The following is a 144,179-nucleotide window of genomic DNA, read 5'->3' as shown; positions in this document are numbered from 1 at the left end:
GAAGAGATAAGAAAGCTTCTTCAGTGATCAATGCAAAGAAATAGAGAAAAACAACAGAATGGAAAGACGAGAGATCTCTTCAAGAAAATTAGAGATACCAAGGAAACATTTCATGCAAAGATGGGCTCGATAAAGGACAGAAATGTTCTGGACCTAACAGAAGCAGAAGATATTAAGAAGAGGTGGCAAGAATACACGGAAGAACTGTACAAAAAAGGTCTTCACGACCCAGATAATCATGATGATGTGATCACTAATCTAGAGCCAGACATCTGGAATGTGAAGTCAAGTGGGCCTTAGAAAGCATCACTACGAACAAAGCTAGTGGAGGTGATGGAATTCCAGTTGAGCTGTTTCAAATCCTGAAAGATGATGCTGTGAAAGTGCTGCACTCAATATGCCAGCAAGTTTGGAAAACTCAGCAGTGGCCACAGGACTGGAAAAGGTCAGTTTTCATTCCACTCCCAAAAAAGGCAATGCCGAAGAATGCTCAAACTACCACACAATTGCACTCATCTCACATGCTAGTAAAGTAATGCTCAAAATTCTCCAAGCCAGACTTCAGCAGTATGTGAACCGTGAACTCCCTGATGTTCAAGCTGGTTTTAGAAAAGGCAGAAGAACCAGAGATCAAATTGCCAACATCCGCTGGATCATGGAAAAAGCAAGAGAGTTCCAGAAAAACATCTATTTCTGTTTTATTGACTATGCCAAAGCCTTTGACTGTGTGGATCACAAGAAACTGTGGAAAATTCTGAAAGAGATGGGAATACCAGACCACCTGACCTGCCTCTTGAGAAACCTATATGCAGGTCAGGAAGCAACAGTTAGAACTGGACATGGAAAAACAGACTGTTTCCAAACAGGAAAAGGAGTATGTCAAAGCTGTATATTATCACCCTGCTTATTTAACTTATATTCAGAGTACATCATGAGAAACACTGGGCTGGAAGAAGCACAAGCTGGAATCAAGACTGCCAGGAGAAATATCAATAACCTCAGATATGCAGATGACACCACCCTTATGGCAGAAAGTGAAGAGGAGCTAAAAGGCCTCTTGATGAAAGTGAAAGAGGAGAGCGAAAAAGTTAGCTTAAAGCTCAACATTCAGAAAACTAAGATCATGGCATCTGGTCCCATCACTTCATGGGAAATAGATGGGGAAACAGTAGAAACAGTGTCAGACTTTATTTTGGGGGGCTCCAAAATCACTGCAGATGGTGATTGCAGCCATGAAATTAAAAGACATTTACGCCTTGGAAGAAAAGTTATGAGCAACCTAGATAGTATATTCAAAAGCAGAGACATTACTTTGCCGACTAAGGTCCATCTAGTCAAGGCTATGGTTTTTCCTATGGTCATGTATAGATGTGAGAGTTGGACTGTGAAGAAGGCTGAGCGCCAAAGTGTTAATGCATTTGAACTGTGGTGTTGGAGAAGACTCTTGAGAGTCCCTTGGACTGCAAGGAGATCCAACCAGTCCATTCTGAAGGAGATCAACCCTGGGATTTCTTTGGAAGGAATGATGCTAAAGCTGAAACTCCAGTACTTTGGCCACCTCATGCGAAGAGTTGACTCTTTGGAAAAGACTCTGATGCTGGGAGGGATTGGGGACAGGAGGAGAAGGGGATGACCCTGGTTGAGATGGCTGGATGGCATCACTACTCAATGGACTTGAGTCTGAGTGAACTCCGGGAGATGGTGATGGACAGGGAGGCCTGGCGTGCTGCGATTCATGGGGTCGCAGAGTCGGACATGACTGAGCAACTGAACTGAACTGAACTGAACTGATGCGTTCTCTTGGTAAAACTCTATTAGCCTCTGCCCTGCTTCCTTCTGTATTCTAAGGCCAAATTTGCCTGTTACTCCAGGTGTTTCTTGACTTCCTATTTTTGCATTCCAGTCCCCTATAATGGAAAGGACATCTTTTTTGAGTGTTAGTTCTAAAAGATCTTGTAGGTCTTCATAGAACCGTTCAACTTCAGCTTCTTTGTCATTACTGGTCAGGACATCAACTTGAATTACAAATGGATAGAGAAGATGTGGCATCTATATACAGTGAAATACTTACTATTCAGCTATTTGAAAAAAAGATGAAGTCTTGCCATTTGCAACAATATGGATGGACCTTGAGTATATTGTGCTAAGTGAAATAAGTCAGACTGAAAGAGACAAATATTGTATGGTTTCACATGGCAGATAAACAAAACAAAATAAGTGAACAAACCAAAATAAGCAAAAGCAAGCATGTAGATCTAGAGAACAGAGTAGTTACCAGAGGAAAAGGGACAGAGGCAGGAACACTAAATGGGTAAAGACAATCAAAGATATGGTGACAGATTACCCAAAGTAATTTTGCACACATGCAACTTATATAATGTCATAAACCAGTGTTACCTCAATGAAAGACAAACTAAAATATGCACAAAATATATAAATCAATCAACAAATAAATGAGCTATCAAACCACCAAAAAAGACCAAGATCTGAAAGAAAAGTTGATCATAATTGTTCCTAAAATCTATGATGTGTTGAAGTGTGAAGGACTTCCAACCCTCCACATAGTTAATGTCTCTAGAATGAGGGTTTGCTGCTTGGCTCCACATCTCAGATGACCACTTAGATTTGATCACCTTGTGTTTATACTATTTCCCAATTTAGACACTGCCCATATCAGTACTTTTCTCTTGGGATCTACTGGTTGGCTTTCTCCCAGACAACATCTGTGGAAAGAAGAACACTTCTCCTTTCTTGGGTTTCCTTCCAGACACAGCTCAGCTCCTATCTAGAGAGGAGCAAGTGCAGGCAGAAAACTCCGTTTAAGAGTCTTAAAGGGCTTCCAGGTAGCGCTACTGGTAAGGAACCTGCCTTTCAATGCAGGAGACCTAAGACATGCAGGTTGGATTCGTGGATCGGAAAATTCCCTGGAGGATGAGATGACAACCCACTCCGGTGTCCTTGCCTGGAGAACTCCATGGACAGAGGAGCCTGGCGGGATACAGTCCATAGGTTCACAAACAGTCACACATGATTGAAGCAACTTAGCGTGCACGCATGCAAGAGTGACAAAATAGGTTTATAGAGGGTAAGTCATCTTACTTCTTTTATCTGTAACCGGAGGGATTTGGAGATGATTAATACCAGAAAAAGGCAGAGGAACCAGAGACCAAATTGCCAACACCCACTGGATCATTGCAAAAGCAAGAGAGTTCCAGAAAAACATCTAATTCTGCTTTATTGACTATGCCAAAGCCTTTGACTGTGTGGATCACAATAAACTCCTGCCTCTTGAGAAACCTGTATGCAGGTCAGGAAGCAACAGTTAGAACTGGACATGGAACAACAGACTGGTTCCAAATAGGAAAAGGAGTACGTCAAGGCTGTATATTGTCACCCTGCTTATTTAACTTCTATGCAGAGTACATCATGAGAAACGCTGGTCTGGAGGAAGCACAAGATGAAATTGAGATTGCCGGGAGAAATATTAATAACCTCAGATATGCAGATGACACCACCCTTATGGCAGAAAGTGAAGAAGAACTAAAGGGCTTCTTGATGAAAGGGAAAGAGGAGAGTGAAAAAGTTGTCTTAAAGCTCAACATTCAGAAAATGAAGATCATGGCATCTGGTCCCATCACTTCATGGCAAATAGATGGGGGGAAACAGTGGACACAGTGAGAGACTTTATTTTGGGGGGCTCCAAAATCACTACAGATGGTGATTGTAGCCATGAAATTAAAAAATACTCCTTGGAAGGAAAGTTATGATCAACCTAGACAGCATATTAAAAAGCAGAAACATCACTTTGCCAACAAAGGTCCATCTAGTCAAGGCTATGGTTTTTCTAGTAGTCATGTATGGATGTGAGAGTTGGACTATAAAGAAAGCTGAGCACTGAAGAATTGATGCTTTTAAACTGTGGTGTTGGAGAAGAGTCTTGAGAGTCCCTTGGACTGCAAGGAGATCCAACCAGTCCATTCTAAAGGAGATCAGTCCTGGATGTTCTTTGGAAGGACTGATGTTGAAGCTGAAACTCCAATACTTTGGCCACCTGATATGAAGAGCTGACTCATTTGAAAAAACCCTGATGCTGGGAAAGATTGAGGGCAGGAGGAGAACGGGACAAGAGAAGATGAAATGGTTGGATGGCATCATCGACCCAATGGACATGGGTTTGGGTGGACTCCGGGAGTTGGTGATGGACAGGAAGGCCTGGCATGCTGCAGTTCATGGGGTCGCAAAGAGTCAGACATGACTGAGCAACTGAACTGAAATGAATACCAGAAAATAACTGAGAATAACTGCCCCAAAGGAGTGAAAGTTGGTAGGGGAGAGCCCAGTTTATCCTACATATTACAATTTTTGTAACCCTCCAAAATTCCATTTTAATCAGCAAAACCTTACTCCTTATTATTCAATTTCTCTCATTAGGGAAAAATTACATTTTAATTTTTCTTCCTATGGAGCTGACAATGAAAAAGAGATTGAGAAATATTTGTAATAGGTTATAAAATACAATATAATTGTATATGGTATCAGTCAACTATATATGAATACTCACAAACCATATTGGCTTTACATACCGTTTCACTAAGAATTACCTGGGTGAAGAATTTGTCTTGATCTTCTTTCAGATAATTTTGCTGATCTTCCTTTTAATCTCTCATGTCTATGCTAAAATCACTGCCATTCTTTTTATCAGAGAATTTATTAGTGACAGGGAAGTCTCAGTTTCTGCTTATGAAACTGCTTTAAATTCTGATTTACACAACTTTAAAGAGATAGGAATGACTTTTCTCTCTGTGCATCACTATAGCTTATTTCTCTTTCTCTATTTCTTCCCCCATCCCCTTCCTTTAACTACTAGCTTTGCTTTCTTATACCACAGACGTGTGGTTTCAAGCTTGAATTCACTTTCAAAATGCTTCCATTTAGGCAGAACTATGGATGCTCATGAACTTTCTATGCCACATCTTCGACCAGACGTTTCCACTCCTGCTGTTTGAAGTTTAACTCCCAATCATTTTATTCTTAATTCTGTGTAAGCTAAATCCAGTGTCAAAATGTTTTTGAAAAATGAACAATTATTTTTTGGAAGATACTTCTGAAAGAAAAAAATAATCAGCTTGCCTAAACCAAAATAATTTTTCCCCTTGAGATGACTTTAAAATGAGAGTCTTTCTATACTGGTCTAGACCTGGCCAATTTTACCAAGATTTTAAGCAAAGAACAGTTTTGCTAACTACTTGATTTCACTGAGTCATCCAATCTCTATGGTATCACATATTTAAAATTTATTGGTATCACATTATTTTAAATTCATGAAATACATACTTCACAGATATGTTTTCAAATCTGTATCTTGAGAAAGGGAACACAGAAAACAAAACAACACACAGACTCAGATGCATTTATACAGACTTATAATTTGAAATCATAACTTATAATTTGAATTTGAGGGAAGCAATAAAAAGCTCAAATTTCTGAAAAGTCAAATTTCCATTAAGTTTAGAAAGCAAGAGGACTGCAAAAACAATCTAGTCACACAAATCTAATCAATGTTCACGCAACTTCCCCAAAGGAAAATAATTGGTAGTTTATTCAGTGTAATGCTAATTGCAACAAGTAAGTTTTATAATACTTGGTAAGGACTTCCCTGGTGGCTCAGCTGTAAAGAATCTACCTGCAATGCAGGAGACCTGGGTTCAATCCCTGGGTTGGAAAGATCTCCTGGAGGAGGGCATGGCAATCCAATACAGCATTCTTGCCTGGAGAATCCCCGTGGACAAACGAGTCCGGCAGGCTACAGTCCATGGGGTCAAAAAGAGTCAGACACAGCTGAGACACTAAGCACACAGCACACAGTTCATTTAATAAGCATTAGTTTTGTACCTACTGTGCATTACCATATTTTGTATTTTAAGGTCAACAAATTTGAGCATAAATCTTTCTACAGAATATTTCTAGTCTTTGGAAGGAACAAATCTGACTAACATGCAACAGATTTTTTTAAAAATAACTTGATTCAAAAAAGAAATTGGATGCCTAACACAATGGCACCCCACTCCAGTATTCTTGCCTGGAGAATCCCATGGACGGAGGAGCCTGGGAGGCTGCAGTCCATGGGATTGCGAAGAGTCAGGCATGACTGAGCGACTTCACTTTCACTTTTCACTTTCATGCATTGGAGAAGGAAATGGCAACCCACTCCAGTGTTCTTGCCTGGAGAATCCCAGGGATGGGGGAGCCTGGTGGGCTGCCATCTATGGGGTTGTGCAGAGTCGGACACGACTGAAGCGACTTAGCAGCAGCAGCAGCAACACAGTAAAGAAATAAGCAACAGCAGTGGCAAATGAGGAATAAAGGTAGTGTGGAAGTGACAGCATGTTAAAATATGTTTGGGTCATAATTCTGAATACTCATGTCATTTTACTATGCAATTCACATAACACCATGGGAATAATTTGGAAATGATAATGTTAATTTAACTTACATAGCAGTTTATGTTAGAGTAGAATAAAAATATATACCTTATGTTCAAAATATTTTTATTTGTTGATTTTTAACAATGATATTCTCAAAACTTTATACTGTTTAGGGTCATGGAGACTATATATTAAAATGTATGCATGAGCCAATAAACCCAGAAGTGTATTTATTCAGATATTTATTTTAAAGAGAAAAATAGTTTTTCCTTCTGCTTTAATTGGTAGGAGACATTCTCTAGAGATTCAGTTCTCAAACCTTTTGGTTTGGGGATCCCTTTACACTGTTAAAAATTGAGAAACCAAAAGAACTTTTTTTTGTCTCAGTTATATCATCAATATTTATCATACTAGAAATTAATACTATTGCATTTTAAAATATTTATTTATGTCATTGAAAATAACGGAAGTATATGTATTCTTTATAATATGCAAAATAGTAAACATTTTAATGAAAAATAACTATATATTTTCAAAAAAGAGAGTAGCATTATCTCACATATTTGTAAAATCTATTCAATGTCTACTTTAACAGAAGACAGCTGGATTTTCATATTTGTTTTTACATCAAATTTGTTGAATGTGTTGTTTTTTTGTTGGTGTGTACAAAGAAACTGAACCTCACAGACTCTAAGTAAAGTCTTGGGGACGCTCTGGTGGTCCTAAGAACACACCTTGAGAACAGCCACTCTAAAGCAGACCAACCAGCTAAGGTGGAGGAGTTATCCCTGTGATACAAAATAAAAGAATGTTTTCTTTACCAGGAGTTGTGCCCATTTCAATTCATGCTTGAGCAACAAATTGTGCCACTGACAGCAAAATTAGGCCTGTATTTGCCCATGTGGGTGTTAGTTGGGAGCAATGTTTGCATAATTCCTGTCCTTTTAGCAAAATGCCTGCTGAAAGAGAGGAGCAGCTGACTAAAACATATGTTTTCTAGTTTCTTCAACTTCCATAGTAGTGGGAAGTAATATTGTTGCACCTGCATGAAGAGAAATTGATAAAGAGAAAGTGCACAAAAACAAAACAACCCACAGAAAGGTAAGTACAATCTAAAAACTGAATTATTGGATAATTTCACTCATTAGAGAAAATGCATTTAGGAGCATGATAGAATATTGGAGTAGATGTATGCTGAACATGGATATTTCCAGTTCTTATGCTATCACAGCTTCCTCTTTGTGAGGCAATTTCTGCTGAGAGTGATATGATGAATAGCATCATCTCTAAAAGTCCTTTAGCTGATTGATTGATAGTAAGAAGAAAAATAAAAATATTGACAGATGTTTAGAAAAAGGAACATTAAAAGCCTACATCCATGTGCCCTAATTTCATGAGAGGCTGTCCATTTTCCTTCACAGTTTAAAATCACTTTCTTCCTTGATTTAACAAGCATTTAAAATATGAAGCTTTTAAAAACTAGAGAATACATTTAGCATTCCTTCATTTTTCCAACAAAATATTATTGAGGAGAGCCATACCAGAAGACAAACAGTTTTACTTATAATAGAGAACACATGTAATTACACATAGCTTGGTCATCTTAATCCATTTACAAAATACTAAGCTCTTTTGTTAACCAAGGACCAAATAAAGAGTTATTTGAAAGTATTACTCAAATTTTCAACAGAGATGGAAACTCAGCTTATTTTCATCCCCTTGAACCTAATATTAAACATGATCACTTTGCTTCAAAATGGAATCTTGATGGCCCTGTATTTGAGTTTTCAAAAGGAAATCACTTTTTCTACATGTTAATATCAAAAAAAAAAAGATTCACTGCTTCAATAGAAAATATATCAATTCTATGCACTAATAATTTCACATTCATACCTTAAGCATTATCATTGATCTTTGTATTAAGAAATGTTCTAATTAAATTTGCATTTTATTAATTTTTACCTTAAGGAAACAATTTCTGACAAAAGGTCTGATTATTATTTATATAGGGAGCATTTGGGTAATCTAAAATCTAGACTAATGACTACAGGCGAGCAAATCAAATATTTACAACCTCCAATGCTATTGTGTGATCGCCACTGCCTGACAGATTCAAAGTGCCCTCGGTTGCTGCCCAGGCGTGCAGCAGATTGTGCTACACAGGGACGCCTGCTCTGGGCTCCAGGAAAACTCTTATTCCACCCAGCAGTTCCCCAGTGTGGTGACCAGTAGTGAAAAACCAGGGCGTGCAGTGGGACTAGTCTTCCTAGGAGTCATAACATAGTATGTTAACAAAGCTGAACAAAGAAACACTCTGCTAAGTCTGGGATTTTCTCAAATTGTTTTCTAAATGGAAATGGAAAGATTGATATTATCCAGATAAAATATTTTTAGTCATGAAAGATTTCAGATGGAATGCTGGAATATTGGCTCACCTGTTTTAAAATAGAATACCTTGCAAGCTTATGGGAGCTGCATGACCAGCTTGCTCCAGGGCTGAATTAGAACAAGACTTATAAATCCCAGCCCTGAATATCTTCCACTTAAATGAAGTTAGCACTTTCTTTTCTGGTTGAAGTCCCATTGAAATAAAGAGTTAGCAATTACAGCTTATCAGTGATCTATGTGAAATTATTAATAACCTGAGGATGCATGCGTTCATGCTCAGTTGCTCAGTCGTCTGTGACTCTTTGTGGCCCCATGGACTGTAGCCCACCAGGCTCCTCTGTCCATGGAATTTTCCAGGTAAGAATACTGGAGTGGGTTTCTATTTCCTATGCCAAACCTGTGTGTAATGAATTTCAAATCCTACCTGGTCACTTTGTGGGCACCAATTTCTTTATGGTAAAGTGGAGCAGTGGTGAGGATTAACACAAGTAAAACACAAATCACCTGGTACAAGGTATTTTCTAAATAAGTGGTATTATTTATTGTTTACAAAAGAAATATTTTATTCAAGCTATAGATAAGATCCAATGGTACACACGTAAACAATGACGTTAAAGAAGGCAATATTTCATGTCTCAGCAGCTGCTCCATTAAGCCATGAGTTTTTATGTCTAGCATAGAACTCTGAACCCAGTGAGAGGATCCAATAGAGATAGATTAAAGAAAGATAATAAAAATATTTTCCCTTTCCATATAGACAAGTTTTCTGATTTAGGGACTTTCTGGGTGAGGCATTCATTGGCCATATCTCCTATATTTAAATATATTTTACATTTTATTCCCTTTTCACATTCAGGTATTTCATTTCATCCAGATTTCATTTACATGAATGAAGGGCAACATGAAAAGAAGTAACTGACCAGCTCTTACTATATCCTCATCATTCTGAATTGTCTTGATTAAATCTCATTACTATTATTTTGGGATAATGACTCAATTTTTATAGACAATTAATGTCACTGTGCATGAGCCTGAATATATGTTGTAGTATTCTGCTTTAGTTTCCTTTCTATATTTTAATGGCATCTTTCAATAAGCCAATAATTTACTATCGTGCACATGATTTGATGAGGACAAGTCATTTTCCATTACAGTGTCAATGTAACATGTTCCAGGTAATTCAGATGTTTAAATTTAAGCAGCAATTTTAAAACTAATCACACTATGGAAATATTCTCACTGAATGTGACAGCTCTTAAATTAATTCATTACAACATATTTCTGTGTTAATTGAGCTTTCTTTGGTTAGTTTTCAATTTTCAACTTTTAATAAAATCCTTATATATTTACCATGTTTATCAATTGACACTGAATTTAATCAATTATGTCAACTTTATTATATGTACCAATAGCTCTCCCACAGACATTATTCAAAAGCATACCATACAAATACAGACACACACTCTGATACTTACACACACACATACACAGTTAAAATGAGGAAGAAGGAAATGGTTTATACCTATTTCCTTAGTATCTGAGTTTAGTCCTTATTAATTTAGAGTCATAACTTCTTTCCACTACTAGAGTGATTATGTTCTTTTTATATTTCTCAGAAATAAGTGTATGGATATTGATCCAACAGTACTCATGTAAACAATGTGACATTAATAGATATGTAGAATAAAGTGGTGCTCCTTGACATTTCCTAAAACCTCTTCATCATCCAGGTTCCTAATTGATACTGAAATCACCATTCAGTTTTAATACATGATGTACTTACTCTAATATGAATTATGCATTGTTTGCATATGAATTACATATTAGTGTTCACTTTCAAATTCTAAAGGAACCAGTACAAAGTTTAATTCTTCACTTTACTGCAGCTCAGGATACCTAACTTACCAGTATTCAATCGCTGTGACAGTATATTTGAAGAAAAAATAAAACACACCTTATCTTGTCTATTACCTTTGAGTGAAGGTTGTGTGGGAGATTAGTACAGACAAACCATGTTGTCATGTATTTTCTTGGTTCGCAATTCCATGCCTCACTACATTCAATTCCTCTCTTCAACTACTTTTCATTCAGATGTTTAAAACAGATATTAGACACAATACATTGCCATATTTGCTACTTTCTTTTCAGGAAAAATATGCTTTTTAAAAAGTTACCATGGTTACATGTGGGTCAGTAGCTAGGCTGGTTCTTTTTTAGCTTGTTATAAACCAAATAGGACTGAAATTTATAAAGTGGATGAAGCCTCACAACTTGGAATTTTCAGGCGAGGGCTGTTTCTCTACAAAATGTATCGAACTGCTTGCTGTTTACTTTACTATTCCTATTCTACAGTGCCTATCTTAAATCCAACTTCTCTCAGAAAGGTCTTTCCAACTACCAGAATGTAACATGTCTTTCCCTGGAGCCCTCTTTGGAATTTTTTCCGTCCATTATTTCTCAAAGTGTGCCACTTTCTCCTAAGAAGTACCTGATATGGTTGCTAATTATGCCAACTTCTAAGTTTCACCTGAGGTTTAATTAGTTGCAAACTCTGTTGTAGAATATGGTAATCTAAATAAAATATTTAACAAATGTTCAGAAAATTTTTCTTAAAAAACACATTCTTATGGATTTTTTGAAGTAAAATTCCACAAATGTCATATATCTTACAATATATCATTCTGTGCTTTAGCCAGCAAATAGGTTTTAAAGAAATCTTATGTGTACAATTTTAACAAGTGTAAAGACCCGTGTAACCTATGCCCGTATCATGAATAAAAACATTTCCACAGCACCCCAAAAATCCTTCATAGCCATATCCTGTCAATTCCCCTTTTCCAGAGTACTACACTGATTCTGGGTTTTTAAAATATTTTATGTGATTTCTATCAATGAAAATGCTACCTGAGATTGAATAAGGCTTATATAGGAAAACAACAGAACTATGAGGAAAGAAATCAAAGAACTAATTAAATGGAGAGATGCTCCATGCCCATAGATAGAAACACTCAATATTGTTAAGATGTTAGTTCTTCCCAACTTGATCAATAGATTCAATGCAATCCCAATAAAAATCACAGAAAGCTATGTTGTAGATGTTGCCAAACTAATTCTAAAGCTCATAAGAAAGGGAGAAGACAGAATAGCCAAAACAATATTGAAAAAGAAGATGAAACTCAGAGGACTGATTCAACTTGATTTAAGACTTACCATAAAGCTATAACAATCAAAACAGAACAGTATTGCTGAAAGAATACACAAATAGGTTAATGGAACAGAATAAAAAGCCCAGAAACAGACCCAGACAACTGATCTTTGACAAAGGACCACGGGCAATACAATGAAGTGAAAATAGTCCTTTTAACAAAAAGTGCTGGAACAAATGGACATCCACATGTGAAGAAAAAAAATGAATCTAGACACAGACCTTATACCCTTCACAAAAATTAACTCAAGATGGGTCATTGACTTATATGTAAAAGGCAAAATTATAAAATTCCTGGAAGACAACATAGGAGGAGGAAAACTATATGACCTGGGGTTTAATGATTAAAAAAAGTTTTCTTCTGGTTATTGTAGACTCATCCAATAAAATACTACCCAGCAATAAAAGGAATAAACTACTTATATCTCAGCAACATAGATGAATCTCAAAAAGCATTCACTAAACAAAAGAAATCTGCACGGTATATGATTACATTTGTATGAAATACTGGAAAAGTGCACCTCATTTCTAGGAACTGAAAGGAAATCAGTGGTTGTCTGGTTCCATGCTGCTGCTGCTGCTGCTGCTAAGTCGCTTCAGTCATGTCTGACTCTGTGCGACCCCAGAGACGGCAGCCCACCAGGCTCCCCCGTCCCTGGGATTTTCCAGGCAAGAACACTGGAGTGGGTTGCCATTTCCTTCTCCAATGCATGAAAGTGAAAAGTGAAAGGGAAGTTGCTCAGTCGTGTCTGACTCTTCACGACCCCATGGACTGCAGCCCACCATCAATGGGATTTTCCAGGAGTGACATAATATTGACTGGGAAAGATCACAAATGAACTTTCTGAGGTGATAAAAATATTCATGAGTGTGGTGGTAGTACACAGTTTTATGCTTTTATCAAAACTCTCTGTACAGTCTACTTAAAATAGGTACTTAAAATAAGTACATTAATATGTGCATAAAATAAGTCAATGATATGACAGATAAGAGTTTAATATCCAACATACATAAACAACTCATACAACTCAACATCAAAAAACAAACAACCCAGTTTTTAAAAATGAGCAGAACTGAATAGATATTTTTCCAAAGAGGAAACACAGATGGCCAACAGGCATATGAAATGATGCTCAGCATAGCTAATAATCAGGGAAATGCATGTCAAAACTGCAATGAGATATTACCTCACACCTAACAGAATGGCTATCACTGAAAAGAACACCAATAACAAATGTTGGTGGGGATGTGGAGAAAAGGGAACCCTTGTGCACTGTTGGTGGGAATGTAAATTGGTGCAGCTACTGTGGAAAACAGTATGGAAGTTTCTTTAAAAACTAAGAAGAGAAATATTATATGACCCAGAAATCCCACTCTGTAGTGGAATATGGGGTAAGTATATAGCAAAACAAAGCAAAACACTGATCTAAAAAGATACATGTACCACAATGTTTACAGCAGCTTTATTTACAATTGCCAAAATATGGAAGTAACCTAAGAGTCCAACAACAGATAAATAGATAAAGAAGATATGGTGTATGTATATATATATGTATATATAGAATAGAATACTACTCAGCCTTAAAAAGGAATGAAATTTTGCCATTTGCAGCAACATGGATGAACTTAGCATTATGCTAAGTGAAATAAGTCCAACAGAGAAAGGCAAATACTGTATGCTATTGCTTATACGTGGAATCTAAAAAAAATTCAACAAACTAGTGAATATGACAAAAAAAGAAGCAGACTCACAGACAGAGAATTAATTATGGTTACCAGTGAGGGGGAAAGGGCAATATAGGGATAGGGAATTAGGAGGTAAAAACTATTGGGTGTAAGATAGGCTCAAGGATGTATTATAAATGCAACATGGGGAATATAGTCAATATTTTGTAGTAACTGTAAATAGAAAGTAACCTTTAAAATTGTATAAAAATTTCAAAGAATTTAATGCACCTTTAAAATAGGTACACTTTATTTTTTTAAAAAATCTTTTTTAAAGTGGGGTCACTGGGAAATTTAGCATGAAAAATGTGAATTTTCACTGCTACTTTTCTAATAATTTCTGCTTTTGTTTATTTTAATATGAAGACAAATGCTTTTAAATAAAATGATGTTACAATCATAATGGTATACTTTAGGGAAAATAAAAATTTGAACATAAAGAAAATAGACTATAGTAGCTCATTAATAGTGGGGGAGATTTAAACTTACCTGCAAAGCAACAATAGACACAGATGTAGAGAACAAACTTATGGATACCAAGAGGCAAAGGGAAGTAGGAGGAATTGGGAGATAGAGGTTGACACATATACACTTGTTGTTTAGTTGCTCAGAGAAGGCAATGGCACCCCACTCCAATACTCTTGCCTGGAAAATCCCATGGATGGTGGGCTGCAGTCCATGGAGTCGCTAAGAGTCGGATACGACAGCCAACTCTTTGCGACCCCATGGACTGTAGTCTGTCAGCCTCCTCTGTCCATGGGATTTTCCAGGAAAGAATAAACTGGAGTGGGTTGCCATTTCCTTCTTCAATATATACAATACTACGTATAAAATAGATAACTGTGTGTGTGTGCTTAGTTGCTCAGTTATGTCCCACTCTTTGCAATCCCATGGACTGTAGCCCGCCAGGCTCTGCTGTCCATGGGGATTCTCCAGGCAAGAATACTGGAGTGGGTTGCCATGCCCTCTTCCAGGGTATCTTCCTAACTCAGGGATTGAACCCAGGTCTCCCATATTGCAGGCAGATTCTTTACTGTCTGAGCCACCAGGGAAGCCCAAAATAGATAACTAATGAGAACTTACTCCACAGCACAGGGAACTCTACTCAATACTCTGCAGTGACCTAAATGGGAAGGAAATCAAAAAAAGGGGATGAATGTATACGTATAGCTGATTCACTCTGTTGTACAGCAGAACATTGTAAAGCAACTACACTGTTTAGTTGTTAAGTCATGTCCGACGCTTTGCAACCCCATGGACTGTAACCCAAAAGGCTCCTCTGTCCATGAGATTTTCCAGGCAAGAATACTGGGGTGGGTTGTCATTTCCTTCTCCAGGGGATCTTCCTGACCCAGGGATCAAACCTCATCTCCTGCATCTCCTGCTTGTCAGGCAGATTCTTTATAACTGAGCCCACCTGGGAACCTCAAAGCAACTGTACTCCAATCAAAATTAATTTACCAAAAGCAATGGGCAGGTTCAAATCACTGAATTCTTCCCTTATCCTATTAGAATATGCAAGCAAACCACAAGAAGAAGCATATGATCTTAGAGGCATAGACCATACAGCTGAAGTGTATAGTATACATGGGTCATGCTATGAGACAGCATATTTTTGTTTTTATCATTCTGTTTTTTCTAACTTTACACACATTTTTAATGTATACACAAACTCTGTAGCTATCCAACTTTAGTTTATGTTTCATGATTTACATGATTCATTATATGCTGTATTTCATGCTTAATCGCCTTTTGGAGAGTTACATATTATTTCTTTCTTTTGAACATCACTATTTTTCATTGTGATGTGTCTGTTTGTGATATGCCTTTCATTTTCTTATGCTTTCTGCAAGAGAAAAAGAATAAAGGAGGTGGCATTTAAATTTAAAAGCTATTAATTAACTATATCTACCTACATACATAAAATTCATAGTCATATATCTATATACATCTTGCTATTTGATGACATTTTCTTAGAAACTTAAGGAAAATTAAATAATAAAGGAGGAAAATAAGGTGACACTAATTAAATTTATATTCATTTTCCCACTAGGACCACAGTGTGAAATACCTGTCTTAGCATTCTGAATGACTGCCTGAAATAAAATTTGGTCTGTCTAAGCTTTCAAATATTTCAATATTTGAAACTGTCATGATTCCTCATCATTTTGCCTTCAAATATTATTTTTTTCATAGTTACAACATTACACCCACTGAATAGTCCAATGTCATTCTTGCTTCAGTGCTTTCTGTACAATAACTATTGATAAGTATTTACCAATGAAAATGATCTTATTTGCCTTTATCATTTCTTTTCTAGTATTCTGTTTATTATTAATATGTGAAGCATCTTCTCAATGATAAAAATTGCTTCTACTCCTGAGTCTCCTAATATAGATGGCAGATTTTTGTATGTGCAACCTTCTCTAGTTATTTCTCATCACCTATCTGCCAGTCTGGCTTTAAGAAAATATATAGAAATCCTTATACGCATATAACTTTCATCAACAGCATTAAAATAGTCAGATTCTGTACAGAATTCCTGAATTTATTGTTACAAACAAGGCAATTTTAAGATACACTGAAAAAAGTTGCATGTTTAACAAGCATGCAAGTGGTAAGACAACAATAAATTATATACCAAATTTGAGGACATTTATGCACTTAAAGCTTTACTTTAGAATACTGCTTATAGCCCAGAAAGTGGGGAGCTCAGAGGCAAGGATGTTTAAGCCTGACACAGTCACATGAAAGGTGAGATGGGATGGGACACAGGGTAGGAAGACAGTGCATGGTTCAACCAGTGATGAATGTGGGGACTGGAGGTAGACTTCAAACTCAGGACACTGAGATGTCAAAGCAGAACGGGGAGAGCGCATGAGTCTAGAATTTGCGGGTGAAAAGAACTCTCAAAAACTGTGAGAGCTTCTGGAATAGGAAGTCTGAGTTTTTCACCCCTTTGTTTGCTGTATCTATCATAGAGCCTGGCACATAAATGACCTAAGTGTTAGTTGAATGACTAATATGTGCATGAAGTGGAAATCCATCTGAGTTAAAACAAGGAGTAGGATGTTTTTCTTGGGGCAGGTACACCAAGCTTGCCTTTCTTGCTCTTTATCTTCAAAATAATACTGATTTTCTTTACATTTTTAGAATGTTCAAAACTCTTCCCTGCTGAAGAATTTGCCCATGCTGAGCCATCTTCCTCAAAAACATTTCCACGGCAGTCTTTTCGGTCTCAACTCAGAAGCCACATCATCAGAAAAAGGGCTTCCCTGACCTACTGTATCTTAAGCATCTCCCCCAATATGACTCTCTGTCTTTTCACTCTTAATTTTCTTCCTAGCAGCTAATTTAATCTGAAATTATCTCATCTATGAAAAACTTCATTTGTTTACTATGTTCTTTTCCCTAAGAATATAATCATTTTGAGAACAAAAACCCTGCCTATCCTGTTCATTGCTTTAATTTCATTTCCTTGAACACAATGTGAAATGTTTGTTGAATGAATAAACTTCTGAATAAAGTATGACTTTTTATATCAATATTCATTGGACTGAAAAGGTAGAAAAACGTCAAGTGGCAAAAAAAATTAAAATTTATTGGTTTCATCATTAAAGAGCTAATATATGAGTTGAAGAGATTCTTACCACAAAACAATGTCATGAGGATGCAGGCATCAGCTTTGTCTCTTTGGGGACAGCTCCATTGCCAAGTTCTGTGTAATGGCAGCTTTAGTAAGCAAGTGAGTTGCTTTTCCCCAAGAGCTCAACCTATTTCTTCTTGGTTATGCCCTTGTCACCAACCTGATTACCTGCCAGAAGAAAGAAGCTGTTTAATCAAAACCTTACAGATGACTCCTGGGAGTCACAAGAGGCATCAGTCCCACCCAAGTCACCTGCCTGAGAATGGGGTAGGGTTGGTTTCCCTGAGAAAATTTGAAATATTATTTCAATTTTATAATATAAATTCTGATTATATTATTATCAGAATGAAAGAGAACAGATACTGTTCAACGAATATCTTTCGTTGAATCCCTTTGCCATCCATGTGAAGTGGAACTAAAAAGCCTCTTGATGAAAGTGAAAGAGGAGTGAAAAAGTTGGCTTAAAGCTCAACATTCAGAAAACAAAGATCATGGCATTTGGTCCCATCACTTCATAGGAAATAGATGGGGAAACAGTGGAAACAGTGTCAGACTTTATTTTTGGGGGCTCCAAAATCACTGCAGCTGGTGACTGCAGCCATGAAATTAAAAGACGCTTACTCCTTGGAAGAAAAGTTATGACCAACCTAGATAGCATGCTGAAAAGCAGAGACATTACTTTGCCAAAAAAGGTCCGTCTAGTCAAGGCTATGGTTTTTCCTGTGGTCATGCATGGATGTGAGAGTTGGACTGTGAAGAAAGCTGAGCACTGAAGAATTGATGCTTTTGAACTGTGGTGTTGGAGAAGACTCTTGAGAGTCCCTTGGACTGCAAGGAGATTCAACCAGTCCATTCTGAAGGAGATCAGCTCTGGGATTTCTTTGGAAGGAATGATGCTGAAGCTGAAACTCCAGTACTTTGGCCACCTGATGCGAAGAGTTGACTCATTGGAAAAGACTCTGATGCTGGGAGGGATTGGGGGCAGGAGGAGAAGGGGACGACAGAGGATGAGATGGCTGGATGGCATCACTGACTCGATGGATGTGAGTCTGAGTGAACTCCGGGAGTTGGTGATGGACAGGGAGGCCTGGCGTGCTGCAATTCATGGGGTCGCAAAGAGTCAGACACAACTGAGTGACTGAACTGATAGCTAGATTCAAACCTATCATTTTATTTGATGTTATTTAGATGTATGCAATGCTGCTATTTCTGATCAGAATCAGGAAAACAAAAAGGAGTGTTGAGTCTATGTTACTTAATATTCTTTTCATTGTTCATTAATATTTCTGTAGCTCCTGCATGCTTAGTCACTCAGTAGTGTCTGATTCTTTGCAACCCTTTGGACTGTAGCCAGCCAGGTTCCTCTGTCTTTTGGGATTTTTCAGGCAAGAACACAGGAGTGGGTTGCCATTTCCTCCTCCAGGGGATCTTCCCTACCTAGGGATCAAACCTGTGTCTCTTGTGTTTCCTGCCTTGCAGGCAGATTCTTAACCCACAGAGCCATTGTGCCGGCTACCACTCTGCCCTAAGACCTCCACAGGGAGGGAGATCAAGATCACCATCCCCTCTGAGGATCATCCCATCCTTTATCAGTCTTAAATTACTGGACCACGACTCTTTCCTTTGAGCTGAGACCAGATAATACTTACCAAAGTCTCAGTGGTACAGCCTGCAAAGCTCTGGAGAAATCGTTGCCAGTGCCATGGCATGCAGTGATTTCTCTGCCTCAGAGGAAATTTCCTCTTTATTTCTTCTCCCATCCTCAGACTACCTTACTTAAAGGGCTCTCAAATTCAGCATGCCCAACACTGAACAAACCAACTTCGCTGAGTAGTACTTCTGCCTGCCTTCTACACTCTAGATACGGTACAGGTTTCCCCCTCACTATCCAAAAGTAGAATGTTTTTATAAGCCGAAGTGGTGTTCAACAAGGAAGCATGTTCCCTAGTGCCGGGAGCCAGCATGGGGAACCCCGCCCATGGCAAAGGTCATGAGGAAGAGGCCTGACATGCAAAGGGGGGATCAGGCCCCACGAGGCCCCCCTGGAACTTCTCGAGCATCTACCCCATAACCAGAAATCTGTCTGTCTTATCATTTTGTGCCTTTCACCAACTCTCCTGACATTAACAGGGGGCTATCCCCGACCAACTTTCTCTGGAAAAGGTTAACTTAGAGCTCCAGTTAGTAGTCTCCTGCATATAAAAGGAGTGTCTCAGCTCAAACCCCTCTGATGGCTCTCTGACTTGCCTGACAGGTTTCCCCGGACTTTTACAACTATGCATGTGATTGTTTACAGCCCCCCAATTGTGAGAGGCACGGGAAGCCTAAAATATAGAGATTTTCAAAGAGTTAAAAGCTATTAGAATAGTGCTGGTGTAAGATTTCACTGTTGAGCCAATGCTTGCTGCCAAGTTCTCATATCCCTTATCCACTGTGCACCTGGGAGTGCATTAGTTAACATAGTTGGAATGTAAGAAAAACAAGTGTAGCCTTGAAATTAACCACATCAGAACTTTGAGCTAATTGGTTCTTTCTTGTAACTCACTGCACCTTTACTCTGTGAGAAATGTAACTCTGTTCGGCATTTTCTGAGGCTGACATAGACTAGAAATATAAAGAAAAAACACTTTGAGGGAAAATAAGTTTTCTGGTTGAGCAGCCTTTTTCAAAAGAGGGTCATAAAATGTTCACAGGCCTCCGAGGCCAGAAGATAATGTACACAACATCATTTGTGGGAAAGGTTTGCAGAAAAAATCCTGGTTTCGATAAGGGCAAAACTGCTGGAATGTTTGGGCTGACTCTGTATGATCCTGCATCTTTCGTTTCCCTCTATGTACAAGTTGAGGTATAAAAGTCCCTTTTGAAAATAAAAGTAATGGGCCTCGCTCACTGAAGAAGCTTGGTCACCCCGTGTTTTTCTTTTTTTCTCTTTCTCTCTCCCTCTCCCTCCCTCTCTTTTTCAGGCTGATCCCTTGGAACACAGAGGCTCTCTGCATTCACTTTCCTGCCTGGGCTTCTAAGACTTTATTAGCTTTCTGTGTAAACCAAGGAATATCAGCCTCTTTCTCTCCTCTATTTTCTTGTCTGCAACATTCTTTCTTTATCTCTCTCTCTCTGAATTACTCTCTTTGCTGATGCCGTCACACTTTGGATACACTGGATCCAAGCCGGGGCAGGACCCCAGCACCCTAGGACATATCTTACTAAGGGATGCATGAAATAAATTGCAATAAAACACAGACGCTCGCATCCAGTTCAAAGCTGGCAACTTGATGCTGAGATGCTTAGTGTAATTCCCTGGGAAGTAGCATGACAGTCCCACTCTCACTGCTCAGGGTATATGATCCCTCTAGCTACAAAACAAATCCTGAATGCTATTTTTGCTTTTCACCTTTTTTCATAAAAGTGAAAATTCTCTTCAAATTTCTTTAATTAATACTAGATATATTTATGGGCTTCACAGGTGGCTCAGCTGGTAAAGAATCTGCCTGTGATGCAGGAGAACCTGGTTCAATTCCTGGGTCAGAAAGATCCCCTAGAGAAGGGATAGGCTACCCATTCCAGTAATCTTGGGCTTCCCTGGTGGCTCAGATGGTAAAGAATCTGCCTGCAATGCAGGAGACCTGGGTTTGATCCCTGAGTTTGATCCCTGGGTTGGGAAGATCCCCTGGAGAAGGGGACAGCTACCCACTCCAGTATTCTTGCCTGGAAAATCCCCGTAAACAGAGGAGCCTGACAGAAAGAGTCAGACAGGACTGAGTGACTAAGCACAGCACACAGCACAGCACAGATATATATAGATGAGCCAAAGGATCCTGGTGTGTGATTTTTGTTATATGTCAACTTGTATTTAAAAATTTAATGGAAATTAGACTATGGTGTTTATACTGATTTCTTATATTTATTCCTAACTTGCTAAAATGAGATTTTTAAAAAGATTTTTATTTTCAAATGGTTTTGTATTTATAGAAACGTTGCAAAAATAAGTACACAGAGTTCCAGTACACCCCTTACCTCAGATTGGGTTTCCCTCTTTGTTAACACTTTTTATTACCATTGTACACTTGTCAAACCTCAGGCAGTAACACTGCCACATTTACTATTAACAAAACTCCAAATTTTGTTTGGATTTTACCAGTTTTGACATTAATCTCTTCTTTCTGTTCCATGATCCCATTCAGGGTTGACACCTTGCATTTAGTTGTCCTGTCTCTCTGTCCCCTCTGATCGTGACAGTTTCCTCCGTCTGTTCTCTTTTCCTGACCTTGACAGTCTTGAGAAGTACTAGCCAAATATGCTCTAAAACATCCCCAACCGGGGTTTGTCTGTTTTCTCATGACTAAAATGAGGCAAAATGAAAAATTTCAGGGAAATAGCACTTGTTTAAGGGATCCTATTTTAAGGAGTCCTTTTCTTAGTGTGTGAAAATAGCCTGTGAAAATTTTCTTGGTTTATTCTGCCCATAGTCAGACCCCAAAACAAGATCCAGCAAGATTAAATCATATGTTGCCACTTTTTATTTTAAAGAATTGTTGAAGCATTCTTTTCACATTACAGTGGTTTTGAAAATGTTAGATGTTCTGGTCACCAGTTGGGATGGAATTGGGAGTGCCTCCACTGCCCCTCAATTAACCTGAATTGGGGGTGCCTGACTCTTGCCTGCTCGAGTTGGCATTTTTCTAAGGCACTGATCTCTTTTGCCAGGCTCTGAGGAGGTCAAAGTCAGACTTTGGAAAAGCCTTTGGTCATTAGGAATCTGCTGTATGTGCTAAAATGGTGAAAAGAAAATGTTACACAGACTCAGCTTCATTTACTAAATGTTTTCCTATTTAGCCACTTTAATCATTAACCAAACGAGCCACATAAGCTCCCCAAATGAAATGTGCTTTAAGAAGAGATTAAGGGTCTAAGTTGGGGTTGAATTTAAATACTAACATCATTAAATTAAGAGTCAGTGAGAAAGAAGGACGTTTACCATTTTGCTTGGTTCTGCACCAATTATAAATTCTTCCATTGCTCTGAGTGACTTTTCAGTTCAGATCAGTTCAGTCGAACACTCTTGTCCAACTCTTTGCGACCCCATGGACTCCACTATGCCAGGCTTCCCTGTCCATCACCAACTCCCGCAGCTTACTCAAAGTCATGTCCATCAAGTCGGTGATGCCATCCAACCATCTCGTCCTCTGTCATCCCCTCCTCCTCCCACATTTAATCTTGCCTGGCATCAGAGTCTTTTCAAATGAATCAGTTCTTCACATCAGTTGGCCAAAGTATTGGAGTTTCACCTTCAGCATCAGTCCTTCCAATGAATATTCAGGACTGATTTCCTTTAGAATGGACTGGTTGGATCTCCTTGCAGTCCAAGGGACTCTCAAGAGTCTTCTCCAACACTGCAGTTCCAAAGCATCAGTTCTTCAGTGCTCAGCTTTGTTTATAGTCCAACTCTCACATCCATACATGACTACTGGAAAAACCATGTCTTTGACTAAATGGACCTTTGTTGGCAAAGTAATGTCTCTATTTTTTAATATTCTGTCTAGGTTGGTCATCATTTTTCTTCTAAGGAACAAGTGTCTTTTAATTTCATGGCTGCAGTCATCATCTTCAGTGATTTTGGAGCCCAAAAAAATAAAGTCTCTCACTGTTTCCATTGTTTCCCCATCTATTTGCCCTGAAGTGATGGGACCAGATGCCATGATCTTAGTTTTCTGAATGTTCAGTTTTAAGCCAGCTTTTTCACTCTCCTCTTTCACTTTCATCAAGAGGCTCTTCAATGTTTCTTTGCTTTCTGCCATAAGGGTGGTGTCATCTGCATATCTGAAGTTATTGATATTTCTCCCAGCAATCTTGATTCCAGCTTGTGCTTCATCCAGCCCAGCATTTCTCATTATGTACTCTTCATATAAGTTAAATAAGCAGGGTGACAATATACAGCCTTGACGTACTTCTTTCCCATTTTGGAATCAGTCTGTTGTTCTATGTCCAGTTCTAACTGTTGCTTCTTGATCTGCATACAGATATCTCAGGAGGCAGGTAAGGTGATCTGGTATACCCATCTCGTTCAGAATTTTCCACAGTTTATTGTGATCCACAGAGGCTTTGGAGTAGTCAATAAAGCAGAAGTAGATGTTTTTCTGGAACTCTCTTGCTTTTTCAATGACCCAGTGGATGTTGGCAATTTGATCTCTGGTTCCTCTGCCTTTTCTAAATCTAGCTTGATCTGGAAGTTCATGGTTCATGTCCTGTTGAAGCCTAGCTGGAAAATTCTAAGCATTACTTTGCTAGCGTTGTGAGATGAGTGCAATTGTGCAATAGTTTGAACATTCTTTGGCATTGCGTTTCTTTGGGATTGGAATGAAAACTGACCTTTTCCAATCCTGTGGCCACTGCTGAGTTTTCCAAATTTGTTAGCATATTGAGTGCAACACTTTCACAGCATCATCCTTTACGATTTGAAATAGCTCAACTGGAATTCCATCATGTCCACTAGCTTTGTTCGTAGTGATGCTTCCTAAGGCCCACTTGACTTCACATTCCAGGATATCTGGCTCTAGGTGAGTGATCACACCATCGTGATTATCTGGGTCATGAAGATCTTTTTTGTACAGTTCTTCTGTGTATTCTTGCCTCCTTTTCTTAATATCTTCATCTTCTGTTAGGTCCCTACCATTTCTGCCTTTTATTGGGCCCACCTTTGCATGAAATGTTTCCTTGGTATCTCCGATTTTCTTGACGAGATTTCTAGTCTTTCCCATTCTATTGTTTTATTCTAGTTCTTTGCACTTCACTAAGGAAGGCTTTCTTATCTCTCCTTGCTATTCTTTGGAACTTGGCATTCAAACGGATATATCTTACCTTTTCTCCTTTGCCTTTCATGTCTTTTCTTTTCTCGGCTATTCTAAGGCCTCCTCTGACCACCATTTTATCAGTGAAAAAATGGAAACCCCACATAAAGGCTGTCTTTAAGTGCCATAAAGATGAGTAATCTAAAGGCAAAGTTGTTCAAAGCCATTTCTGCAACAAGAGATAGGCAAACTTTCCACAGTCTCCTAAGGCAGCCTAAGAACAGGATTTAGAGGTTATCAGGACTTTTTACCTGTATACACAGAATTACAACACTTACATAATGGTTTGGAAATCTATGTGTCAAATAGAAAAGTAATGTTTCCTATGTTTAAAAATACTTTGTTCAGAAATGAAATACATCATAGGATGCAGATTCTCCTCTACGTATTTACAGAAACTACGTTACCTCTAATAGATGTAAGTCATTGATGTTGCACTTAATACTTTATAATAATACTACTTTATAATAAGAGCACCTATTATTTCTCCAGGATTGAAGAATTGGAAAGAAAACACGATTTGCAGACTTCCTCTGTTAGAAAACTGTGATTTCATTTGTAAAATAAGTAACTAAGAACCAGATCATATGAAAAGATTGGTGCACTGCATGTTAACTGGTAAAGAATGACCAGATTCCTTAGGAGTCAGTGCTTTTAAAGAAACTCATCCACGTTTGTGCCTTTAATTGTATGATCTTTTCTTTTTTTATCCCCCCTTACTATTCATAATGAAAACATGACCACATTTACTATGAGGTCAGGTGAGGTGAAGTCACTCAGTCATGTCCGACTCTTTGCAACCCCATGAACTGTAGCCTACCAGGCTCCTCCGTCCATGGGATTCTCCAGGCAAGAATACTGGAGTGGGTTGCCATTTCCTTCTCCATATATCAAATAAAAATGTTAACAAAATACTCCTTTACATACTCACCGTCAGTAAAGTATGTGTACATTCTTTAAAAAAAGAATGGGATTTAGATCTTTATAAACTTGAGTTAGATATTTTGGGTGAAATTTTAAAAAGAGCATAAACTGAAAAGTTATTTTTCATTTTGATAGTCACGATATACTGGTTAATAAAAATGCTTGGGGCTTCCCTGGTGGCTCAGTAGTAGAGAATCCACCTGCCAACACAGAAGACATTGGTTTGATCCCTGGTCCAAGAATATGCCACATGCCTTGGAGCAACTAAGCCCATGAGCCACAACTATTGAGCCTGTGCTCTAGAGAGCTGCAACTACCATGATGCTGTGAAAGTGCTGCATTCAACAAGCCAACAAATTTGGAAAACTCAGCAGTGGCCACAGGACTGGAAAAGGTCAATTTTCATTCCAATCCCAAAGAAAGGCAATGCCAAAGAATGCTCAAACTACCGCACAATTGCACTCATCACATGCTAGTAAAGTAATGCTCAAAATTCTCCAAGCCAGGATTCAGCAATACATGAACCGTGAACTTCCTGATGTTCAAGCTGGTTTTAGAAAAGGCAGAGGAACCAGAGATCAATTGCCAACATCCACTGGAAAAAGCAAGAGTGTTCCAGAAAAACATCTATTTCTGCTTTATTGACTATGCCAAAGCCTTTGACTGTGTGGATCACAAGAAACTGTGGAAAATTCTGAAAGAGATGGGAATACCAGACCACCTGACCTGCCTCCTGAGAAACCTATATGCAGGTCAGGAAGCAACAGTTAGAACTGGACATGGAACAACAGATTGGTTCCAAATAGGAAAAGGAGTATGTCAAGTCTGTATATTGTCACCCTGCTCATTTAACTTCTATGCAGAGTACATCATGAGAAACGCTGGGCTGGAAGAAACACAAGCTGGAATCAAGATTGCCGGGAGAAATATCAATAACCTCAGATATGCAGATGACACCACCCTTATGGCAGAAAGTGAAAAGGAACTAAAGAGCCTCTTGATGAAAGTGAAAGAGGAGAGTGAAAAATTTGGCTTAAAGCTCAACATTCAGAAAACGAAGATCATGACATCCGGTCCCATCACTTCATGGGAAATAGATGGGGAAACAGTGGAAACAGTGTCAGACTTTATTTCTTTGGGCTCGAAAATCACTGCAGAAGGTGACTGCAGCCATGAAATTAAAAGACACTTACTCCTTGGAAGAAAAGTTATGACCAACCTAGAATGCATATTGAAAAGCAAAGACATTACTTTGCCAACAAAGGTCCATCTAGTCAAGGTCTCATTTTTCCAGTAGTCATGTATGGATGTGAGAGTTGGACTGTGAAGAAAGCTGAGCACTGAAGAATTGATGCTAAAGCTGAAACTCCAGTACTTTGCCCACCTCATGCGAAGAGTTGACTCATTGGAAAAAGACTCTGATGCTGGGAGGGATTGGGGGCAGGAGGAAAAGGGGACGACAGAGGATGAGATGGCTGGATGGCACCATGGACTCAATGGACGTGAGTTTGAGTGAACTCCGGAAGATGGTGATGGACAGGGAGGCTTGGCGTGCTGCGATTCATGGGGTCGCAAAGAGTCAGACACGACTGAGCGACTGAACTGAACTGAACTGAAGCACCCTGGAGTCCATGCTCTGCAACAAGAGAAGCCACCACAATGAGAAGCCCACGTTCCACAACTAGAGAGTAGCCCCTGCTCTTCACAACTAGAGAAAAGCCCATGCAGCAATGAATTCCCAGAACAGCCAAAAATAAAAATAAGTAAATAAATACATTTTTTAAATGCTTTTATCAAAACTATTGTCATATTATTTCTTTTTTACATGTCCTTGATTATTGGTAACTCTAAAATCAAAATAGTTGGAATTATCAATAATTATTTTTTATTTCCTCATTGACTTGGCATACCACTAGGCTCTTGATAAAGAAAATTTAAAAGGGTCACATGGGTGAGAGAACAATCAAGAATTTTAGAGTTAAAGTGAACTGGGTTCAAATCTTGGCTAAGCCACTGTGATTTTGAGCAAATTGTTTTATTTATGATTATCATGACATTTTTGAGATGGTGATAACTGCATCACAGTGTGTAATGAAGACTATTTGACAAAATATACTGAAAATACCAAGCTTAGTACCTAAAACAAAGCCAATGTATACATATATAATTCTTTGTATATGTTATTTCTAAACTGACCATCCATTCAGAATTGAACTTCCTGGAAGAAATTGCTTCTCTGTTTGTCTCAGGGAGAGGGTTCAAGAGTGGAGGACACAGACAGAGCAGGCTGAAATCCAACTCATGGGCCAAAATACTTAATAACTAGAAAAGATGAGAATGTCTTTTAATAAACTCAACCATATAAATATTTATATTTATAAAAATAACTGCTGGTAAGAAAGTGAGTTCTAATAACTATACAACCCAAGAAAATCTATAGATTCAATGCAATCCCTATCAAATTACCAATGGCATTTTTCACAGAACTGGAACAAAAAAACTTTAAATTTGTATAGAGACACAAAAGACCCCAAATAGACAAAACAATCTTAAGAAAGAACAGAACTGGAGGAATCATAATCCCTGACTTCAGACTATACTATAAAGCTACAATAATCAAAACAGTATAGAACTGATACAAAAACAGACACATAGATCAATGGAATATGATAGTAATCCAAGAAATAAACCCACATACTTATGGTTAATTAATCCATGAGAAGACAAGAATGCACAATAGAGAAAAGATAGTCTCTTTAATAAGTGGTGCTGGGAAGACTGGACAGCTATACATAAAAGAATGAAATTAGAACATTCTCTAACACTATTATAAAAAATAAACTCAAAATGGATTAAAGACTTAAATGTGAAACAGATAATATTAAACTCCTAGAGGACGGCAAAGGCAGGACACTCTTTGACAAAAATCACAGCAATTTTTTTTTCTTTTGATCTTTCTCCTAGAGCAATAGAAAGAAAAACAAAAATAAACAAATTGGACCTAAACAAACATAAAAGCTTTTGCACAGCACAGACAACCATAGCAAAAAGACAACCTACAGAATGGGGAAAAATATTTGTGAAGGATTTGACCAACAAGGGATTAATTTCTAAAATATGCAAATAGCTCAGACAGCTCAGTAACAGAAAATAAATAAACAATCAATCAAAAAAAATGGGCAGAGGACCTAAACTGACATTTCTCCAAAGAAGATATGCAGATGGTCAACAGGGACAGAAAAAGATGCTTAAAGTCAGTAGATCTGGGTCTGAAACCATGTTCTCTCAATCACTAGTTGTGTGACTTTGGGCAAGTCAATCTACTTCCATGAGTCACAGTCATTTGTAAAAAGCAGGACAGCAATAAGATTTACTCCATAAACTTTGTGGTGAGGATTAAATAGGTTAATGTGTGTAAAAACCTAGCAGGATATGTGTACCCAACATGCACACAATAAATATTTCACTGCTACAATATACTGACTTGTCAAGCTCAGTGAAGTTCTGGGGCTACATGCTGATCTCTGTAGGTTTGAAGAAGAGACATTTGACTGATTCCTATAAACAAAGTTAGATGCTAAGAGAACATTTTAAAAAGTGACTCAAAATGTATTTTTAAAGCAAACTTTAATTTATCCCACATGCCATTTGGAATACAGTAATAAAACAAAGAAAAAATAATAAATTCAGTGTGACCATCACTATAAATGATTACAAACAAAATCTGTTTGTAGACATAAGCTCACTGACCAAGAAAACCTTGTGTTAAGGTTTACAAGAGAGTGAAGACTTGAGATTTGGCTGGTCACAGAGGGGACATTCAAAAGGAGGAATATGTGCAATATTCTTTTTTGAATAATTTCCCTTTTTCCTAGAATGAAACAAGTTTCTCACACATTTGTTATTTTAACAAAATCCAGACAACTTATCTTCCAGTGTGTACTTGCTCTGTGATCTTTAATCTTTCAATGTACATTTTTAGACCCTAATTGTTCCTGTGCACAGACAAAATGAATGGAATGATAGAAGTCCCTTAAAGTGGAAAAGAGAATACTGATTTGTTTAAAGGCAAATGTCACATATCAAATGATCTTGATCATATTTACAGTGATATTTACAAGAGAAAACTAAAACCAAGCAACTGAAATGTTTCTCTACCCAAAAAGAGCAGAAGAATGAACATCACAGAGCAAGTACTGCACATCAATTCAGAAAAGAATCTGATGCCAAAATAAGGTAATAAACTGCTCCACTGACTTTCTCCTTTTGTGGCTTTAGTATCTACAGGAGTCAGTTCTTGGAGCCTGAAAATGGGCTATGAACACCGGAGCCCTGACTGCTCACAGGCCTAGCTCCTTTGACACAACGAGATGAACCAGCTCTTCAAAGACACAGATATGGATTCACAGAGCATCCTCGGTTTCTCCTTTGCTTCCTTCCAGGCCTGTGTTCAATTCTAATGGCCTGGAAGACTCCTCCATTAGAATCTCATCTCCCTGCCTCCCGCCACTTTCCTTGGTCTCTTCATGGATCAACTGTGGTAGGCAGTCCTGCTCCGAGTTACTCCAGACGTAGCCAGGTAAAGTCACGTGGCTGTCGGGCTGTCGGCTGGCTTGTTTGGCTGCTTTGCCTGAGATGAGCACCACGCGCGTGCTGGCCGCCATCTGCGACTGACTGCTGGTGCTGTGCGTCAACGTGGTGAGCACGGAGCCGTATCTGTGGCCGCCGCACGGGGGCGTCCTTTTCCAGTCCGCGGAGAGATTCCACCGACTCCACAACTTCTTCACCTCAGACTGAACCTAAACGCCACAAGGACCATTTCATGCATCAAAAACCTCCAGAAGCCCTGCAACCTTATTGGATGGATATGTGCCCTGACTTCATTGACAGTAACAATCACTAAATTTCCACTGTATACCAGGGACTTTACATATACAGTTGACACTTCAACAACACAGGGATTAGGGGTGCCCACCACCTGCAGCTGAAAAATTCCCTATGAATTCTCAGTTAGCCTATATCTGGAGTTTCACATGGGTGGACTCAAGCAACCCCAGATGTGTGGTACTGTAGTGCATATATAGTGAAAATGTATACTTTCAACTCTGTATTCTCTCTCAATCTCTTCCTGAGAGGTGTTATTACTGGAGATGAGCAAACTGAGGTTTACAGACAGGCAAAAAGATTTGTCCAAGGTTAGTGCTTTAATAGAAGTTGAAATGCAGCCAGTATAAATGGCTCATGGGAGAGGGAAAAAAAGGGGTCTGGGCTGGAGGAACAATATGGATACATAGTGCCAGCTGAGGCTGTGGAAGGGCATGGAAGCTGCTTATCTGTAGATGGAACTGTAAACCTATCACTCTGCACAAGCATAATGAAGGAGAGAAACCGGGAGGAGGACTGGACTATGAAAAGTGGGCACTGCAAGGGCATTCTTAGCAGGGTAGGGCTCTTGTTTCCATTCTTGCTGCTGAAGATTCCGTTCTGCTACTGCAACTTCCCAGAAGGGAGCTTTTTGAAAGTTCCATGGGAAGCAGTAGAAACCTGATAAGCTGATGTCACCTAGAAGATTGGTACCATTCTTTCTCTCCAGGCAATTCCTAAATGAACTGAAATTGTCCCATCACCATCAGGTAGTTTTTAAAATGTCACAATGTTCTAATGGGTTATTCCCAGAGAGTTATATTTGATTTTCTTATAGAACTTGAAGTTAAATGTAAGTTGAAGCACTGACTGGAATATGATGTTCACTGTCCTTCCAAGTATCAATTTGCATTCCAACAAATTGGGTTTCTGACATCAAGGTCTGCAACTGAACTGACATTGAAAAGGGCTGGAAGAGGAAGACCTTGGCTTATTTACATCAATTCTTACTTTCTCAAAATAATTTATGATAAAAATATCTCCTTTCTCCCTGCCCATTCTTTCCTGTAACCCCTGGAGATTCTAAAGAGATTCAGGTCATATTGTGATAGCGATTTATACTCAGAGTTAGACCTACAGGAGGTCTGGGGTTCCTTCAAACTTACCTCTCCATTGCAATAGCAGTAGATGATAGACACAAAGAAACCCTGGAAGAGAAAATAGAATGTTTTAATTAATTAATTTTAATTATGAAGATTATAGCACTAAAGCATCTTGTGTCAAAATGCATATGTTGAAAAACAGCGTTTTTTTAAATGATTCCTCCAGAAAATTATACAAGTTATTCTCTCCTAATATTTCAAAATCCTTAAATATACATGAAATTTGTCTGAGATCTTTCCTTAGTATCAAATTAACCAAATAAATAAATAAAATACTTCAGGATACATGAATAACTGATTTTTATCATGTTAATTTCATGTTTGCCATTCAGAATCACTGAACATCCCCTAGCTGGTAAGTGAAATTTATACACTGTGAATGTTGACAACTATAGGCATAGGGTATATTATAGCGAAAACACAAACTTTTTTTTCCCACTCATTCAAAAATATTTGTTGACTTTACACACTGTGAAATGCTCAGTGTTACAGAGATAAACAATTTAATCAAGACAGATAAGGTCCCTGTTCTCTTACAGCTTATATTCTGGAAGAGAATACAGATGAATAAAATATAAACAAATAGCCACAGAGAAAAATGTAAAATGATGAGATAAAAGACTATTCAGGCAAAACAAGTGGTGTTGGAAGAGAAGAGTGGAGAAGATCTATCAGAGGGGGAACTCGATGAAGACCTCTCTAAGAGGGTGACATTTAAGCTGATTTGAGTGAGAAGAAGCCAGACAATATGAGTATTAGAGGGAAGAGCATTCCAGGCGGAGAAAACAGCAAGTACAGGGTCCCTGCACCGTAGGGCTGTGCACACAAGGAAACAGTGTTTGGATTTCATTCTGACTGCAATGAGAAGCCTCTGGATATGTTCAGCTGATAAGTGACATGGTCAGATTTATCTTTAAGAGTCTTCAGACTATTCTATGAATACTAGGTTGAAGGCAGGAGGTGGCAGCAAATGAGTAGCAGGAAGAAGAGTCAGGAGGCGTGTGTAGCTGTCCATGTGAGGGATGATAGTATCGTGCTTTCTACTGAGACCAAATGTATGGAAGCAACCTCTTCCTCTTTCTTGTCTCCCCTTCCCTTTTTTCCCCTCACCTGCCTATCCTGACTTTTGTTTTCACTGATTTCCATACACACACACAGATTCCTGCTCCAACGGTGTTACATATGTTACAGAAATATGCTTTCTTGTCTCACAGCCCAGGCTCCTGCTGTGGTAAGAGGTTAACCTGACCTCCGCAGGATAGAAAAGTACAGGTGCCAGAAAACAGCCCCTTTCCTGGCCCTTCGGAGATGGGTGGGTGGTGCATGAAAGTCAGAGAAGAGGCAGAGAAATGAGCTTGCAATTTGGCAGCATCAGAGGGGGGTTGGAGGAGCGGAGGTGGAGAGGAGGGCAAAATATAGGAATCACATTACTAGATGGCACTCTCTACCTGAAAGGAGTTGAAAAACAGCTCACAGTGCATCCGAATCTCCCACCCCAGCCCCGCAAAGGAATGGGGCAGACACACGAACACGATGTAATGCACACCAAAGACCAGCACCAGCACCAGTGTGGATTTGGCAAGTTTCCTGGAAGAGAACAGCAAGTCTTTTAATTAGTCAATATAGAGTGCTCTTCTGTAGACACTGGAGAAGGAAATGGCACCCCACTGCAGTATTCTGGCCTGGAGAATTCCATGGGCTGGATAGTCCATGGGTCACAAAGAGCTGGACACGACTGAGCGACTTCACTTCACTTTTCTGTAGACATGTGCATGCTAAGTTGCTTCAGTCATGTCCAACTCTTTGAGACTCTATGGGCTATAGCCAGCCAGGCTCCTCTCTCCTCGGGATTCTCCAGGAAAGAGTATTGGAGTGGGTTGCCATTTCCTCCTCCAGGGGATATTCCTGACCCAGGGATCGAACCCACATTTCCTGCATTGCAGGAGGATTCTTTACCACTGAGAACTGGGGAAGCCCTCTGTAGACACAGCTTTCTGGAAAAAAATAAAGCTTAGCAGGACTGCTGCTGCTGCTGCTGTCACGTCAGTCGTGTCCGACTCTGTGCAACCCCATAGACGGCAGCCCACCAGGCACCCCCGTCCCTGGGATTCTCCAGGCAAGAACACTGGAGTGGGTTGCCATTTCCTTCTCCAATGCATGAAAGTGAAAAGTGAAAGTGAAGTCGCTCAGTCGTGTCCGACTCAGTGACCCCACAGACTGAAGCCTACCAGGCTCCTCCGTCCATGAGATTTTCCAGGCAAGAGTACTGGAGTGGGTTGCCATTGCCTTCTCCGTTAGCAGGACTAACAGGGACTAATTTCCCCATCTCTGCCCCACTGCTGCTGCTGCTGCTGCTGCTAAGTCGTTTCAGTCGTGTCCGACTCTGCGACCCCATAGACGGCAGCCCAACAGGCTCCCCTGTCCCTGGGATTCTCCAGGCAAGAACACTGGAGTGGGTTGCCATTTCCTTCTCCAACGCATGAAAGTGAAGTTGCTCAGTCATGTCCGACTCTTCGCGACCCCACGGACTGCAGCCCACCAGGCTCCTTCATCCGTGGGATTTTCCATGCAAGAGTACTGGAGTGGGGTGCCATTCCCTTCTCTGCTCTGACCCACTACTTATGCTAATTTTTCCCTGTCTCCCTCTTCTTCCTGTTACTTCTATTCTAAATCAGGCAGTTCATTCTCACTTCCAGTGATTACTATCCCCTGAAAGAAGTGAAAGTTGATCAGTTAGGTCTGACTCTTTGCAACTGTGGACTGTAGTCTGCCAGGTTCCTCTGTCCATGGCACTCTCCAGGCAAGAATACTGGAGTGGGTTACCATTTCCTTTTTCAGAGGGTCTTCCTGACCCAGGGATTGAACCCGGTTCTCCTGCTTTGTAGGCAAATTTCTTTACCATTTGAGCCACCAGAGAAAAGCACAATTATCCCCTAAGTCTTTCTAATCTCATTTCTACTCTTTTTGCTTAAAGGATACTATTTTCATGAAATTGTAAAATGCCTTTTTTTTTCTGTCCTAAATCTTCAGTTTCAATGTTTGAGATTTAAGAAGCGGCTCTTTCTCTAAGAAATATACCTCTTTCTCTAAGAATCATTTAATACCCCAGTAATCTCAATGTAAAGTCAATCCTAAAGGAAATCAGTCCTGAATATTCATTGGAAGGACTGATGCTGAAGCTGAAGCTCCAATAATTTGGCCACCTGATGGGAAGAACTGACTCACTAGAAGAAACCCTGATGCTGGGAAAGATTGAAGCCAGGAGGGGAAGGGGACAGCAGAGGATGAGATGGTTGGATGGCATCACCGATTCGATGGACATAAGTTTGAGTAAGCTCTGGGGAGTTAGAAATGGACAGGGAAGCCTGGCATGCTGCAGTCCATGGGGTCACAAAGAGTCAGACACAACTGAGTGACTGAACTAACTAAAAAAAATCTCCAAGGATTGTAACCTTCCTTCCCTCACTAGTCTTTCCTTCAGTGTTCTTCCTCCCTTTTTTTTGTCCTTCCTTCCTTCTTTCCTTTCTTTCTTTCCCTACTTACTTATTTTTTTCTTTTTGGAGGTAAGCTGACTATCTAGTTTCAAAGATAATCCACTCTTTGTTCTCACCAGTGTTTTTCAAGTCTCTTGGGCAACTTTCTACTGAAAGTATAATTTCACATCATTCAGAAATAAAGGAAATAATAGCTTTTATTCAGAACTAGTAAGCATCTTTCAAACACAAGTGCACTTTTTCATTTTATGAAGATTGAAAGGCTACTTACATTTTTCCATTTCTATCATCCTTTGACCTTTGTCTTCACCAGTGGGATGTGACATGGGACAAGCTATACTAGTATAGCATGGACCCTTTACTATAAATGCTTAGGCACAATTTACAGTACTACCACTTCCACCGTACTGAAAATAACTGGAGCTAGCAGCTGATCACTCGCTCATACTGTGCGTCCTATTCTAGACCTCGGTCCATCTCTGCCTGTAGTCGTTTCTGCCTGACAGTAAATGCTTCCTACGTGGTACAGGGGAATGTTTGTGAGAGAAGATGGAAATGCTGGCTATGATTTCTTCCTTTCTGTGTCTGAGATAGCATTTCATGACGTGAGGCAGAACACTGCAGAAACTAATCCACATGCTCCTGACTAGTGGGTGTATATGTTCAGTTGCCTAAAAGCCACTTCCAAAATGACTTAGAACCTCTGAAATGATCATTGGGAGAAACAGACATAGTCTTAAAATAGTTTGATAATGATTATAAATACTTAGGATATTCCTGGTGGCTCAGACAGTAAAAAATCTGCCTGCAATGCGGGAAACCCAAGTTTGATCCCCGGGTCAGGAAGAACTCCTGGAGAAGGAAATGACAACCCTCTCCAGTACTCTTGCCTGAAGAATCCCACGGACAGAGTAGCCTGGTGGGCTACAGTCCAAGGAATCACAAAGAGTTGGACACAACTGAGTAACTAACACTTTCATATTCATGCTGCTGCTAAGTCACTTCAGTCGTGTCCGACTCTGTGTGACCCCATAGATGGCAGCCCACCAGGCTCCCCCGTCCCTGGGATTCTCCAGGCAAGAACACTGGAGTGGGTTGCCATTTCCTTCTCCAATGCATGAAAGTGAAAAGTGAAAAGCGAATAAATACTTAATTTGTCCTTTTTTCCAACAAACACTGAATAATAGACCTCCTTCAATCAATACATTTGAAAGTTCTTAAAAATCAACTATTTGGGAGGTGCCAATTTGATGGGAAGGCTTCTCAGGTGGCACAGTGGTAAAGAATCTACCTCCTAGTGCCCGAGAGGCAGGAAATGCAAGTTCAATCCCTGAGTCAGGAAGATCCCCTAGAGAAGGATACAGCAACCCACTCCAGTATTCTTGCCTGGGAAAATCCCATGGACAGAGGAGCCTGATGGGCTACAGGCCATGGGGTCACAGAGTCAGACATGACTGAGCACACAACACACACAGTCTGATGGGCAGACTGGAACCAATATAGCAAATACACTTTCTTGATTTTTGTTGTGTGTGTGTGCAGTCACTAAGCCCTGTCTAACTTTTTGTGACCTCCTGGACTGTAGCCCACCAGGCTCCTCTGTCCATGGGATTTCCCAGGCAAGAATACTGGAGTGGGTTGCCATCTCCTCCTTCAGGCGATCTTCTTGACCCAAGGATAGAACCTGCATCTCCTGCTTGGCAGGTGGATTCTTTACCACTGAACCACCAGGTAAGCCCTGGTTACAAAGTTTATTATAAAATCCCAATTGCTAAGAACATATTTTAAAAAACATACTTAGAATTTAAGCACATGGTAAGGTTTGTTGTTATTTATATTTTCCTAAAATATATATACTTTTCTGATAAATAGCACAATTAAACCAAACAAAAATACATGTTCCCAATTTAGTCTCTTAGAGACATTTCAGATCAATTGATACCTGTCCTTTAGTCTAAATAGTAACCAAAATATCTTCTTTTATGGATGTCTGTCCTGGAATTACCTGTATTGTTTTCTTGTGTCATGCCCAACCACATTGGTCTCCCAGATTTTAGTAGCCAGAACTCTAACGGTATTCAGAAACAGGATAAAATTCAGCTGAAAAAGAAGATAATATTAGAAAGAATTATAACTTAGTCTTGAAGTTGTTTGCAAAAATTTACATAAATTGAACTTCTTTGTATTCAAAGACTGAAAATTACTGATTCTGTAAATGTGAGTGAGGAAACCTCAGATAAGATATTAGAAAGATAGTGATTCTTGATTTGCCCTTATGATAACACAGAGAAAATTTCAACAACACTAGAAATCAGAAATACCAGAGGATAATCTGCCAGAGTCCATAGGGGATTTCCAGGCCAAAGTTCAGATGAAATTCTGTGGAAGACTGGTTAAAGTTACATATAAATGTAACTGACTGCCTTTTCAAAATGAATTACCCATTTCTGTATCTATTTTAGGGAGAATAACAGGGTTGCTTGGGGGATGCTGTCTCTTCTACGATGTATGAAAAGCACTGGGTGAAGTATATATAAGGTTAAGGGGGCGGGGGGGAAAGCCAGGTAAGATGCTGTAAGAAAAGTTCCCTGTGTTGGCAGTTAAATTGAGATATGAGCACCACCAGAGACAATCAAGTTCTGGCTTTAAAAAGGAGGGAGTGAGGAAAAGATATTGGACATTTTATGTCCAAGGACCTCAAGGATTAGTGAAGAGGTCCAAAATGAAAAAGAAGGAAAGATCTCCAGGTCAGGGTTCATAAAGAGGTGGAAGCCCGAACCCCTTGGGTCCCTTCATTCAAGATGTCTATAGTCCAGGAAGTGCCAGTACTCAGGAATAATGGAAATGTGGGTTACCAAGAGTAGGTTTGTGTTAACAGCTCAAAGGGAGGACCTATCAACTCTGCATCCTGGGATAACTTATCCTGCAGAGTCTTCAGTCCTTTCTGGTATTTGGAGAATTTCGGTTATTGGGTGATTTATGTGCCCCATTACCCAATCGAGTTTATCATCCGCATCAGCCCTTACCATTTTTGCCATCCTACCACTGACTACTCCATAGGCAACTCTCACCAATTTCACAGTTTCCCACAAGAATTGGGGGTCTTGAGCCCCATATCCTAGAGAACAAACAGAGCTGTGCTGTGAACTTGTAGAGTAAGGATGTCTTCAGGTTAATAAGAGCTACTACGTATTGAACACTCTCTCTAGTTTAAATGTTCACATAAATATGAGACAGGCATATTTATTATATATAAACAAACTCTAGCTCAAGGAGGTTAGCTGATTTAACCTAGACTACCCAGCTACCAGCTGGAATTTGAACCAGGTCTGTATGAGTCTGTAATATGGAATTCTTAACCATTATCTTTATTTTTTAATTAAATTGAATTTTTAATTTATTGAGGTAACATTAGTTTATAACAATACTTAAGTTTCATGTATACAACGTTATATTTCAGTTTCGGTATATACTACAGCATGTTTAACATCAAAAGTCCGTTTCTATCCTTCGCCTTTACCCCCTTTCATCCTCCTCACCTTCTTCCTCTCTGGTAAACTCTGTATCTAAGTATTTGTTTTTATTTAGTTTGGTTTGCTCATTTACTTTGTTTGAGGGTTTGTTTTTTTTAATTTTTCTATATCCCACATACAAGTGAAATCATGCAATATTTGTCTTTCTCTGTCTGACTTATTTCAGTCGGTGTAATATCCTCAAGGTCCATCTGTATCACAGATGGCAAAATTTCACCTTTTATAGCTGATTTATATTCCACTGTGTGCTTGAGTGTGTGTAGATAAATATAGATATATAAGTATCACATCTTCTATGTCTGTTCATCTATCAGTGGGCACTTGGGTTGTTTCCGTATCTTGACTACTGTAAAAAAAAAAAAAATGCTGCTAGGACTATAGCGGTGCATATATCTTTTTGAATTAATGTCTTTGCATTCTTTGAGTAAATAGCCAGAAGTGGAAAAACTGGATTGTATATGATAGTGCTATTCTTCATTTTCTAAGGAATCTCAATACTGTTTCCATAGTAGCTACACCAATTCACATTCTCCACATTCTCTCCAACATTTCTTATTTCTCCTTTTTTGATAATAGCCATTCTAATGGACATGGAATGATACCTCACTGTGGTTTTGATTTGCATTTCCCTAATAATTAGTGATATTGAACATCTTTTTGGTGCTTGTTGATCATCTGCATATCTATTCAGCTCCTCTACGCATTTTTGTTGTTGTTGCTGTTCAGTTGTGTCAGTTCTTTATATGTGTTGGATATTAGTCCCATTATTAGAATAATGATATATGATTTATAGATATTTCCCCCATTTGGTAGGCTGTGCTTTTTGCTGCTGATAGCTTTCTTTGCTATGCAGAGGCTTTCTAGTTTGATATAGTCCCATTTGCTTATTTTTGCTTTTGTTTCCCTTGCCTGAGGAGATATACCCAGAAAGAAATTGCTAAGATCCATGCCAAAGAGCATACTGCTTATGTTTACTCCTAGGAGTTTACAGTTTCAGGTCTTACATCCAAGTCTAATCCACTCTGAGTTGATTTTGGTGTATTGTGTGAGACAGTGGTCCATTTTCATTCTTGTGCAAATGGCAATCCAGTTTTCTCAACACCGTTTTTGAAAAGACTATACTTTCTCCATTGCATGTGCTTTGTTCCTTTGTCGTAAACTGGTTGTCAATATATGCGTAGGTTTATTGCTGGTCTCTCAATTCTGTTCCACTCCACTGTGTCTGATTTTCAGCCAATACTATTCTGTTTTGACTACTATAGCCATGTAAGAATTTTGAAATCAGGGACAGAGAGATTTCCAGCTTTGTTCTTTTCTCTCAGGATGTCTTTGGCTATTCAGGAAACTTTTGTGGCTCTATATAAAAATTTTTTAATTTTTATGTTCTAGTTTTGTGTATAATGTCCTTGGGATTTTGATGGGGATTGCATTATTTCTTTGGGTAATGTAGACATTTTCACAATATTATTTCTTCCAATCCATCAGCTAAGTCTGTTTTTCCATTTTTTTGTGTAGTCTTCAATTTCTTTCACCCTGTCTTATAGTTTTCAGTGTAGATATTATTCACCTCCTTGGTTAAATTTGTTCCTAGGTATTTTATTCTTTTTGCTACAATTGTAAATGGGATTGCTTTCTTAGTTTTTCTTCTTCCTAGTTCATTGTTAGTGTATAGAAATGCAACGATTTAGTATATTGACTTCACACCCTGAAACTGTACTGAACTTACTAGTTCTAACAGTTCTTTTATGAAGTCATCAGGGGGTTTTATGTATAAAATCATGTCATCCGCAAATAGCATTAGTTTGACTTCTTCCTTTTTAATTTGGATGCTTTTTATTTTCCATTTCTGGCCTAACTGCTCTAGCTAGGGCTTCCAATACTATGTTTAATAACAGTGGTAAGTGTGGGCAACCTTGTCTTGCTCCTGCTCTTAGAGGGATAGGTTTCAGTTTTTCATTGTTGAGTATGATGTTAGCTGTGATTATCATATATGGTCTTTATTATGTTGAAGTACATTCCTTTGATATTTTTATTGAGTTTTTTTATCATTGGTGGACATTGAATCTTATCAATTACTTTTTATGCATCTATTGAGATGGACAGGGAGGCCTGGCGTGCTGCAGTCCATGGGATTGCAAAGAGTTAGACACGACTGAGCGACTGAACTAAATTGAGATGATCACGTGATTTTTATATTTCATTTTTTTAATGTGGTATATCATGATAGATTTGCAGTCATTGAACCATCCTTGAATCCCTGGAATGAATATCACTTTATGTAATGTATGCTGCTTTCAATATGTTATTGTATTAAGTTTGCTAATATTTTGTTGAGGGTTTTTGCAATATTTTATTGGGCTTCATTTGTTCTTCTTTTCTAGTTCATTTAGGTGTAAAGTTAGATTGTTAGACTGTTTGAGACTTTTCTTGTTTGAGATATGCCTGTATTGCTACAGACTTCCCTCTTTAGTACTACCTTTGCTACATCACATGGATTTTGGTATGTTGTATTTTCATTTTTATTTATCTTAATTTTTTTTTCATTTCTACTTTGATTTCTTCTTTGTTGTTGTTGTTCAGTTGACTGATCATGTTCAACTCTTTGCGACCGACCTCATGGACAGCAGCACAGCAGGCTTCCCTGTCCAGCACCAACTCCTGAACCTTGCTTAAACTTATGTCCATTGAGTCAGTGATGCCATCCAACCATCTCATCGTCTGTCTTCCCCTTCTTCTCCTGCCTTCAAGTTCCCCAGCATCAGAATCTTTTGTAATGAGTTAGCTCTTTGCATCAGGTGGCCAAAGTATTGGAGCTTCTGCTTCAGCATCAGTCTTTCCAGTGAATATTCAGGATTGATTTCCTTTAGTATTGATAGGTTGGATCTCCATGCAGTCCAAGGGACTCTCAAGGGTCTTCTCCAACACTATAGTACAAAAGCATAAATTCTTTGGCTCTCAGCCTTCCTTATAGTCCAACTCTCACATCCATACATGACTACTGGAAAAACCATAGCTTTGACTATATGGACCTTTGTAAGCAAAGTAGTGTGTCTGCTTTTCAATATGCTGTCTAAGTTTGTCATAGTTTTTCTTCCAAGGAGCAAGTGTCTTTTAATTTCATGGCTCCAGTCACCATCTGCAATAATTTTGGAGCCCAAGAAAATAAAGTAACTGTTTCCGTTGTTTCCCTAACTATTTGCCATGAAGTAATGGGACCAGATGCCACGATCTTCATTTTGTGAATGTTGAGTTTTAAGCCAGCCTTTTCACTCTTCTCTTTCACTTTCATCAAGAAGCTCTTTAGTTCCTCTTCACTTTCTGCCATAAGGGTGGTGTCATCTGCATATCTGAGGTTATTGATATTTCTCCCAGCAATCTTGATTCCAGCTTGTGCTTTATCCAACCTGGCATTTTGCATGTTGTACTCTGCATATAAGTTAAATAAGCAGGATGACAACATAAAGCCTTGACGTACTCCTTTCCCAATTTGGAACCAGTCCGTTTTTCCATGTCTGGTTCTAACTGTTGCTTCTTGACCTGCATACAGGTTTCTCAGGAGGCAGGTCAGGTGGTCTGGTATTCCCATCCCTTGAAGAATTTTCCACAACTTTTTGTGATGCACAGAGTCAAAGTATTTAGTGTAGTCGATGAAGCAGAAGTAGATGTTTTTCTGGACTTCTCCTGCTTTTTAATTTATCCAACAGATGTTGGCAAATTGATCTTTGGTTTTTCTGCCTTTTCTAAATCCAGCTTGAACATCTAGAAGTTCTCAGTACACATACCACTGAGGTCTAGCTTGGCGAATTTTGAGCTTTACTTTGCTAGCATGTGAAATTAATGCAATTGTGTGGTAGTTTGAACATTCTTTGGCATTGTTCTTCTTCAGGATTGGAATGAAAATTGACCCTTTGCAGTCCTGTGGCCACTGCTGAGTTTTCCAAATTTGTTGGCATATTGAGAGCAACACAGCATCATTTTTAAGATCTGAAATCACTCAGCTGGAATTCCATCACTTCCACTAGTTTTGTTCGTAGATATGCTTCCTAAGGCCTTACTTGACTTCACACCCCATGATGTCTGGCTCTACATGAGTGATCACACCGTCGTGGTTATCTGCATCATTAAGATCTTTTTTGTAGAGCTCTTCTTTGTATTCTTGCCACCTCTTCTTAATATCTTCTTTGACCCAACAGCTATTCAGTAGCATGTTTTTTAGTCTCAAAATGTTTATTATTTTTTTCAGCTTTCTTCTTGTAGTTGATCTCTAGTTTCATACCAAAGGAGTTTCCCTGGTGGCTCAAGAGAGTAAATATAGAATGTCTTATTTTTTTAAGATCTTCATTCTCTTTTCCCTTCTGTCTCTATCATTTCCAGATTTTTATCTTCAAACTCACTAGTCCTCTCTTCCATATTGGCTGCTGTATTTCCAATACCTTCTTCATCTCATTTAGAGTCCTTCAGGTCCAGAATTTCACTTTGGTTCTTTCCCAGAGTTCCACTCTCCTTGGTAAAATATCCCTTCTGTTCATCAATTTTATTTCTGAGCTTACTTAACTGTCTTTCTATATTTTCTTATAGCTTGTTGAGTTTCTTCATGACAACTATTTTGAATTCTCTATCAGTAAAATCACAATATTCTGTGACTTTAAGTTTGGATTTGGGGGGTCTGTCATTTTTTTGTGTGTGATACATTGTTACCATAGTTCTTCATGGCTCTTGATGAGATGTTCTTCTGCCAGCACATGTGAAGTAGTGAACACTCATCTTTAGGTAAAGTTTTTTGTTGTTTTTTTAAAAACTTGATTCTAAGGATTCAGTGGATTAGTAATTAGTAGAGGCCTCACAAGTTTCTGGTCTCTTACCTGAGCTGCTTCTGGTTATTTTTGAGAATCAGCCTTTTCTACCTTCCATCAGCTCTATCAGAGGTGTCACGCCTGTCACTGCTTGTGCCCTTGGGGTTATTAGTGCCTTGTTGCTGCTGGCATTGTTACCTCGGACATTAGGGTGGTGGTCACTTCTGCCCAGGGTCTCAGTCTCTATTATCTCTCAGGACAAGGGGTGACAGGGAGCCAGGGTCACAGCCCATTTGCCATGGCCAGGGTTGTCAGGCACTACCACTGTGGGTAGGGGCAAATGGAGGAGCCAGAGTAATCAGTATGTCCAACTCTGGGGGGACAGGGTCATAGGCCCACTGCCACTACTGCCTGGATCCCTGTGGCAAGGGGCACCCCTTTGACAGGGAGGCTGGAGTCATACGTTCTGCTCCCCCTGATGCTGCCAGGCTCTCTGGGGCTGCAGGCTCAGCTGCCATGGCGGGGGTTTCAGGATCACAGACATCACCTCTGCTGCTCTCCTGGCTCTGCCTCTTCCATGTGTTCCAGTCCACCTACCTTTGCAAAGGTGCTAAATCACTTCAGCCATGTCCAACTCTTTGTGACCCCGTGGACTATAGCCCACCATCTCCTCTGTCCATGGGATTTCCCAGTGAAGAATACTGGAGCTGGCTGCCATGAACTCCTCCAGGGGACCTTCCAGACCCAGTGATCAAACCCACGTCTCTTACATCTCCTGCATTGGCAGGTGGGTTCTTTTACCACTAGTGCCACCTAGGAACTCTGGCGTCCTGCTGTGTTGAGCAGAGGCATCATTGTTGAGTTATGGATGTTTTTACTGGTTGTAAATTGAAGAGAAAAGGCAAAGAGAGTGCCACACACCACAATGATGCTGATGTCATGCTTAATCACAATCTTATACCTTCTTTTCAGGAGGATAAAAAGATGCAAAACATGAGAGCTGAGGATTTTCATTTATCCTCTCCCACCACAATATTTAGTTCACATCTATAGAAACATTTTCAATAAGAAGGTAAGAAGATACAGCATGTGTATCATATGAGTGCTACTTTCTGAATGGCTAAACTTACTTCATGCTTCATTAATTCCTCTTTCCCTAAGATACATTGTATTCCCTGGTAATACAATGCAGGTGGAAGTGATACTGCGCAGGTGTGAAGGTCCAAGTGCTAGGAGCTGAAGCTGGCAGAGCCATGGAAACAATACTAGCTGGGTACTGCCACTTGCCATTCCCTATTCCTAGAAAATAAATAATTGCAAATGGCTACAGATGAGCCAATCTTTAGCTCCATCTATATTAAGATGCCCATGATCAGGGACTCTGTACTCAAGTTAGTAGACCATACTAAGTAAATGCAGCAAACTTAGGGGCAGTTCCAAGATGCTGGAGGAATAGGATGGAGAGACCGCTTTCTTCCCCACAAATTCATCAAAAAATCATTTGAATGCTGAGCAACTTCCACAAAACAAATTCTGAATCCTGGCAGAGGACACCAGGCACCTAGAAATGCAGGCTGTTCTCTTTGAAAGTAGGTAGGACAAAATATAAAAGACAAAAAGAGAGACAAAAGAGTTAGGGACAGAGACCTGTCCTGGGGAGGGAGTCGTCAAAGAGAAGTTTCCAAACAGCAGGAAGCCCTCTTGCAGGTGGGTCTGTGGGGAGTTTTGGAATCTCAGAGGGCAACATAACTGGGAGAAACACACACACACACACACACACACACACACACACACACAGAATAGGCACCTAACCGCAACTGCCAGCAGAGAAGTAGCCCAGACACTCGGCTGGACAGAGAGATGCGGGCTCATCATCAGTCCTTAGGGTAAGGACCAGGCCTAAATGCCCTGAGGACAATCTGAGGGAGCTAACGTGAGATAGCAACCCAAACTGTGGGATCACCAGAGAGGGGAAAAAAGAAGAGAATTTATCCTCAAAACGCTCTAGCCTAATGCGCAGCCTGGCCCACTCACAGAACAAAGGATTGAACAAATACCAAAGGAGAGCTAGCCAGCTGTGTACAGGTCCCTCCCCACCGCTGGAGGCAGAGAAGCAGGCATGCAACAGCCAGAGCTGGAGAGCAAGGGGCTGCTCCAATCTTGGCCCCAGAGACCGGCATCCTTCACCAAACTGTGAGCAGGCTCCCAGTTGCTAACCACATCTTCCTGGGATCCTGGATGATTGACACCTGCCAGGAGGGTTGCAGCCTGAGATCAGCTCCCCAGAGGATTCACACGGCACACCTGAGATGGTGCTCTTGCAGTGCACCGTGAAACCAAGTGGCCGGGATGGGGGAGGTGATTAAGATACATGGCCCACCTGGGACAGTATGCTTGCCAAGCACCTGGTCGTCTGAGCTGCTCAAACCTAGGAAGTGCACAAAATGCATGTCCAACCGAATCTGTGCCCTTGCAGAGTACCCGAGAACCTAAACCTGAGCAGCTTAGACCTGGAAAGTGCATGAAATGCAGGGCCTGCTTTGAACAGTATCCCTGCAGAGCACCCTGGAGCCTGAGCAGCGTAGACCCGGAAAGCACACACACCGTGAGTTGGGGCAAACCCAGTGTGGTCCATACACTGTGAGCACTCCCCACACATGCCCGCAATATTTGTTTGTAGTGTTTCTCCCTTCCCACAACACAAGTGAACAAGTGAACCTAAATAAGTGACTACCTTCACCCCCTTGTGTCAGGGCAGAAATTAGACACCAAAGAGACTTGCAAACAGAGGAAGCTAAAATAAAGAAGAGGGAACCACTCTGGAAGTGACAGGTGCAATAGATGAAAACCCTGTAGTTAACATTGACTAAGCCCCTGATGTGAAGAACGGACTCATTTGAAAAGATCCTGGTGCTGGGAAAGATTGAAGGTGGGAGGAGAAGGGGATGGCAGAAGATGAGATGGTTGGATGGCATCACCAACTCGATGGACATGAGGTTGAGTAAACTCCAGGAGCTGTTGGTGGACAGGGAGACCTGGCATGCTGCAGTCCATGGGGTCACAAAGAGTCAAACACGACTGAGTGACTGAACTGAACTGAACTGAAGCTTTGGAGGGGGCCTATAGACCTTGAGAACAAGTACAAGCTGGAACAAGGAACTATCTGAAACTGAACTGACTCCACACTGCCCACAACAACTCCAGAGAAATTCCTAAATTTATTTTTACTACTATTATTAAATTTTTTATCTTTAAGTTCTTTATTACTCCTTTAATTTTCATTTTTATAACCTACTATTACCTTGAAAAAAAAGACCTTATTTTTAAAGCAAATTTCATAGAGCCGGCTAGCTCTCCTTTGGTATTCGCTCAATCCTTTGTTCTGTGAGCAGGCCAGGCTGCATGTTTAGGTTAGAGCCTTTCACGGGAAAGTTCTTTTTTTCTCTCTGGTGATCCCACAGTTTGGGTTGCTATCTCACATCAGCTCCCTCAGATTGTCCCCAGGTCACTCAGGCCAAGCCCTTACCCTAAAGCATGCAGCCTGAGCCTCCCCATCCAGCCCCCACTTGCTGGTGGTGGACATGAGCATCTGGGCTACTTCTCTGCTGGGAGTCGTGGTCAGGCACATATTCTGTGGAGTTTTTTCCTCCTGGTTATATTGCCCCCTGAGATTCCCAAACTCCCCACAGACCCACCTGTGAGAAGGCCTCCTGCTGTTTGGAAACTTCTCCTCCTTCACGATTTCCTCCCCAGGATGGGTCTCCATCCCTAACTCTTTTGTCTCGCTTTTTTTTTTATATATTTTGTCCTACCTTCTTTTGAAGAGAACAGCCTGCATTTCTGGGTACCTGGTGTCCTCTGCCAGCATTCAGAAGTTGTTTTGTCAAAGTTACTCAGCATTCAAATGGTCTAATGGTGAATTTGTGGGGGAGAAAGTGGTCTCCCTGTCCTATTCCTCCACCATCTCGGGACCACCACACATAGTGAATTGATTACTGCCTAGATTGCTCTCTCCCTTTTTGACTCCCCCTCTTCTCCTCCTGGTCACTTCTATCTCTCTCTTCCCTCTTTTCTTCTCCATGTAACTCTGTGAACCTCTCTGGGTGTCCCTCACTGTGGAGAATTATTTCACCATTAACCTAGATGTTTTATCATCTGTGCTGTATGCATGGAGAAGTCTTGAGGCTACTGTAAGAATAAGACTGAAAGCCAGAGGCAGGAGGCTTAACTCCAAAACCTGAGAACATCAGGGAACTCCTGATTCCAGGTAACGTTAATAGACAAAGCTTAACCAAAAGCCTCCATATCTACACTGAAACCAAGCTCTACCCAAGAGCCAACAAGTTCCAGAGCAAGACATACCTTGCTAATTCTCCAACAAAGGAGGAACACAACCCTGAGCATTAAAAGACAGGCTGCCCAAAGCCATGTCAAACCCATAGACACCCTAAAACTTACTACTGGACACTTCATTGCACTTCAGAGAGAAGAGCTCCAGCTCCACCCAGCAGAACACAGACACAAGCTCCCCTAACCAGGAAACCTTGACAAGCCACTAGTCCAACCACACCCACAAGGAGCATGCTCCACAATAAAGAAGAACCACAAACTTTCAGCTTACAGAAAGGACACCCCAAACATAGTGATTTAAATAAAATGAAAAGGCAAGGAAATCATGATAAATGCCCACCAAACCAAACAAAAGAGGAGGAGATAGGGAGTCTATCTGGAAAAGAATTCAGAATAATGATAGTAAACATGATCCAAAATCTTGAAAACAAAATGGAGTGACAGATAAATAATCCAGAGACAAGGACTGAGAAGATGCAAGAAATGTTTAACAAGGATAGAAGAAGTAAAGATGAGTCAATCAATACTGAATACTGCAATAACTGAGATCAAAAGCACTCTGGATGGAACCAACAGTAGAATAACTGAGGCAGAAGATAGGATAACTGAGGTGGAAGATAGAATGGTGGAAATAAATGAAGCAGAAAGGAAAAAAGAAAAAAGAATGAAAAGAAATGAGGACAACCTCAGAGACCTCTGGGACAATGTTAAACACTCCAACATTCAAATCATAGGAGTCCCAGAAGAATACAAAAAGAAAGGGCATGAGAAAAATACTTGAGGAGATAATAGTTGGAAACTTCCCCAAAATGGGGAAGAAAATAGCCAACCCAGTCCAAGAAACCCAGAGGGTCCCAAACAGGATAAATCCAAGGTGAAACACCCCAAGACATATATTAATCAAACTAATGAAGATCAAACACAAAGAACAAATATTAAAAGCAGCAAGGGAAAAGCAACAAATAACACACAAAGGGATCCCCATGAGATCAACAGCTGATCTTTCAATAGAAACTCTTCAGGCCAGGAGGGAATGGCAGGACATACTTGAAGTGATGAAGGAGAAAAACCTACAGCCCAGATTACTATACCCAGCAAGAATCTCATTCAAATATGAAGGAGAAATCAAAAGTTTTACAGACAAGCAAAAGCTGTCAGCACCACCAAACCAGCTCTTCAGCAAATACTAAAGGATCTTCTCTAGACAGGAAACACAGAAAAGGTTTATAAAATTGAACCCAAAACAACAAAGTAAATGGCAATGGGATCATACTTATCAATAATTGCGTTAACTGTAAATGGGTTGAATGCCCCAACCAAAAGACAAAGACTGGATGAATGGATTAAAAAACAAGACCCCTATATATGCTGTCTATAAAAGACCCACCTCAAACCAAGAGACACATACAGACTGAAAGTGAAAGGCTGGAGAAAGATATATCAGGCAAATGGAGACCAAAAGAAAGCAGGAGTAGCAATACTCACATCAGATAAAATAGACTTTGAAATAAAGGCCGTGAAAAGAGAAAAAGAAGGACACTACATAATGATCAAAGGATCAATTCAAGAAGAAGATATAACAATTATGAATATATATGCACCCAACATAGGGGCACCACAATATGTAAGGCAAATGGTAACAAGTATGAAAGGGGAAATTAATAATAACACAATAATAGTGGGAGACTTTAATATCCAACTGACACTTATGGATAGATCAACCAAACAGGAAATTAGCAAGGAAACACAAACTAAATGATACAATGGACCAGTTAGACCTAATTGATATCTATAGGACATTTCACCCCAAAACAATGAATTTCACCTTTCTCTCAAGTGCACACAGAACATTCTCCAAGATAGATCACATCTTGGGTCATTTATCTACCCTTGGTAAATTCAAAAAAACTGAATTCATTCCAAGCATCTTTTCTGATCACAAACCAGTAAGATTAGATGTCAACTACAGGGGAAAAAAACTATTAAAAATACAAACAAATGGAGGATAAACAACACATTTCTGAATAACATACAAATTATGGAAGAAATAAAAAAGAAAATCAAAATACGCATAGAAAGTAATGAAGATGAAAACACGACCACCCAAAATCTATGGGATTCAGTAAAAGTGCTAAGGGGAAGATTCATAGCAATACAAGCTTACCTCAAAAAAACAAGAGAAAAATCAAATAAATAACCTAACTTTACACCTAAAGCAACTAGAAAAAGAATAAATGAAGAACCCCAGGGTTAGTAGAAGGAAAGAAATCATAAAAATTAGGGCAGAAATTAAAAAGAAACAGAGGAGACTATAGCAAAAATCAACAAAACTAAAAGCTGGTTCTTTGGGAAGATAAATAAAATAGACAAACCATTAGCCAGACTCATCAAAAAAAGGAGAGAGAGGAAGAATCAAATCAACAAAATTAGAAATGAAAATGGAGAAATCACAACAGACAACACAGAAATACAAAGGATCATAAGAGACTACTATCAGCAACTATATGCCAATAAAATGGACAACTTGGAAGAAATGGACAAATTCTTAGAAAAGTATAACCTTCCAAAACTGAACCAGGAAGAAATAGAAAATCTTAACAGACCCACTACAAGCATGGAATAGAAACTGCAATCAAAAATCTTCCAACAAACAAAAGCCCAGGACCAGATGGCTTCACAGCTGAATTCTACCAAAAATTTAAAGAAGAGCTAACACCTATCATACTCAAACTCTTCCAGAAAATTGCAGATGAAGGTAAACTTCCAAACTCATTCTCTGAGGCTACCATCACACTAATACCAAAACCAAAGATGCAACAAAAACAGAAAACTACAGGCCAATATCACTGATGAACATAGATGCAAAAATCCTCAACAAAATTCTAGCAAACAGAATCCAACAACATATTCAAAAGATCATACATTATGACCAAGTGGGCTTTATCCCAGGGATGCAAGGATTCTTCAATATTCACAAATCAATCAATGTGATACACCACATTAACAGACTCAAAGATAATAACCATATGATTGTCTCAATAAATGCAGAGAAAGCCTTTGACAAAAGTCAACTCCCATTTATGATAAAAACTCTCCAGAGAGCAGACACAGACAGAACATACCTCAACATAATAAAAGCCATATATGATAAACCCACAGCAAACATTATTCTCAATGGTGAAAAACTGAAAACATTTCCCCTAAAGTTAGGAAAAAGACAAGGGTGCCCACTCTCACCACAGCTATTCAACATAGTTTTGGAAGGTTTAGCCACAGCAATCAGAGAGGAAAAAGACATTAAAGGAAACCAGATTGGAAAAGAAGAAGTAAAACTCTCACTGTTTGCAGATGACATTATCCTCTATGTAGAAATCCCTAAAGACACCACCAGAAAATTACTAGAGCTAATCAGTGATTATAGTAAAGTCGCAGGGTATAAAATTAACACACAGAAATCCCTTGCATTCCTATACACTAACAATGAGAAGACAGAGAAATTAAGGAAACAATCCCATTCACCATTGCGATAAAAAGAATAATACTTAGGAATAAATCTACCAAAAGAAACAAAGGACCAATATATAGAAAACTATAAAACACTGATGAAAGAATTCAAACATGACACAAACAGATGGAGAAATATACCATGTTCATGCATTGGAAGAGCCAATATAATGAAAATTAGTATACTACCCAAAGCAATCTATAGATTCAATACAATCCCTATCAAGCTATCAATGGTATTTTTCAGAGAACTAGAACAAATAATCTCACAATTTTTATAGAAATACAAAAAACCTCGAATAGCCAAAACAATCTTGAGAAAGAAGAATGGAACTGGAGGAATCAACCTGCCTGACTTCAGACTATACTACAAAGCTACAGTCACCAAGACAGTATGGTACTGGCACAAAGACAGAAATATAGATCAATGGAACAAAATAGAAAGCCCAGAGATAAATCCATGTACCTATGGACACCTTTTATTTGACAAAAGAGACAAAAATATACAGTGGAGAAAAGACAATCTCTTTAGGGAAAACTGGTCAACCACCTGTAAAAGAATGAAACTAAAACACTTTCTAACACCATACACAAAAATAAACTCAAAATGGATTAAAGATCTAAATGTAAGACCAGAAACTATAAAACTCCTAGAGAAAACCATAGGCAAAACGCTCTGATATAAATCACAGCAAGATCCTCTATGACCCACCTCCCAGAGTAATAGAAAGGAAAGCAAAAATAAACAAATGGGACCTAATTAAACTTAAAAGCTTTTGCACAAAGAAGGAAACTATAAGCAAGGTGAAAAGACAGCTTTCAGAGTGGGAGAAAATAATAGCAAATGAAGCAACTAATGAAGAATTAATCTCAAAAATATACAAACAGCTCATGCAGCTCAATATCAGAAAAATAACCCAATCAAAAAATAGACCAAAGAACTAAACAGACATTTCTCCAAAGAAGACATACAAATGGCTAACCAACACATGAAAAAATGTTCAGTGTCACTCAATATCACATAAATGAATATCCAAACCACAATGATGTACCATCTTACGCCAGTCAGAATGGCTGCTATCAAAAAGTCTACAAACATTAAATGCTGGAGAGGATTTGAAGAATAGGGAACCCTCTTACACTGTTGGTGGGAATGTAAACTAGTACAGACACTATGGAGAACAGTGTGGAGATCCCTTAAAAAACAAAAATAGAATTGTCATATGACCCAGCAACCCCATTGCTGGGCATACAAACCGAGGAAACCAGAATTGAAAGAGACATGTGTACCTCAGTGTTCACCACAGCACTGTTCACAATAGTTAGGACACAGAAGCAACCTAGATGTCCATCAGCAGATGAATGGATAAGAAAGCTGTGTTACATATACACAATGGAATATTACTCAGCTATTTTAAAAGAACACATTTGAATCAGTTCTAATGAGGTGGATGAAACTGGAGCTTATTATACAAAGTGAAGCAAGCCAAAAAGAAAAACACCAGTATAGTATATTATCGTGTATGTATGGAACTTAGAAACATGGTAACCATGACCCTATATTCAAGACAGCAAAGGAGACACAGATGAAAAGACTTTTGGACTCTGAGAGAGGAGGCGAGGGTGGGATGATATGAGAGAATAGCATTGAAACATGTACATTACCATATGTGAAATAGATCACCAGTCCAAGTTTGATGCATGAAACAGGACACTCAAAACTGGTGCACTGGGACAACCCAGAGGGACGGGTTGGGGAGGAAAGTGGGAGGGGGGTGCAGGATGGGAGACACATGTACACCCATGGCTGATTCATGTCAATGTACTGCAAAAACCACCACAATATAGTAAAGTAATTAATTAGCCTCCAATTAAAATTTAAAAATAAATTTTAAAAAAGCTTAAATAAGAAAATAAATATTAGAGCAACATTCCATAAATAAAATATACGATGTACTTAAACACAGTGCAATGCACATTTTTAAGTCTCTTCTGAGTGGCTGGCACTATGATAGACCTAAAGATAGATGAAGTAATATGCTTAACAACTCAGTCTTTGTCTGTCTTTCACTCCAATAAAACAATAATCTAGACAAAACTGATTTAAACTATAGGTGATCTTGTATTCATTGACAGTGAAAGGGAACTCTGGCCACCTGATGCGAAGAGCTGACTCATTTGAAAAGACCCTGATGCTGGGAAAGATAGAGGACAGGAGAAAAAGGGGATGACAGAGGATGAGATGGTTGGATGGCATCATTGACTCAGTGGACATGAGTTTGGGTAAACTCCAGGAGTTGGTGATGGAAAGGGAGGCCTGGCATGCTGCAGTACATGAGGTCGCAAAGAGTCAGACATGATGGAGCGACGGAACTGAACAGAACTGAACTGAAAGGGAACTAATATTTATTAGTGGATACCAGGCTCTTTATCCACAAACATTATTCATTAAACCTTGTAACAGTGTTAAAAAAATGGAGCAATATCCCAAAAATTTGATTAAAGAAGACACCCACCAATCAGTCCATCAATTTGATAGCTAAAATGACAATCAAGTAGATTATGGAAAGAATTAAGAAAAGTACGTCAAGGCTGTATATTGTCACACTGCTTATTTAACTTATATGCAGAGTACATCATGAGAAACACTGGGCTGGAAGAAGCACAAGCTGGAATCAAGATTGCTGGGAGAAATATCAATAACCTCAGATATGCAGATGACACCACCCTTATGGCAGAAAGTGAAGAGGAGCTAAAAAGCCTCCTGATGAAAGTGAAAGAGGAGAGTGAAAAAGTTGGCTTAAAGCTCAACATTCAGAAAACAAAGATCATGAAATCTGGTCCCATTACTTCATGGGAAATAGATGGGGAAACAGTGGAAACAGTGTCAGACTTTATTTTGGGGGGCTCCAAAATCACTGCAGATGGTGATTGCAGCCATGAAATTAAAAGATGCTTACTCCTTGGAAGAAAAGTTATGACCAACCTAGACAGTATATTCAAAAGCAGAGACATTATTTTGCAAACAAAGGTCTGTCTAGTCAAGGCTATGGTTTTTCCAATGGTCATGCATGGATGTGAGAGTTGGTCTGTGAAGAAAGCTGAGCGCTGAAGTATTGATGCTTTTGAACTGTGGTATTGGAGAAGACTCTTGAGAGTCCCTTGGACTGCAAAGAGATCCAACCAATCCATTCTGAAGGAGATTAGCCCTGGGATTTCTTTGGAGAGAATGATGCTGAAACTCCAGTACTTTGGCCACCTCATGCGAAGAGTTGACTCATTGGAAAAGACTGATGCTGGGAAGGGTTGGGGGCAGGAGGAGAAGGGGACGACAGAGGATGAGATGGCTGGATAGCATCACCAACTCGAAGGACGTGAGTCTGAGTGAACTCCGGGAGATGGTGATGGACAGGGAAGCCTGACGTGCTGCGATTCATGGGGTCACAAAGAGTCGGACACAACTGAGCAACTGAACTGAACCGAACTGAAGATTAAGAGGACTTGCTGCCTTAAAAAGCAGGTAAACAAAATACACACATGCATGCACACATGCACATGCACTCACATAACAGCTGAATGAAATTCAAAAAAATTATTATGAATAATTTAGGAAAGTATAGACTATAGGTTAGTCAAAAACTGAGTTATTGACTATGTACGATTCTAAGTATTTCAGGTGAATCGACAGTCTTCACAACAGCTCTATGAAACAGGCACATTATTCTCCCCACTTTGCAGGTGAGGAATCTGAGTCACAGCTTACACAAATTAGGTATGGTCACACAGCTGGCAAGTTGCAGATCCCTAATGAAACCCATGCAGCCCAGATGTATAGAATGGACTCAACCACTGCACCAAACTGCCCATAGAAGAAAGTTAATAGTGGACTGAGATAAAGAAATTTTTTAAAGAGTAGCATGAATTAAGAAAAGTTTGGAAAGATTCTAACTTATCAGTTCAGTTCAGTCACTCAGTCGTGTCCAACTCTTTGCAACCTCATGGAATGAAGCAGGCCAGGCCTCCCTGTCCATCACCAAATCCCAGAGTTTACCCAAACTCATGTCTACCGAGTCGGTGATGCCATCTAACCATCTCATCCTCTGTCATCCCCTTTTTCTCCTGCCCTCAATCTTTCCCAGCATCAGGGTCTTTTCAAATGAGTCAGCTCTTCACACCAGGTGGCCCAAGTATTGGAGTTTCAGCTTCAACATCAGTCCTTCCAATGAACACCCAGGACTGATCTGCTTTAGGATGAAATGATTGGATCTCCTTGCAGTCCAAGGGACTCTCAGGAGTCTTCTCCAACACCACAGTTCAAAAGCATCAATTCTTCTGCATTCAGCTTTCTTTATAGTCCAACTCTCATATCCATACATGACCACTGGAAAAACCATAGCCTTGACTAGACAGACCTTTGTTGGCAAAGTAATGTCTCTGTTTTTTAATATGCTATCTAGGTTGGTCATAACTTTTCTTCCAAGGAGTAAGCATCTTTTAATTCCATGGCTGCAATCACCATCTGCAGCAATTTTGGAGCCTAAAAAAATAAAGTCTGACAGTTTCTACTGTTTCCCCATCTATTTCCCATGAAGTTATGGCATGATCTTCATTTTCTGAATGTTGAGCTTTAAGTCAACTTTTTCACTCTCCTCTTTCACACTTCCTGCCATAAGGGTGGTGTCATCTGCATATCTGATGTTATTGATATTTCTCCCAGCAATCTTGATTCCAGCTTGTGCTTCATCCAACCCAGCATTTCTCATGGTGCCTTCTGCATATATTACTTATATATGCTGCTGCTGCTGCTAAGTCGCTTCAGTCGTCTTTGACTCTGTGTGACCCCATAGACAGCAGCCCACCAGGCTCTGCTTTCCCGGGGATTCTCCAGGCAAGAACACTGGAATGGGTTGCCATTTCCTTCTCCAATGCATGAAAGTGAAAAGAGAAAGTGAAGTCGCTCAGTCGTGTCCGACTCTTCGCAACCCCATGAACTGCAGCCTACTAGGCTCCTCCGTCCATGGGATTTTCCAGGCAAGAGTACTGGAGTGGGTTCCATTTCCTTCTCCAACTTATATATGATAATTTCTCAAATTATTTATAATTTTTTTAATTTCATTCAACTGTTAAGTGAGTGTATGTGCATGTGTGCGTGCATGTGTGCATTTTGTTTACCTGTCTTTTAAGGCAGCAAGTTCTCTTAATCTTAGTTTTTCTTAATTCTTTCCATAATCCATTTGATTGCCATTTTAGCTATCAAATTGATGGACTGATTGGTGGGTGTCTTCTTTAATCAACTTTTTGAGAGTTTGCTGGATTTTTTTTTACAGTGTTACAGGTTTAATGAAATAATGTTTGTGGACAAAGAGCCTGGTGTATCCACTAAATAAATAAGCAGGGGACAATATACAGCCTTGACTTCCTTTTTCTATTTGGAACCAGTCCATTGTTCCATGTGCAGTTTTAACTGTTGCTTCCTGACCTGCATACAGGTTTCTTAAGAGGCAGGTCAGATGGTCTGGTATTCCCATCTCTTGAAGAATTTTCCACAGTTTCTTGTGATCCACATAGTCAAAGGCTTTGGCATAGTCAATAAAGCAGAAATAGATGTTTTTCTGGAACTCTTTTGATTTTTTGATGATCCAGTGGATGTTGGCAATTTGATCTCTGGTTCCTCTGCCTTTTCTAAAACCAGCTTGAACATCTGGAAGTTCATAGTTCACATATTGCTAAAGCCTGGCTTGGAGAATTTTGAGCATTACTTTACTAGCATGTGAGATGAGTGCAATTGTGTGGTAGTTTGAGCATTCTTTGGCATTTCCTTTTTTGGGATTGGAATGACAACTGACCTTTTCCAGTCGTGTGGCCACTGCTGAGTTTTCCAAACTTGCTGGCATATTGAGTGCAGCACTTTCATGGCATCATCTTCCAGGATTTAAAACAGCTCAATTGGAATTCCATCACCTCCACTATATTTGTTCGTAGTGATGCTTTATAAGGCCCACTTGACTTCACATTCCAAGATGTCTGGCTCTAGATGAGTGATCACACCATCGTGATTATCTGGGTCGTGAAGATCTTTTTTGTACAGTTCTTCAGTGTATTCTTGCCACCTCTTCTTAATATCTTCTGCTTCTGTTAGGTCCATACCATTTCTGTCCTTTATTGAGCCCATCTTTGCATGAAATGTTCCAGTGGTATCTCTAAGTTTCTTAAAGAGATCTCTAGTCTTTCCCATTCTATTGTTTTCCTCTATTTCTTTGCATTGATCACTGAGGAAGGCTTTCTTATCTCTTCTTGCTATTCTTTGGAACTCTGCATTCAAATGGGTATATCTTTCCTTTTCTCCTTTGCTATAACCAGGTTTTAAAATCAATATTAGAAACACAAACATTAGGTCTAACAAAGAAGGAAAATGGATTTCGCAATTTAGAAGACACTTGAAGAATCTCTCCAAATGGAGGAATGAAGAACAAAGACTTTTGTGATGAGGGTTAGATGTCTACATGGAGGGCACAAAATTGAAAGATTATTTCTCTTTCTGAGGAAAATTATAACTAGAACAAATCAATAAAGACATAAAAAGAAAAAATCCTGCTCTAGAGAAAGATTTGAGCTTACAGAAGGAAAAATGACACTTATATTGGGAAATGGAATGAAAAATAACAACTCACATTCTGGGGAGATTTTAAAATTTCTTTTAAATAAAGAAATATCATTTAGAGAAAGAGAAATCACTTAGAGGATCCTTGCATATCTCAAGTAACCTTCTTGAAGGGAAAATTTTGCTTACTGTCATTAATAAGCCAGTGAAAGTGGCTCATTCGTGTCTGACTCTTTGCCACCTGTGGACTACAGTCCATAGAATTCTCCAGGCCAGAATACTGGAGTGGGTAGCCTATCCCTTCTCCATCAGATCTTCCCCACCCAGGAATCGAACTGGGGTCTTCTGCATTGCAGGCGGATCCTTTACCAACTGAGCTCTCAGTTCAGTTCAGTCTCTCAGTTGTGTCTGACTCTGTGACCCCATGAATCGCAGCACACCAGGCCTCCCTGTCCATCACCAACCCCCAGAGTTTACCCAAACTCATGTCCATCGAGTTGGAGATGCTATCCAGCCATCTCATCCTCTGTCATCCCCTTCTCCTCCTGCCCCCAATCCATCCCAGCATCAGGGTCTTTTCCAATGAGTCAACTCTTCCCATGAGGTGGCCAAAGTATTGGAGTTTCAGCTTCAGCATCAGTCCTTCCAATGAACACCCAGGACTGGTCTCCTTCAGAATGGACTGGTTGGATCTCCTTGCAGTCCACGGGACTCTCAAGAGTCTTCTCCAACACCATAGTTCAAAAGCAACTGAGCTCTCAGGGAAGCCCAAAAGAGAACTCCAAGGAATTCAACAAAAGCATTCCTTGGAGGAATGTCCCAGGCAAGAATACTGAAGTGGGTTGCTATGTCCTTCTCCAGGGGATCTTCCTGACCCTGGGATTGAACCTGGGTCTCCTGCATTGCAGACAGACTCTTTATTGACTGAGCCACCACGGAAGTCCTGTAGCACACAGAGTAAGCCAGCAGCACACAGAATACATTTTATGGAAATGTGGCTTTAAAATAATGCAAATATAAACATTAGATTCTCTCTCAATTACGTTTTTAAAGATTTATTCAAAGTGAAGCATAGATAAATTTCAAGTTCAAAATTTCAGCCATGAAACCTGTGGCTCCTTAGGCCATCTCAAAGACTGCTCCTAGAATCACCTTTGCCAGAATCATTGGCCCCACTCCCTCTGCTCTCCCATCCTTACTGCTGCTGCTGCTGCTGCTAAGTCGCTTCAGTCGTGTTTGACTCTGTGCGACCCCATAGACGGAGGCCCACCCGGCTCCCCCGTCCCTGGGATTCTCCAGGCAAGAACACTGGAGTGGGTTGCCATTTCCTTCTCCAATGCATGAAAGTGAAAATGAAAGTGAAGTCGCTCAGTCGCTCAATTTTCCAGGCAAGAGTACTGGAGTGGGATGCCATTGCCTTCTCCCCCATCCTTACTAGGACAGCTCATTCTCAGGCTTTAGCCTGAATGTCACTTTTTCTCAAAAGCTATTCCTGACACCCCAGTCCCACCCTAGCACTTGTCACATTTAAATCTTATCTCACCCCCATGGGCTTCTCAGGTAGTGCAGTGGTAAAGAATCTGCCTGCCAGTGCAGGAGACACAGGCAAAGCAGGTTTAGTCTCTGGCTCAGGAAGATCCCCAGGAAAAAGAAATAGCAACCCACTCCAGTATTCTTGCCTAGAAAATTCCACGTACAGAGGAGTCTGGCGGGCTACAGTCCATGGGGTCACAAAGAGTCAGACATGACTCACTTGCATGCATTAACCGACTATGCTTAAGTTTAAGGAGAAACTGGTGACTGTTTTCCCACCATCTCAACCCCACTGCTCACACAGCATCTGCAGTGTTCTTGGTCTTAAACAAGACTTGTTAAATGAGTGAATGAAATGTGCACTCTCTAAACCCTACTTATATTGAGGTAAATTAGCACATCCACTTCAGTGTAGAATTTTCACCTCTAAATGTCTATCACAAAAGATTTTAGTAGAGAAAGAAGTCAAAATTTATGTATAAGAAAGTCCACTGTTTTAAAATATCTTTAAAGATATCTGAAACTGAAACTGTTAGTCTCTCAGTCCTGTCCAACTCATTGTAACCCCATGGACTGTAGCCCGCCAGACTCCACTGTCCATGCAGTTCTCCAGGCAAGATTACTGGAGTGGGCTGTCATTTTCTTCTCCAGGGGATCTTCCTGACCCGGGTCTCCTGCATTGCAGGCAGATTCTTCACTGTCTGAGCTAAAGAATCTGTAAAGCTATCTATTTACACTTAAAATTTTCGTCAGTGCCTTTGGATACGTAATGGGGAGGGTTCTCTTTCTCCCCATTCCTGATCTTTCCTTCCAGGGAAGATAGCTAAAGTGATGTGCACTTCTGTTTTCCCCACTCCACCTTACTGTCTCCATCCCTGGAGAAGATGGACTAAAGTATTTGATGAGTGAATGCGGGAAGAATACTAAATCTGTATAATTCAACTCATCCTTCTTTACTTTGGCAGCTTGCACTGAGCAGACTTGCTCTGCAGCATCTCAGCATCTGAACATCCTGTGCTTGAGTGGGCAGATACCGCCTAATTATGGGCTTCTTCAACAGGCCCACTGCACCGACAGATTAAGATCACCCCAGACTCCAGCAGCTCTAAGGATTTTGCTTTGGTTCTCTCTCTCCTTTGTTTTATATCTCGACTTGTTTGGAATCTGAGCAGCAAAGAGGGATGTTATGTATTAGCAGTCCTCAGAGATCCTCTGAACACATCACACCTCACCCCATATACTGGTTTCTTTTTCAGTATCATGAACATAGGAAATGTGTCTGCTTTGTTTATATGTACATCAGTTCTAAATATTGAACTTTTAATGATAGATAATAAACTCCTTAATCTTTATCAGTTATTATCATTTGATTATCTTTATAACAGGCATGATGATAAAATATTTAATTCAATTCTTATCAGTTGGAATTCAATTTGTAACTTATGGGTAAATGCTTGAGCTTTAATTTCACTTGAAGTTCTATATTTGACTTATTTAGAGGAGGAAAGGGATTATGGAGCAGAGATTTTCCTCTAGGGGGAAAAAAAAACAATTTTGTATTTGCAATTCCATTAAAGATTAGAAATTAAATTTCATTCACTTTACTTTAAATTCCTTCCTTATCAGTCATTCCTCTCACCCTCCCCTCTTGTGCTTCATCACTGAGTTTTCTTTAATAACCACTGGGCGGAAATGAATCACTGACTCAACAGCAGCTGAGGTGCTTGTACTCTTCTTGTCCCCTTCTTTTTATATTTCATAAAGTGAACTGGGTATTATTTTTTTTAACTCATCACTGTAAAATTTTTCTTAAAGGAACTAGTAAAAGTACCATCTTATTCCATTTTCCGGAATTCCCCGAAATATCTTTTGACAGGTACATGAACAAAACATGTATAAGAAAAAAATGAAAGTCTGGAGCATCTCCATTTAATGCACTCTAAATAGCTACAGTCTCTTCAAGGGCCACTACTTACTCACTCAAATTAGATCATTATTCATAGGATGAGCAAGCCCATGACAAACATCACAAACTCCTTGTTGGCCAGAGACTAGTCCTTAGCTTGGGTACACAATGGTGCTGTAATCTATGACAGACATCTAAAAACAGGCAAATATACCAATAACAGAAAGAAAGGGGGGAGGGGAGGGAGAGAGGGGGGCGGAAGGAAGGAAGGAACTGTTGCCCTGTAATTTCCTAAAATCCACCAACATGTATAAACCAAACTATTTGCTCTCACAGTTAGCAATTTTCTGTAGGATTATTTAAAGGCCAAAATCTCTGAAATAGTGTTGACAGATTATCATCTGGCAAGAGATCCCCAAAATGCTTTCCAACATGTACATTTTTTTATTTTATGGATTATTTGGGGGGTGTTACCAGGAAATAAACTACTGCCTATAAAAAAACAAGTACATAAATTCTAGTATCTCAGCAAGTAACTGGCCCTGATTTCGCATTTCAGCCTCTTTAATAAAAGTTTTGGATTTAGGACTGAATTTTGGATTTTCTACTTCACCCCTCCCACATTCCTTAGACGTATGTACCATAAGAAAAGTAACTCAAAGAAATTTATACCCTACGAATATAAAAGTTGTATGGCATGTATGCTCAGTCATATCTGACTCTTTGCAATTCCATGGACTATAGTCCACAGATTCCTCTGTCCATGGGATTTTTCAGGCAAGAATACTGCTGTGGTTTGCCGTTTCCTACTCGAGGGGATCTTTCAGACCCAGAGACTGAACCTGCATTTCCTGTGTCTCCCGCATTGGCAGGCAGATTCTTTACCACTGAGCCACCTGGGAAGCTCCCAGGTATAAAAGATGTATTATTAAATATTAACTAAATCAGTAATACTTTTTATCAATGACACTTACCTTTTCTTGGTTCCTTAAAAATAAATAGTTTTTATTACATGTTCATTTTGGTTCTGCTAAGATGAAGCAAAACATTGTACAGAAAAATATTTTGAGAGTTTGTGACGCCTCAAAAGGAATGGTTTTATGTGAATGGAAGAGATGGGACTGACTCCTATCAGAAAAAGAAAAAGCCTTGGATTGCTGTCACCCTCCTCATGGTCACCAGCTACTGAAGCACTGATGTCCCTTTGCTGCCCACCTTAGTTTAACACTCTTCATGGTTTTTCCAATTTTAACATAATTCTTTAATGCTTGTATCTTTCTTTGGAAACCTACATGAAGAAAATGACCTCTCACAGTGAAATCTAAGGACCTTCAAAATATTGTAATTGATGTGAGAGTTAATCGGATAGAATTATGTACTTAAAAGTGAATAGCTAATAGCTCTCTTAAACAGATGTCCATACCTCCAGACTAGTTCATTTAACCCCTGCTTTTGATCTTTCCTTCCAGGGGAGGCAGCTCAACTGATGTGCACTTCTGCTCTCCCCACCTCCCTTACTCTCTCCAGCCCTGGAGGTGATGGACTAAAGCATATGATGAGTGAACGTGGGAAGAATACTGAGGTTGCTTGACTCAGCCCACCCTTCTTTATGGAGGGAGCCTGCGGTGACCAGACTTCCTCTGCAGTTATCTCCAGGGTTAGGAGCACCCTGTGCCTAGACACCATCCCCGTTATGTCAAAGCCCAAATCTAATCTGATCACTAACCTGCTTAAAATCTTCCAAAGTCTTATTACAATTTTAAGGAAAATTCCAGTGTCCTTTTAGCACAAAATACAAGGCCAATCACAAATCAGTTCCTCTCCACTTTCAGTCTACTCTCCCGCATCTTCCACAAATGCACCCAGCCAGCCAGCCACAGAAAACATGACCTGTCCTTTTATATTTTTAAAATTCCTGATCACATGAAACATAGCTAGTCTTCCACAACTACCGGTTACACTTGTCATGTCTTTTGCAGCCACTTCAAATTTAATTGTCAAGGGAATTTGTCTATTTCAGCATTTTCCAAGTGCCACCACCATAATTTTGCTATATCAATATTATTCATCCACTATTATTTACTTGATACCCTTCTTCAATCTACTTTTATTAAAGTTTAAACTTTTAAATTTCATATCATTACCATAAATGGAAATCCAGTAGAAGCTGCTGTAAGCAAGTGGCAACTGTAAAAATAAATACAATGGAAACAAGTCACGCGAAATTTTATGTAGACTGGGTTGTCTGTCCCCCACCTCCATCCCCCAAAGGAAGATATCACACATAATAGAAGAGTATTAAAGACCAGTACCAAAATGAGACTGTCTCTGAGATATGCTCAGAAGAGTTGGAGAAGGACCAACACTCTCAATATATGACTGCACATTACTTAATAATATTGCATGTACTACTTAATCAGTCCTCTATGTCCAAGGGTATGTGCTCTCAATCTGGTAAACACTGGCTGAGCTTAAATTCAATTACCATGAACAGAGAAATCTGTGGGCTCTGGAACTATAATGTATTGCCTGAATTGGAGTACTCTTGCCTGGAAAATCCCATGGACTGGAGCCTACCAGGCTCCTCTGTCCATGGGGTCGCTAAGAGTCAGACATGACTGAGCGGTTTCACTTTCACTTTTCACTTTCGTGCATTGGAGAGGGAAATGGCAACCCATTCCAGTGTCCTTGCCTGGAGAATCCCAGCGACGGGGAGCCTGGTGGGCTGCCATCCATGGGGTGGCACAGAGTTGGACACAACTGAAGCGACTTAGCAGCAGCAGCAATCAGCACTTTATAAATGTATAGTTAGTTAATTCAGTAGCTCAGTCGTGTCCGACTCTTTGCGACCCCATGAATCACAGCACACCAGGCCTCCCTGTCCATCACCAACTCCTGGAGTTCACTCAGACTCACATTCATCGAGTTGGTGATGCCATCCAGCCATCTCTCCTCCTGCCCCCAATCCCTCCCAGCAACACAGTCTTTTCCAATGAGTCAATTCTTCACATGAGGTGGCCAAAATACTGGACTTTCAGCTTTAGCATCATTCCTTCCAAAGAAAACCCAGGGCTGATCTCCTTCAGAATGGATTGGTTGGATCTCCTTGCAGTCCAAGGGACTCTCAAGAGTCTTCTCCAACATTACAGTTCAAAAGCATCAATTCTTCGGTGCTCAGCCTTCTTCACAGTCCAACTCTCACATCCATACATGACCACTGGAAAAATCATAGCCTTGACTAGACAGACCTTTGTTGGCAAAGTAATGTCTCTGCTTTTCAACATGCTATCTAAGTTGGTCATAACTTTTCTTCCAAGGAGTAAGTGTCTTTTAATTTCATGACTGCGTCACCATCTGCAGTGATTTTGGAGCCCCAAAATATAAAGTCTGACACTGTTTCCACTGTTTCCCCATCTATTTCCCATGAAGTGATGGGACCAGATGCCATGATCTTCGTTTTCTGAAGGTTGAGCTTTAAGCCAACTTTTTCACTCTCCAATTTCACTTTCATCAAGAGGCTTTTTAGTTCCTCTTCACTTTCTGCCATAAGGGTAGTGTCATCAGCATATCTGAGGCTATTGATATTTCTCGCAGCAATCTTGATTCCAGCTTGTGCTTCTTCCAGCCCAGTGTTTCTCATGATGTACTCTGCATATAAGTTAAATAAGCAGGGTGACAATATACAGCCTTGACATACTCCTTTTCCTATTTGGAAACAGTCTGTTGTTCCATGTCCAGTTCTAACTGTTGCTTCCTGACCTGCATACAGGTTTCTCAAGAGGCAGGTCAGGTGGTCTGGTATTCCCATCTCTTTCAGAATTTTCCACAGTTTCTTGTGATCCACACAGTCAAAGGCTTTGGCATAGTCAATAAAGCAGAAATAGATGTTTTTCAGAATAGATGTTTTTCAACTCTCTTGCTTTTTCGATGATCCAGTGGATGTTGGCAATTTGATCTCTGGTTCCTCTGCCTTTTCTCAAACCAGCTTGAACATCTGGAAGTTCATGGTTCACGTACTGCTGAAGCCTGGCTTGGAGAATTTTGAGCATTACTTTACTAGCGTGTGAGATGAGTGCAATTGTGCCGTAGTTTGAGCATTCTTTGGCATTGCCTTTCTTTGGGATTGGAATGAAAACTGGCCTTTTCTATATATTATAAATGTATAAACCTAAGGTATTAATAGTTACATAACTGCTCTTGGACTCAAACTAAGAATAATGAAAATCCCAGTCTCAAAGCTGTTTGCAGTTTAAGGAAGAAAAGGTTTTGCGATAAAACCTGAAGCAAAAAAGACCCTAAAATATTCATTTATCAAATAAGTAGAAAGTAGATCCAACCAGTCCATCTTAAAGGAGATCAGTCCTGGGTGTTCATTGGAAGGACTGATGCTGAAGCTGAAACTCCAATACTTTGGCCACCTGATGCGAAGGATTGACTCATTTGAAAAGACCCTGTTACTGGGAAAGATTGAAGGCAGGAGGAGAAGGGGATGACAAAGGATGAGATGGTTGGATGGCATCACCAACTCAATGGACAAGAGTTTGAGCAAACTCTGGGAGATAGTGAAGGACAGGGAAGCCTGGCATGCTGCAGTCCATGGGGTCACAAAGAGTTGGACACAACTGAGAGACTGAATAGCAACGGTTTTAGATTTCATGAGTCCAAAATCAAGTGGGTGGTTTCTTCCAAACTTGTACTTGTCTGTAATTATCTCTAAAATTCAATTCTATTGATATGACTTCAAGTCAGAAACTATGAATTCTCATTCATACTATATGCAATGCAAGACTAAAAAACAAAATTTATCCTGAATTTAACATATAAAAGCTATAAATGCAGCCATAAAAATAAAAAGATTATTTCCCCATAATTTTGAGGAAAAAATTTTTACATGCTTTGGAAATGTAAGTGAAAAAAATATGGTCCAAAAATGCAGGTTATAGTCTTTGTTTTGTCACACTGGCTGTGTGACCTTTATGTGTGTGGACTTTAGTTTCCTTTTTAAGAAAATAAAAAGATTGTGTGAAATGAACTCAAAAGTTCTGCAATTATACTGGCTTTGTGCTCTTATTTCACTTCTTACTTCTTACTGTTTCAGCATGATTAATTACTTTGTACACAAGTTTTATTTTTTCAGCAAGTGTTTATGGAGTGGCCACTCCATTTCAGGCAAATTGCTGGACATTAGAATATAGACATAGAGAAAAATATGGTTCTTATTCACATAAACCTTGCAGTTTAGTGGGCAAGAAAGGCATTCAACAAATAAGCCAAAGCATTATACTAAATGATGATCTTGAAGAGGAAAAAACCTCACCAGGCTCTGTGGGATATATTACTGCTGCTGCTAAATCGCTTCAGTCACGTCCAACTCTGTGCAACCCTATGGACTGCAGCCTGCCAGGCTCCTCTGTCCGTGGGATTTTCCAGGCAAGAGTACCGGAGTGGGTTGCCATGCCCTCCTCCAGAGGATCTTCCCAACCCAGGGATTGAACCCAGGTCTCCTACATTGTAGGCAGATTCTTTACCACTGAGCCACCAGGTAAGCCCTCGGGTTATAACAGGTGAACTAATTTAGATGGAGAGCATAAGGGAGGCCACAATGGAGAGGTGACATTTAAAGTGGGGAGTAGGAGGCATCACTTCCCAGCCTTCCGGGAGTATAGTGCAAAATGAAGAACAGTGCTGAGAGGGGCAGACATGGAAAAGTTCAAGGAACTGAAAGGAAAACGAGGCAAAGGCAGAGCACATAAAGGCATGTGGGCATGAATGGCAGGGTCTCCTCTGAACTATCAAGAATGCCAGCTTTTATCATAAGTGTATGGAGCTCACTAGGTAGGGACGCTGGCCCTGATGTTCAAATCCGAGCTCTACCACTTGCTAGCTGAGTGACCTTGGGCAGTTTCCTCATTTAGAGTTATTGGTAGGATTAGATCAATGTAAATCAATGTGATCAATGTAAATAAAGTGTATAAAACACTGCCCAGTGGTGGTAAGCTCTTGGCTATGTATGTTGTTATTATTAGCATCATCTTTCAGGCTTCAGAAAAGCTCAGAGGAAGGAGAACTGCACTCCAGGAGCTGAGACCTGGGCTCTAGGAGCATCTCTTCCCATACAGGCTGTTTCCACCATAAAATGAGGAAACTTTAAGAGGAATTGAGATAACCCCTAATTGTAATAAAGAAACAAAAAGGTAGCTTCAAGTGAATAGAAAAAAAAATCTGATTTTTGAAATTAAATGGATGTTCTAATAGGGAAAAAAGATTTAAGAATTTTTGATTTGTATAATTTTAGTTCTAGAAGATGAAAATGACATCCCACTCAAGTATCCTTCAACATTTATTGACTGTACCATCATTTCTGGTTCCTTTTCACCAATGGTGAATCTTTCAGAATCTCTGTAATCACCTAGGGGCTTCCCAGGTGGCGCTAATGGTAAAGAATCCACCGGCCAATGCAGGAGATGCAGGTTCGATCCCTAGTCAGGAAGATCCCCTAGAGAAGGGAATGGCAACCCACTCCAGTATTCTCGAAGAGGAAAAGTTAAAATTTTACATAACCTCCTGCTCCTTCTGCCTCTGTAATTCAGCTTGCTCCTTGCAAAGTCTGGATCACATAGGTCACGTAGTCTCAGAAAGTGGGCACTTACAATACTAGGAACTGGAGCTTATCTCACGCACCCTTGTCTTGCTGTTTGCAACTGCCCAGCCCCTGTAAACCTGCTTAATCATGCCTGTCTGTGTAAAGGTCAGGCATTCCCCTCCCCATCTTGACTGCTGCTCCCCACACGCTCGCAAAACCCCTTAGCTTAAATCAGCCTATTAACAGCTAGTGTTGCCCATTATAGTCTGTCCATAAAAACTCTGTGACCCCTTTGTTCAGGGCTCAGAGCTTACAGTGTTAACTCCGTTGGGCCTGCTGGCATAATAAACATGAGTTCTCCAGCTCTCCGAGTGTGGTGCTTGGTTTCTTGATTACTGGTTTCTGCAATATTCTCACCTGTAAAATCCCATGGACAGAGGGGCCTGGTGGGCTACAGTCCATGGGGTCACAGAGTCAAATATGACTGAACGACTTTTAACTCCCTCAGTCATAATCACCTAACTTAACTGCTTCGCATTGCAATCTAGAAAACTCAGCATATAAACTTCTCATCCACACTGGTGATGTGAGTAAGGTGGCTTAGTGAGTAAAGAACATGCCTGTCAATGCAAGAGATGTAAGAGATGCAGGTTTAATCCCTGGGTTGGGAAGATCCCCTGAAGGAGGGCATGGCAACCCACTCCAGTATTCTTGCCTGGAGAATTCCCATGGACAGAGGAGCCTGGAAGGCTACAGTTCATAGGGTCACGAAGAGTCGGACACAACTGAGCAACTGACATATACAAAATCTGTAAACAAACGACAGACCTTCAGATAAAAATCAGCTATACTATATACTTGAAATATTACAAGCAGATAAGGTCCCATGCAATATCATTGCCAACTCTAGTCTTTTTCTTAGTACCTATTAGAGGCTATACATCAGTGTGGAATTCTCTTAACTCCTTTTGGAAAATATGTCAAATAAAAGCTTTAGGCAATGCTTTATAATAAATCATACTCCCATATTTCCTTCTCATAATTCCTGTTCTCTTGCTATTCCCTCTTGACCTCTCCTCCTGACCTATTACTAGGTGATCAGAACATTATAAAATAATGGCTGAAAAAAGGGAAGAGTGTAAGGACCTCCCAACTGCTTGAACCTGCAAAAGTTCATAGATATTTTGAAGTCCCAGAATTTTTCCTATGTGCTAGAAGATTAAAGGGAGCTTTCTTCATGGATCTTCATGGATCTCAGTGTGAGCCAGGAATAAGGATCCAGGAATAAGGAATAAGGATTCCCAACCCAGAGTTTCTCAACAGCTATTATATAACATGAGGTTTCCTAAACTTTTATAAACAAAGTGACCAACATATTTTCTCTGGATTTTAGCACCAGTTTAATTATGCATCTTGTTTTTCTTTTTTTTAAACTATACAGGCTTTTAAACTTACCCCGATAGCGGCTAATATTGGGGCTTGGTAAATCCACTTGATGTCTCCAGCACTAAGTTCCCAGCATCTGAGACATGAAAAAGAACTTCCATGAATAGACTGGCAAAGTAAATAAGCGATAAGAATTAAGTACCATTTTAAGTTTTACCAAAAACTCCATACCCAGGATTTTGATTACGAAACAAGCAGACCAAAAAAAAAAAAAGGCTCCTAAAACTCCCAGTGGGGAAAAATGTAGTGAGTCCTGCTTTCTATACTATTAGCAACACTTTGGGGATAAGTATTATAAATAGTGGTATATTATTTTTACAACAAGAGTCAAAACTATGTTTCCAGAGCCACAAAAAAATTAGTCTTCTAAATGTGGTACCATTGATTCTTTACTTTCGTTATCACTGGAATGAGCCATTTTTTAACAGTTGACCGAGAAAGTCCTCCCATATTCAGAATTTACTCCATTGGCTGTAAGACACTGACATTAATACATTCTTATCCACAGACATGCAACATAAAACTAACAATAATGCAAATGATCCTTGTTAATAGGAATGGAGAAGAAAATTGAATACGAATGATTTTTATCCCTAGAAAGGAAAATTAGCTGTTTGGTGAAATGTAAGTGACTAGTGATCTGTGAATATTGACCAGTTTCTACATTTATTTGTAAAATCATTTCAGCATTCACAGTACTAAATATAAACATGCGATTCTTTTATTTCTCCTTTGAACCAGTTATAATAGCTTACTGGTTACTAAGCTAAGCTTATTGGTTAGCTTACTAATCAGTGAGTCAAAAAATCTCTGACAGGTAGTCATTTCATATTTGCATAACATCATGACTTTTATCTTCTTTTTTTAAGAGTTTTTTTATAGCATTAATAAAGATACATTAGTTGTTCAGTCGTGTCTGACTCTTTGCAACCCTGTGGACTGTGTAGATCACCAGGTTCCTCTGTCCATGGAATTCTCCATGCAAGAATACTGGAGTGGGTTGGCATCCCTTTTCCAAAGATCTTGGATCTTCCTGACCCAGGAGTTGAACCTGGGTCTCCTGCATTGCAAGCAAATTCTTTACCGTCCAAGCCACCAGTATATAATTTACCTATTTGCTATACTTATTTTCTGCTTCCTGCTCGCTCCAACTGGAATTTAAGTTTAGATAGGCAGGGATTGCTGTTGTTTTTGTTTTCTGTTATAAGTGCCTAGAACAGGCACTAGGTAGCCAATAAACATGTTTTGAATTAACTGAATTCAAAGTAAGTTAAACTTCACCCAGTTTGGTTTGTGGTAAAGGTCTTATACTAGAATAAATGGAACAGAGTTGAGAAAAACTAGTTCCACTTGAAACTTTAACATCACACTTTAAACAGTTTTTAAAATTAAAGATACATAAATAAAAGCCTTCAGTTTCTTTCTCCTTAGACCTAGCATTGATTGTAGCATTAGTAAATAAAAGCTTATGAAGAAATTTTAGTGAAATAATGATAATTTTTTAATTCTAGATGATAAACTTATATTAAGAAGTTACTTTTAAATTAATGAACAAATTATGGATAATAAAAAGCTATTTCAACTATTTCTTGAAAGTAAAACATTTTCAGCACACATATAATAACAAAAATTTTAATTTTTTTATGTAAGCAATATATTCTCATTTCAAAAATCAACCTATATAAAAAGACAGACATTGAGACATTTCAGTCCTCCCCATCTTGCTGTCTATATCTGACCTTGCCCTTCTGCTTACAGGTTAATATCTTTTATTACTTTATTGTGCATGCTTTCAGTATTTTGTTGTGCATAAACAAACACATACAGATACTATAATCTTATTTTCCCCATCTTACAAAAATGCAGTGTACACTCTGTTCTGTAACTTGCCTTTTCCTTTTTATAGCATATCTTTAATTTCTTTCCATGTCAGTACTGAGAGAGCTCAGTAGCCCAGCATTCCATTGGAAGGAGGTACCACAGCTAAATCGACCAAACTCCTACACCAAAGTGTAATTCTGATCCAGCCACACTGAAATCAGCAAAATCAACGGGCTTGAAGACTGAATCAGAATGGACATCAAACGTATGTTACTTGTTTACACAAGTAACTTGCGTACATTACTTGTTTACACAGTATTGAACACTGCCCAATATTATCTGCATGCACCTATTTTCCACATTGTTCAGCCAGACAAGAGAAAGACAGTGTTATGGAGTCATGCAAAACGTCTATCACACTGCTCTAAAAAGGCTTCCAACTGTAAGGAAAGTGGCACATATTGTGAAAATATAAATTGAACACTGATTCACTAGCTATGAGACTCTTGGGTTTCATAAATTCTCTTTTCAGCTTTGACATTTGATAATATCTTTATAGCCCTCTTTCTTTTTGCCACAATGACATTTCATTGTGGTGTCTCCTAACACACTGGAATTCAATTATGCAATTTCAGTGAAGGAGGAAACAGAACAGGCTTTATCTTGAAAGCACGACTCTATCTTGGGCCTGACTGGACTTTGAGCTATACGCGCAGTATCTATGGAAACGACATATCAACTGGAAAACCAGACCCCCCGGATGGAAGAGCCCCAGGGCTCATACCTAGACTCCTCACCTAAAAGAATACCCTAATTATCTGTGTAACTGAATAGAATCATAAACTCTATTGACCACAGGCCTATTGATAATCGTCCACTGTTAACTACTTAGGCCTAAGGCATATGAATCATGGGTTATCTTTGACTGTATCTTTCTTTTCCTTTGTTCAGACTAGTTTCAGGGAATTTGGGGAGGTGGGTTTGGGCACATACACTTAGGGTATATAAGGTTTTCACAAGGACTGGTCAGGGTCCTTGGCTAAGAGGAGACTCTGCCTTGGGCCCTCCGGTGTAATAAATTGCACTCCACTATCTGCATTGTCCTTCTGAGTGAGTTTGTTTCCCGGAATGTGTGGCTACAACATCAGCTCTACAAAACACTCGTATCTGGAAGTAGGTCAAATCAGCTACTTCTAAAAACAAGAAAAACTTGACTTTGATCATTTTCAATGTCAAAGTTTTAAATCTGCCCTTTGATAAGAGGCAACTGAGGTTTCTTTTTTTTTCTTTTAAGGAAATGCTGTTGATTCTTGTTTTTCATTAATTATTCAATAACCCAGCTCACACTGTGTTTGTGAACATGGCCAAAAAACTACCGTCTGTTCAGATTTTTTAAAATAAATTTTAACACCCTAGGAAATGCAGGAATAAATGTCAGTAAATATGTAACTCTGAATGGTAAAGCATAAAATACAGTAGTCTTGAATAGTAGAGCATAGACAGGAAAGTAGGTCCTTTTGCAGCCAAGCTGGGAGCAGGAAATGCATTGTTCTGCCAGAGGGACCCAGTATTGGAATACTGTATTGTCTCCAACACTCACACTCTGATAAGAGAAGAGGAAGTGAAGTAACCTCAAAGCCATGCAGATTTCCCAGGAATGATAGAATGTAACATTTCTTGGTCCTTTCCACTGCAAGCCTTAATGTTCCTATTGGCACCTCTTATCTCCTTTGAGTGAGCAGGGAGACAGTCATAAGGTATTTTGCTTTTGTAAGTTAAAAAGAAAGAGAAAATTATTCACTCTTTAAGTCATTTGTCCAATCTAAACTGCAGGAAATTTCTTAAAGGAAATCAACCCTGAATATTCATTGGAAGGATTGATGCTGAAACTGAAGCTCCAATACCTTGGCCACCTACCTGATGTGAAGAGCTGACTCATTGAGAAAGACACTGATGCTGGGAAAGATTGAAGGCAGGAGTAGAAGGGGACAACAAAGAACGAGATGGTTGGATGGCACCAGCAACTCAATGGACATCAGTTTGAGCTGGCTCTGGGAGACGGCGAAAGACAGAGAAGCCTGGCATGCTGCAGTCACAAGGTGTTGGACATGACTGAGTGACCAAACACAACACAAACTACAGGACTCAGTTATCTTACCCTGCGTTAGTCAACACTTCACTAGAACTTTAGAACTGGAAGAAAACTTTTTGTATATTCAATAGTTTAAAGTACCTTCTAAAACTGGGTCTTATCTGCTTATTTCTAAATGTCCAAAATACAGAGAAAATAAAAGTTCTAGCTTTGAAAGTCCAGATCAGAAAAAGATAAATCTCAAGTGTAAGAGACATGAACCAGGACCCCTTCTGGCCTTTGGAGATGCTCCCAGTCTGCTCTCTCCACCTGAACTTTGTGACGTGACACTATACGTAGGTCAGAAGACACTCAAGAAAACCCAAAAATCTTTTTATCTTAGACAAGCTGAATTTCACGAGAAATCAAATCAGGTAGTTATGAAATTATGCCATGAATGCGGTAACACAGTTTTATTTTCTATGCAAAATAAATGTAAAATGACCTCTTAACCCAGTTATCACACTCAGAGCACTACAGAATTCAAGATTTTAATCTAAGGTAAGGTAGGAGTAAATATGCTATGCAGAGGAGTCATATGATCTAACTTATAGTTAATATTTTTACATTAATTCGTCTATTTTAAAGCAATATTTAGCATCAGTTGTAGTTTTGCAAGTATCATGTACCTAATGGATTTTTTCTCAAAATAATAAACTCATATTTCCCATTTGTTCAGCAAAAGAATTGAATTATTAATAGCAATACCTAGTTTATAATTTTTGAGAAAAAATGCATGATAACTAAGGAAACTACCTGCTACTCCTACTGCTAAGTTGCTTCAGTCGTGTCCGACTCTGTGCGACCCCGTGGACTGCAGCCCACCAGGCTCTTCCGTCCATGGGATTTTTCAGGCAAGAGTACTGGAGTGGGTTGCCATTGCCTTCTCCTACCTATTTAATTCAATATTTAATGCACTATGAATATATTTGCTTTCTTTCCATGCTCAAAGCCTGGAAGAGCTAATGGAATGGATAAATGGAGTCAAAGTGCTCCAGGATATGTATAGGCAATCAGGTCTCATTCTATTCATTTCTCACAAGAGAGGACTGAACCAAACAATGCTTTTGGTTCTACCTTCTCTAAAATTCCAAATCTGACTGATTTGGTTACATATCTCAGGGTAAAATTAGTTAGCATTATTTAGTACCTCTTTCAGGAGAAGGCAACGGCAACCCACTCCAGTACTCTTGCCTGGAAAATCCCATGGACGGAGGAGCCTGGTAGGCTGCAGTCCACGGGGTCGCACAGAGTCGGACACGACTGAAGCGACTTAGCAGTACCTCTTTACTGACTCAACCTCCCTCTCTCCTTCAAGAAATCAAACAGCAAGGCTGCAGGTTTTCTTTGAGATTTCCAATATTGCTGTGTAAACATAACAATAATGATAACAATGTAGATAACATTAACCCCCATGTGTGTGTTAAGTCACTTCAGTCATGTCCAACTCTTTGTGGCCCCACGAACTGTACCCTGCCAGGCTCTTCTGTCCATGAGATTTGCCAGGCAAGAATATTGGAGTAGACTGCCATTTCCTTCTCCAGGGGATCTTTCCAACCCAGGGATCAAACCTCAGGTCTCCTGCATTTGGCAGGCTGGTTCTTTTCCACTAGCGCCACCTGGGAAGCCCTCATTAACCCCCAAGTGTCAGCAAATCCAAATAGCAAAAAGAGATAAAGGTAAGTAAAGATGAAACCCTGCAGGATCCTTCTGGGTACAAGCCCCTCCACATTCCCACTTCTTATTTGGGAAAAAGCTTTAGACTTGTGAAATGAAAACATCTCCTGCCATATCAATAAACAAGAAATGTCACAGCCTTCAGCAATTTCTGGCCTCCAAATGTGAATGAGGGCTCCCAAAACTGTGATCCAACAGATGCTGCCACTTCCCCCTTCCCCCTCGCTGAGGTAATTGCTGAGGAACTGAGGGAATGCAAGAAACAGCCAACAGCCACTCCTAAGGTTGAACAAGGAAATAAGATTTGGCACCAGAGACCTGAGCTGCATATGAAAAGAACGAATTCAGTGAGCTCAGAGGCTTGCATCTTTCCATACATAGAATGCTAAATTCCTTAACTTGATATCTAATCTTTGATGTTCAGACTGCTTACTTCCTTTGTTGCAAACTTGTATATAGCCAAACTCCCCGCTCCTGCCTCCTTGGAGCAGTTTTCTCAGAGCTACTGAGATACTGTCTCCCAGGCTCTGAGTCCTAAACATGCACACCAAACAAAATAATTCTGCTTTAAGTTTGTGACTATATTTTTTAGTCTACAGTCTTCAAGGGCTTCCCCAAGTTTCAAAGAGCAGACTCAGTTACTAATTAGGAAAGTGAGAAAATGCAGAAACAAAGGAAAAGCAGTCAAGCAAGAAAAGTAGTAACAACATGAACAGCAGAGTTGCGGGACTCCTAGTTTCTCCTAAAGAAATATAGATAATGATCTAATGATCCAGCAACCCCACATCCAAGGAGCGGTGGCTGCACAGGCACAGGAGGGCCTAGAGGAGCTATTCCACGTTCAAGGTCAGGAGCGGGGGCGGTGAGGAGATACCCTTCATCCAAGGTAAGGAGCAGCGGCTGCGCTTTGTTGGAGCAGCCATGAAGAGATACCCCACGTCCAAGGTAAGAGAAACCCAAGTAAGACAGTAGGTGTTGCAAGAGGGCATCAGAGGGCAGACACACTGAAACCATAATCACAGAAAACTAGTCAATCTAATCACACTAGGACCACAGCCTTGCCAACTCAATGAAACTAAGCCATACCCATGGGGCCACCCAAGACGGGCTGGTCATAGTGGAGAGGTCTGACAGAATGTGGTCCACTGGAGAAGGGAATGGCAAACCGCTTCAGTATTCTTGCCTTGAGAACCCCATGAACGGTATGAAAAGGCAAAATGATAGGATACTGAAAGAGGAACTCCCCAGGTCAGTAGGTGCCCAACACGCTACTGGATCAATGGAGAAATAACTCCAGAAAGAATGAAGGGATGGAGCCAAAGCAAAAACAATACCCAGCTGTGGATGTGACTGGTGACAGAAGCAAGGTCCGATGCTGTAAAGAGCAATATTGCATAGGAACCTGGAATGTCAGGTCCATGAATCAAGGCAAATTGGAAGTGGTCAAATAAGAGATGGCAAGAGTGAACGTCGACATTCTAGGAATCAGCAAACTAAAATGGACTGGAATGGGTGAATTTAACTCAGATGACCATTATATCTACTACTGAGGCAGGAATCCCTTAGAAGAAATGGAGTAGCCATCATGGTCAACAAAAGAGTCCAAAATGCATACTTGAATGCAATCTCAAAAATGACAGAATGATCTCTGTTCGTTTCCAAGGCAAACCATTCAATATCACGGTAATCCAAGTCTATGCCAGAACCAGTAACACAAAGAAGCTGAAGATGAACAGTTCTATGAAGACCTACAAGACATTTTAGAACTAACACCCCAAAAAGATATCCTTTTCATTATAGGGGACTGGAATGAAAAAGTAGGAAGTCAAGAAACACCTGGAGGAACAGGCATATTTGGCCTTGGAATACAGAATGAAGCTGGGCAAAGACTAATAGAGTTTTGCCAAGAAAATGCACTGGTCATAGCAAACACCCTCTTCCAACAACACAAGAGAAGACTCTACACATGGACATCACCAGATGGTCAACACCAAAATTATATTCTTTGCAGCCAAGATGGAGAAGCTCTATACAGTCAACAAAAACAAGACCAGGAGTTGACTGTGGCTGAGATCATGAAAGCCTTATTGCCAAATTCAGACTTAAATTGAAGAAAGTAGGGAAAACCACTAAACCATTCAAGTATAACCTAAATCAAATCCTTTATGATCACACAGTGGAAGTAAAAACAGATGTAAGGGACTAGATCTGATAGATAGAGTGCCTGATGAATTATGGACGGAGGTTCTTGACATTGTACAGGAGACAGGGATCAAGACCATCCCCATGGAAAAGAAATGCAAAAAAGCAAAATGGCTGTCTGAGAAGGACTTATAAATAGCTGTGAAAAGAAGAGAAGCCAAAGCAAAGGAGAAAAGGAAAGATACAAGCATCTGAATGCAGAGTTCCAAAGACTAGCAAAGAGAGATACGAAAGCTTTCCTCAGTGATCAATGAAAAGAAATAGAGGCAAACAACAGAATGGGAAAGACGAGAGATCTCTTCAAGAAAATTAGAGATACCAAGGGAACATTTCATGCAAAGATGGGCTCAGATGTCCTCAGATAAAGGACAGGAATGGTATGGACCTAACAGAAGCAGAAGTTACTAAGAAGAGGTGGCAAGAATACACAGAAGAACTGCACAAAAAAGATCTTCATGACCAAGATAATCACAATGGTGTGATCACTCATCTAGAGCCAGATATCCTGGAATGTGAAGTCAAGTGGGCCTTAGAAAGCATCACTATGAACAAAGCTAGTGGAGGTGATGGAAGTCCAGTTGAGCTGTTTCAAATCTTGAAAGATGATGCTGTGAAAGTGCTGCACTCAAAATGCCAGCAAATGTGGAAAACTCAGCAGTGGCCACAGGACTGGAAAAGGTCAGTTTTCATTCCAATCCCAAAGAAAGGCAATGCCAAAGAATGCTCAAACTACTGCACAATTGCACTCATCTCACATGCTAGTAAAGTAATGCTCAAAATTCTCCAAGCCAGGATTCAGCAATACATGAACCGTGAACTTCCTGATGTTCAAGCTGGTTTTAGAAAAGGCAGAGGAACCAGAGATCAAATTGCCAAAATCCGCTGGATCATGGAAAAAGCAAGAGAGTTCCAGGAAAACATCTATTTCTGCTTTATTGACTATGCCAAAGCCTTTGACTGTGTGGATCACAAGAAACTGTGGAAAATTCTGAAAGAGATGGGAATCCCAGACCACCTGACCTGCCTCTTGAGAAATCTGTATGCAGGTCAGGAAGCAACAGTTAGAAGTGGACATGGAACAACAGACTGGTTCCAAATAGGAAAAGGAGTATGTCAAAGCTATATATTGTCACCCTGCTTATTTAACTTATATGCAGAGTACATCATGAGAAACACTGGGCTGGAAGAAGCACAAGCTGGAATCAAGATTGCCAGGAGAAATATCAATAGCCTCAGATATGCAGATGACACCACCCTTATGGCAGAAAGTGAAGAGGAACTAAAAAGCCTCTGGATGAAAGTGAAATTGGAGAGTGAAAAAGTTGGCTTAAAGCTCAACATTCAGAAAACGAAGATCATGGCATCTGGTGCTATCACTTCATGGGAAATAGATGGGGAAACAGTGGAAACAGACTTTATTCTTTTGGGCTCCAAAATCACTGCAGATGGTGACTGCAGCCATGAAATTAAAAGACGCTTACTCCTTGGAAGGAAAGTTATGACCAACCTAGATAGCATGTTGAAAAGCAGAGATATTACTTTGCCAACAAACATCCATCTAGTCAAGGCTATGGTTTTTCCTGTGGTCATGTATGGATGTGAGAGTTGGACTGTGAAGAAGGCTGAGCACCGAAGAATTGATGCTTTTGAACTGTGGTGTTGGAGAAGACTCCTGAGAGTCCCTTGGACTGCAAGGAGATCCAACCAGTTCATTCTGAAGGAGATCAACCCTGGGATTTCTTTGGAAGGAATGATGCTAAAGCTGAAACTTCAGTTCTTTGGCCACCTCATGCGAGGAGTTGACTCATTGGAAAAGTGTCTGATGCTGGGAGGGATTGGGGGCAGGAGGAGAAGGGGACGACAGAGGATGAGATGGCTGCATGGCATCACTGACTCAATGGACAGTGAGTTTGAGTGAACTCCAGGAGTTGGTGATGGACAAGGAGGCCTGGCGTGCTGCAATTCATGGGGTCACAAAGAGTTGGACACGACTGAGAGATTGAACTGAACTGAATTAATGCATAACTTTGCACTGTTCTGCAGAAATTAAGCACCAGCCCAGAGGAGGATGTTGACTACATGCTGACTACAAGCATGTAGTCCCCGGGCTGGTTAAAACCAGAAGACTGGTAATTAAGATTCCCAAAACATCACCCTGTTACCTAACCACTAACCAATATCCATGACACCATCTTGCTGTGTGCTCATAAAACGTTTACTTTATGTACACAGAGAGAGAGAAGGCACCCTCTGGTTTCTCCTCTCACAAAGACACTAATCCTGTTATATCAGAATCCTACCCTCAGGACTTCATTTAACCTTCATTACCTTCTTAAGGGTACTATCTCCAAATACAGCCACATTGGGGGTTGGGGTTTCCCACATATGCATTTGGGGGAGATACATTCCGTCCAAGCAATAAGTTTGACAGTGAAAGCAATGAGCAGGAACTGAATACTTCTCTACGTTCTCCTTTCCTTTCTGACTCATCATCACTAAAAACAGAAATAATATGAAGCAATGAATGTTTCAGCATCCATGCGTCATGTAGCATCAAAAAAGAAACAGGCAACTGGGAGGCTAATGATTCCCTAGGATGGATTCCACTTCTAATGTGCACTTGTTTTATCATTTTAATATATTTACCTATGCTATGCAAGACAAGAAAACAAAGAGGTGGATTAAACCTATACTTGACAACACATATATGTAAGCAGTAAGTAGAACACGTGTGTGTTAAGCACAGGTACTAGATATTTAGGGCAACTGAGCACTAAATATCCACAGTTCACCAAATATATGAGACACAAAGTATCCCTTAATACACAGGAAGTCCTTGATATTCTTGATGTCTTAATTAAGCACCAATAGGTGGAAATCCTGGCCACATATCCTTTGCCCAAAGAATGCAAATAAAACCTAGGACTGCTGAGTAGGCTACGTGCCCTTACATCTCTCTGAGACAGCAAGTGCATGTCCCTGGCCCAGGGCACCTTCTGTCTGTGGGTCTCTTGCCGCAACCTTATTTCTGGCCCTCGTAACCACACCATCAGTGGGGAATGCTAATGTGGCAGAGAGTAAGAGAAAGGAGATATGAATATTGCCTAAACTCAGTTACTGTGGTCCTTTCACCTGTGTGCACAACATCCTAAGTATGTTAACTAACCCATCTCTTTCCCCCAGCTTCTTATGGTATATTTCAAATTGATTTCATAAACCATGGGGTTCAAGCATCCCAACTGGGTCTGTGAGTCCTTCTGTCCCATGACTCTGGAATGGATAGCTGGCTGGTAATATATGAGAGGCTACAGGGTAATCCCTAAAGGGCAATGTCATCGAGAACAGCCACAAGTGCGAACTCCAAGCAGGAAGCCAGCCTTGAGAAAATCTGAGGCTCTTGCTTTAGCTCTTCCTTTCCACCCACCTTGCATCAGCCAGAGTTGCTCGTGCTATAGCCCAGACTGTCACAAAAGCCGCTGGGAACCCTGCAATCAGAAAAGAATTCAGAGACAATATTTGTTTCAGGATTAAGGTATCTTTTTCTTATACTCATCACATAAAAATATACTATTAAAAGGTGAAAGAGAAAAATTGGACATGAAAAATGTTACTATGTAAACAAGAAAATTCCACTTAATTTTCATCTTGTCCATTTGAGAAGAGAGCTGGTACATTGATGTTATTTGTTCCCAAAAGTCTGAAGAAGAAGATTGGCCCTATTTTCATTTGAGGGATATAAGGTTAAGCTATGTAAGGAGGGGAATGAAGTTCCTGGAGTCAAAGGCAGGTAGTGGTCGGTGCATATAACTTTTACCTCTTGCCACTCCAACAGCCACATGCTTTCCAAGAAGCATGAAGCAACAAGAGGGACTCATGAGAAGTGACAGGAAGGCTATTGTTTTTAAAAATTTGAATTTTCTCATTCTAAAGGTGGAAGGCATAGAGAGCCTACACTGAAAGTTACAAAATTAGGACGTTTTGATCAGTTTAGCCTCTTCTTTTTTGTTCATACTGGCTGCAGACAGAAGCATTTGCAGGTACTGAAAACTTACCAAAGAATGGTGCTATGTTAGCTTGATGATTTGAGCATGACATATTTGTCTTTCATAAGTCATAATCACCTATGAGCTTGCAACATCAAATCTATTAATTATACTGACTTTCTATGAGTCTTTGCTTCCAGTAAAGATGGACTGTTTAGTTCATGCTATATTCAGTTAGACTCTGACATCACGAAAAAAACACAAACCATACTTTTATAGAACTCTGCAATAGAAGATCAAAGGATTTAATGAATATGTGGCCTTTTAGAAAGAAGTTTTAAAAAAAGGAAAGAGAGGCCACAGGAAGCACCTTACAAAGAGAGAAAAAAATTTAACTCAGAACACTTTTAACACAATAATTTTTACCTTTTAAAAGACACATTTGTAATTTTTCAGATATCTTTTCTAAGCAAAGAAACATAAAAATAGATGTAGATTAAAAATTTCAGAAAAATTAAAATAAGGTGATATCCTACAGCAGGGAATTTCTTTGGTTTTCTTAGTGATCTAGTTGAATTTAACCTCAGTCTGCCTGTGTGGCTATTTAATTTTATAACTCTATATTCCAGTTTTATTTACTGTTTTTATATAACTCCCTCTTTTAAAAATTCTGCTCAAATTCTATGTTTTAGGAAATTTTTGTCTAAATGAAAGTGAAAGTGTTAGTCCCTCAGTCACATCCAACTCTTTGGGACCCCATGGACCGTAGCCTGCCAGGCTTCTCTGTCCATGGAACTCTTCCAGGCAAGAATACTGGCGTAAACTTTCATTCCCTTCTCCAGGGAATGTTTGTGACCCAGGGATTGAATCCCCAATCTCCTGCACTGCAGGCAGATTCTTTACCATCTGAGCCACCAAGGAAGCTCAGTGTGCTGTGCTGTGCTTAGCTGTGTCTGACTCTTTGAGACCCCATGGACTGTAGCCCACCAGGCTCCTCTGCCCATGGGGATTCTCCAGGCAAGAATACTAGAGTGGATTGCCACGCCCTCCTCCAGGGGATCTTCCCAACCCAGGAACTGAACCAGGGTTTCCTGCATTGCAGGCAGATTCTTTACCAGCTGAGCTACTAGGGAAGCCCAAAGGCAAAGTGCTTTTATATGGTAATACACACATTCTGGCATCTCATCTGACAGGTGAAAATTAAGAATAGCTGCTAATACAGAGGTAAATTACCACATTCAATAAGGATAAAGAAGCAAGATTGAAACTTTTTTTTCTATCTTATACATTACTTTAGGTCTAAATCTTGTTTAGATCCAATTATAACTTAAGGCTCCCTCTAGGTAGGTAAACGGGCTTCCCTGGTGGCTCAGAGGTTAAAGCATCTGCCTGCAATGTGGGAGACCCAGATTCGATCTCTAGGTCGGGAAGATCCCCTGGAAAAGGAAATGGCAACCCACTCCAGTACTCTTGCCTGGAGAATCCCATGGATGGAGGAACCTGGTAGACTACAGTCCATGGGGTTGCAAAGAGTCGCACACGACTGAGCAACTTCACTTCACTCATTTGGTAGGTAAACGCTCAGCACGTTATTATTCACACTGTAATGATGTGTGGAGCTGCTTTTATTTACATTGGTTTTGCTGGTTCTTAATAATAAATTGGCAAGGAAGGAAATTACCATCTAAAGAGGAACATATGCTGTATCTGCCTTTGTAAATTGACGGATATTTAAAATGACTGTTTTTGTACATCCTTATCACAAAACAAGATGTACAGAGAAGCAAAAGCAAATTCTAATGATAACTATGTTTCTATTCTTTCAACCAATCATAGCCTTAATTTTTCCTATCCCTGCCTTAATTTTCTCATAAATAAGGCACTTTATTCTTGGCTCCAACTACACATTTTAAAATTGCATTTAATTATACACTTAAGAAAAGAAAAGAAAGCGAAGTCGCTCAGTCGTGTCCGACTCTTTGCAACCCCATGGACTATCTATTGCCTACGAGGCTCCTCCATCCATGGGATTTTCCAGGCAAGAGTATTGGAGTGGGTTGCCATTTCCTTCTCCAGGGGATCTTCCTGACCCAGGGATCAAACCCGGGTCTCCCACATTGCAGGCAGACACTTTACCATCTGAGCCACCAGAGGGGTCAGTCAAAAAGTACAAACTTCCAGTATAAGTACAACAAAAGGTACAAACTTCCGGAAATAAGATAAATAAGTACTAGAGATGTGATACAACATAGAAAAAGATTAGTTGTTACTGTTTTAAATTGTGGTTACGTGAGCATAATATTGCATGTAATATGATTTATAAAAGTGAGCTTTCATGTAAATCCTACTTGCTTTCATGCATGTTATTAAACCATTCAATGAAATGATGATTTCAAGTTGTGATGGTTATCTACTATAATTGTCACTCCTATGCCAAAATGTTTCTGGGGAAATTAATACAAGTTTTAAAGAAAGGTAAGAAACTAAGACTTGTATAGAAGCTCACTGGAATCCTACTTTTTTTTTTTTGTTACATTTTATTTTTCATAGAATGATTTGAAAACTAGTTTCCTGGGTTTCAGAGCTTCCCTGGTGGCTCAGATAGTAAAGAATCTGCCTGCAATGCAGGACAAGCTAGAGACTCGGGTTTAATCCCTGGGTCAGAGAGATTCTCTGGAGAAGGGAATGGCAACCCACTCCAGTATTCTTGCCTTGAAAATCCCGTGAACAGAGGAGCTTGGTGGCCTACAGTTCATGGGGTTGCAAAGAGCTGGACACAACTAGAGCCACTAACACTTCCTGGGTTTCAGTGAGACAAATCCCTGACTTTATGAAGCGACAGACTGAGCGATACAGCCCAAATAAGAGCTGATAAGGGACTGAGCAGCTGACTATCAAACCAATTCGTAAATAAAGAAAAAACAAGTTTATTACTAGTGTGACCAGTGTCATAGCAAGCCAAAAAATTAAATCAAACTCAGACAAAGTCACTGTTGAATTTTCTATCAACAACTTTATCAACTTCTACTAATGATGTGAGTACACAGACATAATTTTGATTTGAAGGTAAACTACAAAAACTGTTAAGAAAATTACCAAAGTACCCCCCCAAAATATTAAATGTATCTTTTTTTATTTTAGTAATTGGTAGTCAAAGATAAGGGACAGCTTGAAACCAAACTGTTTTCAGAAATAGAATTTTATTTACAATTAGTATTTCATAATAAATAAAGAGTAACAGTAAATTGACCCTTTGTCTTTTTCAGAGTTATTAACTAACAGGAAATTCAATATCCCTTACTTTACGCTTTTAAATGTTAAGACAATGTTAAGGCAAAACAGGCAAAAAACTTTCTTATTTTGGAGCGGGGAAAAAACCTTCAAATTTAATCTTGAGCCACTTAGTTAATTTTTTCCCTCTGCTGACCACCTGATCATTTACAAATTAAAATAACAGTTGTTAATCTTGAGACTTCTTAATTTTAACCACATGTGAGTTTTAATTTCTCTTAAACTATAACAAACAAACAACATTCTTTCTCCATATCACACTGAGTTAGTGCCTGGTTCAGTAGTTCCTCTAGGACTGAAAAGGCATTTTTGGAATGTGAGTTCAATCTTTTTTTTTTTAATTACTTATGCCAAAAGTAATTCTAACTATTTCCTTCCAAAAGACATGGTAAGTCTACATAATTAGCTTGTAATTTGTATTGTTAAATATAGCCAAGATGGTTCTATAAATTTCTTTCTGTCATTCTCATCATATGACCTAGAATTATAAATCAAAGATGCATCATTATGGATTAGAAATTCAAAAATCAAAATTTGTAGAATGGAATTACGGTTAAATCAAGACACTGGCATAAGACATGATGAGCACAGCAGTTCTAAATGTGTAAGGCAAACAAGGTATTTCCCCCAAAGAATCCTCTCAAGAATCTGGTCTAAGAACAGTAACCCTAAGTTAAATGTGAAAAGTTTGTTACCACTGGGAGAATCATAGACTTGATTTTAACAATTTTCCTCAATAAATAATTAAAGAGAAAGGAAACATAAAGATGGGGTGGGGAGAGACTATTTCAGGAAAAGAGCTGAAAGAATGCTGATGACAGGCATGACACAAAGCCCTGAAATCCACAATCCACTTGAAAAGGAAAGGAGACAGAAATGCCTTACCCCAGCCTATCAAGGTGAAGCCCCACAGGTACTTGGTGTCCGAAAAGAATGCCACAAAGATTAAACTATGCAGATAGAGACCTTCCACCAAAATCCAATAGTAGTTTGTAGCCAAGAAGTAAATAAACATCACAACAGCCATCTTGCATCCAATCTGTTACAAATAAACCAACATGGCACCATATTAGAACTCCTACTCATACTGTTTCTACCACTAAAAAGCAGTTCCTCCATTTCTTTTTTAGAATCTAATGTCTCTTATAAATGGGGAAGCCAAGACTTTTGAAAGAGGCCAGAACAATGTTATTTAAATATAGCATTTCTAAGACTGCTGGCTTGATTTAGAAGTAACAAGAAATCACTTTTCCTCAATTTATTCAAAAAAGAATACTTGATCATCAGAGAAAATTAGGAAAGTACAGAAAAGCATAAAGAAGAAATTTATCTATCATTCTACCATGAATTTATTTTATTCTGGACTTTGTTATACTCCAAAAGTTAAATGGCTTAAAACACTAAACATTTAATGTGTCTTATGAATCTATGGATTGGCTAGGTGATTCTACTGATCTGGGAGAAGCTCAGGTAATCTTGACTAGGTTCACTCATAGAAGTCTACTTTCAACTGGCATACCATTACACCCACTTCATCCTTCATTTTAAACAAGTCACAAAGCCAATGCAGAATTACAATCAGCAGAGACGATAGTGAATTACAGGGAAAAGGACAAAGATAACGATGGCATTAAGAAAATCAGTCTACTCTACCTAATTTCCAGATATACCACTTCAAGGTGAAAATGCTTTCCATTAACTGAATGACTGGGTAATTCTACATACTTAATAACACTAGGATATCGAAGAGAACAATCAAGTACTATGGAATCTTACATGGAAACAAGTCTTTGGGTCTCTAATAAAGGAACTAAATCCCCTGGGTTTTTAAATCCCAACCTTCTAGTTTTGCAGGTAGGTTTTGCTTTTACTTTTAGAAGTGGTGAGCCATGTAAGGGGTCATGAGGAAAACACTTACATATTGTGATTTGTCCACAGCAGGCACTTCTATGGAGCTTTGTAGGTCATCCTGCAGTATCAGGGACCGCAGCTCCTTTACTCCTATGTGAGCATGGACCACTCTGTCCTTGACAAAGATGCTCGCAGCTCTCAGCATGAAAGACACAAATAAATGCATGTGGATATAGTTCCTAGTACAATGCAGTCGTCTACAGAGAGAACATATTTAGTATTTAGGTTTGAATAAAATTAGAAATGGAGACAGAAAATACATAAATGAGCTCAAACTTCCCCCCAAAAAAAGAAATATAATAAACCTGAACAAAAAGAGCAACAATTGGAGTCAAAAACTAAAATATGATTTTTTGAGAGTTAACTTCAAATATATCCTGATCAGCTACCATGTTTATCCAGATTATGCAGTGCTAAATATTATACTACAGTATAATATTATAATATACCATTATATTATGTGTGCATACATGCTAAGTTGCTTCAGTCATGTTCAACTTTTATGTGACCCCATGGACTGTAGCCCACCAGGCTCTTCTGTCCATAGGATTTCCCAGGCTAGAATACCAGAGTGGGTTGCCATTTCCTTCTCTAGGGGATCTTCCCAACCCAGAGATCAAACCCACATCTCCTGCATTGGTAGGCAGATTCTTTACCACTGACCCACCTGAGAAGCCTCTATTTCTTCCTGTATGGTATTGAATCATCTAGAGATTATTTAAGATGAATTTCTGTCCCGTGCCACCAAAATTATTTGGAAAAGGTGAAATAAGCCTTCACATCATGAATGAAAATTTTCTAACTCCTTTGATAATACTCTGCATCACTTAGCAAAAATAGACTGCAATGCAGACCCATTGTTTTAATGGTTTCATACTGCTTTGAGGCTTTAAGTCTTTAAACAAACAACGAAGAATAACCCTGAATTTTTCATCAAAAATAACTTCTCAAAGTCAAATAATATAACACAAGGTTGAATTCAGAAGCTTATGTTTAGGGAAAGTATCTGGAGGCACAGATTGTGAGAGGTCTGTGTCTTTGATGAATAAGAAACAGACCTGCCCCTTCACGGAGGAAGTGATTGAGAATTACTCACCTGAAGTAACCAATGATGAGAATAGCCACGGCCAGGGATGCAAAGGAGACAGAGTATCCGACAGTGTACATGACATAGAGGCGTTCAAAGAACTCTTGCTGCAGGGCAAGAGATTTAATCAGAAAAGCATATTTGATGGAGGTAAATTAAGAGCATGCATTTAAAAGATAGGCAATGTGTTGCCACATTCAAATAATATATAAATTATTTTTATGGCCTTCCTTTTACTCCCCAGATTGAAGTCAGGGTTAACATATAATAAAATGATTGGCATTTCTTCTTGCTTTAAGTGAGGCCAAACTCAATGTTTCAAGATTCACTTCACGGATTTTTTGCAGTGTTCATTTTAACTAGTTGGAACTGTATATCTAACGTGATATTTGGAGTAAATAAAACACACTGAAGGATGATTTTAAAACTAGTCAAAAGGATATATCACTTTTGGAATATTATTTCTAGTTTTCTTTTGCTTTTCTACCAAGCTGTAGTTCCTATGAAAGCAAAATGTGCAGATTTTAAATGAGCAGTTTGATGGGTTTTGACAAACTGAGTTCTTTGCGCCACTAGCTAGTCAAAAATCCACCCACCATCCAGCTCCCAGGTTAACTACTGTTCCAGTTTCTGTCATCACAAATTGGCTTTATCTGTTCATGCACTTCATATATTTCTTGACTCTTCTCAGACTTCTTAGAATTATATAGTGTATACTCTTTTTTGTCAAGACACTGTTATGATATTCACTGGTATTATTACATGAATCAACAGTTCATTCCTTTTTCTTCTTTTGTATTTCAAAATGACTATAAATTCAAAAGAAGTAGGAAAAGACAGTAAGAAAGGTCCTCTGTACCCCTTCACCAGTATCCTCCAATGCTTGCATTTAATTACACTAGGAATTTGGCATTGGTGCAATTCATGTGTTTACAGTCTGTGTCATTTTATCACACATGAAAAAAATTTTTAAACATCTCTGCAGTCGAACTACAGAAATAGTCCATCACAACAAAGATCTTCCTCCTGCTGTTCCTTTTACAGTCATACCTACCCTATTCCTCTCCACCATCCTTATCACCCACCAAACATTAATCTGTTTTCTATCTCTGCAATTCTGTCATTTCATAAATGGATAAATGAAATCTTATAGAACATGAACTTTGAGTCTGGCTTTTTTCACTCAGAGTAATAACCTCAAGATCCATTCAGGTTGTTATTCATACCAAGTTTGTACTTTTTTACTGCTGCACAGTTTGTGGCAAATGATTAGAATTATTAAGAGATATAACTAAACTAGGGCCTTCCAGGTGGCGCGAGCTGTAGAGAACCTTGCTGCCAATGCAGGAGACATAAGAGACACGGGTTCGCTCGTTGGGTCAGCAAGATCCCCTGCAGGAGGGCATGGCAACCCACTCCAGTATTCTTGCCTGGCGAATCCCATGGACAGAGGAGCCTGGAGGGCTATAGTCCATGGGGTCACAAAGAGTCGGACACGACTGAGTAACTTAGCACACTGCATGGTATGTACATAACCATCATTATATTTGAAATGAGTTTCAGACTTTGTAGATAACATACAAAGTTGGGTCACGTTTCTTATAGGCTCTTCTATGTTAATTGGTATCTTAAGATATTTGTTTTTAATATAACATTGATATAATATTAAGGCTAAGTCCATTTTATATTTTTATTTTCTGTTATGTTTTTCATTTCTGTGTTTTAGTTTTCTGACCATCCCTGAATTACTCGAACAATTTGTAGAATTCCATTTTGATGTGTATTTTTGGTGGTGGCTTTTGGTGGTGGCTCTAGGTATTATACCATATAACTTAATGTGGAAGATTTGACCACTGAATTTTCAACTTTCTTCTTTTCTAATTAAGTATTGAGAGCTATAAATCTATCTCAACATCTGCTTTTGCTGTTTCCCACAGTCTTTGATATATATTGAGCTTTCATATTTATCCAAACTTTTGCCATTGGTCACATAATTTTCAACTATTTCTGAATTATCTACATATTTTAGTTGATTTTCTATTGATTCTTTTGTGGTCAGAGAACATACATAGGCTGTGTGGTTTTAATCTTGAGATTTACTGAAACTTGTTTTATACCCCAGCATATGTTCTATCTTGATAAACTTTGGTGAGTACTTTAAAAGAATGTGAATTTTTCAGTTACTGTGAATGAAGTAAAGTGAAGTGAAAGTCTCAGTCTGACTCTTTGCAGCCCCATTGACTGTAGCGCGCTAGGCTCCTCTGTCCATGGGATTCTTCAGACAAGAATACTGGAGTGGGTAGACATTCCCTTCTCAAGAGGATCTTCCCAACCCAGGGATCAAGCTCTGGGTCTCCTGCATTGCAAGCAGATTATTTATCACCATCTAAGCCATCAGGAAGGAGAAGGAAATGGCAACCCACTCCAGTGTTCTTGCCTGGAGAATCCCAGGGATGGGGGAGCCTGGTGGGCTGCCATTTATGGGGTTGCACAGAGTCAGACATGACTGAAGTGACTTAGCAGCAGCAGCAGCAAGCCATCAGGGAAGCCTTTGAAGTTCCTAAACACATGTATATTTAGGATTATTTCCTCTTGGTAAATTGATTCTTCGTAATTTTAAATATTGCTCTGTCTTGGTAATGCTCTGTCTTAATGTCTACATTTCTCAAAGACAGCATACAGTTGAGCGGTACTTTTATTATCCATTCTATCCTCTGCCTTTTAAGAGAAATGTTTAGTTCATTGACCTCAAATACAATCATTGCTGTGACTGGGTTTAGATCTAACATATAAGTATTTGCATTCTATACGCCTTATCTTTTCTCTGGGCTTCTGTACCTACTTCCTTACCGTTTATTGGGGGTTGAGGGATGGGGAACTCAATCAGGTATTTATTAGTATTTCACTTGTGTTATCTTTTAGCAGCTACTATAGAGACTTGGTTATGCATCTTGAACTTATCAGACCTACACTGAATAATATTGAACTATGGCACCATATAAACAGATATTTGCAATTATGTCCCTAATTTTGCTCCCTTAGCCTTTGTCACATCTAGATTTTCTTCTACATAGTTTATCAACCCTAATGAGAGGTTATTATGTTTGCTTTAAGCAGTCAGCAGACTTTTAAGTGAATTAAATTATAGATATAAAAGATGGATATAAACATAGTAATTAATAAGGAGAGGTATATAGTTCTGCTTATTATTTTAGTCTGTCATTTTTATCCACATATGTATCTATCCTGGTACTCCTCATTCTTTCCTGTCAATCTTGGCTTCCATCTGATATATTTCTCTCCCATCTAGAGAATTTTTTTTTGAGCATTTCTTATACAGAAGTCTGATAAAGATGAATTCTCTCAGATTTTTTTCTGTCTGAAAAATATTATTTTCCCTTTATCTTCATGCATATTATCACTTTCAGAATGTCATTCCATTGTATTCAGGCCTCTGTTGTTTAATTAAAAGACAAGCATCCTTTTAGTTTTTGTTCTCCTGAATACCATGTGTGCTTTTCCTCTCACTGCTTTTAAGGTTTTCTTCTTACCCTGATTTACAGCATTTTAACTATGATGTGTCAAAGTATGGTCTTCTTTTTATTTAACCTGCCTAGGGTTTCCTGAATGCCTGGGACCTGTGATTGATTTATTTCAGCCACTTTATAAAATTACCGGCCATTGCCTTCTGAAATATTTCTTTTGTCCTATTCTTTCCCTCTCTTCTTACCCTAATTTCACATATCTTAAGCAATTACATATTATCTCACAATCTCAGATGCTTTTGTTTATTAAATTTACTTTTTCTCCTAATGTGTCACTTGGAAAATTTCTGTAGCCTTCTTTTCAAGTTCACTGATCTTTATCATTCTGTGTCCAGTATTCTGTTGAGCATATCAAATAAATTCATTTTGAATTGAATATTTCAATTCTAGAATTTCCTTTTTTTTAAGTTTTCATTTCTCTGTAGTTTTCCCATCTGTTTATATACTTTTTTCACTAAATCAGCTAACATATTTATGAGTCATTACCTGGAAATTACAACATCTGGATCATCTATCTTTTCTGCTTTGTTTTTACTCTAGATTTGCGGTCCCTACTCTGTAATTTTTTATTGCATTATGTGCACTGTAAGTAAAAGAAGAGTTGGGACTGAAGCATGTAATATTGAGGCAGGAGGCAGATGGGCCCCCTCTCCCACCAGGGTAAAGCAAATTGGAGATTCATTTTCTATTGACCAAAATTCTAAGATAAGAATAGCAGGGCAATTAAGGGAAGAGGCTGGACCCTGCACAGACCACATAGTTCTCATTTCCGGAAGTTGGGAGACCTCCTGGACCACATATGTGCAGAAAAGGCCACTTGGAGGCCAAAGGGGAGTCATGTCAAGGGATGTTCCACCCAGATGCCTTTTTAGTAGGATCCATCTTGGCTAAGGGATGCATATGCACACATGGGAGGATTCTGAGATATTACAAATACGGACTGTGAACCAGGCAAATCACAATGATTGGCCAAAGGAAACCCGAAAGAAACGCCCCATATTAGTGATTTAAACTGCCATGAAGGTACCACTCAGTGACTCTCCCTCTGGGTCTGCCTGCGTGTCTATCCTACATGCACGGTACTCTTCTCCTCCTAGTAAATACTTTACTTGCTTCACTACTTTCCATCTTTGTGGAAACTCTTTTCTGCAAAGCCAAATGGCCAGGGCCCTTGTCACCGACCACTGGTCTAAGTGACTAGGATCTGACGCCTTCACTGCTGCAATCCAGCCCATGTCTGGCTGGAAATCCAAGTACCGCCCCAAGTTATTGCAGACAGAGGCCACCCAAGATCAGTATTAACAGGCTGAAAAGGGCAATCATCTTCCTCTATCAGGCTTCTTGGGTAGTGAGGATAGATTACTTTGTTTTAATCTGAGGTTGGGTTTGTTGTAGTTTTTCTCAGTTTGTTGTTCTTTCCATGATTCTGTTTATCCTGATTTTAGGTTTTGAGAGCAGAATTCCGAATTTTCCTTCAGTAGATGATGGGCTCTTAGCACCAGCAGCCTCTAGCGGCCATTATATGGGTTTTTGTCCATCTGAAGGTTTTCTAAGCTGCAGAGAAACTCTTTCTGCTTTCTGAACCATCCATCAGCTATATAAAATTCATATAGCCTTTAGACACAAGAATATATGATAATTTCTACAGTATGCTGCTGTTTTAAATATAATACTCTAAAAGAATTTAACAACCTCATGGCCTCTCATAAGCATTCCCTACCTTTTTTGTCTTTTAATTTCACTTTGCTGTGAATTTCACTTTGCTGTGAATTTCGCTTTGCTCTCTAGCCTGCCCTGGGCTTCCTGCATCTCAGAACGCGTCTGTCCATTATGCTGCTCCGCTCCAGTTCTCAGCTAGCCACTGCCTCATTTTAGATGAAGACCTCTTGTGCCTAGTAAAGATCTTTTTTAGCTCTATTTTGTCAGGCTTTTCACTCACTGAGATTTGTCATCTCGGGGGTTTCTCTCAGCTTTCCTGCCCTCCCCCAGCAGTCATGCTCTAAGTGAGGGCCCCAGATAGCCTAAGAGATATCTCTCAGCTCCTCTGTTTCTGTCCCATGCCTTCAGCTAACAGCTACCTCTCACCCAGTGAGGGTCCTACATACATCCTGGGAAGTTTCTCTGCGTCCACTTACACTGCCCCCAGCCTTTAACTACTGCCTCCAGAAACTCAGTGAAGGCTCATGGGTAAGAACTGGCTGATGAGTAATAGCTCACCCTGAATGGGCTTCATTTCTTGGAATTCTAAGCCTTTATTCTAGTCCTCGTCTGATGAAAGTTCTTTTAAAAATGGTTCTTTTCTTTTTATCCCCTTCTATAGCCTGGTTGCTCTCTTCTAGCACAGAAACAGGGATAAATACAGCTACAGGTCTCTTCTGTCATAAGAAGAGGCTTTCCTCTTTCTGCAATTAGCTCCATTTAGATTTCTTGGCATCTTCAGCTCACTGACAGGCTTTTACAAATTATTAATGTTGCATCTTACTCAGCTTTTTCTTAATATTGCAACTTCTCACACGCTGACTGGAAGCAGAAGACTGCCTTTTTAAAACATTTATGACATATTTTCTCTTAATAAAATGTTAAACTTCTGTAGAAAATATTTGGATAATGTGTAAAATAAAAAAAAAAAAAGAGAGAAAGAGAGAAGGGAAAAAACTCCATAATTCCCACACAAGCAAAAAGAAACACTGCATTTCGTATATTTCTTTTCATTCTATTTCTGTGTATCATTTCCCATTGTTTTGAATATTTGCATCCCTAATTTATATACAACTTTATTATCTGATTTTCTTCCAAGTAATTGAATAACAAAAGGATTTCCTAAGACCACAAACTCTCTACACAAAATATATATTTCAGCTGACTTAGCCAATTCTTCATTGGAAATTTAAATTCTTCAAAACATTCACTATAATAATTAATGGTTCAGTGAACACTATTCCATTCAGTTCCCCCCAACTCCAAATCTTTATGCTTGAATCTCAGAAATGAAATTATAAGCTCAAAGGACAAGACCCTCTTGAAGTCTCTTAGTATATATTGTTAAATTGTTGTCCAAAAATTCATATAGCCTTTAGACAGAAGGATATATAATAATTTTTACAGTATGCTGATGTTTTGAATATAATACCCTAAAGAATTTAACAACTTCATGGCCCCTCATAAGCAATCCCTGCTTATTTGTTCTTTAATTTTTGAAATCATTTTCTGGACAAGATTATTGAGGCGGGGTTGCCATTTTCTCCTCCAGGGGAACTTTATGACTTAAGGATCAAACCTACATCTCCATGTCTCCCACATTACAGGCAGATTCTTTACCTACTGATCCACTGAGGAAGCCATTTCGCTTTTTTTATTAAAAGTAATTCTCTCATTTGTCAAGTCAATGATATGAAAATTATTTAAAGAACAAAACAATAGATATTTTAAAAATCTTTGGCATGTATTCTAAATTCACTGTCTTTACTTTTATCTTTTGTTTCTTATACAAAAATTCTGATTACAACCATCAGTAATTAATATCTCATAAATAAGTAATATCATTTTTCCCTACAGCATATCAAAACTTTAGGACATATCCAGTTTTCTTATTAAAAGATTTTTTACATTTCTTAAGTTTTCTCAAATTATTATTTAAGGGTTGTAAACAATAGAAAACACTATTTTTAATTAAGGAGATAAAATTACTTATGGCTAACAAAATTAGTCAAATTTTTCAGTTAAATTTTAAATCATGTTCATATAAAATAGTATATATTTTGGATATTTTACCTTCCTTTGATATTTTGACTCTTAGAATACAGAGTAGTCAAAAAGAATGGTTTTAATATTAGAGTTCAATGTAAATAAAATCATGATACAATTTAATGCCATTTAAAAGCTATGAAAGACTTGCATTTGTCATTTAATCCACAAATTTATAACACAGAACACGAAACATTGTGAATGTTTATCTATTTCAATGAAATTGAAATTATTTTAAAGTGTTTTACATTAACTTGGCTTTGGCTCCACTGTAACATACACAATAATCTCCTCACATTAACTAATTTTATCTGAGAAGCATGTCAACAATGACATACAAAACTGAAGTCTTTTAGCAACTTACTAAAGAGTCCTTAAGGTGGTAGGGTTTTGTGTTAGAAAAAAAATTAAGGAAAGAAGTCCTGACTATTAATGCCTAATCAGACAAGGAACTCTCCAACTCACCAATTCTCATGCCACTGCTCCTCCTCCCCACAACCAAAAAAGACCACCAAGCATAAAGAAAAATGTCTGATGTTAGGAGAGTTATGTATTATGCCTGTTCTCAGGGGCCCCATAAAATCATTTATACTTCAACTTATGTTCACCCCTACCATCATATGACTACGGTGAAGTTATGCTCATCCCTATAGCATCAAGCATTTTATAGATGAGGTTTGAGTGAGAGGAATTTAAGCATGACTTTTAATCTATCTACCATATATAACCTAAAAGTAACTATCTAGAAGTTTCTGAAGTTTGCATGTGATTACCATATCAGAAATAGCACCGATAAAGAATGTGGAGACCAGGGCCCTGCTCTAGACCCTGTCATAACTGAGCTGTGTCACTTTGATCGACCCCTCATCTCTGGTTCTAAGTTGACACACATATGTACAATTGAGGTATTATGTGAGAAGATCTATAAGACACCTCCTTGCTCCTCTTTAACTCTACATACTCTGATTTTTCCTATACTAATGAAATCACCTACTGGCAAATCTTATGAGATGAAAAACACATCTATACAATATAAAGTTACTCCAGGAACATATAGTGAGACAAGATGTTTCTATTCATATGTAACCAAGAAAAAAATCATGAATTATATTGCTGACTACCTATTTGGAATTTTACACATAATACACCATCATAGAGTAGGGAGGGTCACAAAGAGTCAGACATGACTGAGCAACTGAACTGAATGTAATATAAACATAATGTAAGATAAGTGACACATATTCACAAGTATACATACATATATCTCAGCCAGGTAATTCTAACCAAAAGAAGATATCAAAATGCTTCAGGTCCTAGACCTCTCCTTAACCAGGTATCTGAAAAGCTTTCAACCTTGCTTTTATCTTTTTTGATATTTGTGTCAGATAATATAAGAGTTTTTTGTACAGTGGTTGGTAATCATTTTGTTTTCCTTTAGGGACTCACAAATACAAAAATACCATTACCTTTTCTATGTTGATATCTGGTTGCAGAAAGCGAAGGCAGTCTGAATAATTAGACCATGTTTTATTTAAACTGTGCATAAAATCCCATGTTCCATTGGGGTTACAGTGTCGGAAAGCAACTCCTATAAAGATGTGAAGAAAAACACTGAGATTGCTCAGTTCCTGTAGAGTCTATTATTTTTAAAAAAGGAAGTTTCTATTCCAAATGAGTCATTTAACAAAAAATTAAATACCTTTATGATTGAAGTCGTAAATATAAGGAGGACATGGGACAGCCAACATTTTCCCCACCGTTCCTCTAGGCCAACAAATGAGTCCATCCCATTCTGGGAAACAGTTTCCTTCTGATAAGGAAAAAATTTAAAAACAAATAAACAAAAATGCAGTTAGAACCAGAGAGTTATTGTGCTCAAAATACAAAATTTCAAGTCACTGCCTATAGCAAAATGTAAAGCAAACTGGTAGTTTTGTAAACTAGAATGGGATGGACATATGATACAAACATCTCAAAATTCATCCACCTAGCCTCATCAAAGGCCCATTGCTAGGAATATTTGATTTGCATAAATTAAAACTAGTGATTCTAATATATATGAATCATAGCAATGAATATGTAAGAAACACCAAAATTCATTGAGAACAATTTCCTTTAGTAAAATTCTATCATAGTTGTAGCTACATTTTTTTACCCTAAGTTTTTCAAATTACTGTTGAAAAATATGACCCATGAAAAAGATTGAACTTCACAGATAAGTTCCAAGATCTGGGTTTGCCTTTTTACAAATAATTAGTAATTTATTTGACTCTAACAATCATCTCAGACAAAATTCTCATGAACTTTACTCTCCTCCAGATGAATCCAGAACCCTATGACTTTTCACAATCTCGACTGCCACCACCACCCCCAACCCCCACCGCCCATCCGCGCCACCACAACTCCAGCCTTAATTATTGCAATGGCCCCCAACTGGTCTTCCTGATTCTATTCTTGTTCCCCTCATGCAATAGCCCAAAGGCTTCCCACCTCACTCTGAGGAAAAGCCAAGTCTCTTCAACATCTAAAAGCCCCACAGGGTCTGCTCTCTTCTCTGGCTTATCCCTCATCCTCCCACCCCAGGCTACACTCTTTATCCCTCTCTGAGCTTTCTTTTTTCTTCCACTATCAAGTTTTATTATAATTTTCTTAAACCATAGGATTTAAGGGCTTTGAGAGTGGGGAATTTTGTCACACACATTTGCTATTCTGTGTTGTTCAGGACTCTTCTCCATTAGTTGTGCATAAAACTTCCAAGAAGAGAGCTCATCAGGCAAGTCATATTCAAACTTCCCCAAAAGAGACTTTTAATGATTTCTGTATTCATTTTCCCTTGTTACTATAACAAATTACCACAAACTTACAGCTTGAAATAACCCAAGCTTATTATCTAGCTATTTCTGTCTGTCAGATGTCTGTTGAGCTCGGCCAGACCTCTGCTTCGGTTCAGTTCAGTTCAGTCGCTCAGTTGTGTCTGACTCTTTGCGACTCCATGAATCACAGCACGCCAGGCCTCCCTGTCCATCACCATCTCCTGGAGTTCACTCAGACTCACGTCCATCGAGTCAGTGATGCCATCCAGTCATCTCATCCTCTGTCGTCCCCTTCTCCTCCTGCCCCCAATCCCTCCCAGCATCAGAGTCTTTTCCAATGAGTCATCTCTTCGCATGAAGTGGCCAAAGTACTGAAGTTTCAGCTTTAGCATCATTCCTTACAAAGAAATCCCAGGGCTGATCTCCTTCAGAATGGATTAGTTGGATCTCCTTGCAGTCCAAGGGACTCTCAAGAGTCTTCTCCAACACCACAGCTCAAAAGCATCAATTCTTCAGTGTTCAGCCTTCCTCACAGTGTAACTCTCACATCCATACATGACCACAGGAAAAACCATAGCCTTGACTAGATGGACCTTAGTCGGCAAAGTAACGTCTCTGCTTTTGAATATGCTATCTAGGTTGGTCATAACTTTTCTTCCAAGGAGTAAGCATCTTTTAATTTTATGGCTGCAGTCACCATCTGCAGTGATTTTGGAGCTCAAAAAATAAAGTCTGACACTGTTTCCACTGTTTCTCCCATGAAGTGATGGGACCAGACGCCATGATCTTCATTTTCTGAATGTTGAGCTTTAAGCCAACTTTTTCACTCTCCACTTGCACTTTCATCAAGAGGCTGTTTAGCTCCTCTTCACTTTCTGCCATAAGGTTGGTGTCATCTGCATATCTGAGGTTATTGAGATTTCTCATGGAAGTCTTGATTCCAGGTTGTGTTTCTTCCAGTGCAGCGTTTCTCATAATGTATTCTGCATATAAGTTAAATAAGCAGGGTGACAATATACAGCCTTGACATACTCCTTTTCCTATTTGAAACCAGTATGTTGTTCCATGTCCAGTTCTAACTGTTGCTTCCTAACCTGAATACAGATTTCTCAAGAGGCAGGTCAGGTGGTCTGGTATTCCCATCTCTTTCAGAATTTCCCAGTTTCTTGTGATCCACACAGTCAAAGGCTTTGGCATAGTCAATAAAGCAGAAATAGATGTTTTCCTGGAACTCTCTTGCTTTTTCCATGATCCAGCGGATGTTGGCAATTTGATTTCTGGTTCCTCTGCCTTTTCTAACACCAGCTTGAACATCTGGAAGTTCACAGTTCACATATTGCTGAAGTCTGGCTTGGAGAATTTTGAGCATTACTTTACTAGCATGTGAGATGAGTGCTTGCTGCTGCTGCTACTGCTGCTAAGTCGCTTCAGTCGTGTCCGACTCTGTGCGACCCCATAGACGGCAGCCCACCAGGCTCCCCCGTCCCTGGGATTCTCCAGGCAAGAACACTGGAGTGGGTTGCCATTTCCTTCTCCAGTGCATGAAAGTGAAAAGTGAAAGTGAAGTCGTGTCCGACTCTTCGAGATCCCATGGACTGCAGCCTACCAGGCTCCTCCATCCATGCTAGAGACTCACAAACCTAAATCAAGAACTATACAGGGTTAAAAACCCATTTCCTTACTCATTCCAGTTGCTAGTAGAATTTAGTTCCTTGCAGTGATGACTAAGATTCTCATTTCCTTCCTGGCTGTTAGGTGAGGGTTGTTCCCAACTTCTGGAAGCCACTTGCATTCCTTGGTTCATGGTCTCCTTCCTCTGTCTTCAAAGTCAACAAGGGAGGTCAAGTCTTTCTCATGTTTTCAATCTCTTCTCCACTCTTCTTTTCTCTTACCAACTATTTTTTTGTTTTGTTTTCCACTTTTAAGAATCCATATATTTGCATTAGTTCCACCCAAATAATGCAGGCTAATTTTCCTATTTTAAGGTTGATAACCTTAATTCCATTTGCAATGCCCCTGTGCCTTGTTACATAAATACATAGGCAGAACACCAGAGATTAGGGTTTGCACATCTTTGAGGGGACATTATTTTGCTACCAGAAGTACCATTACAGCTGTTAATCTTTTAGTTACCAATTACACTAACTGTGGCTGAAGATTTTGTTCTAGCTAAGGTGGCAGAGTGGTAAAGAAACTGCCTATGAATGCAGGAGATGCAAGATGCAGGTTTGACCCCTGGGTTGGGAAGATCCCCTGGAGGAAAAAATGACAACTTGCTTCAGTAATTTTGCTGGGAAATCCCATGGACAGAAGAGCCTGGTGGGCTAAAGTCCAGTTCAGTTCAGTCGCTCAGTCATGTCCAACTCTTTGCAACCCCAAGGACTTCAGCAGGCCAGACTTCTCTGTCCATCACCAACTCCAGGAGCTTGCTCAAACTCATGTCCATTGAGTCGGTGATGCCATCCAGCTATCTCATCCTCTGTCTTCCTCTTCTCCTTCTGCCTTCAATCTTTCCCAGCATCAGGGTCTTTTCCAGTGAGTCAGTTCCTCATATCAGGTGGCCCAAGTTTTGGAGCTTCAGCTTCAACATCAGTCCTTCTAATCAATATTCAGGGTTGAGTTCCTTTAAGATTGACTGGTTTGATCTCCTTGCAGTCCAACAGACTCTCAACAGTCTTCTCCAACACCACAGTTCAAAACCATCAAGTCTTCAGTGCTCAGCTTTCTTTATGGTCCAACTCTCACATCTATGCATGACTACTAGAAAAACCGTAGCTTTGACTAGACAGACCTTTGTCAGCAAAGTAATGTCTCTACTTTTTAATATGCTGTCTAGGTTTGTCACAGCTTTTGTTCCAAGGAGCACGTGTCTTTTACTTTCACGACTGCAGTCACCATCTGCAGTGATTTTGGAGCCCAAGAAAATAAAGTCTCTCACTGTTTCCATGTTTCCCCATCCATTTTCCATGAAGTGAGGGGACCAGATGCCATGGTCTTCATTTTTTGAATATTGAGTTTTAAGCTAGTTTTTTCACTCTCCTCTTTCACTTTCCTCAAGAGGCTCTTTAGCTCCTCTTCACTTTCTGCCATAAGGGTGGTGTCATCTGCATATCTGAGGTTATTAATATTTCTCTCAGCAATCTTGAATCCAGCCTGTGCTTCATCCAGCCTGGCATTTTACATGATGTACCCTGCATATTAAGTTAAATAAGTAGGGTGACAATATACAACCTTGACGTACTCCTTTCCTGATTTGGAACCAGTCCATTGTTCCAAATACAGTTCTAACTGCTGCATCTTGACCTGCATACAAATTTCGCAGATGGCAGGTAAGGTGGTCTGGTATTCCTATCTCTTTAAGAATTTTCCACAGTATATTGTAATCCACACAAAGGCTTTAGCGTAGTCAATGAGAGAAGTAGATGTTTTTCTGGAATTCTCTTGCTTTTTCTATGATCCAATGGATGTTGGCAATTTGATCTCTGGTTCCTCTGCCTTTTCTAAATACAGCTTAAATATCTGGAAGTTCTCAGTTCATATACTGTTGAAGCCTAGCTTGGGGAATTTTGAGCACTATTTTGCTAGCGTGTGAGATGAGTGCAATTGTGCTACAGTACATGGCTACAGACCATGGGGTTAACAGCCATCTAGTCCATGGGGTCACAAACAGTTGGATATATTGAGCGCACAGACACACACACACACAGAGCGTTCATTATGTCAAGTTGTTTGTTTGGTTTTGAATATTCAGCATAACAGAACCTCATGGAAACACCAGTATCTATAGCAAAGAATTCAGTGTGAACCTGAAATTGACTTGCTAATGTCCACCATATCACATGGAAACAAATACTTGATTTTTTCTGTGGATGGCCAAAGCAATAAGAAAATGAGAATATCTTCCCTCATCCACACTGTTCTCACAGAAGAGAATGTTTTCTTGGAAACAGCCTCACTTTGCTCTCATAACAAAAGCTTGGATTTACATACTGCTAGTAACCATGGAACTCATCACACTGGCTCCCATATTTGGTACATGGCTTTACCTGCTTCTTTCCACCATGACCTACTTTTTGTTTATCTTTCTTCTTGTTTAAATAGAGTATAATGAATCAATCTCTTCCACCAGCTTCAGTTCAGTTCAGTCGCTCAGTCATGTCCAACTCTTTGTGACCCCATGGACTGCAGCACACCAGGCCTCCCTGTCCAGCACCAACTCCCAGAGTTTACTCAAACTCATGTCCATTGAGTTGGTGATGCCATCCAACCATCTCAACTTCTGTCGTCCCCTTCTCCTCCTGCCTTCCATCTTTCCCAGTAACAGGGTCTTTTCAAATGAGTCAATCCTTCGCATCAGGTGGCCAAAGTATTGGAGTTTCAGCTTCAGCACCAGTCCTTCCAAAGAATATTGAGGACTTACTTCCTTTAGGATGGACTGGTTGGATCTCCTTGCTATCCAAGGGACTCTTAAGAGTCTTCTCCAACACTGCAGCTCAAAAGCATCAATTCTGTCCTGAATTATTTTTCTGTCTTGATAGCATTCAATATGGTTTCCCATCCAATTACTTTATATTTAATAAGTCATGTTTCCTTATTTTTCTGAAACCAATACTTTCCCAGATATCTATCATATGGTCTACATAAAATGGACCCAGACACATATTCTTTTGTTCTTGTAACTAGTTGTCCTTCAAAATGTGTACTTCAGTGTCACATGAGATTTTCCAAGAGTTGGTCATGTGAGGGACTAAGGTCTTCATAGAAGCCTGAATCAATGATCAATTTATTTTCTAATTATGCAGTTTTTAAGCTGCAATAGAGAAAACTGTTGCTATTTTGCTTATGCTTTAAAAGGGATAGTTTTTGGTTCCTTAAAAGGTTGTTGGTGGTGTTCAGTCACTAAGTCAGGTCTGACTCTTTGCCACTCCATGGACCGCAGAATGCCAGGCTCCTCAGTCCTCCAATATCTCCTGGAGTTTGCTTAAATTCATGTCCATTGAAAATGTGATGCTGTGTAACCATCTTACCCTCTGCAGTCCCCTTCTCCTTTTGCCTTCAATCTATCCCAGCATCAGGGTCTTTTCCAATAGGTTGGTTCTTCATAAAAGGTGACCAAAGTATTGGAGCTTCATGCCATCCCCAATATACAAATAGCTCATACAGCTTAATGTCAGAAAATAGCAACCCAATCAAAACATGAGCAAAGGGACTTGCCTGGTGGTCCAGAGGCTAAGATTTCATGCTCCCAAAGCAGGACGCCCAGGTTCAATCCCTGGTCAGGGAACTATCCTGCATGCCACAACCCAATAAGTAAACAGATAAGTATTTTTTTAAATGAGCAGAAACTCTAAATAGACATTTCTCCACGGAAGACATACAGATGGACAACAGGCACATGAAAATATGCTCAATATCACTAATTATTAGAGAAATGCAAATCAAAACTACAACAAAGTACCACCTCAGACCAGTCAGAATGGCCATCATTTTAAAAATCTACAAATAATAAATGCTAGAGAGGTTGTGGAATAAAGGGAACCCTCCTACACTGTTGGCAGAAATGTAAGCTGGTGCAACCACTATGTAAAACAGTATGGATTTTCCTCAAAATACTAAAAATAGAGTTGCCTTTTGATCTAGCAATCCCACTCCTGGGCATATATCCAGAAATAAATTATATTTCAGAAACTTACATGCATCCTTCATAGCTGCACTATTTACAATAGCTAGGACATCAAAGCATCAAAGCAACCTGCACATCTATCAACAGATGAATGGATAAAGACAATGTGACACTTATATATGTATGGTGGCGGTTTAGTTGCTAAGTCCTGTCTGACTCTTGTCACCCTGTGGACAGTAGCCTGCCAGACTCTTCTGTCATGGGATTCTCCAGGATCCCATGCTGGAATGGGTGGCTCCATTTCTTTCTCCAGGGGATCTTCCTGACCCAGGGTCTCGAACCCAGGTCTCCGGCATTGCAGGCAGATTCTTTACCAACTGAGCTACAAGGGAAGCCCATATATATATATATACACACACACACATATATATATGTGTGTATGTGTATGTGTATATATATGTGTGTGTGTGTGTGCATGTGTGTAATGGAATACTACTTAACCATAAAATAGAATGAAATAATGCCATTTGCAACAACCTAGAGATTATCATACTAAGTGAAGTAAGTCAGAAAGAGAAAGACAAATACCATATGGTACCAATTATATGACACAATCTAAAATATGACACAAAAGAAATTACCTATAAAACAGCAACGGACTCAGACATGGAGAACAGACTTGTGGCTGCCAAAGGAAAAGGGGGATGAGGGAGGGGTGGATTGGACATTTGGGACTAGCAGAAGCAAACTGGTATATACAGAATGGATAAACAACAAGGTCCAATTGTATAGCACAAGGAACTATATTCAACATCCCGTGATAAACTACAATGGAAAAGAATATGATTGGAAAAGATATATGCACCCCAATATTCACAGCAGCAGTATTTATAAAAGCCAAGATGCGGAAGAAACCTAAATGTCCACCAACAAATGAATGGATAAAGATGTGATACCTATATAGAAATATACACTGGTATAGTACTCAGCTATAAAAAGTATAAAACAATGTCATTTGAAGTAACATGGATGGACCCAGAGATGATCATACTAAGTGAAATAAGCCAAACAGAGAAAAACAAATATTATATGATATCACTTCTGTGTGGTATCTAAACAAATGATGCAAATGAACTTATTTACAAAACAGAAATATACTCTTGGACACAGAAAACAAACTTATGGTTACCAAAGGAGATGTGAAGGAGAGATAAATTAGGAGTTTGAAATTAACATATACACACTATTATATGTAAAATAGGTAAATAACTAGGTCTTTTTGAATTGTATGGGGAACTTATGCTCAATATCTTAACAATAACCTGTAATAGAAACTTACAATGTAAATATACATATAGATAGATATAACTGAATCACTCTGCTATAAACCTGAAACTAACACAACATTGTAGATTAACTATACTTCATTTTTTTTAAGTTTTTAAAAATAAAATAGTATTTCTCTTTAAAAAAAAAAAAAACCATCCCACACACATACACACACAGATATACTCCAAAACTGAGAAAACCAACACTCCCTAAAAATAATGTTTCTGTAGATTGTAATAATTTCTCTGCTGGCTATTTGACAAAAAGAATAATCAATATTCACAAAAGATTGAGAAGAATGGGAAAACCATGCCCTCATACAGATAATACACAGAGATCTTAATTAGCATCTTCTCTTTGATCAACATTTCACAGTCTGTATGAGTACTTTCATTATTTATCAAGAAACTAATTAATTGCCCAATGTGTCACCGAACTCCATTTATAAATTAACACCATTAATTACATCCCATGCAATCTTTTCTGTGTGCCAGGAGGAACTGATCATTAGTGAAACTTGTCAAACCATGTTTACACAAAGCATTCTAAAATTTGGAGAATCTGACTTTGACTCTTTTCAGTTCTACAGTTTCCATAGCATAATATGACCATACAATTGTGAAATAAACCTAGGATCATAATATTTGGGGTTTTGTTTTTAAATACTTAAATAGTTTTATAATTAGATATTTTTATATTTTCTTTTCTTTCTTTCATAGAAAAGCAGAAAATTTTTACTTCCTTTTTATTATAAACATTTTTACAGAAATAAAACAGAGGATATCATATACCCAGCATTTAAAATTTACAGTTAGTAATATTTTATCAAATTTATTTCATCTAAGTTATTTTTCACTGTGGTATTTTAAAGTAAGTTGCAGACAGTATAACAGCTCACTCCTAAATATTTTGATATACATCTCTCAATTTAAGAGAATTTTTAAATGAAAACTTCTTAAATCAGTTAGTGAATTCAAATTGTCCTTTATCTTTTTAGTTGTACATGAAGAAATGTTGAATCAATTTACATATAATTAGACATTTTTCATTGAAAGTAGACCAAAGTTTGTCCAGATTTAATTCTAGCAATTTTAATAGAGAAAGATCTCAAAGAACGTATCTTTTCTCTTAATATTTATTCCCCTACATGTTTCCCATGAGGTGCACCTTCACAAATTTTAGATGTTATGTAAGTTTACATCTAGATCATTTACTCTTTTTATGTTTAACTCTCAAGATGTGTTACTGATTGCCAGTTGCTTGTCTTTGACGACTTCATTCTGTCTACATGGAATGTCTTTTTACTTCCTCCTCTACACATCTAATTCCTACTCCTTTAATTTTAAGGTTACTTGTCCATAAAGCTTTCTCTGATTTCACTGTGATGAATTACGATGCTTTTATTCAGTGATTCCACAATTGTGATACTTCTATTGTTAAACTTAGACACCATCTGAGGGGTGTCTACTTCCTATACTATTAGATAATCATTTCCATGGAGTAAGGATAGAACCTGATTCATTTCTTCCAGTGCTCACTATAGAAGCAACACACTGTAGGCACATAATCTATTTGTTGAACTGTTAAAGGGACACTACAGATAATCATGTTAGACTAGATAATTTCTAAGACATCTTCCAGCTCAAAATTTCATGAGACTTCATAAAAGATAATTCATTTAACTCTCGTAGATAACAATCTTTATAAATACCTTCATGGTAATGTTGCCCCTCATTAGTAGACTTAAATGTCTGAGACATCAGGGTCAGTGTTCTTTAAAGATAATATTAGTGATTCCCTTTCCTGACATTATTAGCCTAGCCATTCAGAAAACTCTTTCCTAGTGCAAGACATCTACAAAGGCTGAATTAATATAAAAATTTTCTTGCTTAAAACACGGCTTAGGGAGGGAGGCTCAAGAGGGAGGGGGTACATATATATATGACTGATTTGTGTTGTTGTATGGCAAAAACCAACACAAAGCAATTTTCCTCCACTTAAATTTTCTTTAAATATGGTTTATGGCTACAAATTTAAAAATATGAGGCCAGAAAATATTCCACAGGATCAGCAATCACCACACTGGGGCTTACACTAGAGGCCTCTACTGACTTGTTGGCTTAAAAATGGATTTTGATGATATTCTGATTTAAAAAAAAATTAGTCTGAGACCTGATGAAGTAGGAAGCTATACTAGAAACTCCTGTATAAGGTCAGGATTCCCAAAAGATGAATCACTTAGTGGGTGAACAAAACACAAAAGAATCCTTTAGAAAGAGACTGGCTGTTTCACTGCTGGCTGCATTTAGAGGTGGAACAGGTAACAGTAAGAAAAAGATTCTTCTCTGAAAATTTCTAACCACAAGCTCACACTTAGGTGTGGCCTAATACATGGTCTTAGTTTAAAGTGGAGTTATATCAATAGTTCTACTAGGCACCTTGCAGAAAACAGAAATTTTCTCTAGAAGAATGGATATTAAATGAGGATCTCATAAATCCTTTATCATAAGTCATTAGACACACAAGGAAATAAGCCCCCATGTGTGGTAGTCAGTATTGACAAGCAAAGTCTGTGGTTATCTTAATATCAAATGCAGAATATAAAATATGTCTAGTGAGAAAAAAAGAAAGAGATTAAAATTATATTTAAGATAAAAAATCAAAATTAAATAGACTTCAAAACTGAAAAATAGAATAATAAAAATTAATTTAATGGATGGATTAAAGAGCCTTTAGACAAAGCTCGAAAAAGAGTTGATGAATTGGAAAATATATTTGAAGAAATTACCAAAACAGCAGTAGAAAAACAAAGAAAAGGAAAACATGCAAGATACAAAGGGTAATGGAGAAAACAGGAAATGAGGAAGAGCAAATTTTCAAAGACAAAATAACAAAACATTCCCACCACTGAAGAAAGACACAGATCCTTAGGCTCCAGAAATCAAGTGAACCCATACCTAGACACACTGTGAAATTGCAGAACCTCAAAATCAAAGAGAAACTCTGAAAAGGAGCTAATAAGAAAAATTAATGACCAACAAAATTTGCCAACAATAACAATGGAAGCCACAGTGGAAAAACAAAATCTTTAGGAGCTAAAAGAAAATAATTCTCATCCAAAGATCATTAGCCCAGAAAAAATATCTCTGAAGATTGAGATTGAAATTAATACCTTGTCAAACAAACAAAAATACAGAGTTCACTATGTGTTCATGAGTGCTCCCTCGCTTCAGTTGTGTCCAACTCTTTGCAGTCCTAGGGACTGTAGTCTGCCAGGCTCCTCTGTCCACAGGATTTTCCCAGCAAGAATACTGGAGTAGGTTGCCATGCCCTCGTCCAGGGGATCTTCCTGACCCAGGGATCGACCCTTGCATCTGCCCATGGATTCTTTACCACTGAACCACTAGGGAAACCCAGAAGTAGTGATACTACTTATAGTATCATTATAAGTAAATTCCAGTGTAAGGAAATCTCTTAAAAAGATGTATTTTAGGAAGAAGAAAAATTATACAAACTTACACTTAATATAAAACTATATGATAACAGCATATAATTTGGAAGCAGTTAAGGTATTTCAAAATGCTTACACTATTTGATAGAGGGAAGTTATTGATAACTTTAAACTTTCTTTAATATAACATGAAAAATTCTAGGCTAATCACTAAAGAATTAAATATAACATATACCTTCCAAACTAGTAGGGGGAGGGAGGATGAAATAAGGAAAAAAGTCTCAATCAATTCAAAAGAAGCCAACAGAAGGTGGAAGTAGAGAATAGAAGGAATTATAGGAAGAGCTGGTAAAATGAAAAGCCCAGACAGATGGTAAATTCAAATACAGTGTATTCATAATCATATTTAATGCAATTGGCTAAATTCTTTAATTATAGACAAAGTCTATCAAAATGGATAAGAAAAATCCCACCTGGGTCTTGTTTATAAATGAAACTCCCAAAGTATAAGTACACAGAGAAGTTTAATAAATAAATAGGAAAAGATAAGGAATTGCTTAACAGAGTTAGAGTGTCAGTTTTGCAAAATGAAAAATTTCCAGCTATTGGTTTATCATAACAATGTGAATATACTTAACATTACTGAGCTGTATGCTTAAAATATTTAAGATGATTAATTTAATATTATGCACATTGTACCATAATTAAAGATTTTTAAGGATAGGAAAAGGTGTGCAAGGCAAATATCAAACAAGAGAGAAAGAACTAAGTTATTTTTAAAATATTGTTATTTTAATATAATAATTTTAGTATTTAGTTAGTATTTAAAGCAAAAGTAAAAAAATAAAGCAAAAGTAAACTAGAAACAAAGAAAGATGCTTCATATCAATAGAAGGTTTGACTTACCAGGAAATATAACATTTCTCAATTTGTATATACCCAATAACATATTTTCCAAATATATGAAGCAAAAATTTCATCATCATTGTAGGCTATTTTAAGATATATATATCAGAAAAGAATAAGTCAAATAGATGAGAAATCATAGATACAGAATACATGAGCCATACAACCAATAAGCTTAACCTAGTGGATACTATAAAACACTATGCTCAGAAACTGAACAGTACACATTCTTTTGAAGACCACATGAAACATTTATCAAAATTGACCGCAACAGAAGCCAGTAAGTCTCAGCACATTTTTGAAAATTAATATCATGCAGACCACGTTCTCTGATCATAACCAACTGCGAAATCAATCACACATCTTTTTAAAGCACAGCTTTAAGGACATCATCTACTGCATGCAGATTTAGGGAACTCGGTAAACAACACCTCTCTGTTTTTAAAAAAATGTCTCTGAATACAATCAACTATCAAGACAAGGCATTTCCCTATTTACAACATTGTAATTTTCATACTACTCAATTCAATACATGACTTTATCCAATGGCCCTAATGAGAGCTGGGAGTGACCACCAGACCCCAAGGAACACAAGCCACAGGTCCCCAGCTGCAACAGCAGAGACACCTGAGACCACCAACATCACCATAAACTCGTCAGCAGTTTTGTAGCTTTGTTTTTACAGTTTACCACTTGGAACTAATTGAAAAATTACATAAGGAGTCGGCAGATGAAGATAAAATAATCACTTTATTGAGAAGAAAGTTTCTGGAGAACATTGTCTATGTATGCATCAGTCAGCTTGCCTATTGACTCCTTTGAATTTTACCTACTAAACCGGCAGAAGAACACCTTGAAGCTCCTTGAAGCTGACTGCACAGTCAAGGGCAAAACAATATGCATGCTCTCTGCAAACAGACAGATCACAAAGACAGGTGTGAGGAAGAGGCTGGCATATACATGCCTGGTCTATTCCCAAACTCACAAACCAGGCAAGTCACTCATCCACAGGGAGGGAAGAGATGATGGTGAAAGAGATGAAAATAGCGTTATTCTGCCACACACCTCTCCACACACAAACATGGAATGACTGATGAGAAACTCCCTAATACTCAATAAGGAGGAGATTTGCAATCTTTGTGAGGTTTTGGGTGGGACACATGGGGGACACAGTTTCTTCAGCATCTTTACCTCCTTCCTGGAGCTGGGCTGTGATGTTGAGTTCACACTGTACTTTAGCTTTCAGCACAAGGACAATCTGCTCCTCTATAGTGATGGTGCCATCAGAATCCAGCTGTAGATATGAACAAAATACAAACAGAGAAAAACATGCCACTATTTTTTTTAAGCCATGACACAATCTTTCATTATTTCACCTTCTAATTAACAATTACTTTGATATCAAGCTACCTTGATATAATTCTTTATAGAACTAGTTCTAAAGAAGTAGTTCTTTATCTGAATCAAAATTCAAAATCCATCAATGTATAACATTTTAGAATAATCATATTTTACCTGCTTAGCCTAAAGAAAAAAAAAACCCATTTTTTACAAATTAAAAAGCTATAGAAATTTTTAATTAGGCAACCCTATATAATATAATCAGAAAAAATAATAAACATAGTGAAAATTTCCTGGAATGTTACAAAGACCCAGAATGTTATTAGTCCTCTTACAGTATGTCAATTATGGCACATGAAAAGGAGAAATGGACTAGAAGATTCTGTTTAGCTCTACTGAAAAATTACCAGTGAAACTGGACAATCATTCCACGTTTTGGGGTTTTGGTTTACTCATCTATGAAATAAGAGAGTTACTCCAAATGGTTTCTAGTTAATTTTTGCCTTTTTCCCTCCAGTTTTATTGAGATATTACTTACAGACAACATAAATTAAGTTTACAGTGTACTATGTAGTGATTTGATACATTTACATATTGTGAAATGACTACCACAATAAGATTAGCTAATACCTCCTCCCCCCCCATAATTACCTTTAACGTGTGTGTGATGATAACCTTTAAGATCTACTCTCTCAACAATCTTTTGAGTATATAATAAAGTACTGTTAATGATAGTCACCATATTATACACTAGATCCCCAGAACTCAGTCACCTTATAGCTAGAAGTTTGAACCCTTTGACCAACGTCCCCTCATTTCCTCCACTCCCCAAGCCCTGGCTGCCACTATTCTACTCTCTCTGAGCTCAGCCTTTTCAGGCTCCATACAAATGAGAACATACAGTATTTGTCTCTTACTTATTTCACTAAGAATAATGGCTTTAAAGTCAATCCATGTTGCACAAAAGGCAAGACTTCCCTCTTCTTTATGGATGGATCATATTCCTCTGTGTGTGTGCATCACATTTTCTTCATTCATTCATCCCTTCACGGACTCTTAGATTTTTCCCATGTCTTGGCAATTGTAAACAATGCTGCAATAAACAAGAGGGTACAGACACCTAACCTTTGAGACAGTGATTTCATTCCCTTTGGGTGTTATCTGGAAGTGAGACTGCCAGATCACACAGTAGTTCTATTTTTATTTTTTGAGGAACTTATACTTTTTCCAGAGTGGTTTTACAAATTTACATTCCCACCAATAGTGCACAAGCGTTCCCTTTTCTCCTCATCCTCTCCAAATCTTGTCTTTTGTCTTTTTGATGATAGCCATTCTAACAAGTGTGAGCTGGATACCTCATTGTGCTTTTGAGGTATACTGCCCTCATTATTAGTGATGTTGAGAATCTTTTCATGTACCTATTATTTCTTTTGCTGTGCAGAAGCTTTTTAGATTGAGGTCATCCCAGTTGTTTATTGTCTGTTTTGTTGCTTGCATTTTGATGTTATATCCAAAAAATAACTGCCAAGATCAATGTCAAGAAACTTTACCCCTGTTTTCTTCTAGTAAGTTTAGAGTCTTAAATTTAAGTCATTAATCCATTTGGAGTTAATTTTTGTGAGTAGTATAAAATGGGGGTCTAATTTTATTCATTTTATATGAATCCCATTTTCCTAACACCATTTATTGAAGAGACTGTCTTTCCCCAGTAGGTATTCATGGCTCTCTTGTCAAAAAGTTATTTCTGGGCTCTTGATTCTGCTCTATTGGTCTATGCGTCTGTTTCTATGCCAGAATTCTGCAGTTTTGATTACTGTAGTTTTGTAATAACACTTGAAATCAGGTAATAGAGTAGATTAGTAAATAGGTATATAGTCTTAAATATTTCTGCATAGTATTAATGGGCTTCCCCGTGGCTAGAGGTAAAGAATCTGCCTGCCAACGCAAGAGACACAAGTTTGATCCCTGGGTCTCAAAGATCCCCTGGAGAAGGAAAAAGCAACCCACTCCAGTATTCTTGCCTGGGATATCCCATGGACAAAGGAGTCTGATGAGCAAAGTCCATGGGGTTGCAAAGAGTCGGATACAACTTAGCAAGTATACAACCCACATTTATTTTAACGTGAAAGGAGAAAATAATCAAAACTAACTTTTTGGATTGAAATACACACCATAATTTAGCTAATAGACTAACACAATGCAGATTGTGAGTTAAAGGCAGCTACACTAAAAGTTTGCCATAAAATCTAACTTATCAAAAACAGAGAACAAAATGGAAAGAGATGAGTCACCTGAGTGGGCAGGGAGGAAAATCTGACTTCTTCCAATATTCTCTAGAAACAGTCAGGCACCATTCAAATTGTTTGGGTTTTTTGTTTTGTTTTTCCTGGCTGTTTTTCCAATTCAGTAGTTACTTTCTTTTACTTTAATTCCAGAAAACACTGGGTAACCTATGACCAAGTTTCAGAACCATAAATTTGATTGAGAGAAATCTGACCTCAATTATTAAACATGAACATTTCAAATCACACTGTGTACTGTTCTTACCTGAACACATTTGTTTTTGTTTCCTTTTGTACAGATGTAGCATTTTTACTGGGATAATCTTTTCAGGAACATAATCCTCATGTAAACTACAGCTTCTAAAGATAATTTTGTTCTAAAAAAAAAATGTGGCCAGTTTAACCAGGAGGTAAGTTTGATTAGCATGTGCTGATGATCTGTTAAACTGATCTTTATTTATTTCATCAAGTGAAAGTAAGAAAATGTTCATCTTTTATATTGTTTTCTCTTCTACCTATGTTACAGAAACACATGTTCTTTACCATAAAAGGACATTAAAATTCACATTGTATTTAAACCAAAAGAGCAGTTTTCATATTCAGTGTCTGTTACTCCAAAAGCAACAACCGCATCCAAAACAAAGCACTACATTTAGAAAAATACATTTTAGCAATGTTTCCTGTGCAAATGATCATTTGTAATAGCGAAGAACACATCTGACTCCATAGTGGCTCTGTCTCTTTTTCTTTACCCTTTGTGTTCTGTTGCCTATGCTTAGTTAAGCTGGCTCTGCACCTTTTGTGAAAGAATGCTGCCTACAGCCTAAAATATTAATATATAGTATAGCCCAATCTCAAGACTCTGACCTTTAAAGATATAACACTCTTCCATTCATATAGTGACAAAAAGTTGCAGGTAAAGGATTAAAAGAATATGTTTATTGGATTCTGTTTGTCAGTTACTAAGACAGGAGAGTTCTAGAAACACCCAACTCTTTCAGATATACGCTTTGCCAGTAGCTCTCTTCTCCCCAGCTTTGTGACCAGATGTGCGTTCCACTGCATAATTCGTACCCAGAGCAGGCACCTCTGCCCCTTAGAACAGAATGACATTTTTAAAATTAAAACTGGAATAAATAATTAGAGACTTGAGTTCCCTAGGGGCTCAAAAAAGATTTTCTTGGAATGAAAGAAATACAAATTACCTTAGTCAATGGAGTGATACCACTCCAAAGGTGGGACCTTATGGAGAAGCTACCACCCAAAGCCACCATGCTAATTGTCACAGGGGATTCCAAACTGCTTACTACTTCTCCATGGGGTTGGCCAAGACTTTATCAGGCTTGCATCCCAGTCTGAGGTCTCCTCATGCAACCCTGCTTCCTCACCCAGTTATCTTTCTCAGGCATTACCCTCCAATAAACATGTATACCCCTATTCTCAGTCTGTTTCCAGGAGGATTCACTAACAGTCAAGAAAAACTACAGACATTAATACAGTTGTCCTCATTACCATGTGAAAATCTGACTGGGAAATGTATTGCTGGCCTCTGCAATGATGCTGGATGCATGAATTCATGGCCTCTGAACTGATCTGGGGGAAAGAAGGGGGTGCGGGGTAGCTTCACCAACTAAAGACCACAGGGTTATTCAAAACAATTGAAAGAACTGGCCTATGTTATCTATTTTGTAATGTGATCCAGTGTTCCCCAGGTACTAAGCATTTATTATACACAAGCCACAAGCTAACTCTGCTTAGATGAGTTCCCTCTGTTGTTCCATCAATATATTAAAACTTTTAAATATATGTCTTGGCTGGGAATGAAGAAACTGAACACCAAACAAGGTATCAATGTGTCTATGCAAATCTCTTTAATGTAACCTTCAAATTTTGTTTAAAGTGCCAAAAATGTAAATATTATCACAAACTGTCATTTTACATAACTCAATCTATAAACATAAATGGAAATCATTGTTAAGCAACGGGTCTCAACCAGAGGCAATTCTGCCTCCCAAAGGACCATGGGCAGCATCTGGACACATTTTTGGTCGTCACAGCCAGGCAAGGGTTGGGGGTCGCAACTGGACCTAGTGTAAAGAGGACAGAGATTCTACTAAATACCCTACAGTGGACAAGTCAGTTCCCATAACAAAGACTTACATGGCCCAAAATGTTGAGAAACTTTGACTTAAAATTACAGAAAAAGTGTTCAATGTCCTGAGTTTTCTAAAGCTAAAAGGAAATATCCTTCCCATGGTAGCATAGTGATTTTTTTTCTTTGTTGTGTTAAACAATGTCTCTCCACTTCCTTATAAAAATTAATCTGGGACATTGAATAAAATAAATGGTTAGAGGTCATTTGCCCCTTATATAAGCAAGCTGCGTTTTCAAGCACATTATCCAAATACCTTATGAGACAGAAACATTAGCGACCACCCCAGTTCTATCACTGTCACCAAATTCTTCGTTTTTTTCATTCTTTCACATTCTTTCTGTTATCTGGGTGAAATTTTTCAGGTTTGAGCATACCCTACTTTTGAGCATTCATTGACAATTTTATTGCTCAATGACAGCGTACCTCGTTTGATTTTTTTTTTTAACAGATTTATTTCACATGAACTATCCTGGTCATATCAGCAGGGCAAAAAAAAAACACACAAAAAACTGCACGTTTAGAATAACTGAAATTTAAACTGGCCGTTTGAAAGCCAAGAACATGGTATTAAGTTTAGACAGTATCCGTGCATAAATTAATACCTTAATTTTCTCACGGGGAAAGAATTTAAAAAAAAACAAACAAACAAATTTGGGGCTTTATTTGACGGTCAAAATGCGCCCCCTTCCGAACAAAAGAGAGAAATAACATTGGTTTCAGTCATTCAGTCACAGGGCTCTTAACTGCATTCCACTCGACACTACAAGCATCTCTTTCTAGCTCGTCTGAAAAGCTGAGTGTAAATCCTACATTTTATTTGATTCAAAACAATGTGAGGATGAATTATGACTTGTACATTAGAGAGGCTCCTTTGTGAAAGATCACCCAGAAACTCTCTGAAGGATACTAGGAGTCCGAAAATGACAATTGCCACTTATTCTAAAAACGAACTCAGCTTTAACAAGTTACGTATATTTTTCTATCTAGTTTCCTCTCTTTAATGATGCATGATTCTGTATTAGCGAGATCCAGTTATCCTTTCAGGCAGTAGTCACAAACAATCCTAGAAATTTAAGTTCTCAAAACGGACGGTAAATTGCCAGCAGACAAAAAACAATTTAATTAAACGGGGAAGCAAGAAGTCTAACAGTAAGAAAAGTTCCTCACCTCTCAATCTCACTCTACTGATCCAGAAAGCCGTGGTTCCTAAATATCCTCTGACTTAGCAGATGCCAAGATGCTGGCCGGAATACCACCCCAGGACATCATTCGCCTAAAGTATATCTCTGCAGCCTGTCACTATATGCCTGTCAAACCTTGCCGGGTGCACCTCTGTGTGTGCGCGTCTGTCTGTCTGCCTCTGTGTGCGTTAGTGCGTGGATGTGTAAGGATTCACGCACCTTGGTCTCAGCCAAGTCCCGGCGTGCGGCCTTAACGCCGGGTTCCGGCGGGTGGCTCCGGGAAGCAGGTACCTCGGGGCATTGGCTCTTACCTGGGCTCCGGCGAGAATGCAGCAGCCGAGCAACAGCCACCCCCAGAAATGCAGCGAGGCCCCTGGCCCGGCCATACCCAGACCAGCCCGAGCCAGGAACTGGAACATTCTTCCCGGAGCCCGGGATAAGCTCCACACTCGCAACTTGGCCGGCGCGAGGCAAACTTGTGACTGGGAACGCGGCGCAACTGGGAGTCGGGTTCGAGGCTACCGGCCGGGAAGCCCTGGACCAGGCTGTCCGCACCGCGTGCGTTTGGGGTTGAGTCTTGCCTCTCGGAGGCTCGCGCCTTGGTCGGTACTTCCAGGCTGAGCTGCTCGAGTCCCGGCCTTAGCTCGCTGGCCCCGCGCCGGGTGGATGCGCGCGCGCCCCCCGCGCGGACGCTGGAGCGGCGGGAAGGCGCTTGCGCTTCTCTTCCGAGTCACTCTGTCCCGCAGCTCAAGGGAACCCGAGGGCGACGGCTGCGGAGCGCCGCTGCTGCCACCCGCAACTCGCACTGTCCCTGCCTCCCTCCACTCTGTCCCACGTTCCAATGCCCTGTCTCTATGGGCACCCTGGGTCGCTGAGAAGTGCCCGAACTTTCCCTCCTGTGCAGACGCGGGCTGACCACCAGCCGCTGAGACCCGAACAGCGTGGTTAAAGGTTTCGGAGACCAGGTGCATTCCCCATCCACGACTCTAAGCTGAACAGTACCTACACCTCTGAAGTTCTGATTGCCTTTCTCTTTAACCACTGTGCTAATACTGTGCCTGTGGGGCGCGGGGGCGGAGAGAGGTTCTACTCCAACAGATATCTCTAGGTCAAAATTTTTTTGGATCTTTATAATTTTGGATCCAGACATTTAAAAAAACTAATATTCTTTAATATTTTTGTGTGTGTAAACACTTTCGTTTGAGACAAAGTCTTTTTATTTTTCTTAGAGGCATAATCTTCAAGATGCCAGAGACTTTGCTTCACAGACATTGAATTGAAGAATATTCAGTCTCCCAGCATCTGATAAAATTTGAAAAGAATGATTCCCATAGATGAAACACAAATTCACTCACGTCCTCTTGACAATAAGCGTCTGACGTGTTACCACTGGTTTTCATTTGAATGCCGAAGTGAAAACGGAGTTTGCTTTTAAAACGCAGATTGCTAATGACTGCGTGCTCAGTCGCTCAGTCATGTCCAGGTCTTTAGGACCCCGTGGACTGCAGCCTGTTAGGCTCCTCTGGCCATGGGATTTCCCAAGCAAGAATACTGGAGTGGGTTGCCATTTCCTCCTCCAGGGGATCTTCCCCACCCAGGGACAGAACCCAGGTCTCCTGGGTTTCCAGCATTGGCAGATGGATTATTTACCACTGAGCCTTACTAATAATGACTGGACAGCCCTAAAATACTAGAAATAGATAACTTTTATTTCTAATTCTACATATCTAAAAAAAGTTCACTCCTATCCTTTTTATTGCTTATAGTGCAGATAGGTGTTATAAACAATTTCATGTGCTTTTCTCTATCCATAGGATTTTCCAGGCAAGAGTACTGGAGTGGGTTGCCATTTCCTTCTCAGCGGGATCTTCCCGACCTAGGGATCTAACCCAGGTCTCCCACATTGCAGGCAGACTACGGTTTGAGCCACGAGGGAAGTCCTTTTTTGAAATTAGCAAAATCTAAATCATATAACATATACACACACCTGCAAAATTACCAATAAAGTTCACTTTCCACTTACTCTATCAAAAATTTAAGGGGGGTACACTATTTTTCAAAACAGGACTCTCCATAGTCGCTATTATCTAAAATCCTTGGTTTAATTAAATTTTTAAATAATTTATTTAGTTTTGGCTGTGCTGGGTATTCATTGCTGCACAGTCTTTAATTGTGGCAAGTAAAGGCTACTTACTGTCTAGTTGCAGTTCAAGGGCTTCTCATTGCAGTGGCTTCTCTTGTTCCAGAGCATGGGCTCTAGGGCACACAGACTTCAATAGTTGCAGCATGTGGGCTCAGTAGCTGCAGTTCCCGGGCTCTAGAGTACTGAATCAACAGTTGTGGTGTTTGGGCTTAGTTGCTCCGCAGCATGAGGGATCTTCCTTGTACCAGGGATTGAACCTGTATCTTCTGCATTAGCAGGCGGATTCTCTACCACTGAACCACCAGGGAAGCCCCTGGTTTGATTAAATTATTTAGAATTATTAACTCTTATACTACCCTACTCAAGCAAGAAAATAATAACAGTAATAAAACTGACAGCATTTAATAAGTGCTTTGCTACATTCCAGTGACTCTTCTATGTGCTCAAAATAATCTCTACAATTAACCCTGTGAGATAGTATTACTGTTATCCATACTTAGAGATGAGGAAATAGACACCAAGTCACCTGCCCAAGGTCTAGATATTCTGTCATGTGGCACTTTTGATCATCTGTTCTCATGTATGCAATAGTATTATTGCAAATTTTGTTTCACATTCCTTGCTAAGTCACTTCAGTCATGTCCAACTCTGTGCAACCCCATAGACGGCAGCCCACCAGGCTCCGCTGTCCCTGGGATTCTCCAGGCAAGAACACTGGTGTGGGTTGCTATTTCCTTCTCCAATGCATGAAAGTGAAAAGTGAAAGTGAAGTCGCTCAGTCGTGTCCGACCCTCAGCAACCCCAGCCTACCAGGCTCCTCCGTCTGTGGGATTCTCCAGGTAGGAGTACTGAAGTGGGGCACCATTGCCATATTCCTTAGGCATCACAAAACCAGAAACACTTTTCCAGCCAGTTTTTATTTTCATTTCTTTGTTTGTGCCCCCTCCCAAAACTTGAGAATAATTTACTGTGTTACAGCGGTACTTCTGAGCCAGAGGAAGTTTTGTCCCAGGGTACATCTGGCAAAATGTCTGGACATCTTTGATGTGTCACAGTACATGTTTTGGCATGCTAGGTAAAATTTAAAAAAAAAATAATTACGCAAATCACTGTGATAGCATCAGGATATTTGTAACTCTTCTCATAAAATGCTATAATCGCTTATACTGTGGGTCAACATGGAATAATTAGGATTTTGTACAAACTGATAATTGGGGGAGAAAAACAAAGCTTTGTGCAAAGTTGATGAAACGGCTAAACCACCAAGTGTCTTTGTAAATAACATCATGTCAATCCTTGAAATCAATGAAAACTAGGTAAAGGCTCTGATCATCCACATTCACAAGTGAAAAACAGGATCCAGATGATAAAGGAACTCAATTTCAAGTCAATCTTGGTCCCGAGGAAATTATCTGTTTATTTATGGCAAAGTTTCATTTTATGTCTTGTTGTTGTTTATTTACTTGTTAGCTTGTTTTTGTCTAAATCATAAGCTGACCATCTGCAAAATTAGCTGGCATGCTTGTTAAAAGGCACCTTCTGGGGCTTTACCTCAGACCTGCTAAACCCCGATATCAAGGATCGGGTTCAGGAATTTTTAACAGGCTCCTGGGTGAGTCTCATACAAGATTAAGTTTGGACACCTCTGTCTAGATTGATTGATACACACAGCTGGTGTGGGCTCATGGGCAGTTGAAAGGTCTGTTCAGTTCAGTTCAGTTCAGTTGCTCAATAGTGTCCAACTCTTTGTGACCCCATGAATCGCAGCACACCAGGCCTCCCTGTCCTGTTTGTGCAATCTTTTTCTTCTTTGCAAAGTGTATTATCCTATGCAATGAAGGGCCTACCTGGTAAGAGGGAGATATGGGGACAAACAGGCTATTATCCTGACAGTCTCCAAATTGCAGATTGGACAGCCTTATTTTGAGGACTATTTTTGTTGTTGTTCTGTTTATCCATCTCTAAGTACAGCCATTTTCCCTTGTTTTAATGTTGTGCTTCTTTCTTGGTTTTTATTGGGGAGAACTGAAGGATCAGAGGTTCTGCTTTGCTTCTCCCTGGGGTTCCAGTACTCTCAGGTTGAGCTTCTCTTGAGCAGACCACCTACTGTCTCTAGAAACGAGTTTGGAAGGCTTCATGCTGGGAGCAAAGATTGCTGCTGTTAGCTGCTCTGCATTTAGAGGAAAGGCAGCTAAAGCATTAAAATCAATTAATTAATTTGAGGTTAGTTAATCATCTATGTAAAGTAATTGCTTTGATCATTTCTCTAAGTTCTTTAAAGCTTTTTAATCACAAGCTAGGATATGTGGTTGTGCAGCTGCTGTGTGTGTCTGTGAGTGTGTCTGTGTTTGCCTATCTATATCTGTGTGTCTGTCTGTGTGTTTACAATTGTATCTATTTTTAACATTCCAGGAATTTCTCAAAAATTTTAGAGTACCCATGTCAGGGATTTTTTGTTTTCCAGTATGATGCAGTTTGATTCTTTTAAAATGTGGATATGCATTTTCTTTCATTTCAGTAGGATTTTAAACAGGAAGTACAAATAAATGTATGTTCTCTATTCATGTTTTCTGGAAACCCAAAGGGAAAAAATGTATTTAAAAATTCTTGTGAATTCCCTGGTGATCCAGTGGTTAGGACTCTGCTCTTCCACTGCATGGGTCCTGGCTTTGATGGCAGGGGAACTAGGATCCCACAAGCTGCATGGAGGGGGGGAAAAATTTAGTCGCATGTTTTATTATAATACATATTCCAAGAGAAAATTTTGCAAATGCATAAAATCACAGAGGAGAATAAAAAATCAAACAAAATTCCTCTACCTACCACAAGCTAAGATATGTGGTCTGCTCATAATTATTTTGAAATAAGATTGGCCTTTTACTGATTGATTATAACATTTTTTAAAGGATGGAAAACAAACACACTGAATAAGTATGTTGGGTTAGGTGGGTTTTATTATTTAATTTTCTATACTTTCTATATATTATATGATACAACATTCTGGAAACAAAGAGTTATCACTGGGATGACTATCCTTGAACATGTATTTTTATGTAAATCATTGAATATTGCCTTAAATACATTTTTAAATCAAAAATTTTCTTTAAAAAAATATGTTCAAATTTAAGACATTGCAGATATTTATAAACTGAACTTGAACTTGTTTATAATTTTGCTGAAGCATTTCCTTACACTCTTGCTTTTGTTGGTATTACATTTTAGAATCTTGTCCATTTAGCAAAGATGACATGTCCTTACTGTTTTTATTTTTAGTGTATTAATAAGGTTGACTAATGCATATATGTATTGTCCAATAGTATCACTTCTTTTTAAAATCTATTCTTGCTTCTTGAGGGAAGAGATGAAGGGACACACAATCTGAAGCCAGAAAGCCTGGGTTTGAATTCCAGTTCTGCCACTTCCTCGCTGAGTAACCCCGGGGAGATTACATAAAGGCCTTCCTTTGCCTTAATCTCCTCAATCATAAAAATGGAGAAAATAAGAGTACCTCCTTCAGAAGTTTGTTGGAAAAGTTAAATGAGTTAACAAACATAAGCATCAAGAAACTACCTGGTTCAGGGGAAATACTCAGTAGATGTTAGTTACAGTAATTGTACTGCTTTATTTCCTATTACTATTATTAATGATTTTAACCCTGTGACCAGTGTATGAATGAGCAAAGGACTGTGGTGAGTTTGAGTGATTCTTATTTATGGAAAGAAGCACTATCTCTATTTAGAATATTAAATATTTTTTATTAGAAATACCAAAATGTCTTTTCGACTTTCTCTTTGGCTTAATTTGAAATGTCTGAATCAGTGCAAAATTAAAAAAAAAAAAAATTTATGGATCTGAATCTCAGTCTTTTATAGTTTCTGCCTTAGCTTTTAAGTCAAGAAAGAAGCAGCATTCTAAAAACTAGAATATGTTTTCATCAGATCTTTTTCTATTTTTTCACTATTTCATAATTTCACACTTAAAACTTTAGAAGTATTGACTTTTTTAAAATGATGATTTAACAATTTTCCTAAATACCTAACCAATTAACACTGCATAATTTATCAAAGAATCCACTTGTTTAATGAGAAAGATATTTTGAAGAGAGGTGGAGGATGGACTTTGCTGATGATTCCAAAATCACAACTTGGGCTCCACATGTGGCCGCTATACTAGAAGAGGTTTAAAATTATAGCAGTGTATAGGGCTTCCCTGGTGGCTCAGAGGGTAAAGCATCTGCCTGCAATGTGGGAGAACTGGGTTCGATCCCTGGGTCGGGAAGATCCCCTGGAGAAGGAAAAGGCAACCCACTCCGGTACTCTTGCCAGGAAAATCCCATGGATGGAGAAGACTGGTAGGCTACAGTCCATGGGGTCCCAAAGAGTCGGACATGACTGAGTGACTTCACTTCACTTTGAATAGAGCATCTGTCCATTTCATCCAGAGTAGAATCCCATTCATCAAACCCAGATGTTTTGGAAGCAACCAAAATGTCCATTGACAGATGAACGGATTAAAAAGATGTGGTACATTTATACAATAGAATATTACTGGGTCATTGGGTCATTTGCAGTGATGTGGATGAACCCAGAGTCTGTCACACAGAGTGAAGTAAGTTAGAAAGAGACAAACAGATACTGTATATTAACATAGATGAAATATAGAAAAATGGTAGTGACGAACATATTTGTAGGACAGGAATAGAGACGCAGATGTAGAGAACAGACTTATGGACATGGTGTGGGGGTAGAGGAGAGTGGGACAAGTTGGAAGAGTCGCATTGACATATATACATTACCATGTGTAAAACAGATAGCTAGTGGGAAGTTGCTGTATAGCACATGAGGCTCAGCTCATTGCTCTGTGATGACCTGGAGGGGTGTGAGTGGGGAGGTGGGTCAGCTATATGTTTACATATATCCCCTCCCAAAGCCTCCCTCCCACCCACCTCCCCACTCACACCCCTCCAGATCATCACAGAGCAATGAGCTGAGCTACATGTGCTATACAGCAACTTCCCACTAGCTATCTGTTTTACACATGATAGTGTATATATGTCAATGCTACTCTTCCAATGAAAGAGATGGGAATACCAGACCACTTGACCTGCCTCTTGAGAAATCTGTATGCAGGTCAGGAAGCAACAGTTAGAACTGGACATGGAACAACAGACTGGTTACAAATAGAAAAGGAGTATGTCAAGGCTGTATACTGTTACCTGCTTGTTTAACTTATATACACACTACATCATGAGAAACACTGGGCTGGATGAAGCACAAGCTGGAATCAAGATTGCTGGGAGAAATATCAGTAACCTCACATACACAGATGACACTGCCCTTGAAAGTGAAGAAGAACTAAAGAGCCTCTTGATAAAAATGAAAGAGGAGAGTGAAAAAGTTGGCTTAAAGCTCAACATTCAGAAAATGAAGATCATGGCATCCGGTCCCATCACTTCATGGCAAATAGATGGGGAAACAGTGGAAACTGGCAGACTTCATTTTGGGGGGCTCCAAAATCACTACAGATGGTGACTGCAGCCATGAAGTTAAAAGACACTTACTCTTTGGAAGAAAAGTTATGACCAACCTAGACAACAAAAAAAGAGAGACATTGCTTTGCCAACAAAGGTCCCTCTGGTCAAGGCTATGGTTTTTCCAGTAGTCATGTTATGGATGTGAGAGTTGGACTGTAAAGAAACCTGAGCACCGAAGAATTGATGCTTTTGAACTGTGGTGTTGGAGAAGACTCTTGAGAGACCCTTGTACTGCAAGGAGGTCCAACCAGCCCATCCTAAAGGAGATCAATCCTGGGTGTTCACTGGAAAAACTGATGTTGAAGCTGAAACTCCAATACTTTGGCCACCTGATGTGAAGAGCTGACTTATTGGAAAAGATCCTGATGCTGGGAAAGATTGAAGGCAGGAGGAGAAGGGGACGACAGAGGATGAGATGGTTGGATGGCATTACAGACTCAATGGACATGAGTTTGAGTAAACTCTGGGAATTGGTGATGGACAGGGAGGACTGGAGTGCTACAGTCCATGGGGTCGCAGAGAGTCTGACACGACTGAGTGACTGAACTGAACTGATAGCTAGCTGATTCACACTGTTGTGAAGCAGAAACTAACACAACATTGTAAAGCAAGTATACTCCAATAATAATTTTTTTTAAAAAATAGAAAAGCAATTGATGGTATTTGTTGTCCATAATAAAAATCAAAGCTTTCAAGTAAAAAAAAAAACCCAGATGTCAAAGGCCCCTGCCAAACAGTTGGCAATGTTTCTTCTGAATATCTGACTGTCAGATTTGGAAAGCTATAAGAAATTAGGCCTCTGAAGTCAGTCCTGACGTCAGTCAGCTTTCTGGCTGGAACTCTGGAAGTAGGCAGACAGCAGCAGGAAAAAACCTGGCCATTTAAACACGGTTATGGGCTTCCCATAAGGTAAAGAATCTGCCTGCAATGTGGGAGACTCGGGTTCGATCCCTGGGTAGGGAAGATCCATGGAGAAGGGAATGGCTACTCACGCTAGTATTCTTGCCTGGAGAATCTCATGGATAGAGGAACCTGACGGGCTACAGACCATGGAGTTGCAAAGACTCAGACACAACCGAGCAACTAATACTTTATGGGCTTCTTTGGTAGCTCACAACATCATGATTATCTGGGTCGTGAAGATCTTTGTACAGTTCTTCCGTGTATTCTTGCCACCTCTTCTTAATATCTTCTGCTTCTGTTAGGTCCCTACCATTTCTGTCCTTTATTGAGCCCATCTTTGCATGAAATGTTCCCTTGGTATCTCTTAATTTTCTTGAAGAGATCTCTAGTCTTTCCCACTCTATTGTTTTCCTCTATTTCTTTGCACTGATCACTGAGGAAGGCTTTATCTCTCCTTGCTATTCTTTGGAACTCTGCATTCAAATAGGTATATCTTTCCTTTTCTCCTTTGCTTTTGGCTTCTCTTCTTTTCACAGCTATTTGTAAGGCCTCCTCAGGCAGCCATTTTGCTTTTTTGCATTGCTGTTCCTTGGGGATGTTCTTGCTCCCTCGGACATGACTGAGCGACTGAATTGAACTGAACTGAACTGGTGGCTCAGATGGTAAAGAATCTGCCTGCAGTGAGGGAGACCCAAGTTTGATCCCTGGGTTGGGAAGATCCCCTGGAGAAGGGAAAGGCTACCCACTCCAGTATTCTTCCCAAGAGAACTCCATGGACAGAGGAGCCTGGAGGGCTACAGTCCATAAGGTCGCAAAGAGTCAGGCACGACTGAGCAACTGACACTTTCACTTTCACTGCATTGGTAAGTTACCCCAAAAGAGAAAACGTGTTCCACAAGGAAAGGGCTGACCCCAGACTGACTTTCAGTGGCTCATATGCTAGTCTTTTTCATCTGGGAAATTTATTATTAGTAATAACCACTCACCTTTCAATGTTTGATAATTAGACGAAATAATGACAACATCAAAGAAACTTTTACCAGCTGTACAGAATTACACAGATGATAGTAACTTTGGTATTTACAGAATTCTTTCATGTACACTATCATACTCAAATTGTAATTGTTAATGTGCAAAGCCTATTATAAAATACTCTGTAATTAATTGGTAGCTTAAGGGAAACTAATGAAAAGGAAGCAACAGCAAATCTTAAAATTTTCCTGAGGATTAAAGAAAAGAATTAATTCATGCAGAGCCTACTTCAGTCAAGATAAAGCCCAAAGAAAATTAAGAATTTGAGCAATTGCTTATTTGTCACCATCCCACTTCCTCTTTATACACATATATATTCTTTTTATATTCTTTTCCATTATGGTTTAGCCCAGGATATTGAATATAGTTCCCTGTGCTGTATAGGACCTTGCTGTTTATCTATTCTATATATAATAGCTTGCAACTGCTAATCCCAAATTCCCAGTTCTTCCCTCCCCCATACCCCTCCCCCTTGGCAACAAGTCTGTTTTCTTTATCTGTGAGTCTGTTTTTGCTTCATAGATGTGTTGATTTGTGTCATATTTTAGATTCCACATATAAGCAAGATCAGAATGGCCATCATTAGGAAGTCTATAAACAACAAATGATGGAGAGCATGTAGAGAAAACAGAATCATCTTACACTGTTCATGGGAAGGTAAACTGGTACAGCCAGTATGTAAAACAGTATGCATATCCTAAAAAAGCTAGATTATATGGCCATATAATCCAGCAATCCCACTCCTCAGCATATATCCAGACAAAACTATCCTTCAAAAAGATACCTGCATGCCTATGTTCATAGCAGAACTATTTACAATAGCCAAGACATGGAAACAACCTAATTGTCCATAGACAGATGAATGGATAAAGAAGATGTGGTGCATATATACAGTGGAATACTACTAGCCATCAAAAAGAGTTTGATTCCTGGGTGGGGAGCTGAGATCTCACATACCTCGTGGCCAGAAAACCAAAACATAAAACAGAAACAATATTGTAACAAATAAAGACTTCAAAAAAAAGAAAATTAGAAGAGGGAAAAAAATATTTCAAAAGACATATCTGGTGAAGGAGTGTTATCCTTCCAAATATATAAAGAACTCTAAGAACTCAATGATGAAAAACAAATAACTCAATTAAAAAATGGACCAAAGACTTTGACAATCACCTCATAAGGCAAATAAGCATATAAGAGGATGCTCTACACCATGTCATTCAGTTCAGTTCAGTCGCTCAGTCGTGTCCGACTCTTTGCAAACCCATGAATCACAGCACGCCAGGCCTCCCTGTCCATCACCAACTCCCGGAGTTCACTCAGACTCATGTCCATCAAGTCAGTGATGCCATCCAGCCATCTCATCCTCTGTGGTCTCCTTCTCCTCCTGCCCCCAAGCCCTCCCAGCATCAGAGTCTTTTCCAATGAGTCAACTCTTCACATGAGGTGGCCAAGTATTGGAGTTTCAGCTTCAGCATCATGCCTTCCAAAGAAATCCCAGGGCTGATCTTCAGAATGGATTGGTTGGATCTCCTTGCAGTCCAAGGGACTCTCAAGAGTCTTCTCCAACACCACAGTTCAAAAGCATCAATTCTTTGGCGCTCAGCCTTCTTCACAGTCCAACTCTCACATCCATACATCACCACAGGAAAAACCATAGCCTTGACTGCTGCTGCTGCTGCTAAGTCGCTTCAGTCGTGTCCGACTCTGTGCGACCCCACAGACGGCAGCCTGCCAGGCTCCTCCATCCCTGGGATTCTCCAGGCAAGAATACTGGAGTGGATTGCCATTTCCTTCTCCAATGCATGAAAGTGAAAATTGAAAGGGAAGTCGCTCAGTCGTATCCAACTCTTAGTGACCCCATGGACTGCAGCCCACCAGGCTCCTCCAACCATGGGATTTTCCATGCAAGAGTACTGAACTGGGGTGCCATTGCCTTCTCCGTAGCCTTGACTAGACGGACCTTAGTCGGCAAAGTAATGTCTCTGCTTTTGAATATGCTATCTAGGTTGGTCATAACTTTTCTTCCAAGGAGTAAATGTCTTTTAATTTCATGGCTGCAATCACCATCTGCGGTGATTTTGGAGCCCAAAAAAATAAAGTCTGACACTGTTTCCACTGTTTCCTCATCTAGCATGTCATTAAGGAAATGCAAATTAAAGGAACAATGTGATGCCACCACATACCTCTAAAATGGCCAAAATCTAGAACACCAAACTGAAGCCATGAATTGTGTGGAGGAAAGGGTGTAAGAGAAATATCTGTACCTTTTCCTCAAGTTTGTTGTATACCTAAAACTAGTCTTTAAAAAAAAAATAGGTCTTGAAAAAAAATCTAATCTAGCTGATGACATAGGTAACAAGAACAATTTGCTTTCACTGTTAGTTCACTTGTGACCAGGATTCAATCCTGACCATATACTGACTGGACAGGTGGCCTCCTCTGCCCTTATAACTCTATTTTCATCTTTCTAAAGTCTTCTAGCTTTCTCAGAGTTGACTCACTCTTCTGTCCAGAATTTCTAAGAACTATGATTTTTCCCAAGGAATGACATAGAATATTGGTATTTGAAAAACCTTTCAACTTCTTCCCAATACTTAAATTGTTCCTACAAATCTAAAGCTATATTTCCTCCATAAGAATAATCCTAGGGACATCCCTGGGTTGTTCAGTGGTTGGGAATCTGCCTGCCAGTGCAGGAGACATGAGTTCAACTCCTGGTCCAGGAAGATCCCTCATGCTGCAGGGCAAGTAAGCCTGCCAGCGACAGCTACGGAGCCCGGGCACCCTAGGGCCTGAGGACTGCAGCAAGAAGCCAGAGCAATGGAAAGCCTGTGCACAACTAGAGAGCAGCCCTCGTAGAGAAAGGCCCACGTGCAGCAGTGAAGACCCAGCACAGAAAGATGGACAAAGTAAAAACAATAATTAAAAGAGGAATATTTCCCTTTTTTTAAAAAAAGGAATATTTCTAGTGATAAAAGTCTAATTCAGTAGGCAGTGAGATTAACATGGAAAACAACTGATTGGACTAACTAATAACATGGATTAAATGGCTACAACGAGCTGACTATAACAATAACTCATTTTATAGCATTATGTAAAATTTTTACAGACTTTACAAATTCCCCTCATAAATTCTTATCTTGCAAAATATTTGTGTCAGCAAAATATCCTGGTCCTTCAGGACTTGCCCAGCAGTACAATGGTTAGAACTCCACCTTCCCAATGCAGGGGGTGGAGGTTCGAGCCCCAGCTGGGGAACTAAGGTCCCTGGATGTGGCCAAAAAAAAATTTTTTAATACCCTGGTCCTTCAAACAGTTTTAAGAGATGGGCAAACTAAGGTGCCCACTTTAATGATGGTACTCATTAAGGTGAGGAAATTGCAACTTAGAGAAAAGCTAAATAACTTGAAGAAGAATACACAGCAGCAAATAGAAACTTGAACTTGGGTCTTCTGTTTCCATATCTATCACTTTTCCTATTATCCTATCATACCCTCATATGATGCACTTTAGTGTTCTTATAGAACTTCACAGATCTCCTAAGTGCCTTCTCCTACATCTTCTCATTTCTCCCACAAAGATAACTTTCTAATAGAATCACATTTTAAAAGATATTCTTCTTAAACTAAAGGATTAGTCACATTTCAGGCAGTATGACAAATCCATGAGTGATTTATTTTGAGTCTTTCAACATAGGGAGCCATATGCTCCCAAGAATGTACCAAATAACACTAAAAAGAGAAATTTAACCTAGATAAGAGGGATGATCCTTTAACTTGGAGATGGGTTAGGAAAAAAACATGGACATTTTCGAGTTACCTATTCTTCTATTTCTTAAGAAAAAGTGCAAAGAACTTCGTAGAAGATAATTTCGTTAAGATTTTTAAGACTTAGGGAACATAACATTTTGTTAGCAATTTATACTCAGTACTTTCCTAGACACAGAAGCTCACTGTAAGAAGTAAATGTTGGTTAAAAACAAAGAAAGAGGACATATTGCTTGTGTCATAAAGAATTTATAGGACAAAGCAAAATATCAACATAGACAAAATCATATATAATAAAAGTAGCCACAGACTTCAGAGTGAGGGAATGATCAGCTGGGGCTGAGGTTACTTGAAAGTTTTCAGGAGGTGGGAAGATTCACAAAGCTCCTTTGGTGATATGACAGAGGGGGGAGCATTTTGTGTTTTGTGTGGCATGAGCTTCCCAAGAAACTGGATATATTACACAGTATATAATGTAATTTTCTAATGTACATAAGAAACCAGGAAGAAAACTGCCTTGTTGGTAAGAATGAGAAGATGAGAAGCAACAGGAGCTGGGAGTCTCTCTTTTCTGACTAAGATGTGGGACTTGGAATGGCATGGTAGCCAGTCACACCCTACCAGAAAGTTAAGATATGAAAATGTTTTCATAGGAAAATGTTTTCATAGTTAAGAAAAAAATGTTTCTGTTCTGTTCAGACAGAGCAAGTGTTCTGTTTGCTGTGTGTAGAAGCAATGAGGAGGAGCCAGAATGTTGCGTAAGAAGACCACGTGTAATAACAACAACCTACAGGCAGTGTGCTAGGCACCAGAGCTTCCAGCAGAACAATCTCATCCTGTTTCCAATGTGTTCCCAAAAGGCAGCAGGGGATAAGGTGGAAGCCCACCGTACCCTGTGTGGGTGAGAGAAGATTTCTGGAGGAAATATGGGAACTGATGGGAAGAGTGGCTACGTGTGAGTCGGCAATGGGAGGGATGCTGAAGACGGCATTCACAACAGAGAGTAATGTCCATGCAGAAAGAAGGAGATGGGGGAGAGCCAGTTGGAGCATCACTGAGAGAAGGAAGTGGAAATGTGGCTAAAAGTCCTGAGGATGAAAGCAACCAGCAGAGAAATGCAGGGGAAAGGGCAAAACTGAGAGAAAATGTGAACCAGGAAGTAAATGGCCTTGTTGATAAGAAAGAGAAGATGAATGAGAAAATATTAGCAGGACTTGGTTACTGACTGGCACTGGAGGATAAAAGGGATGATAAAAAAGTCCCAAATGTTGTGAGTCTTGGGGACGGAAAGAATGAGAGTAGTGTTGGCTATAACGGAAAGGCAGGAAAGTACTGTTTGAGGAAGGAAGAGAAGCTAATCTTGACCTTCCTCTTGTTAAATTTCAGGTAACATTAGAACATACAGGTGTCAGGTGGGGAAGAATTTGGGGATTGAAGAGCATGTGAAATTGGAGGATGGGGCTAAGATGAGAGCTGGAGACAGATTTAGGGGTAGTCTAGACACAGGTGGAAGCTAAGACCAGGTGTACATGAATTAGTTGAAGGAATTCAATGTATTTGAGAATATAAATTATTTTCTAATAGAACTCACACACACATAGAATAGATCAGAGTATGGCATAACCCTATTGTACACCTCCTTCAGACATTTGGAGTACAATTAACAAAGGAGCATAGTGCTGGTAAACTAGAGCTACTGACTCTTATGTGTCAGTATCCAGTTGGTGGACTTCCCTGGTGGTCCAGTGGTAAAGACTCCCCTGCCAAAGCAGAGGACAGGGGTTCAATTCCTGGTGCAGGAACTAAGATCCCACATGCCTGGAGGCCAAGTAATCCTAGGCACCAACTGGAGAGCCTGCATACGACAACTAAGACCTTATTCAGCCAAATAAATATTTTTTTAAAATATATCTAGTTGGTTTCTAGTCAGGAACTATGAGATCGACACTTCTCAACTATTTATTAAGATCTACTATGAAATTTGCTTTTATTCTCTCCACAAAACTTTTTTACTTGTACAGAAAATTTCAAGAGATACAAATATATCTAATGAGATATCTGTCTAGACGTCAAATATCTTTTGATAAAAGAATATCTTGAGGATTAGTTGAATTTTAACACACATATACCATATTTCCAATAAAACATAAATAGGCTTTAGAAATTAAAGAAACTTAATATAGCATTTATATACTGAACCCTAGTTCACCTGATTTGAAAAACTTTTAGATAAAATTATTATCTAATTTTTCAGGTCTAATAATTTTTCCTAAGTTAAATCAATGGGATATATATGAAAAGTTATAGATAAAGTAATAAACCTAATACCAAAGTAACCACTAACATAATTTACTCTGAATCATCTATTAGTGACCTGGGTAATTTTACTATTTTTACTAGGTTACCAGGTTAAACTAGACATCTGAAAAAATAGGCTCTAATAAGAAATTCAAATAGCTCCTGCCATTCTTGAAAATAAAAGAATATCCCTTCACAGAGTAAATAGACATAGCCTTTCATTCTAGGTGGTCCCAAGGATAGGTACTGATGACTAATATCGGGCAGATATTTTTGACAGGCACTTTCCAGTATACTATAATATTACAAAAGAGAAACATCTACTGAAGTCAATTCTGTGTATAAGTTTGTGGGCTCAGTTGCTCAGTCGTGCGTGTCTGACTCTTTGTTACCCCATGGACCGTAGGCTCCTCTGTCCATGGAATTTTTCAGGAGTGGGTTGCGATTTCCTGCTCCAAGGGATCTTCCCAACCCAGGGATTGAACCCGTATCTCCTGAGTCTTCTGAATTGGCAGGCATATTCTTTAATACTGTGCTACCTGGGAAACCCAAAGTCAATTCTACCACTCACCTTTTGAGGAATTTTAACCTTACTAGTTAGAATTCATATTTTGTTGTTCGCAGTAAATAAGTACTGTACTAACCTCTGGATATATAACCACTGTAATATTTATTTTAGTAAGCTATAAAGAGCAGCAGGGCTTCCTTTATGGCTCAACTGGTAAAGAATCTGCCTGCAGTGTCCGAGACCTGGGTTCAGTCCTTGGGTTGGGAAGATCCCCTGGAGACGGGAAAGGCTACCCACTCCAGTATTCTGGCCTAGAGAATTCCATGGACTGTACAGTCCATGGGGTCGCAAAGAGTCGGACACAACTGAGCCACTTTCACTCACTCACTCAAAAATCAGCAAGTATAATTTTATCTTCAAAATAAAATAGGTCAAATACTTCAAGGAATTAGTGTGAGATTTAGAAAGAGACTAATTTTCCAGATGATTTAACTGAAGACCTGTTGAAACAGAGTTTTATTTTCTATGAGATAATTAATGAAGGCTTGTGAAGTGAAAGTCGCTCAGTTGTGTCTGACTCTTTGCGGCCCCACAGACTATACAGTCCATGGAATTTTCCAGGCTGAATACTAGAGTGGATAGCCTTTCCCTTCTCCAGGGTATCTTCCCAACCCAGGGATCGAACCCAGGTCTCCCGAATTGCAGGCAGATTCTTTATCAGCTGAGCCACCAGAGAATCCCAAGAATACTGGAGTGGGTAGCCTATCCCTTCTCCAGCGGATCTTCTCAACCCAGAGATCAACCCCAAGTCTCCGCACTGCAGGCGGATTCTTTACCAACTGAGCTATGAGGTAAGCCTTTATAGCTTAAGGCTTAAAGCTCTGTAAAAAAGCGAGTGGCATTATAAATGGCTGGAAGGGTATTAGCAAGGAGATTTGTATCTATAGATGCTGGAGAGGAAAAAGTGAGCAGCAAGGCTGCATACTTTTCTCTGTCAGAAGGAGAGAAAAATCCTCAAATCTCTTTGTTGAACATGCTATGTTGGGGGTCCCACCATCTTTACTCTGGATGAATTGTTAGGTTTCCTAGGACACAGAAGCTACTACACTGGTGCTTACATTTTGTTACAATGAAAGAATACAGGCTAAATTCAACATGCAGAAAAGGCACATGGGGCGAAATTCAGGAGAAACCAAGCACAAGTTACCAGGTGTCTTCTCTCTGTGGAGTAGCAGAGACCCATCTAATTCTCCTGGCAAAGATGCACGTAAAAAAAAAAAAAAATACTGCCACCTGGGACGCACACCCAAGTGTTGGTGTCCAGGGCTTTTACTGATCTCACCCACTCCAGCGTCCCCTACCTCAAGCAAAAACAAGATAGCCAAACATGGAGCCCTTCATTAGCATAAACTATCTGGTCAGATCAGCAAGGTCTCAGACATACAACACCTTTATCCAGCAGAATAGTGCCAAGATTCAGCACTCATCTCCCAGGAGCCAGTCAAGGTAATCGTGAAGACTGGCCTTTTGGGGGATGTGCAAGGATAGAGCCTCCCAGGCCTGCTGGGGCATACACATTAATGACAAGACTTCCCAGTAAGCATACAAATGGTATTTACTAGGAATGGAAAGATAATGGCGAGAAATCTATACCTATAAAATGTTGTTAGGAGGACAAATACTATGTATATGCTTATTCGCTCAGTTGTGTCCAACTTTTTGCTATCCAATGGATTGTAGCCCACCAGGCTCCCTTGTCCATGGGATTTCTCAGGCAAGAATACTGGAGGGGGCTCCATGCCCTCCTCCAAGGGATCTTTCCAACCCGGGAAACAAACCCACATCTCTTGCATCTCCTGCATTGCAGGTGGATTCTTTACCATCTGAGCCACCAGGGAAACTTTGTGCATGCTATTTATTATAAATAAACTTAAAATTTACAGATTTATGGGTGAGATGGTTTGCTACAAAATGAGAAATGATCATACAACAGGTAATTAACAGGGTGTGTAGAAGAAAAGTTTCATAACCAAAACTATACCCTTTGTTTGAACAGTGTCTGCAGACAAAGTGAAAGTGAAAGTCACTCAGTCACGTCCAACTCTTTGGGACCCCGTGGACTATAGAGTCCATGGAATTCTTCAGGCCAGCAAACCGGAGTGGGTAGCCTTTCCCTTCTCCAGAGGATCTTCCCAACCCGAGGATTAAACCCAGGTCTCCCCCATTGCACGCAGATTCTTTACCAGCTGAGCCACAAGGGAAGCCCAAGAATACTGGATAGGGTAGCCTATCACTTCTCCAGAGGATCTTCCTGACCCAGAAATTGAACCGAGGTTGCCTGCATTGTAGGCGGATTCTTTACTAAATGAGATATCAGGGAATGACTGCAGACATTGCTTATAAGGAAACTCGTCTGTTTAATCTAAAACCAAAATTTATCCTACTGCAGGAGAACAGGAACATTTTTGGAAGCTCTGCTGAGTTACCTCTCAGACATTTCCAAGACTATTTATTTGTGCCTGATGTTTCCCTGAGTTTTTGAATCATTAGTCAAGTTTGGTGCTGGTTAAGAGCTAGAATTCAAGAGTCTAAATTGAGGATTCAAGCCTCTGCTGTGTTCACAAGGACATGAGATAACTCCTCTCTAATTTAAGACACATTGTTCTAGGTTTGCATCGAATGGTGCAAGATCAAGATAGCAAATAAATGGGTAATATAACAACCTTGGAAAAGAGAGAAGTCCTTTAAACATTGTTAGTGGAACATTCTAATCACATTCCGAAACCACATCCATGTACCCAATAAGTAGACTCCCTAAATAAAGATGTAATGTCCCTAAAGAAGGACTTCCCAGGTGGCTCAGTGGTAAAGAATTAACCTGCCCCAGGTTCGATGCAGGATACAGGATGCTTGGGGCTGGTGCACTGGGATGACCCAGAGGGATGGTACGGGGAGGGAGGTGGGAGGGGGTTCAGGATGGGGAACACGTGTACACCAGTGGCGGATTCGTGTTGATGTATGGCAAAACCAATACAATATTGTAAAGTTAAAAAAAAAAAAGAAGAAGAAGAAGAATTAACCTGCCAATGCAGGACATGTGGGAGAAAATTTTGATCCTAGGGTCAGGAAGTTCCCCTAGAGTAGGAAACGGCAACCCATTCCAGTATTCTTGCCTGGAAAATTCCATGGACAGGGGAGCCTGGCGAACTATGGTCTATAGGGTTGCAAAGAGTCAGACGTGACTGAACAAACACACACACACACACACACACACACACACACACACACACACAAAGAAGCTTTTCCTTTTGGACCCAAGAGTGTGACTGTCTTCTTCTTTCTGTATTTAAGACTCAGTGTCTAAGGACACACATTTAACTCATCCACTAAGTCACCATGGTAACTAGAAATGGGTGAAGCACTGACAGAGGCTGCTACAAAAAATAAACACTTTCAATCAATCATTGCTGTAAACCCACAGTGAGTTTGTAGTTTGGTTTCTTGCATAAAACATGTATTTGACTTTCATGACTATTCTGGCAACAGATTTTTTTTTTAATTTAAATTTATTAGATTTTTAAAGAGAATTCCAAGGAGTACTGACATATACCCTGTATACTGAAAAGTAAGAAACATCATTGTTTCATACAAAGTAGTAATAGCAGTGTTTATAAAATATATAACTGACAAGAAAAAATAAAATAAATTATATATATTAGGTGGGAAGGGGTGGGAGGTGAGAGGGAGGTTCAAGAGAGACGGGACATATGTATACCCATGGCTGATTCATGTCGATGTATGGCAGAAACCAATACAACAGTGTAAAGCAATTATCCTTCAATTAAAAATAAATACAGAAAAAATTGTATAAGACAAAGCCTAATTTTGTAAATTACACTAAGTAAATATAAAATTCTAAATAAACCTAAAAAATATGTCAAATCTGGTTTGGAGACAGTATGTATACTAAAAATACTTTGGGACTTAACTCCCTGACATAACACCAGTACAAGCTAAAGCTGTTTTCTAAAAACTTATGTCTGAAACTATGGAATTTTAAGCTAAAAACACTACTGGGTTATTTTTATAATTTCTATGTTTTGTTTATACATGACAAGAGGGGACAGATTTCAGGCTGCTATTTGCAAGCTGCTATTTGCAAGCACTCTGCAAATAGCACACTGTGGGTGCAGATAGGCCCCTTACTATCAATAAATGAAAAGCCAAATTGAAAAAAAAAAAAAAAGAAACATCACCATTTCATTACTGATGATGAAGACGTATCTGTTATGGTACTTAAAGTAATTCATTATGGGAGAAAAAGAAATTAATATTTCTAAACAAAATGCCTAGGGTAGTAATTTTTTTTTCCCATGATAGCTGTGGCTTAAAGAATATTTTTTAAAAAAAATTAATTTTCTATTGTTTGATTTTATTTTTAGGTTGAATGATAAATTTCTTTCTATTACTAAGTCACTTGTATTATTACTATTATTATTCACTGGATGATAAATACTTCCAATGAATATGTTCTGATGTGTGGCATTTGGAGACCAAGAAAAATATGAGTACCCTCTCAAAAACAGGACTAAAAGCAACTTGCATATCTTTGTTTACTAGGTTTAAAGGCAGTGGCTCAGACAGTAAAGCGTCTGTCTACAATGCGGGAGACCTGGGTTCGATCCCTGGGTCAGGAAGATCCGCTGGAGAAGGAAATGGCAATCCCCAAATATTTATTGAATACCTACTATGTGCCAGATGCTCTTTTAGGTTGTGGCAATACTGCAACTTTTAAGAAACTAGGAAAAACACTTTATCCAAGGATCTTAAAATTTTACTCATTGATAGTTTTCAATAAAGCATCAATGTTTGACCCCACTGTGGTGGAGGGAACAGCAGAATCAATTTAACCATGATTCACAGCTTCTTCTTGGGGTTCACATACAGTCTAGACCTGGCAGGAAGGTGCTATTCCAGAGCTACGTACTGACAGCAACCTGCAAGCTAACACAAGCTAAATCCTATTTATAAGCTAGAAATTAAAAGATGTATGTAATTATCGGTTCTCTGGTGCTTCTGTTATCTTTTCGTATTTATGACAGTTAATAAACTGCCATGGTTTCCACAAATATAACTGGCAGTAATCCACAATTGATTGAGTTAATTAAGCAGAACAATTGTCAAGAGCTAAAAATAAAGTGAAGGAAGAATTTTAATGAATGTGTATGGATGGAGCAGCACCAAAGAGTGTAGACAGTCAATTTGCAGATTTTCCCTAGTAAATGGTGTGTTTCCCTAGTAAACGCTTGTTCTTAATATATTATTCTATAAAGTAAGCATATTCCTAACATTCAGAGTAATAGAAAATAAATTTTTAGAAATTCAGTCTTTCCCAATAGCTTGACTATGTAATCTTTTTAAAAATACTTATTTATGTACTTATTTATGTTGGCTGTGCTGGGTCTTTACAGCGTGCAGTCTTTGCTACTTGCGGCACACATGGCGTGGTTGCAGCATGTGGAATCTTAGTTTCCTAGTCAGGGATCGAACCCTGGCCTCCTGCAATGGGAGCATGGAGTCTTAACCACTGGACCCCTAGGGAAATCCCTGTGATACTTTCTGATGCTTAAATTATCATATACTTAAAGTATCTTCACATTATGAATGCCCTTTTATTATTAATCATCTTTTGATTCTAAGATGAATGTGGCAAAGATGTTGATGCTAGGGTTGCTTTATTCAATTCAACATATTCATTAAAAGTTCAAATATTCTTTTGTTGCTTTATTATGTATGCTATGCTCCAAGGAATCTGAGCTACAGGATATTCCCTGCTTACATCCATGAGTACTTACTAGGTATCAGACCCCAGATAAGGAGAACAATAACCAAAGACTAGAAGCAGAGCCTCAGGGATTTGGGCATTGAATTGGTATGTCTCATATTCTAATAGGAGAAGGAAATGCTAATAGGGCTTCCCTGATAGCTCAGCTGGTAAAAAAAATAGGCCTGTAATGCAGGAGACCCAGGTTCAATTCCTGGGTCAGGAACATCCGCTGGAGAAGTGATAGGCTACCCAATACAGTATTCTTGGGCCTCCCACTAGTAAAAAATCTGCCTGCAATGTGGGAGACCTGGGTTTGATCCCTGGGTTGGAAAGATCCCCTGGAGAAGGGAAAGGCTACCCACTCTAATATTCTGGCCTGGAGAATCCCATGGACAGTATAGTCCATGGGGTCGCAAAGAGTTGGACACAACAGAGCAACCTTCACTTTCACTTTCATATCCTAATATGTTTGGTCATCATTGTTAATGGTTTTCTTTCTAAAGTTTACTTCATCTATCATGTTTATTTCACTAATTCTACTTAATCTATTCCAGAGCAGTTACTCTTACATTGTATTTCAAACCACACAATCCATAAACATATATTTCATGCAAATACAGAGAATTTCAGGAGTTAAAAAATCTAGATGCCAACACAGAGTATGTACATAGGGAGATAAATATGACCTAACAGTTTACCCCAAGTCTTGATGGAATGGAATTCATGAGTGGACACAGCAGAAGAGATTTCATGGCAGTGTTGAGCGATGGCATGAAATGTCACCTGAGGTGAGGTCTTCCTGAAAGTATGTGTGAAATTCCAGCTCTAGTAGTGTTGGAACCAGTGCTATTGGTCTTAAGCTTTTGTGAGTTCATGATGTCTTCTACTACTATGTAGTCTATTTCCTCAAGGAGTCAATGAATGGGATTTGAGAGAGACTTGCACCTAAATCCAGGTTCTGTTACTCCCAGGATCATCTGTGATCCTAGAATAAGTTACTTAACCCTTTAAGCACCAGTTTCCTGCTTTTTGTAAAGCAAAGCAGAGGTGAAAGATACCTATATCAGAGATTTGTTGCAATGATGGAGTGAGTGACTGAAACAGATGTGGTCTCTCCTTTTCAGAGAATAGTCAAGTAAAAAGATTACTATACCCATGGACTGTAGCCTGCCAGGCTCCTCCATCCATGCAATTCTCCAGGCCAGAATACTGGAGTGGGTAGCAGTTCCCTTCTCCAGAGGATCTTCCCAACCCAGGGATCAAACCCAGGTCTCCCACATTGCAGGTGGATTCTTTACCAACTGAGCCACAAGGGAAACCCAAGAATACTGGAGAGGGTAGCCTATCACTTCACCAGTGGATCAAATCCAGGTCTCCTACACTGAAGGTAGATTCTTTAGCAGATCTCCCAAACTGAAGGTGGATTCTGAGCCACCAGGAAAGCCCAAGAACACTGGAGTGGGTACTTTATCCTTTCTCTAGCAGATCTTCCTGACTCAGGAATCGAACTTGGATCTCCTGCATTGCAGGCAGATTCTTTACCAGGTGAACTACCAGGGAAGAAAAATCTCCTGAATGTCATTTTGACTCAGTCATGTTCATTATGAGAAATGATCTAACTGCAAAGAACAGAGCCACACTTTTAATGAGAGATAAAATTCTAACATGAATAAGTGACTTGTCATTTCTGAAGCCTCAGGAATTTTTCCTGCAGGTATCAGAGCAGCAGAATCAGGAGCTCCACTGATTGAGAAGGTAGGGACAGAAAATGTACTGCTGCTGCTGCTGCTGCTAAGTCGCTTCAGTCGTGTCCGACTCTGTGCGACTCCATAGACGGCAGCACACCAGGCTCCGCCTACCAGGGGGAGATTTTTAGGAGGGTGTGAAAAATGAAAGTGAAGTCGTTCAGTCGTGTCCGACTCTTCGAGATCGCATGGACTGCAGCCTACCAGGTTCCTGGTCCATGGGATTTTCCAGTACTCTTGCCTGACCTTGCCTTGCCTGGAAAATCCCATGGACCAGGAGCCTGGTAGGCTGCAGTCCATGGGGTCTTGAAGAGTCAGACACGACTAAGCGACTTCACTTTCATTTTTCACTTTCATGCATGGGAGAAGGAAATGGCAACCCACTCCAGTGTTTTTGCCTGAAGAATCCTAGGGATGGGGGAGCCTGGTGGGCTGCTGTCTATGGGGTAGCAAAGAGTCGGACACAACTGAAGTGATTTAGCAGTAGCAGTAGCATAGTGTTATAATTCAGGAACTGCCTGTTGGATTAACATTTTAACTTAAAAGTTTTATCAATTATTAATTACCTCTTAAATAGAATATCAGTTCTTTTCCCTTACCTGTTGTGGGCTGAATTTTGTGTATCCCCCAAAATTCAAGTGCTGAAACCTTAATCCCCAGTGTGATGGTATTTGGAGATGGCATTTTGGGGATATCATTAGGTGAGGAGAGTAGAGCCCTCTTGATGGGGTTAGTGTTCAGAGAAGAGTCCCAAGAGAGCTGAGCTCTCTTTGTGCCATGTTAGGCTACTGCTAGAATGTGGCTGTCTGCCAACCAGAAAGAGGGCCTTCACTAGCAACAAAATTTGCCAGCACCCTAGATGTGCAGATGACACCACCCTTATGACAGAAATCAAAGAGGAACTAAAGAGCCTCTTGATGAAGGTGAAAGAGGAGAGTGAAAAGCTGGCTTAAAATTCAACATTAAAAAAACTAAAAAAAAAAAAAAACTAAGATCATGATGGCATCCAGTCCCATCACTTCATGGCAAATAGAAGGGGAAAAAGTAGAAGCAGTAACAGATTTTCTTTTGGGGGGCTCCAAAATCACTGTGGATGGTGACTGCAGCCATGAAATTAGAAGATGCTTGTTTCTTGGAAGGAAAGCTATGACAAACCTAAACAGCATAATAAAAAGCAAAGATATCACTTTGCCAACAAAGATCTGAATAGTCAGAATTATGGTTTTTCCAGTAGTCATATCTGGATGCGAGAGCTGAACTATAAAAAAGGCTAAGTGCCAAAGAATTGATGTGTTTGAACTGTGGTGTTAGAGAGTCCCTTGGACAGCAAGATCAAACCAGTCAATCCTAAAGGAAATCAACACTGAATACTCACTGGAAGGACTGATGCTGAAGTTGAAGCTTCAAAACTTTGGCCACCTAATGCAAAGAGCCGACTCAGTGCAAAGACCCTGATGCTGGGAAAGACTGAAGGCCAAAGGAGAAGAGGGCGACAGAGGACAAGATGGATCACAGATTCAATGGACATGACCTTGAGTGAACTCTGAGAGATATTGGAGGACAGGGAGGCCTGGCGTGCTGCAGTCCATGGAGTTGTGAAGAGTCAGACATGACTGAACAACCGAACAGCAACCATCTTCAACTTCCCAGCCACCAGAACTTCAAGAAATAAATGTCCCAGCCTATGGTATTTTGTTAAAGCAGCCTGAACTAAAATATTGCACAAATATACTATTATACTTATTAGCAGTTTCTCTTTTTTGTGTGACTCTCTCTCTGCTTGTCCTCGTTGACTCTTGCACTAATTAGAATTGACTGATGGCAGTGTGCCAAGTGCAAAGCATTTCACAAGCATCAATTTATTTAAGCTTCACAACTCAATATAAGTATTTATTTATATACCAGTCCAGATGTATATGAAATATAGATGTAATTATACATCTGTCTGTATCTATGTAAATACTGCATCTACAACCATCTGTGTCATCTGGGTATGAAAGCAAAGATAAAAGAAAGCAAAGTGAAATTGTGAGTTGCTCAGTCGTGTATGACTCTGTGATCCCATGGCTGTAGCCTGCCAGGAGACTTGGCTTTGATCCCTGGGTTGGGAAGATCCCCTGGAGAAGGGAAAGGCTACCCACTTCAGTATTCTGACCTGGAGGGTTCCATGGACTGTACATCATGGGGTCGCTCAGAGTCAGACACAACTGAGTGACTTTCACCTTCATGTTATCTGTCACGTTTGTTTCTTTATCTCCTGGGTCTAGGTCTTCATCGATCTTTTACTATGAAGTTGGGAGAAATCACATCAAGGCAGAAAGCCAGATTCCCTTTCAAATCCAGAATCCTACAAACAAATCTGACCTAGGAGATTGATTGGCAATATGTGGTTGACTGAAAATGAACCACTGCCAAAAAGACTACAGCCCAGGAGAGAATTGCAGTGTTTCCCAGTCTTTACACTCTGTGATGCCCATAGACTTCATCAGGGTTTCTTCCAGTGATCACAGAGCTTTAATGTAGCAAAGTCTCCAAGTGGAAATGCTGTCACAGAACATAAGAATATTTTAAAATAGTTTTATAGTTTCTATTATATGCATCAATTGCCCTCCAGAAATGTGATTTGCAACCCTATCCATAAAATTTAAGCAATAATTTTAAAAGTACCCATTTGAGCACCAAAATTGTATTCCATTATTTTAACTTGCATTTCTTTGAATATTAACGAGGGAACATTTTTAACATATTTATTAACCACTTTTACTGCTTGTTTTTTAAATGACCTGCTCATGTCCTTTACTTAACAGCCCATTCAAAAAATAATGTGTACAATTAAAGGACGCAGTTTCATGGAACAGATCATTTCTCTGTGTTTTTTTAAAGAAAGGCACCTAAACAAAAGTATTATTGTCACTATCAGGTAACAGGTGTAACTTGGAGAAAGACAAGTAAAAATACAATTTATCTAATATTTTAAAGCAAAGGTTTTTATTTATGTTCTGGGAGTATTGTCAGGGATAATCCCCTAAGTCTCAGGAAATTGATAGTAAACCCTTTCCCTTGTGGGTTATTACCACCATCCCTCATATCCAAACTTTATGTTCAGCTCTTAGCAACTGATGTTCCTCATTCATTACCTCAATCGAATGCTACATTTCTAGATTCTTTTCCTGGGATTGTTAATAAGCCAGAAGAAATTTAGATAAAGAGGCTAAAAACAACCGCATTTTTTTATGCTGCACAATATAACTAGAAAAAAATCCAGCTTTAGAGCATCTTTAGAGTTATCATTGAATGTTGTATGAGTTTCACAAGAATCTTATTTCAACATTTATACAATTCTACCAGGAAATTTCAGGAATTCCTTTCATCTTCTAAAGTGCTTTAGGGTCCATGACAATGTTATTATTTCTCCTTGGTGTATATACCACTCCCCTTGTAAATCTCTTCTTTGTAGCTACATGCAGGCCATTAAGCAGAGGTACTGGACTGTTGGAAGAAGTCATCAAGAGGACATGACTACCACTTACATAAGCTGTGTCTGGACAATCAGAAGCTCCCCACCTCCTCCCCAGCCTTGGAATGCACATTCTACTCACTGTTTCCATAGCTAGAGCCATTTTCAAGGACACAAATTTGAGAGATCAATGGACTGTTGAGACCATCTGGACACTAAACCCAACTAAGGCCTCTATATTTTTTTAATTTAAAAATTTTTTTGGTCATGCCCTACAGCAAATGGGATCTTAGTTCTTTGACCAGGGATGGAACCCATGCTCCCTGCACTGGAAGCACAGAGTCTTAACCACTGGACCACCAGGGAAGTTCCTCTATACCAACTTTTAAGATACTAGGTCACACAGAGTTGGACACGACTGAAGCAACTTAGCAGCAGCAGCAGCAGCAGGCAAATGCAGAGATTACCTCCTATGGCCACCCAAGTCAAGCTTCATTTGGAAGGTCCCATGCTAATTAAACTGGTCTCCTACCAATTTGGAGTGGTCTGCCTCTCTTTGGTCTCTCACCCTCCATGTCCAGGAGCCAGTTTCAGATTTCACCTAGGGAACTCCTAAGGTTTTGAACCAACACAGATACACCCTTATTTCATATCCATGATCTTTAAAAAATTTCTGCCCAAAGTTTAAGAATCAATTGGTATATGCAGTACAAATAATAAAAGGAAAATCGCCCTTGCTTTATATTTGAGTTACACTTAAAAAGAAAGAAAAATATTTAACACCTTACAACCTCTAACTACTTCCCTTGGGGTAGTTTCTCACTGATGAATTTCTAGAGAACATAACAGTTTGACTGTAGAAAGTCTTGGCACAGAAACTGAGGATTGGGGTCAGTCCCAGTTCTGCCCATTAGGGTGAAACAGGAAGAGTGAACGTTAGTGCTCAGGTACAGTTTTTAGGCAGACTAGACTAATAATAATGATAAGACGAACCTCAGATCTCCCAAGGGGATATTAATGGGAAGGCAGAGCAAGGAACTTGGAATGGAATCAATGATGAAGGCTCAGCTTTATGACTCAGGGGCCACTAACAGCACAAAATGAACCTCAGAGAATAATGGCACCCACTGGTCAATGCTGAACTGATAAACCCCAGGTTGAGTTGGCAGCTGGGTGACCTGTATGGCCAACCAGACATCCATAAGTACAGAGTAATATCAAAGTTTCCTTGAAATAGCTTAAGCTCTTCCTGCTTCTACCTATGGTTCTATAACTAGAGCAGAAAAGGGCCTAAAGCCTGAAGAAGCCTGTGTTTTTGAGGGGTACAGGAGATCAGACTCAGCAGTGAGATGGAATGGGCAATTTTCCAAGCCAGGTTTCCTGTATATCTGCTCCATTCATACTCTCTGTGCACTACCTGGACAGTTCCTGCATTGATGGAAAAGTTATTTGATTCTCTAAGCTAGTGGATATATAGAATTCAAAGAGGCAGTCTTTTCTTCCTTTAAAAATTAGGTACAGTAAAAACTATTTTAGAAAATAATTTGGCAATTTCTTATCATCTTA

General features: G+C 39.3%; 1 protein-coding gene across 2 annotated transcripts; it reads right to left on the bottom strand.

The window, feature by feature from the left end:
• Window positions 1-29,561: 29,561 nt before the first annotated feature.
• Window positions 29,562-115,786, bottom strand: PTH2R (parathyroid hormone 2 receptor). Of its 2 annotated transcripts, XM_068969014.1 has the most exons (13): window positions 115,712-115,786; window positions 109,633-109,735; window positions 96,019-96,129; window positions 95,786-95,907; window positions 87,040-87,137; window positions 85,951-86,140; window positions 84,918-85,071; window positions 80,183-80,243; window positions 68,937-69,003; window positions 36,684-36,778; window positions 32,633-32,771; window positions 31,188-31,229; window positions 29,562-29,957 (listed from the first exon to the last, which is right to left on the bottom strand). In XM_068969014.1, the coding sequence occupies exons 1-13, from the start codon at window positions 115,784-115,786 to the stop codon at window positions 29,562-29,564; spliced, it is 1,653 nt and encodes a 550-aa protein (XP_068825115.1). The 2 variants fall into 2 exon arrangements, with proteins under 2 accessions (XP_068825115.1, XP_068825116.1); XM_068969015.1 differs by lacking the exons at window positions 31,188-31,229; window positions 32,633-32,771; window positions 36,684-36,778; ... (1 more) ...; window positions 109,633-109,735; window positions 115,712-115,786 and having other exon boundaries at window positions 95,786-95,863.
• Window positions 115,787-144,179: the final 28,393 nt, after the last annotated feature.

The sequence above is a fragment of the Capricornis sumatraensis genome, chromosome 3 (assembly GCF_032405125.1).
Source record: "Capricornis sumatraensis isolate serow.1 chromosome 3, serow.2, whole genome shotgun sequence".
Classification (NCBI taxonomy): Eukaryota; Metazoa; Chordata; class Mammalia; order Artiodactyla; family Bovidae; genus Capricornis; species Capricornis sumatraensis.
Note: the sequence above shows the minus strand (reverse complement) of the source record. Positions and strands in the feature narration are given on the sequence as shown.

What these genes read in the sequence shown, in the direction of transcription:
- PTH2R (XM_068969014.1), bottom strand. Translation starts at nt 115,786, where the DNA reads ATGGCCGGGCCAGGGGCCTCGCTGCATTTCTGGGGGTGGCTGTTGCTC. An exon ending in CTGTGGACAAATCACAATAT is followed by an intron (nt 85,072 to 85,950) that starts GTAAGTGTTTTC and finishes TATTTGTAACAG; the next exon opens with ATTGGATGCAAGATGGCTGT. An exon ending in CAATATTAGCCGCTATCGGG is followed by an intron (nt 36,779 to 68,936) that starts GTAAGTTTAAAA and finishes CTTCTTTTTCAG; the next exon opens with CTGAATTTTATCCTGTTTCT.